The following is a 144,179-nucleotide window of genomic DNA, read 5'->3' on the forward strand; positions in this document are numbered from 1 at the left end:
AGCTGTAGGGTTAGAGGCTTTCATACATTGGCGTTTCTTGATCAGATCTTTCGTCTCCTGCGATAGCTTACTGGTTTCCTGTTTAACGGCGTTACCACCGACTTCTATTGCGCACTCCTTAATGATGCCCATAAGATTGTCGTTCATTGCTTCAACACTATGGTCCTCTTCCTGGGTTAAAGCTGAATACCTGTTCTGTAGCTTGATCCGGAATTCCTCTAGTTTCCCTCTTACCGCTAACTCATTGATTGGTTTCCTTTGTACCAGTTTCTTCCGTTCCCTCCTCAAGTCAAGGCTAATTCGAGTTCTTACCATCCTATGGTCACTGCAGCGCACCTTGCCGAGCACGTCTACATCTTGTATGATGCCAGGGTTCGCGCAGAGCATAAAGTCGATTTCATACGTTCTGCTTATACCGAAGTTCCAAGAGCGCACAAGTATACGTCATAGCCACATGAGCGACTGAAAAAAAATTAAATTATGGGGTTTTACGTGCCAGAACCAGGATCTGGTTATGAGGCACGGCGTAGTGGGGGACTCCGCAAATTTTTACCACCTGGGGTTTTGTGTAACATGCACCTAAATTTAAGTGCACGGGTGTTTTCGCACTTCGGCCCATAGAAATGCGGCCGCCGTGGCCCGGATCGGCGACTGAGGCTGTGGAGTTTTGGCTCGCTCTCCAGCATTCTAAGCATTTGCTGTTGCTTGCGTATGGTTCTTGGTTGTTTGCTTGCGGTGTGCCCAAACTCCACTTTACGCGTACCACGAAGCAACTCCTTAGGTGGTTAGCTCCAGGCACTGGTGAAACATGTCGCGTGACCTTATACTAACGGCGCGGAAAACTATTTACCATGGGAAAACTCCATGGCCATTACACGCAGAGGTATCCATCTGCAGCCCTCGGTGACGCGCGCACTGCGAGAACGTAGACCTGTTGTCTTGCACGCCGCGTCGGGGATGGTTCAGAGCGTGTATATACATGGAAGGAACATGGCAGAGAAGAAAGGAGACGCGAGAAACTCATTTGACGGTTGCACCGCGTCGAATGTGCACAATACCTCCTGGAGAAAAGGTGACCTAAGAAAGGAAATAAACGCTACTACTAGGCACGACAGCGGTTAAAGGGAAACGGGATAAACTTAAGCTTCAAGGTACCGTACGGTACGTTTCAATTGTTCCTGAAAAATAAAGATCATGCAAATATGTCAAGCGGACAACTTACGCAGGGAGTCCAAAAGCAGAGCCGCTATATTTACTAAAAAAATTAGGTTACTTGAGGCGAACGCTAACCCGATCTTCTAAAGACACAAAGTTACTAATGTATAAATCTCTAATCCGCCCTGTTCTTGATTATGCATCTATAGTTTGGAGTCCGCATAAGCAGTTAGAGATTAATGAACTAGAGGCTATACAGAAAAAAGCTGTGCGACTTATATGTCATCGTTACGATCGCAACTTATCGCCCTCTTCAGCACTTTCTTCCTTGAACCTAAACACGCTCTCTTCTCGTCGCCGTGTCGAATCATTAAAATTCTTGCATTGCATTCTCAATTCTTTAGTTAGGCTCTCAAATGATAATTACATTTACTTCGCGCCGGGATCATCAACGAGAAGACATCATGACCTAAACTTGACACCCTACTACGCACGTACTAATATGTTCAAATTCAGCTTTTCTCCCCGCTCAATCGAAGACTGGAATTCGTTACCTGGGTCCATTCGCTCATGCTGATCCCAAATTTTTGCAACCGCCATTCCAGATGCATAATCGTGCGCACCCATGCCTGGCATTTGTATAACTACTTGGGTATTTTTCTTTCATCAGTGCTCTTTTGTAAAAGTGTTCACTAGTGATTATTTGTGTATTTTCCTTTCATCAGTGTTCACTTGTGTTTACCGCTGTATACTCCAATGCATTTTCTATACCTTTTCTTAACCCACTCCTGCTAAAGCGCAAATTGCGCTGCAGTATGTATAAATAAATAAATAAAATTTAAGGCCGATCGAAGGGTCTAGGCGACATACGGAAGCGGTCACACGTCGAATCAACAGTCCTGTGCCCCCGCGGTAGCTTTGCGGCTATGTCATTGCTCGAGGTGGCGGACTTGATGCCGACCGCGGCAGCCTCATTTCGACAGGGGCGAAATAAAAAACGCTCATGCACTTAGATTTAGGGACACGTGAAGGTGGTGTCAAAATGGTGTCAAAATTAAACCGGAGTCCGCCACTACGGCATGCCTCATAATCCGATTGTAGTTTTGGCACGTACAGCCCCATAATTTAATTAAAGTTTACTACTTCTCGTACTATGCGATGTGCCATGCGAGGCAATGAGAATGCTCAACCCTCTCATAGGTTATGAAATATGGCGCACAACAATGCCTCAAGCAAACGAAACACCTCTCCCTGTGTCATCAGTGTAGTAGCAGATAAACGGCAGTGGTGCATGCAAGCTATCCTTTGAGATCAATTCAGCACTTTCGTGTTCGACTGAGCGTTGAGCAAATTAAACATTAACCGTTAACATCACTGCTAATTATCGTCAATCAAAGCACACAGCAGAGAAAGGTTTGCTTACATCGATTCCCACATTGCGTGGGATCTGCGTAAATTTTTGTTTTCTTGCCGTCTATAGGTAGTGATTCAACTATCAATAGTTTTGCATTACTTTGAACAAGACGAATACGTAAGCACGATCTGCAAAGAACAAACCTTGGTCCTGTGTAGTTCTTGTTAATGCGGTGTGCCTTTCTAAACAATGTAACAATGTCTGATAATGGCGGTGATTAAATAAAGAAGCTTTCACTAATACTAACGACATTCGTTGAAGTTGCCCTTGTAAGGCCGTACGCGGCGCTAAAAACGCGCGGTAAAAAGCGAACGCTCACGATTTCTCGTCGGTGTCATTTGCGAGGGCTGCGTTGCGATACCGCGCGCAGTCTTTGCGGGTGGCGAGGCCATTACTTTTGAGGCTGGCTGGCCAGCTGCTGCACTCGGTGCCTGCTTTTCTGCACCGCTGCCTTCATCAGGCGTCAGCTCTTCTTCGTCGTACGATTCACCTGGGAGAAGGGAAAAAAAAATCCATGTTTGCACACGGTTAAACCAAGTTTGTCGAGCGATAGCACGGTTTTGCTTGCTTTGGGAAAGGACAGAAACGCTGCTCAGCGCTGTCAGCAACTACCGCCCCTGCAATTGCACCACGAGACAACACACAGACGCTGCTCGGTACGGCAGCAGCAGCGAGCGAATTGACCTTCACGCTACGTCTCGCTTCAACGCGAACTAAGCGGCGAAAGCACAGCGCATCCGAAGCTATCAGCACTCGTGCACATTGTCCACATCGCAGATTTCTTTGAAGATGTGCACGGTGGCGTACGCTGCACCCACCGGTAGTGGCAGGCTAAGTCCCAGTTTGACCATGGCTGAGCTTGAAGGTCAGATTTACAGAACGAGGCATTTTCTGGGTTTCTACCTGGAGTGATAGACCTATCGCTCCAAAAAGGCAGTTTCGTCCGAAGGCGAAGCATTGAAAGCAATGAGAAGGTTTAGCGTCGCGCTCGAGCTCCTTGCGTGTTGTTTCAGCAATACGCGGAGGCTACGTGGAGGACGCTAGACGCGACGCAACTGCTACTGTGCAGCACAAACAGCGCCCTGGCCTCCAGGCGTCTCACAACACGGCCGCGATCTGCGGCAGCGTTAGAGAAGTCGTAACTTGGTGGTGAACGAGATGAGACTGACGGAAAGTGTGGGAATATGTCAGGGTTAAAAGTGATTAAGCGTGTAAATCTGTCTATAAGACACCCTTGCAGCCTTTCTACGTGTAAGCGTGTGGGTTATAGATCAATTTACACCCTTGTTCACTTTGAATAGTTATGTAGGGCTTCATGGCGAAAACTAATTGACGCTATGATGCGCCAACTACAAGGAAATATTTTGTAGTCAGCTGCAGAGCAACCAAATGATTGTCACAGTTCAAGGGACCCGGAACCTCTTAACTAAAAACATCGTTAAGCGATACATGTGCATTTTCCTAGAGGATCACAGTGGTGTTACTGTCTTGTGAAATTCGTGAAAGTACTTGTCTTTATCTCTCCAGCGCTGGATATATTACCAGAATGGTATTCACATTTCGCGGTTGGTGGCATGCATTACACATCGGGTTTTCTTCGGAGTAAAGTGTGTGTGCCCAATGCACCGCCATTGATGCACAGTGATCTGCTTTTCTCGTTTCCTAGAATACCAATGTGACTTTGGACCCAGCAGAAACGAATTACTTTGCTTTTAATGGTGTAAATTATCCTACGGTGCCCAATAAAAGGATACACTCTTAAAAATAAAGTTAGTGGGTATGTGGTAAATGAACGCGTTCACTTAGATTGCCATGCATTTTGCTACCGTCTTCCTACTTCAGTACTAGCCAGCGGCTAGTAAAGGTAGTAAGTGTTGCCTTTACTAGCCAGACAAGCTTTTTATCAGCTATTACTGAGGAACTTCTAAGCTGCGACTCCCTCGTCTGGCCGTGGTATATTATGCTGTGATTGGGACATTCTTATGGAAAACTTAGGCGAACTGTAGTGTTGGTCATTAGGTTGTTCTAACACTTATGTGAGACGTCTTAGCGCACATATACGCAGACAGTAGGCTTTAGAAATTTAGGTACAAAGCGTTGATTATTTATCCAAAAACATTTGTGCAACATTTGCTTCCCCAAACCAGGGCTATATATGCGCTTCAAGTTTGTCGTAGGCTACTTGTCGCGTAGCAGCTTTGTCGTTCTGTGTATGTGTTCATGGGTTTGGTTGCTTAATGTAGTTATGTGGTACATTGTTACCCGGTGTCATTTGGCTGTAATGTGCCTGGTAAGCATAGAGAATACATTGAAATTCAGTTCTGTGAGGTAGATGGCAGGGAGGGATGTAGATGGAAATGATTGTGACCAGCTTATTGAACAGCAATGTTAGGTAAGAGATTGTCTGAAAGGGCGTCCACAGTTGCAATGCTGGCAGACAACACCTTTATTCATTATTATGGCCACACTGCCCAACGAAGCGAGAACGTCGTCGCGGTCTTTCCAAAAAATGGCAGATGGTCTAAGTTTCTGTGTAGATTTTCGGTGTGTTTCCTGAACACACAGCACCTTTGGACTGAGTTTAAAAGCAGAGTTCCTTAACATAATCTAGGTTACGGAGGAGTCTCTTAAAGTTCCACTTCAATATTTGTTTGTCCATACTGCAGAAGGTGCTTGCGCTGTGTGTCTATTGTGAGAAGATATGGTAACGTACAAAGATCTCTTCGGGCCCTTTGATGCGGGGGCTCTCTCTCTTGGAGCGATAGAGAGCTTCTGCCGCTATTTAGGTGTTGACGGTGCCATTTGACTGAGAGTCACGTCCATCGCCTCTGTCGCAGCGCTGCGCAGGGGCTCTTGCGAGAGGTGCGCTTGGCGCGCAGGCCTCGTCTCCAGGGACGAGACGCTTCTGTCTTCATCGATGGCATTCGACACCACATTGAGGTCGTTGTGCTTCAGAGGTGCATACACGAAGCTATTCTTGGCTCGGATTTTCTTTCCTCTTTCGCTCATTTCCTGTCATGACCACACCATTAACCTTACGGACACAAAGCCATCGCTCGCTTTGGAGCGCTCGTGGCTCACTGTGGTGGTAGTTGTCTGTGTTATCACCCCTGGCCAAGAAGAAGTTCTCACCGTCTTATCTCTTTCGATAATCGAAGGTGATTTCGTCATTACGCCTTAAGCCCAATGCGTTTTTCGGGACACTGCCCTCGCCTCGTGCCTCGTCCGCTTTTCGCGTGGTCGTGTCCATGCAGTCTCAAACACAGCCAGCGAACACATGCTGCTGCCAATAGGTTGCACCATTGCCTGTGTTGCCGACGCTATGCCAACATCGGTCGCGGTAGTTTCTCCTGCGTCTTCCCCCGCCGCTTCCACTGTTTCAGAGTCCTCTGCCATTCTTCGCGCTACCATCAGCTAGGATATTGCTTTATGCCAATGCGACACACTTCTTGCAATACTGATGACACACAACGCCTCCTTCGATCTTCATCCACGAGCTTTTGGGCAAAGTTCTCTCGTCGCACACCGACGGACGGACTGATGCCGTGTTATTCGTCGTTGCCCCTACCGGGTTCCATCGTCCGAATAGGAGGTCATGGAGGATAATGTTACCAAGCTCGCACGCAACATCGCACGACCTTCCGTGAGTCCTTGATCTTCTCCCATTGTCCTCTTTATACAAAAGACAACTCTGTATGTTTTTGCGCAGATTATAGGCCAAAAAGAAGATCTCTCGCAAAGATAACGTTCTCGACACGTTGCAAGCCGCTGAATACTGTTCAAGCCTAGATGTCCCTTCCGGATGCTGTCATATCCCAATGCACGATGCCGAAAAAGAAAGGACTGCGTTCGCTACACCTGACGGCCTGTTCAAATTTAACGTAATGCGTTTTGGTCAAAGACGACAGTTTTCTTCCCCTTGCGTCGTACCTCCGTCGTTTCGTGCTCGATTTGGCGGCCAGCGTAACTAAATTCGTCCCTTCTTGTGAGCCCTGCCAGCACCGTAGACCTTTAGCCACCACTCGCGTGAGGGCGCTACAGCCCATTCGGTGCCCGCCTACTCCATTTGAGTTCGCCGGCATCAACTGGTCTGGTTCACTTCCAATAACACCCGCTGGCAATCGCCGCACTGTCACTGCTATCGACTATATGACACACTTCGGCGAGACTGCTTCCCTCTGATTCGGCACTGCCTCTTAAATCGCTGAGTTCTTACGTTCCAACGTTTTCCACGTCGGAGATGCTCGTGTGCTCTTGAGCGATCATGGCAAGACGTCTTTTTCACGCGTTCTCGGTTAAAGGCTCCATGCATCCAGCACCATACACAAGGCAATGTCTACCTACCACTCTCAGAACAATGGTCTGACTGAACACGTTCAGCGAACATTATCCGACATGATGTCGCTGCGATCACACTATCTGGGAAGTCCTTCCCCTTTTCCCACCTTTGCCTACAAGTCCACCGTTCAACGCCCAACTGGATACATCGTCTTTTTTTTCTCGTTCATGGGCGGAATCCCACTTTTGTGTCCGACATTACCTTCTTTTCTGTTGCCACGTTTAGCACGGCGTCCCTTCCGGAATAGGTTGTTTCGCGAGTCGAGAACTGCCGTCGAGGCGCCAGCGCCAACACGGACGCCGTACAGGCAAATAGAAAGCTTCGGTGTCACGAGAAACGACGCGTGGTTTCGTTCCGTCCAGGCGACGCAGTTCTTCTATGGACCCCCTATTCGCCGGTGTGAGAACTTTCGACATCCCTACATCGCCCCGCACACCGTCATAGCACAAACGTCTGCTTTGAGTATATATATATATATATATATATATATATATATATATTGTTACGAAGAGGTGCGAACAAATGGGTTTCCATCTGGTGTCACGAAAGCGGTCTTTTCCTTGTCGGCAGGGTCCATAGGTATTTGCCAACACTCCAATCAGAAATCAAGTGTTGAGAAGAAGCAGCGTGTAGGCAATCACTGACATCATCGATTCGCGGTAGTGGATAGATATCCTTCTTCGTCACTGCGTTTAGATGTCTGTAATCCACGCAGAATCTCCACGAGCCATCTTTTTTTTCGGACCAGGATTACTGGGGCTGCCCATGGGGCTAGACGACTCCTGAACGACACCTTTGTTCAGCTCCTTGACTTGCTCTGCAATAACTTTGCGCTCGGAGGATGACACTCGGTAGGGCTTCTGGCGGATGGGGTGTGCTGAGCCGGTATCTATTCTGTGACGAGCGCGGGACGACGGTAAATGAAGGGGTGCATCTCCATGCGTGAAGTCGAATGCAGCCTCATGTCTGGCAAGGACTTGTACCTGTGCTTGCCGTTCCGATGTACCGAGAGCCTTGGTGATAATGCCAAGCATTAGCTCTTCAGAATGGCAATCATCGCAAGGAGAGCAAGCTGTAGAGATGTCCATAGTTAGTGCCGATATTGAGCTACATGCGGCTTCATCGAAGAGAGCGGTTTTCATACCGCGAGGTACAATGTGGCAACTCCTTTCGTCATGCACAGGGCAGAGCAGGGCACAAGTATATATTTTAGCACAGTTTATGCGGAGAGGCCTAACTACAAGGTCAACACAATCAGCGTCAACAGTAGTTGCAGAAACACGAACGGGCGTCAGGCACCACGATGGCGCAGTCACTTCATCAAGAACACTGGGTGTGTCTGTGCCTCTGTCTTCGCCACGCGAGCTTTGTTGAGAATGTGCTGATATAGATAACATGTTCAATCATATTTCGCCACAACCGCAGTTCACGGAAGCGCCGCATTGTTCAAGAAAATCGATACCAAGAATAACATCGTGGGAACAACGAAAAAGAACAAGCAATTCCGACACAAGCACTTTGCCAGCCAACAAAACACTCACAGCACAAACACCAAGGAAATTAAGCCACTCGCCACCTACTCCACGAAAGGTAAGACCGTCGTTCCAAGAAAACATAACTTTGTGGCCTAGACGGTTTTTGAAAGCGAGGCTCATCACAGACACAGTCGCCCCAGTATCAACTAACGCCATGGTCGGTATTCCGTCAATCGAGACATTCACTTTGTTTTCGAGCATCACAACAGGAGGTATTTCTTGCAAAGACTGTCCAGCGACTTCACCTCCATTGGCCACGGATGCTAGTTTCCCGGCGGCGGTGAGGAAGAACGGCGCCGAGGGGACGGAGAGCGACGGGGACGGTTATTTCGTGGCTTCAAACTCCGCTAAGATGATGGCCAATCGCTGCGTCTGGTCTCCTGTGAGAAGTGGTCCATTGGGAGCAAATCGGTCGTCCGCAAGTCATACGAAGTACGGGTTGTGGGTGGCGAGAACATCGGTGGTGTCGCCTTGACGACAATACCGACCTATATGGCCTGTGGAAACGCAGTTGTAGAACACGAGAGGGTCGCGGTTCACAGCATCTTCCTCGAAACGAATGCTAGGCTGCTGCTGGCGGCGAGAAAGTTCGTAGTCATGTGGATAACGTGTCTCTGCTGCTCGCTGAAATCCGTTATATCGTTCATAAGTCACGTCGTGGTAGTAGGGTCGGTGCTGTTCTTGCCGCGACCTGACAGAAGTCACAGTGCCTCGCGGGTAAAAATGTGGCTGCTCTCGTTGTGGCCGAGCGTCATAAGTAGGGCCTCTGTCGTAGAGAAGTGGCTGCTGTCGGGGCGCGAGTTCATAATCCTCAGTGCTCCTCGCCGCAGGATAGGGGGAGAAGGATGCCACGTTTGGCTCGAAATCTGGTGGTAGGCGGAAGCTATGAGTGCCTGGATGTGTCAATTACGCGTGCAGGCTGAGCTCTTCCCGAACTATTTGTCGGATCGTTGATGCCAGATCGAGGGGCTGGTTGCTGTCCACGCTTGCAACTGTCGTCACATTGGCTAGCCTGCGAAACTTCGGCGTGATGCGCCTCGTCTTCAGTTGCTCGAAAGTGCGACAGTGCCGAATGATGTTAGCGACGGAAGCAAGATTGTCTTTTGCGATGAGCAAATTGTAAACATATTCGGCGATTCCTTTTAGGATGTGCCCCACTTTGTCTTCCTCGGACATTCCAGTGTTCACCATCCTACACAGTTTTATTACCGCCTCAATGTAGGTCGTGCAGGTTTCGCCTGGCACTTGCGCACGTTGCAGTAGCGTCTGCTCTACCCTTTTCTTTTTCGTCGTGGAGCAGCCGAATCGCTCTTTGATTTCCGAAACAAATCTTCCCCATGTTGTGAACGTTTCCTCGTGATTGTCGAGCCACAACAACGAACGCACTATCCGCCAGAAAGAACACGACGTTCGACAGCTGAGAAGCGCTGTTGCACTTGTTGGCACTCACCAGTTCATAATGGATCAGTTATTCCTCGACGTCTTCGTCCAATCTTCCGGCGAAGGGACGCGCATCTCTCAGTTGCAGAACAGAACTTGTCGGGGCAGCAGTTGGAATGGGCCGTTGTGCGTCTGCGTCGTCGGACATATTCAACTGCGGTAGATTCGGTGGGAGTCCAGCAAGGGCTGGTTTCCCAGCACCTCCACAACAACTGTTACGAAGAGTTGTGAAGAAATGGGTTTATTTACACGATATGGACGATGATCGTAGCGTGATCGTAGCACAGCGCGGCCTCTCAAACTCTTCGTTTTCTTCGTCTTCTTGTTCCCGCCTTTCGTATCCGTTACAATATATATATATATATATATATATATATATATATATATATTGTAACGGATACGAACCGTTACAAAAAAAGGCCTCCTTTTCGCTTGTTTCTCATATATATATATATATATATATATATATATATATATATATATATATATATATATATATATATATATATATATATGAGAAACAAGCGAAAAGGAGGCCTTTTTTTATTTAATCATGACAACACAAAAGGAAGCCAAGGTATGCATTGGGGAAATTCGCTGTGGTTGGAATGATTTAGCAAGGAACAGCGCAAACTAAGAGGATCACAAGTGGGGAGAACGACACAGGACAAGCGTGACCCTCTTCCGTGACCCTCTTCAAAAGCGAAATGTCCTATCTAGATATCTCTCTCTCTCTCTCTCTCTCTCTCTCTCTCTATATATATATATATATATATATATATATATATATATATATATATATATATATATGCGGCAGGTGAGTTTCCTACCTCACCCTGTCAAATTCTCTTATCGCATATTTCTGTGCGCCCGAGGCTGGCAGAATTACATGGTTCTGAACTACGTCTTTTCTCATCGCACGTCTACTTAAAGCTCCGTTGTCGTCCTCCACAATTTTTTGTAAGGTCCTAACGGCAAGGGACCAGTGCTACAGGAAGACATCTTTACGGGTGTAAATATTTTTACGGTCTACTTGAATCTTTACTGATACACTCGTCACCCGATACCACGAACCAGGCGGATGGAACCGCGGCCCAAGTTTAAACCCGAAGATTACGTAGCGTGCTGAGTACCAAAACTGACGACGTGTTTGTGTTTAATGCGCTGTACACTCTTGATTTGGTCAGTGAACAGCTCTTGTTTGTGTATGTTTTTTTCAGATTCGGGATAAACGCTTTGCGCAACCGCTTCCGAGTTAATCACGAAGAGTAAACAAAGAGGCCAGGCACCCAGTTGAGCACAAGCAACAAAGAAGGTTTCAGACGAGCCACTCAGCATGCAGTGCGAAGCTCGTGCTCTCTCACCCAAGCTGAGCACGGCGAGGACGAAGACAACGCAGCCCAGGAAGACAAAAACCGCGCAAACGACGCCGATGAAGGAAGTAAGCTCGGTTGATCGCGGCCCCCTGCGTGTTGTAAGTGTAAGTGCAGGGTGTGAAACGCCATCTTTTCGAGAGGATGTTGCTTAAAAAGTCCACGTGACCAGTACGTATCTAATAACGCCCTACAGATTATTGGGAACACGAACTTTATATGCAATCCCTTATTATTGTGTGCAATTCTTGGTACAAGGGTGTTGGACATACAATATATTTTTTTTTTCGATCGAGCACGTGCTGAGGCGAGAACTGTGAATTGGTGAAGGGTAGACTAAGCATTTATAAGGTCGTATGAAATTGAGTTGTTTGAACGCTGTAAACACAGTGCCTGTTGTATGCGCTTTCGAAGCATTTAGATCTGGACTTTGCCATAACTATAGAACCGGCGTTTATGCGATGCTCACAAACTTGGCGTGAGAAGTTAGAAGTTTGACGTTGTAGCGCATAAACAGCTAAACTTGATATCAACGCTCTTGGAGCGGTTTAAATTTAGAGGTAGTAAAAAGCTGTAGACAAGTAAACTAGCAATTAAACTTCGATTTATGTGCCCATTAGCCTCCTGCATTAAATTTCCTGTAAACAAAAGGAATTTCACTGAATGCACGAACAGTTCCCGAAAAGAAGGAAAAAAACATTCCCCGCGTATTTAATAGGAAAGTGAACCGTGCCTTGACATCGATAATGTCGCGAACGCTTCAATGCACAACAAATTTGCATTCGGTTAAAATTGGATTCAATCGTTTACGGGATTAATACACCGATCGCCTGGCAGCCTGCAGCTACTAACCAGGTAGGTAGATCTATAAAACCTGATGGCGTACTTACTCCGCTGCGCCTTCGTATGAAAGAAGAAAGTGTACGTGTAAATATTATATCATAATACTAACTATAGCGCTCATCAAAGCTGATTAAGAGGAATCGCTGAGCATGTACTTACTGTCTTCGGAGTCAGAGTGTTCTGCGAAAAAAACGAACACTATCTTCGCCACAACACTCACGTGCCATCATGCACACCGAATAACAAGTCTAGTCAATGGCGTGATTGAGCCTGGTGTTGATATCGCGCCCTAGACTCCTTATCGCAGTCATATAGCGATTAATCCAATGACACTACCAGGCAGGCTTGCGCAGAGCCATGAAGAAAAAAACAATTCAGTGGCGATATAGCGGTAAATGCGAGAGAAATGCGATAAGATTACGGCACACATCTTTGAGGTCCCGGATTCATATTTTAAAACGCGTTCACAACATTGAAAAGTGCTGTTCAGTAGCTCAAGGACTCAGGTTCTGGCTCTGCAAGGAGCGAAGTGCAACTGGGCGAACTACCGCCAGTTGCACTTCGTCCTCGAGAAGTCAGCACTTATGCCCTTGAGCTACTGAACAGCACTTTTCAATGTGGTGAACGCGGTATATATATATATATATATATATATATATATATATATATATATATATATATATATATATATATATATATATATATATATATATATATATATGTGTGTGTGTGTGTGTGTGTGTGTGTGTGAGAGACGACGAACCTTTTCGAAGACGTATTTGCTTAACGTTTTCGGCTGGTGGACCAGCGTCTGACGAAGGCTGGCCCACCAGCCAGAAACGTTAAGTAAATAGGTCTTTCGAAAGCTTCGTCGTCTCTTTCCTACATGTGTTACGGCGGGTCCTGCGTGCTGAACTTCGGAGAAATATATATATATATATATATATATATATATATACATATACACGCATTAGAAATACGTAAGTCAATGAGCCTAAAATCTTGGTGAATTGATGACGAGTCGTAAAGTGTAGGGAACTCACGGCCCCGTGATGGCACCACCTGGTCAGGGCCTGCAAAATCAAAATTAACAAAAAGTTTTTTTTTCTTTCCGCCAATATCTTCGTCGTTCACATCATGGTAGAAAGGGCAATGGTACAAAGCTCCCAAAAGACGAGGAACACGTAGGAATATTGTCATCTAGGCACAAGCAAGTGCAACACACTGTTCACACGACAACATATTTAGAGCGCACACAGTATGGTATGGTATGGTATGGTAAAACTTTAATGAAGTCCTGCAGGTCGTGAGTCTTCACGAAGCGGGCCGCTCCCACGTGGGAACCGGAAGGCCGAGCCTCTCGGCCGCATCGTGGGCCTGCTGGACAGCCCAGAGTTGGTCAGCCAGAAGAGGGCTGCGGAGAACCGCCTCCCATCTGGCCGAGTATGGGTAAATAAAATTTTTTTAGAAAAGAAAAAGCGTGGGGGGGGGGGGGGGGGGGAGAAATAGAGGGCAATGAAATCGAACGCTGCCGGATAGGGCCAAAGAAAAAGCAAATACGCAAATATGCACAGCCTGTACCATACTGACGGAATAAAACGCGTCTATTTAGGGTTACAGAATGCACGTGGGTGTAATCATCCATTTCAAATGCTGGCAACCTTGCTGAAATCAGATTTTCGTTTAGTGGTGAGAGCGCTGCGTCATCGTCCTTTCTGCACATTCGTTATAACGAATTCATTCCAACTCGCCCATCTTGCCGCAACTCTTATTATTGCGCCCCGTATGTGCATTTGCAAGACATCCGGTTCGTGAGAAATTGAGGTAATTTTGGCTCGCACAGTTAGATCATAGTTCACATCACATTTACTGACCGGATTCGTACGGGCACGACATCGCCCTCCCAATTAACTGAACGTATGGGGTGTTGTCTTCAAAGCTTTCCTGTAGATTTTGACTATGCGAGTAACTACAGCCTTGGAGCCTCTTTAACGCGACAGCGTTAAGGGTCTCGTGTCACAGAAAATCCGGCCACGCATTTCGAACCACGGATACCCAACCACATACACCCTCCATGTGGCGCAAGGAAGTTACTCAACTAATTGAATTGCTCAAGGTAAAATAAGTATAAAAATCGTGAAGTACGACTTAAACACAGCCTACAGACATGATAGCGTCCGATTGTAATTTCATCGGAACAATTATATACTGACCTCTATAGTACCCAATGCACCCACGATACCTCCATTGGAAGTAGTAATGAACAGGTTACAGAGGCTCCTTCTATAACTAGCGCTGAAGTTAGAAGGGCCTTGCAAGACATGAAAGGGGGAAAGCGGCAGGAGAAGATGGACTACCAGTCCATTTAATCAAAGATGGTAGAGACATAATGCTTGAAAAGCTGCCGGCTCTATATACGAAGTGCCGATCGACTGCAAGTGTCGCAGGGAACTGGAAGAATGCAAACATTATATACCAATCCATGAAATGGGAGGCGTTAAAGAATAGAAAAATTATAGGTCCACCAGATGCTCACAGTATTATATAAAGTATTCACCAAAATAATATCCAATAGAATAAGGGCAACACTGGACTTTAGTCAATCAATGGAACATGTTATCTTCAGGAAGGGATACTCTATAATGCATCACATCCATGTCATTAATCAGGTAATCAAGAAATCCGCAGAATACAATGAGCCTCTCTATATGGCTTTCATAGATTACGAAAAGGCGTTTCATTCAGTAGAGATACCAGTATTCATAGAGGCTTCGCGTAATCAAGGAGTACAGACCGCTTACGTAACTATCTTGGAAGATATCGATGGAGATTCCACAGCTATCTTAATTCTACACACAATAAAAGTAGAAAGATACCTATAAAGAAACGGGTCAGACAGGAAGAAAATCCTAGTGCTATTCACTGCGTACTTGGAAGAAGTATTAAAGCTATTAAACTCGGAAAGCTTAGGAGTAAGGATAGACGGCGAATATATCAGCAGCCTTCGGTTTGCCGATGATATTGTTGTATTCAGCAACACTGCAGACGATCTACAACAAATGACTGAGGACCTTAACACAGAGAGTGGAAGAGTGGAGTTGAAGATTAATATGCAGTAGACAAAGATAATGATGAATACATTGGCAAGGAAACAAGAGTTCAAAATCGCCAGTCAGCCTCTAGAGTCTGTGAAGGAGTACGTTTACCTAAGCCAACTAATCACAGGGAACCCTGATTATGACAAGGAAATTCATAGAATGATAAAAATTGGTTGGATCGTATACGGCAGGCATTGTCAGCTCCTGACTGGAAGCTTAGCATTATCATTGACAAGAAAGGCATACAATTAGTGCATTTTACCGGTGCTGACATATGGGGCAGAGACTTCAAAATTGACAAGGAAGCTTAAGACCCAGTTAAGGACCGCGCAAAGACCGATGGAATGAAGAATGCTTCGCATACCGTTAAGAGACAGAAAGAGAGCGGTTTGGATCGGAGAGCAAACGGCTATAGCCGACGTTCTAATCGACAGTAAGAGAAAAAAATGGACCTGGGTAGGTCATGTAATGCACAGGTTAGATAACCGTTCGACCATTAGGGTTACAGAATGGGTACCAAGAGAAGGGAAACGCAGTCGAGGACGGCAGGAGACAAGGTGGAGCAATGAAATTAAGAAATTCGAAGGCGCTAGTTGGAATTCTTTCGGCGCAGGACAGGGGTAATTGGAGAATGCAGGGGGATGCCTTCGTCCTCCAGTGGACATAAAATGGGATGATGATGATGATGATGATGATGATGAGCGTGCTCCAAATGTATTTTTTTTCACAGCTATCATCATTCGTCTCGAGCGCCTTTCGTGTCTAACGCTGCTATTCTGGTATCTTTAGTTGTAGAATGGCATGGGCGTGTCAGCGTAGCGTTCCGGACAAGCTGAGTATTAATTCAAGAAAGCGACTGTAGTCAAGGTAGATGACTATTAGCCTTTCGAGAAACATAAAACCAATAGGGTTTATTTTTCTTTCCGCGGCATACCAAAACTGACAGTCACTTAAGTGTCATTACGTGATTTGAAAGCGAAAGCGTTACGACTTTTCTAATTAATTGGTTACGTCTGTAATACGTTCCTTCATACATTGCCACGTATCCTTCACAACTCTACCTTAATCCACTTTGATTCACCTGCATTCATTTTACTTCACCTTAATTCACTTTTCTACACTCTAATTCTACTTAATTCGCATGAATTACCCATAATTGTTACGAATTAACGTTGTTATACTGCTTAGTGTTGTTAGTATTACTATTGACGTCATGCAAGGCGCTGATAATGTCCCTGATGAAGATGATTTTGGTACCATCGCTCGATCACGCTGGATTTTGTGCGTCGTGGGACATATAATGCTCTCGCATTAATATCAGCCTTGAAAAGTAGATTCGATGACTGCATACTTACCCCTTAGTGACATGGTGGAGTGAAGGAAATCCGGCATGAGCTTGTCCACTGGAAAACATTGAATAAAACAGTGCACAAATGGTAGTATCACTACCAGGAAACTAAAGTTAATGTTAAGTTCATTTTCCGCTTAATATGTATACGTGATGCTTGATTAATTCGCTCATACGTACAGCGTTGCCGGTATGACTGCCAGGTTGACCACTCGAACCCGGGACCACTGGTAGTCCCGGGATCGCGGACCAGGACGAATTTTTGATCAATTGCGAGGCTTTCCTTTCTAGGAACCCGTATGGGTTTCCTTTGTAGCAATTGCTACCAACGAGTGGATGTCTGCTTTGCCCCTTTATTAATGCGGAGACCTGGCTCATAATCCTACCACCGGCTGTTTAAAAAGGTACCTGTGAGCGAAGTCATCTCTGCGTCATGTGACATTTACTACCTCCACGTGGCCGCATCGCTAGCCTCATGGTACTGTGCCTGGAACTGTATCTCTCCTTATATGTCCAGAACTGTGGCGTTACTCGTGTGACTGGAACTGTGGCCTGTTCGTCATGTCATTTGTCTATTTCCTTTTTACCTTTGTGCGTGCCTGCCACTATTTGTTCCTTGCAACTGTTTGTATGTGGTGTCTTCGACTCTATTGTGCTCTCGTGAAACAACTCTGTTCTTATCAACTTGATATATGATACAGGTTCTATTTCGATTCAAGATATTAAACTTATTTTTGGATCTTGGCAGAGCAAACAGTTCTAGCGTATAATTAAGTACTTAAACATAACCCTGTCGCAGAGCCTTTCCTGGAATGCGCATGCGACTAACGTAATTTCCTCAGCGAACAAGACCCTAGGGTTGATAATACGTCACCTTCGTCATGCTCCACAGCACGTCAAACTGCTCGCGTACAAATCCTTTGTCAGACCACAACTAGAATATGCTGCCGCCACCTGAAACCCTGATCACATATGTATGATTAATGCACACGAATAATTTCAGATCCGTGCGACTAAATCAATCCATTCTTCGAATTCATATAACATCAGCATTTCACTCTTAACGGCAGAACGTAGCGTGACATCTCTAGCTTTTCGTCAACGCATCGCCACGTTTTCTAGTTACCACGAATTCTTTTACTGCTCGCGAAGCCGACTACCTTACATCACGTCATCATCTTCATGCATGTCACAGCACACTAGTCATCAGCTGCAAGTTCCTCGTCCTCGCACACGAACTGTCACATTCAAAGCCTAAATTTTTCCCACGGCTGCCTGAGACTGGAACGACCTACCCCGCAATGCTGCTAGCATCACCACGTCATTAAAATTTTCTTGAAACCGTTCAAACTTGTATTTCACCGTAACAACTGCCCTTTCTTGTGTATACATGTTAACCACCCCTTATGTAATAGACAGTACGGGGTCTTTAAGGTAAAAAATGAAATGAAATAAGTCGCTGCGTATTGATGGCCGTTGTTCCGACCATGCCTGTACATGACTGGTGCATTTGCCATGGCTTGGTAAGTCACTGTGCAATGATATAGCGGAGTGCGTCGGATAAAAAACTAAACAAACGCTTGGCTGACTCAACACAAACCAATGGTCGCGGAACGACACTATGGGACGGGACTTACGTGGAGGGGAAAGTTCGTCGTCATCTGGAACTGAATGTCACAAAACACAAACATTAACTAGAAACAGGAACATGCAGAATCCAACACGCACGGCCAAAAGGAGGAACAGACACAGTCGCCGGACTTAGAAGTCCGGTGACTGTGTCCGGCGACAGTGTGTGTGCGGCGACAGTGTGTGTGTGCCTCCTTCTGGTTCTGCGTATTGGATTTCGCTGGTTCATTTTCGGCTTAAAACACGAACCAACTAGCCCAGCAATTCATGCTTCTAAACAAACACGTTCTAGCTAAAAGAAATTAAAGAAAAAAAAGAACTCGAAATCAAAACACAACAAAGGAGACGAGCCTAGTTGTCTGTGTTCTGTAGCCTTGTTCTCGTGCTCGACTTTTGGCTGTGAACTCGGAACAAGTAACCTACAGTCCAATGTACTGACATAAACGGTACACGGTTGCTTTGTTTATTGTAGTATATATGTCGTTTCCATTTTTCTGGAAGTCTACCTTCGTGTTATCTGCTGTTTATTCCCTATTGATGAACGCATGGCCAATACGATATGCCTCCAAATCTCGAGTATTTCTCCTCGCAGAACGGCAAGAACCTGGCTTGCAGGAACCTTCAATAGCGCAGAGAGAGAACTAATTTTCTTTGGCTGGCTGCGGCATTCCGCAGCTCGCAGACGAAACCCCATTGGTGCTTCTAAGAGTGAACTTAGCGCATGACAGCTGGGTGAAAGGCATCGTGCGGGTAATGGGCAGGCAGTAGAAAATGCTTTTTTATACTTACCATATTCCTTCCAGGCTGCAAGAACAACAATATAAATTTTCGAAACATGTTTTTTCAGTCAATTGAAGAATCTATGTTCGGGTGCGTAACGGGGCCAGAAATGTAACGAGGACTTTCACTGCCCGCTTTCAAGAAGGGCGGCACCACGCAAGCCGAAAAGTATTCGAAGCTTACGCTTATGCATCGTTAAATTACCACGTAAAGAAGTGCAAGCCACTTTCTCGGGATCTGTGACAGCACGTCAGCATCTCGTGGACAGCACGAGCCAGCGAGTTCCACGAGGCGACCGCAACTACGAGTACGGCCGATCGATCCCTCATTCTATTGTCAGCGCACCGCAACGCAAGCGCAACGAAGGACCCCGATTGCAGAGCCGGTAGTAGTATGCTGGGATGCAGGCGGGCAGCAGGCACGGTAAATCCGTGTGTGTGATCGAGTCATGTGGCGCGCCGAGAGTATGGCTGCTTGCCTATACGTTCGAACCTTTGCCCGAACGTTGTTCTGAGTTGGTGTGATTTCAGAGGTTACTTTATATACACCGGGTGTTTCAGCGAACACATACCAAAAGTTTTTAAAAAGTGCCTTTGGCAGATAGCACAATTCCCGTTCATGGGCTGGTCTACTTGAAGAGGCGGACGTTACTTGCACACAAAAAACAAAAAAAAAAAAAAGGAATCGCACAATCGGCTAATGAACCACAATTCAGTAATTCTCTTTTTCTAATTACCTTGTGGCAGGTATTGTAACTTACAAATTCTAGCCGGGGAGTTCGCAAGGCGGATCCACTTGGGGCCAATTCTCGGGATGACACCAGCTTGAAGATAATGATTGCTAAACTTTGCGGATAAATGCATTGGCGTTCCAATTAGTTTTGCGCTTCAGTGCATGAAACGACGTTTTGTTAAGCAAGTAAGTGGGGACAACACTGCATTTTTTACCGCAAATTTGACGGCACATACCTCGTAGTCATCGGCACAATTCTTTTGAAGTGGATATGCCTTGCAGTCTCGTCCATTAGAATTTGTAAATTGCGACATGTGCGACAACGCAATTAGGTTAAAAAGTTAATAAGTGGATTTCTGGTAATCAGTGAATTATGCGTTTCAATTTTTTCGTGCAGGTAATGCCCGCCTCTTCGAGTAGACCAGCTCATGGACCAGAATCGTGCTACCTGCCAAAGGCAAATTAAAAAAATAAATAGGTGTTGACTGAAAGACCCTGTATATTTTTTTGTTGCGACGAAGTCTTTAGCTTGTGATGAGTAATAGTAATGAGGTGCTCATCCTACTCGACATTGTACACGTACTGAACCTGAGTAGGCGGCGAAAGTCACGTGCCCTGCCGGCGTTACCTTGACACGCTATTGTTAGCAATTCGAGGGGTGTGAAGAAACATTGCCAGGGTCAAGAGTGCAGGTTCCCTTTGAGCACAGTGAAATAGGCGTAATATATTTTTAGGTTTTGGACAATGAGAGGGAGCTGGGACGTGACACTGTGGCCAGCGGCAACAGCTGCAGCTTCGGTTCCTGCTGTGGAAGCTCACTAGCAGCATTGAGTAGGATCAAAACACAGCTCTTAGCCCTGAATCGGAGGATAGCGCTCAATTTCTTCAGCCACGCACGCCAAGCGGAAAAAGAATTTTGGTTGCAGTTAAACTCACCGTGGCTGGGCCCCGACTCTGAGCCCTTGGCCGCCCCTGCACCGGCGGAGGAGGCTCGCCGTGAAGTCGCCGATGTCGATGCTGAAGGAAAGATCAGCGCCATATTGAGTTCAGAGTTCATTTTCGCACAGTAGGTAGAGCACTCATACTACACGCTCGGTAAGGAAGACGGAATACATTATGCTTCAAAGCAGTTTGCCGAGTTCTTGTCTACCGCACATATATCGACACCGCATGTATAGACAACTCGAATTGGCGCTTATGAGCCACACAATAACTGAGCCCCGCCTGGACCATGGTCAAAAGACGATCTCTTAGTAAAAGATAAAAAACTAAAATAACCTACGGTCATCCAACAACGACCAAGGTACGGCTTCTGAGCGGCACTTACTATAGTTTAAGAAATTGATTTACTTGAAAGTGTTAATATTGTTTCTTGTTTAAGATTACCTTTTTCTTACTTGTCAGTGCCTCCTAACTGCGTTCGTTTCGACAAAGTGGTAGGGAAGAATCATGTTAATTATAAAGACAACGCATGGACAGCCTCCGTGATGAGCATAAAATATGCAGAAGCACTGCAGATATGCGTGAGCTCAAGCGCAGCAGACGGCTCATAAAAGAATTACCGGCATATCCCACGCCTTGTGGGAATTGATGGTATTATGCGAGGCAGTGTGGGGGAGAAGCCTAACAAGTTAACGAAACGACCGTGAGAGCATCAAGACCTAGGCGGCTGTTTCATGATCTACATGACGCGCATGTCATGACCTACCATTTGTGTTCGTGACACACTCTTGTCCTACTATGCCAATTTTGGTACATACCAAGTTAACGAAACGCCCATGAGAGCACCCAGACGTAGGCGGCTGATAGATAGATAGATAGATAGATAGATAGATAGATAGATAGATAGATAGATAGATAGATAGATAGATAGATAGATAGATAGATAGATAGATAGATAGATGCTGTCAATGTGGCAAATGTTCGCCAACAAATGCTTTGCATTTAATGTAGCAATTCAATGACACAATAAGCAGTCCCAGTTCTATGCAAAGCAGCAAACACTTACAGAATATTGAGCTATACAGCAAGTCTTAAATGCAGCGTTCACTACACTATCCCCGTCGTGTTCTTTTATTGCGATCGCAATTGTACGGACGCTCAAGGCGCATTCCAGCCGCCGCTATCGTACTGCCCCGCCATCTACGGCGCATGCGCAGCTCGCACAAAGATAGTGACAGGATTTTCAGAGACGCCGAGCGCGTTTGTGTAGGGCTTGTAGGGTGCGTTGGGGCCCACGCACCCCCTACAAGCACAGTAGAGTTGCTGCTGAGCTGCTGCCTGTATGCACCGGTTCGAGCGCAAGATGTCAGGGTATATAACGTTTCGCTAACCCCGACAGTTGCCCGCCAGTGTCATCTCGTGCACCATGCACCGACGACGCCTCCAACGCATCCGGCGGCGCTCCTCATTCTGCCAGCGTTCTGAGACGCCCGGTAGCCGCCGGGGTGTTGTTCCTTCTGTCCGGCAGCAGTCCCTTTGCGTGCTTCGTCACGCCGACATGCCACGCAGAACAACGCCTTCTGGGAAGTTCAAGCGCAGCGCTAAACCTCGCTATCGCTGTCAAGTGCTTCGTCCTTAAGGCGAAACTGCCAATTTCTTTTACCGCGCATAACTTCCTTTAGTTGTTTTTTTTTTCGCGCGTTTTCCTGGTGGTCGTGCGCTCTACGGCCAATGATCCACCGCCAACGCGTGATCTCGCAAGAGCTAGTTGCGAGCCGCGTTCGTCGCCGTACGCCAACTATTACGCCCGTGCTGGCACGCGCCCGTGACTTTGAGGTGTCTGAAGGCTCAGATGCTATGGGCGTCTTGCGCTGGAGTTTGAGGTATAGTAGCGGCGCCTGGTGGCGGCGCGGGAAACGACATCTGGGTCGTACCAGCTCGCCACAGCCCAGGCTGTGGCGAAGCACGTTTCTAGGCCGAGTTTTGCGTCGATTCGCGCTTTTTTCTGCCCTGTTGCGAGTGCGAAAAGGCTCGTCACTTCACACAGACAACGTCGACCACGCTGCGAGCTTGTCGCAGCCTATAGTTTAACGAAAACGGACTCTCCGTGTGCCGTGGGACGTAATCCTGGAAGCAGAAGGAATCGGCGACGCCGATCCGGAGGGACCTAGCTCAGCATCGAAAAAGCGTCACCGTCGATACTGCTGCGTTGTGGGCTGCCATGAACAAAAAGGTCTGAATCCCAACATCCGATTCTATCGTTTCCCTTCAAGGCCTCACGAAGCGGAGCGTCGGGCGCGCTGTATAACTGCGTCGCGTTGGGTAAGCGAAACTTCGCGCCATGCTGACTGCTTCACCTGTCTTGAAGCTTGCTTGATTATAGATCTGCGTTCTAAAATTCGGTCTTTTGCACCTACAGTCCCGACGGCAGACCGGCATAGCAGCAGGCATGGCTGGTGATTCACGATTCGAAACCCGGCCACAGCGACAATTAACAATTCCACCGGTGCGAAGTGGTGAAGTGCCCAGGTGTGTGCAAATGACCACAAATGGCCGGGTTGATTCGGTGACAATTCACTACCCCACTACGAGCAGCACAGGTTAGAGAGTTAAATGTGCTCATACTTGACCTCACGCCAGCATGTTGAGGCAGCGCAGCAAGATAGCATCGATTACAGCAGATCGATTTTCGAGCGTTGTCATTAAAAGCTACATCAAGAGAGCAGCGCACGAGCTCACGCTGCAGCGCGATTCGCACGTACGTGCGAGCTCATATGCATTGCATCAGTTATTACCAGTTACTAAAAGGGACAGATGGCCGCTACTACAACGCAGGCATAACTACTCGTTTAGCGGCATGCAGTCAACAAAGATTGCAGGAGACCCGCCGTTTCGCGGCATGTCGAAAGACCGCTGCCGTCGCGGCGCGTACGATCGTGCGCTCGAGCAGTTCGTACATCGCGGCATGCTGAAAGACCGCTGCCGTCGCGGCGCGTACCGTCGTGTGCTCGAGCAGTTCCGTACACATGATGTCTGCTTATCGCTGCTGTGGATTCATTTATAGCAAGCATTTCCTCGCGTTTATGCGCCTGAATCTAGCAGCGTGCAAACCTTACCTGAAGTTCCACTTCGTACGCGACTCGCTACGCTTGCGATTGACACCGCGCTAAAACTTCGCCGCTTAATTCTTGAACGGCATACACGTATTCGGCACTGCATAATTTCTTGCCTTTACGCAGCGTGCCACTCCTGAAAAAATCTTCGGCGCCCGATATTCGCTGCAGGCCGTGGTACAACACAAGCGAAAGTGGCGGGTCCATATTGTAAACGTGCTTTCCGAAGCAGACGACCGAGCTTGGTACGACCCATTTTAGGACAGAGGGCGCTTTTTAGCACCTTTTTTCACAGCGCCCCCTGGGCAATGCAAGAGCCCCATGCTGGAGCGCTTGCCAAGAACAGCCCTCTTCTTCCTATGCCCTCTCCCCCTGCTCAGCTGCGGGAGAGGAGGATGGCATTCGCCTTCGGCGCCAGCGCTCGTATCGCTGGAAAGAAGTGACGTGTCAGCTCATATCGATGGCCGCCTATACAGAAGCTACAGATCTGCTGGCTAACGGTTCTCTGTTCAACGGAATTACGCCATGAAAGAAGAAAATCTACCGAAACGTCCTCGCTTTTACAAATACGTACTCCTGCACGCGCATTGTTCCTTTAATAAAGCCAAGAACTCTGTGTGTGTCTTCGGCTTTTCGCTTACATTGACAATTTTCGGCAGTGTTCTCTGCACAATGATTTTTTTTTTTCCTGTCAGGGTTATAGTGCGCATGTCATTCCTCTTATCCCAGAAATATTTTGCCCTCAGTAAGTTCTTGTCCCGTTTATTTCTTTCTCCTGTCTGTACATTGCTTAGAACGCGTTGCTGCTGCTGTCGCTGTTTTAGATTAGAATATGGGGTTTAACGTGCCAAAACCGCGACTGAGGGACCCCGGAATGATTTCTACCAACTGCGGTTCTTTAACGTGCACCTAAACGTAAGTAAACGGGTGTTTTCTTATTTCGCCCCGATCAAAATGCGGCCGCCATGGCGGGGATTCGATTCCGCGACCTCGCACTTAGCAGCCCAACACCTTAGCCACTAAGAAACCACGGCGTGTCATGGCTGTTTTCGAACACGCACATACACACACATAGAGAGAAAAGGGCAAAACCGACGTAGACAATGTTACAAAGTCGATCACACATTCTTTTCCAGTCACAACTTCGTCCCAGAAATGTTATGATGACTGCCGTATACAGGCTTGTGAATGCCGCCATAGGCACATTGCATGAGCGGGAAAAACGCACCTTCCTCACAGCGGCAGAAAATGAGGCTTGAATGTTTTGATCGGGTGTGCTACAACCGCTTTCAGGTGTATGTTTCTTCCGGAAATTGAACTCGCCTTGGAAGATGCTTGACGCAAAAACTTGATTCGTCTGGCCAACTGCTCCGAGGTTAGCAGTGATATTTTTGTTATAGTGTGCAAAATATATATATAAAAACGTAAAGTGTCTGTGTGTATAAGGGGGATATAGTGCGAAGCAACCTCACAAAACTACCCAATATTTATCCCTCTCCGGCTTATCTACAAACAATACTCGTCATATATCTTACGTGCTATCCTTTCTATCAAGGAGCGCCGACAAGAACATTTGCTCTCGGGCATAGAGTTTCTAAATAAAAACCCTAGAGGGAAATGTGGCGCTAGTGTCTACGGGGACTCTCCTGGGCGTCGCCTCAACCTACATGGGAATGATGGGAACTGCAGGCTTCGGATTAACTTCGATCTTTAGACTAGCGGCGTTCGCTTGCAGCGCAGTAAACGAAGCTATACTCAAATATCATCGCATAAAATCTAATTTTATCTCTGCAGTATCTTATATAATGCACAACACATTACATAAGCTTTGTATGACTGAGATTGAAGCACGGTTTCCCACCACGGCACAGAAGGGTATGCATTCTTCTAGAACTATGTTGCCGATTTAGCCCGTCAATGTACTTATATATAAATACTCATCAACTATTTATGGAAATAAACTTTTTGTACTGTGAGAAAGTGTTGCGCCTTTGAGAGGAATGCCACAAGTGTCGTCTGCTACGACATCTGCTCGTTGGGAATGCGACATTTTTCTCGCTGACGACAGGCAGTTGCGAACTCTCTCGCTCTTTGGAAAGGCTGCGTCGGCTGTCACGATTGCTGAACGTCTTCAAGTCCTTTTAAGCACACCCGCTGCAGTGCTAGCTAGGACGCTTGTGGCCTCCCACGAGTATGCTTCATTATATTTTATATTGAATTAGCGCTCCTGAAGCAGCCGCCAGCAGCTGTTATGGCGTGGCTTTGCACTTGCCCATTTTGCGACAGCAGACTGCAGCCAGGAAGCAGCAACCTTTCCTACCGCAATTAAGTTTGTGTTTCGAAGTGCTAAAACACACATTTCAATGCGCACATAAACGAGCAGTGCGTAATGAGGCCCTCAATGAAATTTGATTGTCGAGCCACTGGAAGTACAACTCTCTGTGTCTTGCAACAGTAGTGCCTGCCTTTTGCTCTTCTGGAGTTTCATAAACTACGTAACGCTACAGCGCCAACCTAACACACTCAACAAACCAAGGTCAACACGGTGAAAACACGTTCTTTCAGCGTTTACGATGCCGTCGCTTTCTCGTCAGAGCTTCGATACCACACCACGATACAAAGATCGGCCCAGCCGCTGACCCAGCCGCGGATCCACCACGCTATCGTCACTTCGAGCAACAGAACAAAGGCAGATAGCTTTGTGTCGCACCGTCCCACTGCGGGTTATAGCAATGGCGCTTGAAGCGAAATCAAAACTGCCAAAAAATACCTGTAGACTAGTTCGCCAGTCAACAAAATACCAATCCGTACCCTATCCTTCCCATCATTCCCATGATGGATGAACGATCGCAGCGCCAGGTTTACCTCTAGTTACTAGTACGAAACTCTATGCTCTAGAGTAATACGCAGCACCTAGGGGACCATAATCGCGCCGATCATATTCACGATCGTGTCCCCAGTAATTTATTAGAAAACGATTTCAATCGCACAATTCCGGATGTCTAAATTCAAGCCAGTAGAAGTGGATAAACCCTGAGTGACCGAAATTCTGAGTATACGGGTCGTTAGGAAGTTCACCTAAACTACCGAAGCGCTGACTAGTACGAGCTCGCCCGTCGTCTGCTCAATTTCATACGTGCGCCCGCGTTCGTTGTCGACGCCGGAGCTAGGTGGGGGACGCTGTTAGATACGGGACCTTTTCCTGAGCCTCCTTTGAGTTCACTAGACCACATCGAATCGCGCCACAGCTAATTAAGGAGCGCAGAAGCACGTATACCACATTCCCGAGGCGCAGCACGTGCAAACAAGTTGGCGGCCCCCACCTCGTACGCCGCATCTGGAGCTATTCACAGCTTGACTCTTCCCCAAAGTGTAGCGGGAGCCTGGCACGCTTCCAGGTAACGCAGGTCCCGAAAGTGTAGCGGGAGCCTGGCACGGTTCTAGGTAACGCAGGTCCCGAAAGTGTAGCGAGAGCCTGGCACTGTTCCAGGTAACGTGGGTCCCGAAGCAAGACGGCTGTAATGCACCGTGAAGGCCTGGCAGCTATCCCCCCATCCGCCTTTGTGAGGGCATTTGCAAGCCAGCGAGGCAATACCGCAGGGAGAAGTAAGCCCTCGGACAATTGGGGCCCAAGGAGCGACCCTGTGCGCCGGGTGTGATACAATCGCACGGGCGCCTACCATTGGCCGAAAATGACGACACCTGAGCGGGCTCGCCGATTGGCCGAAAATGGCATCACCTGAGCGGGCTCGCCCATTGGCCGAACGTGACGTGACTTCGAGACACCGAAGGGCTTGACACAGACCGGGAGCAGCAAGAGAGCATTCCTTGATTCATCTCTTTCGAGCTTCTTGCCACGGGCCGCAGCGTCCGAGTTGCTGCCGGCCCGTAATTGTTAATTTCTTTGTACTCCCACTGTACATAATGTAAATAAACCTCCAGTTTTTCATCCCGCCGTTCTCCTCAACTCTTACAACGCGCACTTGCGTCTCCCGGTCGTGTTTCGGTGAGCGCACGTGCAGCCACTGCAAAAACGCGTAGCCACCAGCGCCTTTGGGTGTCTTCGAACTCTGGCCCGCATCGGAGACAGTCTGCGTAGACAGCTAAGCAGACAGCCGAAGACAGCTTCGAGGCCTAGTAATGAACGGAACACGTTTCGAGCCGTCTGGAAGAAGCTTCTGCGACTTGAAGCCACCTCGCGGCGACAAAAAAACACAGTTTAGAAAAGCACACATTCTTTCTGTATTTTAAGTATTTGCGCCTACAAACGCATGAAAAACAAGGTGTGACTTAAAATAAGGGCACGGGAAAGCATGATTACGATTATATATATATATATATATATATATATATATATATATATATATATATATATATATATATATATATATATATATATATATATCAGTCACATCATCTGAAGCCAACAAAGGCTGACGCCAAGGACAACCAGGGGAAATTACTTGTGTTCCCGGAAATGAAAGCGGCCGAAAAAACAACTTGCCGCAGGTGGGGAATGATCCCACAACCTTGTTGGCTTCTTATGATATGACTAATAAAAATCGGGCCCCTCAGTTAACCCCATTTCTTTTCGTTTATTATGTATGTGTATATGTATATATATATATCCGCGAGCTAAATAAAAATACGGCGAATGCTGGGCTCTTGATTAATTTTGACCGCCTGGATTTTTTTCAACATGCTTCGAATAGAGGGCACACCTGCACTTCGCTTCCGGTGTAGTGCGGAAGAGATCGAATGCGCGACCTCATGGTCAGCAGCGCTACGCTATAGTCATTCTGCTACCACGTCGGGTGATTATTGTTTGAGGACAAGATACGACCCGAAGTGAGTGAAACTTAGTGAGCGCAGAAGGAAATGATTTTGCCTAATATTGCTATAAACTATAGTGTGTTACGAGAAAAAAAAATGCTTTGATTATGAGTCGTGCCATATTGGAAGAATCGAGGACCATTTCTACCACTTGGTGTTCTTCAACGCGCGCACAATACTATGTACACGGGCGTTTTCGTTTTTTTTCTCTCTCTCTCTCTTGGCCCGTATCAAGATGTAGCCACCGTGGCCAGACGAAGAGGGTATATTTACTTGCACCGAAATTTTTTTCCTTCACGTTCGGAGCTGAACTGCTGGAAAGCTTAGAATCGCAAATATGTTCTTAACGGTTCCGAACAGATCGCACTTCAGATTTTTATTACTAACTTGAGTGCCTAATATAAAAAGGACACATAGTGAGGAAGTTAAACTTCACGCCCTTTTCATTCTTTTTTACAGGGGAACAAGGGGCCACAGAGCAGTTGCTGAATCCGCGTCATATACCAGCTTACATGTGCGTGCGTCCCGTCTTTTTTGTTTTGTTTAGGGAAAAACAGAGTCCAATGTCCTGCTAGTCCTTCCACCCTGGTGCCAAATGTAGTCCTGTATTCGAGGCAGATCGTTGGTGTGTCGCGAAGAATAAGTCGCTGATATTAGTAGCGATATTAGTATCCGACAAAGAAAACAGACGACGTTCCTGAGAGCGACTAAGTAATGAAATTGACTTACACATAGTGTGATGACGAAGGTTGGCGGTGGCAAGAAAACACCTGGTACTTCGAGAATCAGCCGGCGTCGCAGGGCACGCTTCTTCTTTGAAAAGGGCTCGTCGCCGCGTGCTCGAGTGCGTGCGCCCGTAGTGCCGCAATGATGATTGCGGGGAAGTTCGAAACTGTGACCCATACCCACTAATGCGGATCGGCGTATAACAACATGCGATATTTCAACAGGCATTTAAAGCTGAATACATGAAACGAAGGAGAGTGACTGAACAAACTTTATTGAAACCAGCAAGAGGTAGTGTCTGGGCATTGCCCTCCCACGTGGGTACGTCGCGGTGTTGCCTCTTCGTCACCTCGAAGGCTTGCTGGCTCGCCCAGAGTTGGTGGTCACGGTTGGAGCTACGCAGGGCAGCGTGCCATCTGGACGAGAGGGTCGTGGGGTTAGTCTCACGGTACTGTTGTGCACAGTCCCAAAGCATGTGTGGAAGTGTGTGGGTGGCTGTGTCTTGCAGATGTGGCCCATGGGATTGGGGCAAATGTCTGGGCAGATCCTGTCTGACGACAACAGACCTACCCCCAGGAGGCCTCAAGAGCTGGTGAATGAAAGCTGACGCAAGAAGAAAAAAGCATATGCAATGTGTCAGCGACTCTATGAGAAAGACCGCGCGCAGTGCATTAGAAATATCCTTGATGAAATCGGCGGATCAAACATTGAGAATCCAGCTGCTTTCCTAGAAGAATGGAAGGGTATCATGGAAGCTCCTGTTGAACGGGAGACGCTGGCAGATCCGGTGGTTCCACGCCGGGGGAGAAGGATAGATCCTTCAAGTACTTATTTTATTGTTTGTGCTTGACAGAACCTTGTTTTTCTGAAGCATGTGACATCCAAACAGCATGAGAAGCTATGAAACTAGTCAAGTAAGATTAGCATTTTCTGTTTACGTACGGCTGTTGTCTAAACATGCTGAAAAGCCCAAGAACTGCCGTGATAACATTTACTTAATATGTGCAGATTGACATCGGCGGTGGAGTGTTGGTCGAGGAGACACTCCTGGCGCAGCTCACAACGGCCTGCCATGATGGGCCCGGCAAATTTTCCAGGGCCTTGCCGCGGCATGTTTTCAATGAGGAAGAACTGATGGGCCACTCGCTCTTGGGTAGTAAGCATTCAAAGGGGCAGAAAGAGGCCCTTGGCCCCTTCAGAGTCAATGCAGTGATAGGCAAGTATCCGACATGCATTCCCATTGCATTCACTGTCTGTATGTTAAATTAGCACCATCCCATTAGCATAAAAATTTACTTTCAAGTAGCCTGTGTCTGCAACTGCATGCTACAATAACCTACCATTTGGAATGGCTGTTCATATGACCTAAAGGGGCTAAACTCTCCATACTGGGATGCTTCCAAACTTTAAAAGCTGCCTCGACTGCTAGAAATTGATTGCACTAGTCAAAATTTGCATTAGCACATTGGTAGGGCTATCCCAGTGTGATTGCAATGAAGAGTTCTTCGTGAAGCATGCTACCAATATACTGGCATGGGAGATATGCTTAAGTAGCCTGAAAGTGTTGATATATTATTGGAATTGTGGAAAAGCTATAATTGAGTGCCGTTACTGCTCAACTCGAGGGTCAGCACTGCCACCAATATTCAGCGATCAAAATGGCCCTCCCGGTTCTCTAACGCAAAACAGTGGTTTCACCTATTTCAACAGACCACATTGAATTATAGTTCCTCCTGTCTTGAAGGAGGTCCATGTGGTGGCACAGAGCAGCCTTTCAGCAGATGGAGCAAAGCAGCAATAGCGACAGTTGCCAACATCGTTGTCAACACCGCTATGTTTAGCAAACGTCTATTCATTCTAGGCACGCAAGTTATTTATTAAGATGCAATTTATCACTTTGTATTCTAAGACGTTGCAGAAACACAGATTTATGTGACCTTTTCCCACTTGTTTAAATAAATCGAAGTGCACTGAATAGGCCATTAGCAGCTGTCTAAGCTTACAGGCTATGAGATATGTTCACAGCTCCCACTCAGAAATAGTTGCAAGTGTCTCCTGCTTTCTTACTTCCTTGCTAGTTTACATGGCCATAAACCATTGCTCAAGTACTGTGGGTTTGCACTTGTTGAAAAAATGAATGGGTGACAATTTCAGGATAAAATTTTGGGGGAATATGTCCCCCGTTTAAGGGTTATATTTTTGTTATGGATTTAGGTTCTTCAGATTGACGTTTCAAGAAAAAAAAGGGGGAAAATAATTTTTTAGGTGACAAAAAGTTTCTAGTGTCATCAGTTTTACACCCTGTTTATTGTTGCATGCAGGACAAAGTAGCATAACAGTTCATTATAATGTCAGAAGAAAGAATAAACTTCTATTATAGAACCAGCACTTTATGACGGCCGCGCCTAAGCCTCCCATGAGGGGACGTCGAGGGTTTGCCTCGCCGCCGCCTCACGCGCGTGCTGGGTCGCCCAGGTTTAGTTGTCGAGGGCGGAGCTCCGCGGAGCCTCACGCAACCTCTATGAGAGGGTCGTGGTGTTAATGTGTGTGTACTTTGCTGAGCACTTCCACCGCATATGCGGAAGCGTAGCCGGGTGAGTGCCACATCACCAGCAGTTGGGGGTAGTGTAAACGTCTGCGAATATAAGGTGGAGGTGGGCGGGTGAAGGGTACGTGTTTGTTTGTAGCAGATGCAGCGTGGTAGCCTGCGCCAGGCTGAACTTGGGGTGAGGTGGGGGGAAGGTTCGGCGACTGAGGTAAAATGCCTTAACGAGATCGTTATAAGTAGTCAGATTAATCTGTCCCTGGTGTCCAAGTCATCTCCAGTGACTTCGGTGCGGTTGACAAGGCCTCGCGCAATGGAGTGGGTGACCTCGTTGATGTTGGGGAGGTGTGGGTGGACAGGGCCTGCATCTGCCGGGATCCATGTCAGGGAGACCATGTTTTCTTTAGAATGTGGTGCCTGTCAGAGGATGCGAACGGCTTGAGGAGAAATACGGCCTTTTCTGAAGTTAGTGACGGCTGAGCGAGAGTCACCCACGAGTGTGTGACAGGTGGGATCTAGAGTGGTCAGGGCGATGGCCACTTCTTCAACCGTCGGCAGTAGGGGTAGTGACGCTGGACGCGTGGTGCAGGACTGCATTGCATCTTGCGACGGGGACAAATTGTGTACCATGGGAATATTGGGCTGTATCAACAAATGTGACGCCAGGTACGTGAGCAAGGGCTTTTATGATAGCTCTGGCCTGAGCTTGGCGGCGGGCCCTGTTATATTCAGGGTGCATGTTTCTCGGTATAAGGTCTGTGCGGATCCAGCTACAGAGATGTCAGTCAGGATCGATTGTTTGGGGCCCTGTTGCTGATGGTAAGTGAAGCCAAGTGTGCATAGAATAAAGCATCCCGTTTCAGCAAGGGTGAGCCGTTCAAGCTGAGAGTGTTATTGGGTTTCAATGAGTTCAGCAAGGGTTTTGTGAACTCCCAGTTTGTTGAAGAGTTCAGTGCTGGTGTAATGCGGGATGCCAAGTGCTTGCTTGTAGACCCGTCGTATAAGGGTGTCGAGCTTGTTTAGCGCAGCCCGGTACCAGTTGAGGCACGGAGCAACGTAGGTAATCTGACATATGACAAAGAACTGCACGAGGCAGAGAAGGCCTTCGTCTGTTAGAGATACGCTTCAGTAGGCGTATGGCGTTTTGAGATTGCGCACAGATCTCGTTGAGAGCCAAGGCATTGGAGCCGTTGGTAGAGATGGTGACACCGAGGACGGATACTAGGAACGTGTGCGATAGGACTGCCGTCTTGAAGGCGTAGGGTTATGGCGTCTTAGGGTCGGTGATCAGATCGGTGTTTGGGAGGGCGTCTCCGCTGAATGGGCTTGTAGAGAAGAAGTACTGATTTAGCCGGCGAACAGCGCAGTCCGGTTCCTTGGAGATAGGCTTCAACCGTGTCAATCGCCGTTTTGAGGGCTGGCTCCACTTGATTATTGCTGCGTCGGTACGCACAGACGGTAATGTCGTCGGCGTAGATGGTGTCATTGTCGACTCGTTGTTGCTGGGCAAGGCCAATCATGACTAAGTTACAGAGCATGGGAGGGATAATTGAACCTTGCGGGATGCCTTTGCTGCCAATGGGAAGCTGGTCTGATCGTAAATCTCCGGTCGAGAGGGGGGCCGTGCGATTGCAGAGGAAGTCACGGATGTAATTGTAGGCTCGCTCTCCCAGGTGGAGGTGGGAGACCTGGCCAAGGATAGCTGCATGGGAAATGCTGTCAAAGGCCTGAGTGAGGTCGAGTCCGAGGATGGCTTTCGTGTTACGGGAATGGTCTTTAGTACTTGATGTTTGAACTGAAACATCGCGTCTTGAGTAGAAAGGTGAGGGCTAAATCCAATGATGGTGTGGGGATTGTATATAATGACATTCACAAAACATTACTAAACTAGGTATGTGTCATTCCTATGTTTTCTTAACGTGTCAATTACTACATTTTTATTTACTGATATGCAGTATCTATTTACTTTGCTCGTGTTTGACTTGAAATTAATCTATCGTGAGCACCTTTCTTGTATTTCATTATTTTCTTCATTAGCATCGTTTGTTCTGATGTCTGTCACTGCTATGTTGCCACAACGTAATAATTACTGTATCGTTGAATTACTAATAGGAGGTCCCACAGACAGATTTTGTAACTGCAGGACCTTCTGCACTAAAGATGAATGATGAAATAAAACTTCATACTTTATAAACTAGGTGGAGCAGCAATCCTCTAAAGCTAATGTGATGGCATCCGCCCTAATGCAAATAGAAAAATCAGTTTTGGAGAAAGCCAAGGGGCGAGAGCACTATAAGAATTTTTGTAGAAGTCTTCTCAGAAAGCTGCAGAATCTCTAATGTGATCCTGGGTGGCACTACGTTCTGAAAAGTCACATATTTTTTCATACATTCTGTTGCTGCCACATATGTATGGCTGTGACCACAGAATTTGTTTCCGCCACTGTACATGTACGGCAGTGACCCTCAAAGGATTAACGAAGCCAGTCCACTTGCACATTTCTCTTAGGAGGCTGATCAGTTGTTCGTATAGCTGTCAGGTTCAGCCCATGTTAGCGCAACCAGCTTGGCACAGAACTGCAGTAAATCCTCATTACAACAGAGTGATTGAGGCAGGAAATGCACTTAGTTGCAAGCGGGATGAAAATCTTGAAGGGGCAGCGCAATGTGATGAAGACAGAAGGCAGGAACACACAGGACAGCGCTGAACTCACAACTACCTTTATTCGAAGGCGTAGACAAACTTCTGTACGCAACCCATAGCCAGGTGCTCTCCCATCGGTGGCGTCAGTATCAGTGCGCAGGCTGAAGACGCACAACAATTAGTTTAAACCTGAGGCTGTTTTCTTGCAGGCTTCACCTGACGCAAGTTCCCTGGCACAAAGATGGCCTACATCAAAAACACGCTGGCCTCACTCATTGCAAGGGACTTGAAGTGTCCGGAAGAATCGAAGTCGGACGATACAAGTGTTGTCATTTTGCAGTCCCCTACAGTTTCTTTATTTTAATTTATTTCTAGTCACCCCAAGAGCACAGGTTGGGTGGCTCAAACACAAGCGTTGTGTTGTGCTAAGTAGCGTTTTAGTACATATTTATGTCAATTTTTAATACATTTCTACCAAAAATAGTGTTCCTTTACTGTATTTCTTAGGTATCTCGGGCCATTTCATGCCTAACGACCCAGTTATCCAAAACATTCATGACAGCACACCATTTCAAGTTTGTTTGATGAAACAAAAGTAGGTACAATCAGAAATATTGCGAAAAATTTGGTTTCATACATGCACCTGAAAGTGGCATCTGTGACATTGTCAGTAGTTCTGTTTAAGAAGAACGCCATATTAACGTAAGTTCGCTGTAATTGTTTATTTTACTCCCCCAGAAGATCAGTAAGAATTAAAAGGGAAAGAAAATTCTTTAAATTGAAAGTTCAACAAATGCTCTCGGGTAATGACAAAGATGTGCTCTCTTTCATGTATGCATGAAACCTGATTCTTTGCAAATTCTTTCATTCTAATTTCTTTAGTGACACTCACAGGAAAAATAAGTTTCTTAACAACTTCCAGCATGTCACTAACAGCCACGATTTTTCAGATCCAAATCTTAAGCTTTTCATGGAATGACTTGCCCAGGAACTTGTAATAATGGAAGAAAACTCAACTGGATCGTGCCACAAGCAATGTGGCACAAGAAACCGCTGTCATGCATCACCTATTGCAATTGCGAAGTTGTTTCAGAGCTAGATAATGTTTAGTAAAATTGGCACACACCATTCAATCAATAAATAAGAGCAGATTATATATCTGTCTGCTGTGGGCTCATGCAAATTGTGCCACGATTACTGTCACTGGCTACCCAATGGAGAAATCAAGCACCTTTTTAGTGGTCTCTTTTACTGTCATGCTAGTAAGTGCATTTATTTATTTATTTATTTATTTCTTATTTGAGAAATTGTCATTGCTTTAGGGCCACACAATCTTTACATTTTTCTGTATCCGATTTCGTTATTGTATCAAGCTGCAAGCAGATTGTAGATTGCAGTACTTTTCAAGAAATTTTCATCTCAAGCCACCGGTGTTTGTACATTTAGCAAATGCTTGGCTAAAATAAACACTTCATCTAGCAAAACGGGTTTTTCCACATCAATAGTGCGATGTTGATTTCGTAATAGAGCATTGACCTTGCTGTGTTAAGCCAATTCAAAAACTGGCATAACGGTTCTGCTAGCAGATCTATAATATGATTTATTACAGGCTATATAAAAGTGTTCTTTTGATCCGAGGGTGACACAGGCCTGCAATACAGAAGTGCCTGTATTAAAATTTGCACCTGTCCTCTAGTATGCAAGGACCATACTAATGTGGCAACAGTAATGGTGCGACATAACATAACTCAGCGGCATTTTAAGAAAAGTAGAGTGAAGTTTTAAACACTACTCAACAAAAATTAGCAGCATATCTCAATGGCATTTCAATATTGCCGTTCAACACATCTCCAACAGTATGATAATGGGGTTTCAATATTGCCGTTCAACATATCGACAACATGACAATGGGGTTTCAACATTGATGTTCAACATATTTCTACAATTCCGCAATGGGCTTTCAATTTTGACGCTCAACACAACTTCAATAGTGATTCAACGGGCTTTCAACTTGACATCCAACACTGTTTCAATACATTAACGACTTCTCAAATATAGGGGCTCCAATGATGTTTCTACTAAATGTCGCGGGCCAATTATCAACACCTGTCAACAATTTCTTCAATGACGTTTCAACAAAGCCTCAATGTACTTTCAAAACCTACGATTTCGATGTCACCTACAGGGCTAGAAAGAAGAATCAAGACGCCGATGTTCTATCTAGCTATGCTCGGCCTAACCATGACGACTCACCATCGCCTCTTCGTACTATCTTACATCCCTAGTCCTCTTCATCGGCTTCACCCCTCGCAATGCTCAACTGGCAAATACCCCACAGCCCATCTGTCCTTGTATCCTACCAACATGTCGACCCATACTGCCCAAGTATTTTGAACGCATGGAAGGTTCTTCTTCACCTCCGGACGCCAGACTTCGTCGACAACTTAGCCAGTTCGTAGCAATTGCTACGAACGGGTGGATGTCTGATTTTCCCTTTATTAATTAACCAATTCAAGCTGCACAGTCGGGCTTTAGATCGCTGCATTTATCACGTTGAAGGCAACAAATGGGCCACAGTCATACCACCTCCTCTGCAACGTGAGGTGCTCGTAGGCTTTCACGTATCCCATCCGAGACCACAATTGGAAGGCCGGTTATATAGGCTACCACAATATCTTCGACAGAATACGAAGTCGCTGCTCCTGGCCTGGCTTCTCTTCAGCCGTCACGAAGCACGTCGTATACTGCGTTCAATGTCAAAGTGGTAAACTACCCACAACAGCGCTTTCTGGCTCTTTGCAACCGCTTCGTTGTACCACTTCGCCTTTGGAAGTTGTTGGAATAGTCTTGTACCGCAATCTTCTCACTACCTCAAATAACAATCGTTCGATTGCGACGGCCGCTGACCATCTAACACGCTACGCGGAGACAAGCCTCTCTATAATAGAGGACTAGGGCTTAAGCCGCTGATTTGTGTCTACGCAACTTTTTTTTTTTTTTACGCCATGAAGCCATCAGCGACCACGGCTGTTTTCCTGTCTTTTTATCGCTGTCGAAGTTCTGTGTGCTTCAACCACCATTTAAAAGACGACTTACAGTTACTATCCGCAGAACAACGGCTTGACGGAGCGTTTTAATGGTACCCTCTCCGACATGATTGCAATCTACATCCGCCCCGACCACACGAGCGGGATGCAATCCTGCCGTTTGTGACATTCGCCTATAACACGGCTACACAACGTACTACCGCCCTGTCTTCGTGAGCGGCCTCGTCTAAGGCCGCTCACGAAGTTTCGTTCTTTTATGTATCGTTCCTTTCGGCTCTTGCACCCCCAGCAGATCCTTGCTCAGAAATTATTTTTACCTCGCCTCGCGGACAGCAATCACTTAACCCGCATTAAGTCTTGCTACTAGACTCAGCCTGCTGTGAGTTTTTCTCCTTGTGACGAAGTTCTTCGGACTCCTGTGCGCGTTCCCAGCTTACGCGAAAACCTGCCCACTCGATTTATTCTACCCTACGCGGTAATTGAGCGGATATGCTTTGTTAATTACCACTTCTCGCACCTTAGAACGCTGTCAGATCACCATTGCCTTGGAACAGAAATAGCCACTCGCTTAAAACCATATACTCGACGCATGCAGTAACACTCCCGGGCAACCACGTACCCGATTCCACTACGCTAGGGAACTAGTGTGAGCGCAACACATGCCTGACTTTCATCTATATTATCTCTAAATATGGTCACACATTGTTCAGCTTCTTCATCTGTATGTATCATCAGCAGCACAGCTTGATCTTCGTGGTAGCAGCACGAGCTCCGCTGAAATAATGCGGTTCCTTGTAATATACGCCCTTCCTACTAATATCGTCATCATCAGTCATCAGTTCTTTTCCTACCCGTCCCTTTCCCCCAGTTTAGAGTAGAAGACCAGAATAAGCTGTTGCTCAGGCCGACTTCTGTGCCCTTCTGTAAACAAATTTATGTCTTTCTAGGCGTGTTTGAAGGTACTGAGCGCGTTGCCTGAGGGCCAAGCATTTAATAACACCGCGATGTGTCTAACTTTGTCGACTGCTGGTTTTCTCTTAGATGGCGCGTCGCGTGCCTCGTGTCTTCCGTCGTCCTCTTTCTTCAAAGCTTGAATCACCTACTCCGCGCGCGAAATTAGTCGAGTGCAGTCACTAGCGGGTACAAGTGTTGCACGGCACTCTTGATTTTGGTATCCGCACTTATTTTCACAAGGCATGATCTTCCGTTTTCTCCTATATACAATTCTTGAGCGAGGCCCATCTTCTAGGCTATTCGGGGCTTGCAAACGTCGTGTTGGAGAACAAAGTCCCCGACTTGGATCCTCTGTGAAGGGGCCTGTTTGATGCTGCAGGAAGCTCTTATTTCGCACCGGTACCCCTTCGGCCAACATTCCCAAAACCTATGTCATTCCGCTACTTGTGTGCATCATGAAAGCCGCTGCGGTGCTTTTCGCTTAACGTTCTCAATGCACGGATTCGGGAAACACGTCAGGCGTTGAGAACCTGTATGTATTGAAACTTCTCCCTCGCTTATCCGCTATCAACACAGTCACATGTCTTTTCATTTTGTTGTGCGCTGCTCCTCCTCCTCCGGCATTTTTCTCCCTTCTACCCTTCCCTTGCAGAGCAGCATGCACGCGAATAGTGCTACGCCAGCAAACCTGACGAACTAGGCATTGGAATACCAGCGATTGCTGAGTGCCAGGTCCGAAAGTGCTGCCACCGCCGCTGGGGTCCTGGACTGAGGGCCCTGTCCACCACGGTAATTCAACACTACTCGTGCCCGGTCAAAATATGTTTCCGCTCTCTCTCGTCCTGCTTTCAAATAAAAAAAAATCTCCCTGTCAATCATAGGTATCTCAATGCCGGCAGCGAAGACCGCAACCTCAGAGAAGCTCAATCATACACCATCAACCACAGCTAATGAGCTGATTGTACTGCAAGCAGCCATCGCTTATTATTTGCAGCAACAATCTGGCGAGTGGGGAATTTCGAATGGTTCACGAATAGCTATTCAATGCTTGAGGACACCAAAAGTGCAAATCCACGTAGTAAATGAAATCAACTGCTTACACACAATGAACTTCACATTATTCTTGAAGGGGCAGCGCAATACGACGAAGACAGGAGGCAGGAACACACAGGACATTGCTGGACAACTGCAACAATATCTTGGAGCGCGTAAAAGGATTAGTTTAGGATAGACTAGAAATAAAGGAGACTCCGTGCAAAATTTCATGTTTGAAATACGAGCGGAAGTATGACGAGAAGCTCCTAAACATAGCCATATTTGTACGAAAACTGAAAAAGAAAACGCCGCCATTAGCGCTCGCCAGGAGTGACGCATGAACAAGAGCGCGCCGCTCCTCAGCATACTTTCCGAGATAAAAGGCAGCGCCTGGGGCTTCTCGCGGCGCACCGAAAACTTCGCGGGACGGCGTGCTGGGACTCACGTCATAGCGACAACCACCAGGTGGACGCGTTGTCTGCTGAAATGCTGTTTAGAGGCAGGTAACAAACGAAACTATGCAAGTAACAGGCCTGCGGCTTTGCCAAGATTGCTTTAGCGGTATGTACAACTCATTTATTACAAATTTAGCCAAAGTGAAATCTCGTTGTAGTTGGCCTTTAAGCGGCAGTTGTGCTTCAGTGGTTGCCAGCCCACTGAGGCGTAGCGGGTAATGTCAGAGCTCGCCATGTGTCATGATGTGCGCTAATTGATTGAAAACTATAATATTCCACCGAACTGGGGTACCCGCCTCTTACCCTACACGCAGGTAGGGGGGGGGGGAGGAGGACGAAGCAGTACCCGCGCGTTAAAGACGGTGCACGGCCTCAACGGCCATGATGCGGAGGCGGAAAGATTCTGCTTTCGGCTTTGTAATGATCTACAATTTCCCTGTACTTGATGATGCTATCTTTCATCCCTAGAACTGGCTGCTCTAGAGTTGCCCGGTGGTAGAGTGCTTGGACGAGCTCGTGAGCGGCTTCGTTGCCTGGGACTTCTTCATGGGCCGGAACCCAAATAAAATTTATGTCCCTCCTAAGAGGGTTTTTCAGCAGAATTTGGACGGCCTCTTCCGAGATTCTCCCTTTCTTAAAAGTTCGGATAGCTAATGACGTGTACATAGCAAGTTAGCGCACATCATATTACTCCCGCTTTTGTACCCGCACAGTAGCGCTTTGTACCCGCACAGCTCACGGCGCTGCGCGAGCTTTGTGCGCTAGGAAGACGACGGAGACGACGTGCCATCCGGCTTTGGCACGAGTGCGCAGAGAGCTGCATGAAAAACAAAAAATAAAATAGAAAATAGATATCCAATAACAGAAGTCCACGGGGGACTAGAGAGAAATAAGAAGAGGGAGGAGAACGAAAGCGACACGTAGGCAGATGCCCCCTGGTCCCGCGCTGGGGCGGTTCGGCGTTCGATCTAGCTCTGCGATTATGAAACGAGTTCCACGATTCTGGCTTCTCCTGTTTTGGGGGCTTAGGTAAAGTATCGGTTGGTATTTTCTTCGCACAGCTTGTAATTTTCCGTTACTCTCTTTCTTTATGTGTTCTTGTGTGAGCCTTGCTTCATGTCTGTATCACCACCGGACTACGCGGCTTCCCCGTGGTCAGCCTCGGTAGCTCCTCAGGAGCTGCCGCTTGAGTTTTTTCTTCGTAGTAGAGCCGGCAATGTTCCTGTGGCCATGGTGCCCGCCGACGGTGGAACGATCAATATGAAAAATCCAAAGACGATTCAGGGCGAATTGCAGAAGGCCTCGCCTCACTTTCGCCAGATCACGGAGGTCCGCGAACTCGGCAAAGGGGGTATACTATGCTGCTCACTAGACCATACCTGTGTCAAAGAACTACTCAGTTGTACCACCTTCGCTTCACATTCGGTGAGCTGTTTCGTACCGCCACATCTCGCATGCTCTAGAGGCATTGTGCGAGGGGTAGACGTCACGTTAACCACTGACGAGATTTTAGACATGTTCTAGGTGGCTGAAGTCATATCCGTTTACCGGTGTAGCCGAGTAATTGACAATAAGAAAATACCAACAGAGTCGGTTATAATTACATGTGCTGGGACGATGCGGCCAACAGAAATTAAGGTCTGTACCCTAATTTACAAGGTGGAAGCTCTGGCTCCACGCATTGTACAATGCAAAAAATATTGGCGATTTGGTCACAGCGTCAGGGGCTGCAGATCAGCACGCCGCTGCCGTACTTGTGGAGACAACCACAATTTTAGTGATTGTTCGTCAAAAGATGAGAAATGTTGTCTCTGTGGTGCTGGTCAACTACTCGAATTGCCCCGCAAGATCACAGGAAATGAAAATTACAGATGTAATTGAAAGGAGACGTTGCTCACGCCGTGATGCTGTTGTTGAGGTCCAGGGGAGACCTAAGGGATATGCAGGAGTGACAGCCGGTCAGCAAATGGTTGCAGACTCAGCGCTTTCCGATTCTATTGCGACAGCGGTCGAAAGGGCGTTGTCAAAAGCTATGGAACAATTCACATCAATCCTGTCGGATAGGCTAGCTCAATTGTGGACTTCACAAATGATTGAGCTGTTCTCTCGTTTAGCGAGTTTTAATGCTAGCTCGCAGATTCTTACACAGACCCTAACATCCAATGCTCAACAGCTAATGGATCCCTTATCAGTTATTGTAGAAGACGCAGACAATGCGAGGCCATCAACTTCAACTCATCAGACCGACAACGGATGTTTCTCTGGATCGCTGTTGGAAAACAACCAGGTTGTAGAAATGGACCTCCCGACGCTCAAACGCACAAGATCACCTAACAGAGCACAGATTCGTCGGTATCTGTGCCTCACTCAAAAAACAAAAAGTTTGACTTGGAAAGACTATCTTTCACAGATTCTAATCCTAACTCTTCCAGCTCTGTCCCTGAATCAAAACCCACAAAGTACGGTAAAGACAGTATTTCGAAGATTTTCTAAAAGACAGTATCTTAAAGCAAGCGGTCTCTAAAGTAGGCATTAATTCATCATAGGTTATTTAAAGGTATTACAGTGGAACTGCCGTTCCATTATTTCAGCAGCTACCAATTCAATATATTTTTGTTCACAACTTCCTCCCGACAATATTCTTTTGCAGCAAACTTGGCTCTCCAATGGCCAAGATTTTCATATAAAAATTATCGCTTATTTCGATTGGACCGTCCATCGAGAGGCGGAGGACTTGCTTTCTTGATAACTAAAATATGCCACAAAGTAAAAATTTCCTATCAGTATATGTCTACAGAGTGTGAGATACTAGCAATAGATGTAACTATTCTTGGTTGTTCCCCATTTTCTTTAGTTAATACATATTTTCCCACAGGCGTGCATGATACTCGTTTCCTCGATACCGTTGCCGAATCTTGTACGAAAGAAATTGTGGTAGCCGGACACTTTTATTCGCATCATGTGTCTTGGGATTTCAAAAGAGACTCATGTGGAAAGCGATTGTCGCACTGGGCAATTAGTCAAAATTTGTGTTGCTTAAACAGGAATTCAGCTACCTTTATTCAGGGTCTTTCTAAATCAGCATTGGACCTAACTATTGCCAGTTCAGGAATTTCCATAACTTTCTGGTCTAGTGTCGAGTCAGGCTCAAATAGTGACCATCTACCTATTAGGTTTGATATTGTCTGCCATGTTATTCCCCTGGAGTCTCCGACGCGGACTTTTGTCAGCTACCAGAAATTTCAGAGTGTCTTGAAAACGCTTCTCAACTCCCAGAAAACGGTACCCAATGACATCAAAGCCATGAGGCGTTGCGCTGTATTAAAAAGTTCCTTTAAAAAGTCCCAATTTATTGTTAAAGGGACACTAAAGTGAAAAATGATTTCTTCTGCATCAGTAAATAACCGTTCTACAACACCAAAAACATCACTCTTACAACGATAAGACGTTTGGTAAGCCAGAAAAAGCTCAAGAACGAAATACGGGTGGCGACGCCTACTTAGGTTCCCGCACGTGGGGGCTGTGACGTCTTGGATTTTGATGGCATCTTCTAGGGCCTACGAATTATATATAGCGGTACAGCTTGACTATATTGTGTTCTAAAGGAACCGAATATTAAACATGGCAAGTTTCGGGAACCTTTATTCAGCCAACGCGGCCCAAATGCGAAAACATACTTTGGTATCCCTGACGTCACGCTGACGTACCGGCGCTGGGGTTTCGGTGCGAAATTCAAATACTGATACTTGGACCTTCATTTTCTCATCTAATAATCAAACTATATTTTTTAAATGACTGCCTGCAGGGTTCTCAGGCAATGCTTCATTAGTCTAAACTGATTTATTGTTTCGCTTTAGTGTCCCTTTAACATAAGCAAAAGTACTACCTCTCCTTGGTGGAATTTGAATTGCACGCGGGATTATAGAAGACGAAAAGCCGCGTTGAAAAAATTACTTTACAATCAGTGTCCGAGTAACTGGAGTGATTATAAATTCGCAGCTGCTGCGTTCAAGAGAACAGTCTCGAATGCCAAATGCGAATATGTCGAAAAACATCATGACTTTTTCTCTAAGCCCAGCAACAAAAAAGCTCTATTCAAATTCCTTCGATATAGAAAATTCATACCGACACTAGCGAATACTGAACCGATAAGATAATTCTTTGACCACGCGAGATATCTGCTTCATTAGAATTCATAGGAAAGGGCTTAGCGCAACGCTTAACATCACGTTTGCCGAATGAGCCACTAAGGCCACGCATCGCCGATGACATTGTGGAAGTCGGAACTGTCTAATGTCCTTAGATCACTGCCTGCCTCAGCTCCAGGTCCTGACGGCATTTCCAATGCCATGCTAAAAATATTGTTTGAAATGTCTCCAGATGACATTCTGAACACAGTAAATTATTCTCTACAATATGCTTGGATTCCACAAGAATGGAGGAAGGACAGCCAAAATTATTCCGTTGTTTAAAAAACAAGGAGCCGGCTACAATCTTGACATTAGGCCTATCTCTCTTACGTAAAATATGGTAAAACTAATTGAAAGAGTTTTATATGATCGTATGATGGATCATATATCTCAAAATTCGTTACTGAGCCCATGTCAAATAGGTTTCTGGCCCGGTCACTCCATTTGGTGTGCGCATGTGGATTTAGAAAGCCGCAGCTAACTTGCTCAACATAGAAAAGAAGTTAGTGCTTTAGTGACTCTTGACATCGCAACAGCTTATGACAGCGTTGAGTACTCCCTACTGTTGGACAGGTTACAGTCCTACAATCTTCCGAGATATATAACGGCATGGATTTTTGAATTTCTAAGAAACAGAAAATTTCATTGTTTTTAAAAGGGCTTGTCTTGAAGAGAGTTCGATCAGACAAGAGGGGTGCCCCAGGGGGCTGTTCTGTCCCCTGTACTATTTAAGCTATAGATAAGTTCAGTAGCACTGCACCAGGATGTGAATCTGTATGTCTATGCAGATGACATTAGATTTTTCGTGACAAATTCTCTTCACCTGTCTTTGCAAACGTACCTCTGTACTCTAGAGACGTTGCTTCACAATCTGCATCTGTCACTAAACGTAAACAAAAGTGCAGTCATTGTTTTTCCGCTTTCCGGGCCGCTACAGTTATCATTAGTATATGAACAGAGAACCATTCCTCAGGTAGAGCCGCTTAAATATATGGGTATCATATATGACGGAAAAGTTAACTGGCGTTCTCCCATAGAAAATATTGGAACGAAGGGAAGACGAGTCGTAGGTTTACTACGTAGATAGAATCAGTAACCGACGTTCTGGTATGCGAAGTGACACACTAATTATGATTTATCGTATGTATGTACGACCGATTCTAGAATTTGGCTGTGTTTTTTTCTCCGGAAGTGCAACACATAAATTAAGACCCCTTGTTCTGTTAGAAAGAGAAGCTCTTCGATTATGTTTAGGTCTGCCTAAATTCATTGCTAATAACGTATTATGCCAGGAAGCGCGCCTACCTACTATTCACACGCTGTTAGGATTTGGGGCTCAATCCCATCGCTCGTGATCCGTTGTCAAGATTGGAGTCGGGCATGAATTAGAAGGTAGCTGGCCCATGCCCTCGTCCAACCTATACACGCTTAGGACGTTGATGAAGGGAAGTACTGCTTCTCATTGAGAACGAGGAATATGGGTTTATTTACAGTATTTACATGCAGTTCATCAGTCTAGCCTGAGTGCGAGAGAAAGTACGTCAGTCTAACACAACTGCCTGAGAGAGTGTCTCAGTCTAACATGACTGCTTAAGAAAGTGTATCGAGCATCCGCACAACAGCCGTTTATAAACACTCGGTCCTCCCCCGATTCCAAGGTGGCGGAAACGTTCGTCCAGTCATCGTTAACACGCCGTCTCTCCGCGAGACGGTTTACACACACACGCACACACACACACACAGGTTCACGGTCCGAAACCGACATCACACGGATTTCGTAGAACTCGGAGCGGACCCTCGCAGTGCGCCCGGGTAGCCATTGTCTTGCGTCTTGGTCGGCGCGTGGGAAGAGGCCTCCGACAACGTTTCTGCGGCAACTCCCCCACTCATAGCAGATCAGGTCCGCGTCGGTGGGTTCGGTAACAATAGTTGGCCCGCCGAACTCATTCAGTCACGATGACGATTTAGTGACGCCGTGGCTAGAGGTTTGCGGCAGCACTCTAGGAAACGTTGACGCCCGTTGTCGCGCAACTGGCTGGCAGCGCTTGCACCTCAGCTCGGCCGTTCTTAACAACGCCACGCGATTCCGCATGCTTACGGTTCAAACCTACGTAAGAACTTATAAATGTTCCCTACGACGTGGACAATATGCATTTATTAGTGAACCAAATCCATTTTTTGAGAACACATAGTTACGGTTGCATACCCCACAAGTTGTATTTGTGCAAGCTCAATTAACACCTTTAAATGTTAGCCTTAGAGAAATCCGCTTCATAGGTCTCCAGAATCGCTCAAAATTGAATTTGCAGACATTTTTCCTAAGAATGCAAAATTTCTGCCCACAACATACTTGAATGACCCTTTACAAGAATATTTGGCCCGTTTCAAAATTAACATAACAGCGACTGATGCTTCGTGTGGAAAGAAGACAGGCGGGGGTATCTACTCACCATCCCTCGATTGGTCTTTTTCACTTCGCCTACCAGATTACACATCAGTTTTTCATGCCGAACTTCTGGCAATAGTTCTTGCCTTGAGGAAATTACCCCTTCATACTACAATAGTTATCGTCACAGATTCTCTATCTGTATGCAGCGCACTTATTGCGTCTACAAAGTCGACAACATTGAACACGTTTTATTCATTAGCTCCGCCTCACTTAAGTTTAGTTCATATGGTATGGGTACGAGGCCACCGAGACATTCATATTAATGAAACCGCCGATTCCTTGGCACGAGCTTCTTTAACAGAACCTGTGCTATCTGTGCTGCCGGCAACGGCGCACATCTCTGCAGCCAGATATAGACAATTTTCCTTGAGCGAAGAGGAAAAAGCCCTGTCATTAGCAAAATGTACAGATTTTTTGCACCTAAATTATTCTTCGAACCGAAAATGGTGTCCTAACCGGAACTTCGAAGTTTCATTGGCTAGGCTGCGTTGCCGTATTCCAACACTTAATTTTCACTTGCGCAGGTGTGGTCTGGCGGTATCCCCTCTATGCTACCTCTGCAATGAACCGGAATCTATAGATCATTTTTTATTATCCTGTCGGCGGTTTTCTGCTCATCGAAAACTATGTCTAGAAATCGCACTTCAAAATTAAGAATTGCCTTTAAACAGCACTGTTATTCTCTGCCTTGGTGCAACAGTATTGGGATACAGCCACAGGAACGTTTGCCTAGCCATTCATAATTTTCTGTGGCACAAAAAGAATGCCTTGTTAATAGTTCTTAGTTTCCAGAATTGATTTACTTCTACTTCAGTTTAGAAAATTCAAAAAGTAAAAGCACGAATGCAGAGTTTAAATCTAACTATATTATTGTTCAAAAATGTACCTTACTCAAGTTTAAGTTTTTTTTATTCTCCTTCTTTGTTTAGTACTCCTATCAACGCAAGGCTTACTATAGTATTGATGACTACTTTTACTTATGTATTCACAGTTTATTTTTCGTCTTGGATTGTACATTTATTTTACTTTTTTGTGTTAGTTATTTATTAACCACTTTCTTTTATTTATTCAATCATATTACCACCCGATTCGTGGCCTATCTCCCATAGTGGGGTTTGTGCCATTGATTGAGGCTTCATCATCATCATCATCAGATGAGATACGGCAGAAGATGGTCTGGGGTGCGAAGGTGTACGCTCGTGGGGCCAGAATGACCCCAGCGTACAAGGCCTTCAGCCAGCCGCATGGAAGCTTCGCCGACGGCCTGGATTCTACCGGGCAGGACATAAGCAGGGACCGAAAGGCTGCTGGGGTGCGGAGGTGCGGCCTTGACGGGCTCCTGGACCCGGGCTCGTAGAGGCCTCCACCCAGACGCGTTTTGTTTTCCTGACGCCCTGTGACGTCTCTACCGGTGTTGCGCAGATGGGGCGGCGTTCCGACGGCTGCACGGCTCGGCCATTCTCGAGCGTCTGCGAGCGTCACTGTGCTGCCTACGCCGTCCGGACTTCTAACCATGATAAAGAAACAACCGGTGAACATTTTCTTTGCACAGTTGTGATGAGATGAACTCGGACTCTTCAGATAACGCTGTACATTTTCCAGGGCTACGTTAAGCCACAAGTTTATGTATTGAACTTCTGCGATGTCTTGCATACCCTCTCGTTGCACTTCCATGTAATGATTCCCTTCTTGGCAATATGTTGGGATATTGTAGACTGACCGCCATAACGCTGTTTGCCACTTGTTTGATTTATGCTGTATAAAGTATGTTTTTTGTGTGCCGCCTTAAGTTGCAGCTGGCTTTGTTCATTTCTGGAATGGAGGCAACACCACGGCTTGTTAATTAATACTCGAACCAATTCGTTACACCATGTCGCCGGAACTTTACACAGTGACTCAGTCAACCTGCCTTTATACAATTTTCAAGAAGTTACGCAATGGTGCTTGCATTAGCCGCTGCGTGGAGTTCGCAGCCTAGTCAGCGGTGTGATGCAGTGCGGAAATACGGGTCACATAATCGTTCAACTTTCATATTCCGCGTGCCCTTGGTTGACGTGATTGAATGTGCCACATAATCGTGTCGACTCGAAGTATAACATTCATATGCAACATGCGCTAGTAGGCGCGATCGAATGTGTGTCTTCATCGGAGTCGCCTGTCTGTGGTTTACACCATACACTACTACCTTAAAATTAATTTGTCCAGCATGCTACTGTGTCCCGCCTGCGGTGCTAACGAAGACTCAGACATCTGGTATTTGTAGACGCTTTGCTACATCGGCGGCTGTCTTCAGGAGCGCATTAAGCATGCAACACGACAGGCGACTTCAGCTGCGAGACGTTCTTGCACTGCGAGAATGCCCTGTAATCTGAGCTGTGCCCCACCAAAGCGTTTATATCCTCACTGAGGGATGCACGTCTCAATGACACTTAATAAATATCTTAGCTGTTACAGCACTTTGCTCGAGTTACGTGTTGTGTAAGCTTTGTTTTGCATCTATATGACTCTCTTTCTTCCCTCACTATCTCAGCTGGAGTAGCGCGCCAAGCCTGTCACTGGACTAACATCTCCAGATGTGATCCAACTTTCATATCTAACAGGCTTGGACCCTACGCTATAGCAAGTCAACAATCGCTTTGCCAAGGGACGGCCAAGCTGCCTAGCGGAACTTCATGAGCTACTGCGACCATATTTTAACAAAAGACGCGGACTCACTGTCAGTCATGATTCGGTGTGGTGGGGTCATCGTATTTGCCCTCTCCTCAACTGCGCTACCGGACACCTGACGCTTGCATCACACATCTGAAAAAGCAGCCAGGCTTGTCGAACAATAGACGTTCGATTGTGACTACGTAACCATGCGTGTATGTCGCGCTGTAACAATTACCTCTCAAAGAGCAATACTTTCAGCTAGTTTTATACCGCATGTACTTATATGCTACGAGTGCGACACCTGAGGGGATAACTTGAGCAGCACCTGTATATTATCGCCGCATTAACGCGCGACCAGCGGTAGGGCTTGGAGTTATCCAGTCTGCAGTGCGACAAGTGCATCATGGTTTTCCCCCATATGAAATCACTAAGGCGGCGTTTTACCTTAATAAAGGGTCTGTACATGCTGATGCAAGACAGAAGCGACCAGAAATCGTTGGAACGGGCCGTCGCCCTGCAGTGGAAATAAATGAGGCTTCTGAAGATGATGACGTGTGTAGCATAGTATAACCACTTATAATTGCAAACAATGCGTGTGTCTATCGAGCCGTGTAGATCGAGAATTTGCCCATATGTGGGCCGATCCCGAAGATAGTCCAATACTGGGCCGACCCGCGGCGGAGGTGAAGCAGGCTTTAAGCACTCCGCCAACAAGGAAAAATAAGCTTAATATCTTAGGTCAAAATACAACCCGTATCACGCATTAAGCCGATAACAGATACTACCTGTCGACCAGCGTTTTCGCCATGTCTACGTTCGCACCGCCCTCTCTTTGTCGGCGTTCCAAGCCCTTGCATATCTCCTTTCCTTCCGCTCTCCCGTGGTGGCGGTGCCGTAAGCGTGCTGCCCACCAGGACCGCGAGGTGGAAAGAAATATGAACCCTCTCTGTGGTCCCGATCCCACAAACTTGAAACTCTTCACCGAAGCAACAACCAGCTTTCAGAGGGAGTTTGTGGGGAACCAATTTTGTGTGGTGTGTGGCGCTTGTGATTATGCAGTGACCTCAGAACCGTTACTGCACTGCGGGACGTCGACCAACGCACGATCCCCTTGGCTACGGTGAAGTAGTGTGCGCCCTCGGAGGGCGGAAACGTGCGTGTCTCTTCAACGTGGCGGGATTCGTGAGTAAAATGTGTCTTGTCGAATTTTGCAACAACGCATGCGTATGTATAAAACCCCGGTGCTTCATTACCTTCTGAGGCGCAACATCGCGGAGGCGCCTCGCCTTCCATGTATGTGCATACGGCATTTGACGCATGACAATGGAGTGTCCGCCATTAAGGGGCCCACGTACACGGCTTCGCTGGTCATCCACCTCCACAGAGTGGAATGGCACAAAATTTTTTTCAGAGGTTTTTCTGATTCTTTTTTTTTATTCCAGTTCAGCGATAACATGAATAGTTGTGAATTGGCCATCTCTTCTTCCTCGCCTCCTATTAGGGATTCAGGTTGGTGGCTCCTGGACAAAGCTCGTTCCGCTATTGTAACTTCTGCTTTTCGCACAAACGTATGGTCACGAAAGATGAAATGGGTCTTCTTTCGTTGTTCCCCGAGCTCGCTCTCCTCTTGGGTTTTTGCATAGCACCATGATATTTGAGACAACGTGATGTCTTTCAAATGCCAAGCCGTATCAAAGTGACGTTAAGCTGAAATCAAAAGAAGAAAACGTTTTGACCTGACGCGTTTGCCTCGAAACAATGAAGTCAACACGTGCAGCCGTACACAGCCGAAAACATTTTCCCATGACGTCAAAGAAATTACGTACTGGAAAACAGTCGTGGAATAAAACTCGATGCGCCTAAGCGTAGATCACACATGCAGTAATGACGCGTTTAGCGGCTAAAATGTTTCTAAGCGCTCGCGCAGTTTCGCCGTCAAAGTTCATGAAGACCGCTAACCGGGAAAGTGAGATGGGGAAACAATTTAAAGCCTGAATTGATGTGCTAACGTGGAATGTATAATTTATGGCCTCGCCGCCACTTCCGCCAGAAAGGGCATCTTAAGTTTTGTTATCGTTAGTCTCGTTTTTCAGTGGATAATGAAATATGCCACGTGGGTGCATGCAGGCATAGACCTGCCATCTTCGGAGACGGCTTCATGCAGCTTTATCTGGCTTGAAAATTGAAGGTGCAAATTATGCTTTCAGTACATCCGCTGCTTAGCAGATATCGAAATTGTGAGCCGAGCTGGTAATGTAACAACGTCTGCGCCGACCCAGCTGTGCAAAAGCAAGTTAGCCGTAATAGGTAAAATTGCAATTCTTTCACACAATTACGCGCCAGGAACCTCTTTCAACTTAAAAATTATGGCACTTCTTATAGTTTTTTTTTTTTTTTTTGCTTTCGCCAGTCTAATCAAGTGATTTTCTAGGTTAGTTGTGCTCTCTTTTTCGGAGAGAATTCAAATAATCCAGACGACTAATCACAATTACATTTAACGACAATTACGATTATACAGGTCACTAGCAGAATTTTACGGATAAAGTTTGGACGAAAACGGCCGTTGAACAGGAAGGCTATTCCAGCGAGGCTACACTACCCAGTGCTTGAGGGCACTTATTGAATCTTGGCAATACCATGAGGCACAGTGCTCTGTGCGCGCTCCGTTGAAAAGTGCACCCTGGCGCTGAAAGCATTGAAACGCTAATTCAAAATGCCGATTTCTTTGTGCGTACACCCATATTCGCCGTGGCCTGTCTAAAATCTGAAATACTTGTAGAATGAAATGCCACTGATCGAGAAGCGCGCGCACTATGAACGATAAGGAGAGTTCTTTAAGCATTAAGCGATCATTTAAGCATTGTTTATTGGAACTATAAAGATAGCTATTTCGCATGTAGTACATGACCGGGGTAGTTGGAGAAGTATGGGAGAGGCCTTTGCCCTGCAGTGGGCGTAATCAGGCTGATGATGATGATGATGATGATGATGATGATTTCGCATGTTTGACAGAAACACAAATCATGATTTTCACTTATTAAGTGTATATTTATAATATTGGTTCAGGTGACATGCGTGAGCCAGTGTTGTTTTCACGGCCTCTCTAAATATATTTGATTTCTGTGTAATTCCGTCTTGTCGTTGTAATTTTATGCCTGCTTTGCATTGTACCCCCTACTAGCCTTGTGACTATGGGTCCAGGCACTTGTTTTCATTTTGCGTGCATAGAAACGTATAATTTATGAAACGAAAAGAGAAGAAATGAACGCGACATATGAAGCACCTTCATTTCTGTTTCGTCCCTGTCTGTTTTCTCGTTGTTGACGGGTCACTATGCTATGTAACCAACCTGCTTAAACTGGTATAGCTGTTAGTCTTTACTCGTTGTAATAAGATATTACTCTTGTTATTTGATTTGAAAACAGATATACACATGGCCAATAAGATACAAAAACACTGCAAATAACGTATGCGCACTGCGAATTAAGTGATTGTGTCATATATGTATAACAGAACACGTGGGTTCTCCTCGGCTACCGGCATTACATCTAGTTCGCTGTCGAATGATGATGATGATGTGTGGTGTTTTGTGGCGCAAGGGCCAGGTTTGGCCAAAGAGCGCCATGACAAGTGGTAGTGTTAACGTTGTATTATGGAAGATGTGACTTGGCTGTAAAGTGGCCTAAAAATAGTCGCTGTGAAGTGCGTAAAATATACGTGCTATAAAATTATGGCGATGTCTAATGATGAATACAATGAACATTAAAATCCATCGTAGAAGAATGATGCATTGTTTAAAATATGCGAGATGTTAAATTGTTAACAGCACTACTGGCTCGCCAGAGCCCTTGAACCACAAGGGCCTAGAGGCATGTGCTATTCAGAGTAATTATCACAGCTGCATCCTCTGAAGAGAGGAAGCGCTACGAACGTGTGGGGCTAATAACATGCAATACAACATCTTTCAAAAAACCTGGGACGGCGTCGGCGTCAAAGAGTGGTTCTGGGCCAAGTAACATAACAGGATGAAGGGGGATGTGTTGCCGGAATGCTAAGAGAAAATGTTTCCTTCTTTCAGATTCGGCTTCCCGACACTCCAGTAGGACATGGAGGACGGTCAGCCTCTCCCCGCATCTACCACAGGTTGGAGGCTCGTTTCCCGTGAGTAAAAAGTTGTGTGCCAAAAGTGTGACCTATTCTTAGACGGCAGAATAGGACGTCTGTCCCGCGGGATTTTGTTACAGGAGGCCAGAAACCTAATTGTGGCTTTATTACATGCAGTTTATTATTTATTTCTTCGTCCCACATGCGTTGCCAGTGGTTTCGTAGTTTCCTTCTTAAGAAAGGCTTCAGGTCTGTGACAGGGACCGAAGCAGTAGGATTAACTGCAATCAATGAAATTGATGTGGCCATCTGGCCGGCTAGAACGTTTCCCTCGATGCCCCTATGTCCAGGCACCCAGCATATGATCACATGTTGGTTAGATATATATGCTTTGCACAGTGCGGAGTAGAGTTCATTAAATACTGGATTTTTGTGATTACAGAAAGACATCAAGGCCTTCACAACACTGAGGGAGTCCGTACATATAATTGATTTCTGGAGTTGTGATTTATTTATATGCTTTACGGCCGACAGCAGTGCGTAGGCCTCAGCCGTAAAGATGCTAGTTTCCGGATACAGTACGTCGGATTCCCAGAAGGATGGACCGACGGCTGCATAGGACACCCCGTCGTGTGACTTTGATGCGTCTGTGTAGAACTCCGTGCAGGAGTACTTGTGCTGGAGTTCCCGGAAATGCATCTGGATTTCAATCTCTGGAGCATGCTTTGTGACTTCCACGAAAGATATATCGCATTGTATGAGCTGCCACTCCCAAGGAGGTAGCAGCTTGGCTAGATGCATTAGGCGAAGCTCGAGGAGTGGAACGTGCATTTCTTCCCTAAGCTCCCTCACACGCAGCGAGAAAGGCTGTCTTACGGAGGGACGATTGCGAAAGAGTGTAGCATATGTCATGTCATTAATGGTATTAAAACAGGGATGTTGAGGATTTGAGTGGACTTTCAGAAAATATGTTTGGCTGATGTATGTTCTCTGGATATGAAGTGACCACTCATTCGATTCTGCATATAAACTTTGTATGGGACTCGTTCTGAAAGCACCAGTGGCCAGCCGGATTCCTAGATGGTGGACTGGGTCCAGCATCTTTAGCGCACTCGGGCAGGCAGAGTTATATACTACAGCAACATAATCTAATCGAGACCGAATTAGGCTCTTGTATAGGTTCATTAAACACTTCCTGTCACTACCCCATGTAGTCTGGGATAGAAGTTTCATTAAGTTCATTGTTTTTAGACATTTTCCTTTCAGATATTTATTGTGTGGAATGAAAGTGAGCCTGTAGTCAAGTATGATACCTAGGAATTTGTGCTCTTTGCTGATACGTATTCGTTGTCCACACAGTTCTAAGGAAGGATCCGGAACCAGGCCTCTCTTTCTTGTAAAAAGAACACAACAGCTTTTGTTAGGGTTGATCTTAAATCCATTCTTGTCTGCCCACATTGAGACTTTGTTCAGGCCATGCTGTACCTGTCTCTCGCACACTGCGAGGTTACAGGATTTGAAAGCTATTTCAATGTCGTCCACGTAGACAGAATAAAAGATTGCCGGTGGTAATGAAGCGCGAAGCGTGTTCTACTTCACGATGAAGAGTGTGCAGCTGAGCACGCCTCCTTGGGGTACACCCGTTTCTTGCGTAAAAGGACGCGAAAGTACATTACCGACTTTTACCCGGAATGTACGACTGGACAAATAGCTTTCTATGAGGTTTAGCATATTACCATGGATGCCCATTTCTGACAAGTCTCTTAAGATTCCGTAACGCCACGTCGTATCATACGCCTTCTCCATATCTAGGAATATGGATAACAAAAACTCTACACGTACAAGATGGTCAGTTGTGGAGCGCCCTTCTCGAAAGCCGCACTGATAAGGATCAAGCATTTTGCTTTGTTCAAGGAAATGAATGAGTCGCCGATTTATCATTTTTTCAAACACCTTACAAATGCAACTTGTGAGGGCTATCGGACGGTAACTTGCCACTGAGGAATTGTCTTTGCCTTGTTTCAAAACAGGGACCACAATGGCTTCCTTCCACGCGTTTGGAAGGTACCCTGCATTCCAGATGGTGTTGAAAAGTGTGAGTAGTGTAACTTGCGTATCATTGTGTAAGTTCTTGAGCATTTCATGCATGACTCTATCAGATCCTGGTGCGGAGCTCTTGTATGCGCTCAGGGCAGCTCTCAATTCGGCAATACTAAATGGACGGTTGTAAGGCTCATTCTCTCGACATTTTCTTGTTAATGGCTTACGTTCTTCTATTTGCTTATATTTCAGGAAGGATTGCGAATAATGATTTGAACTTGATACGCTCTCAAAGTGCTCCCCAAGTGAGTCTGCCTGATCTTGCAGTGTATCGCCCTGTGTATTTACCAGAGGAAGTGAATATGTTTGTCGCCCTATAATTCTATTTACCTTGTTCCATACTTTGGCCTCATCTGTATAAGAGTTTATACTCGATAAAAACTTCTCCCAACTTTCTCTTCTAGCCTGTCGGCGGGTTCTCCTGCCTTGGAACTTTACTTTCTTAAAGTTGACAAGATTTTCTGCAGTGGGCGAAGCGCGTAGCAACCCCCACGCTTTGTTCTGATTCCTACGTGCGATTCTGCATTCATCGTTCCACCACGGGACATGCCGTTTGCATGCCGAGCCACTTACTTCACGTATGCATTTACATGCGGCATCTATTATGAAGGCTGTGAAGTACTCCACAGCAGCGTCGATTTCTAAGGAAGACATGTCATCCCATGATATACTAGTTAAGTTTCGGAATTCCTCCCAGTCTGCTGTGTCAATCTTCCACCTAGAAGCCTGTGGTGGATATTCATTTTCTTTAAGTGTTCTTAATAGTATGGGGAAGTGGTCGCTTCCGTAGAAATTATTCGTAACTTCCCATTCGAGTTCGGGCAGTATAGGCGGGGAAACTATGCTCAGATCTATTGAAGAAAAGGTTCTGTTTGCAAGAGAGTAATATGTAGGTTCTTTCTTATTGAGAAGGCACGCTCCAGAAGAAAAAAGGAACTGTTCAACAAGACGACCTCGCGCGTCTGTACGAGAGTCGCCCCACAGGGAGCTGTGCGCATTGAAATCGCCAAGAACAACATAAGGTCCTGGCAGTTCGTCTATAAATGACTGAAATTCATGTTTGTTTAATTTGTAGTGTGGGGGTACGTAAAGCGAGCAAATGGTGACGAGTTTATTAAGGAGAACAGCTCGAACCGCCACTGCCTCAAGGGCCGTTCGTAGCTGTAAACGTTGACAGGCTACGCTTTTTTGAATTATAATTGCAACACCGCCCGATGATGCGACAGCATCATCGCGATCTTTCTGAAAAGTAACATATTGTCGAAGAAAGTTTGTGTATTTTGATTTTAAGTGTGTTTCCTGTAAACACAGCACTTTTGGATTGTGTGTATGGATGAGTTCTTGCACATCATCAAGATTCCTAAGAAGACCTCTGACATTCCATTGAATGATTTGTGTATCCATATTTAAAGAAATATAGGTGCTGTGTTTACGGAAACAGAAGGGATGCATTACATTACAGAGCCCTTTCGAGGCCCTGTAATAGGTGTTTTGTTCTTTCTGAAGCGTTCGAGCGATTCTCGACGCACCTTAGGCGTTTGGTGCGCCTTGGGGACAGGTGTGGTGTCCATTGCCTCCTGTGAGACGCCGGACAAGCGCTCTTTCGAGCCAGAGGTTTTCCGAGAGAGTCCAGCCCCGGAAGGCAAGACCCCTGCGCCCACCAGCCCGGAGGTCGATGGGGCTCCCTGAGGGATTTGGCTGCGCTGGCCGTTGCCAGCGCTGGGAGGGGTCTCGGAGGTTGGGGCAGCTTCGGCTGCGCCCACCTTCGGGGTCGATGGCCCCGTCTGCTGTGTTGACGGAGCAGCGCTAGCTGCAACCGCCGCGGGGGCAGATGGCGTAACTGCCGACTCACTGCCTGTGGGTCGGACAGCCGCCGGAGGCCGTTGTGACGCTGCCCCCTTACGCGCCACTTCGGCAAAGCTGCTCTTAGGCAGGTATGACACCCGCCTACATGCCTCTTTGAAAGATATGTTTTCTTTGACTTTGATTGTCACAATCTCCTTTTCTCTTTTCCAGGACGGGCATGAGCGCGAATATGCTGGATGCTCGCCATCACAGTTGACACAATGTGGAGTTTTCTGGCATGTTTCGGAGGAATGTTCATTGTCACTGCACTTGGCACATGTCAGCCGGCCTCGACAGTTCTGTGAACTGTGGCCGAACCTTTGGCACTTAAAGCATCTCAGAGGATTGGGAACGTATGGCCTAACACGCAGTTTGATATAACCGGCCTCGATGGACTCGGGGAGGACACTTGCACCGAAAGTGAGTATCAGGTGTTTCGTATTGATCTCTTTACCGTCTCGCCTGATCTTAATTCGCTTAACATTTATGACATTCCGTTCATTGAAGCCCTCCAAGAATTCAGCTTCAGTGAGCTCTAGCATGTCATCGTCCGAGACAACGCCGCGGGTGGTGTTCATGGTTCGGTGCGGAGTAACTGTTATTTGGGTCTCCCCAAATGAGACAAGTTTCGGCAGTTTCTCGTACTGCATCTTATCGTGGAGCTCCAAGAGAAGATCACCACTTGTCATTCTCGACGCCTTATATCCTGTTCCAAAAACTTCAGTCAAAGACTTCGAAACAAGGAACGGTGAAATGTACGCACTAGTTTGTCTGGGTTTTCTGAGTGGATCACACGATATCTAGGAAAGTTCTGGACTTGTCGTCCGAAAAACTGAAAGAGATCTTCGGTGCACCCTCGTTTGTGAGGGCGATCAGGGAGTTTAGGAAAAGCGTTTTCCATGAGTACAGTAGGGTTTTCGGCCGCGATGCCGACCACCCACCATGGAGCCCAACAGGGGGACGTGACAGGAGTTCCTGCTAGAGAAACCCTGCCAACGCCAGCCGTACATCGCTGCTATAACCAAATACAGCATAACGAAGGCTGGCTAGCTACACAAGGTTAACCCTTGCCGCCGGGAGACTAGGAAGTTAGCAGAAGTGAAGAGAGAGAAGACAGGAAAGATGACAAAGTCGAGAGAGAAAGACGAAGATTGGAGAGGAGGACAGGAAAAGGCGACTGCCGATTTCCCCCGGGTGGGTCAGTCCGGGGGTGCCGTCTATGTGAAGCCGAGGCCGAAGAGGTGTGTTGCCTCCGCCGGGGGGCCTTAAAGGTCCAAACACCCAGCATCGGCTCAACCCCCAGAATCCCCCTTTCCCCAGACACGGCTAAGCCGCGCACGGCTACACGCGGGAGGGTCCAACCCTCGTGTGCTCGGGTACGTGGTGTCGCAACACACCAAACGCCTGCTTACGCAGACGCCCCTGCGGGGGTTCGCTGTCGAAAGCGAACAGTCTCTTACTTTGCTCTTTTATGACACTTAGTGGTAGCCCAAATCGCGTCGCACGCATACTCTCGGCTTGTGCCAGTCAACGCAAAATATTTCGTGCGATCTCAGAGGGAAGGATACATAACGATGGCCTAAAAGTTAGCCAAGACTCCGCTTGCGTTGGGACCCTGCATTCGTCAATAGAGGAGAGCAAGGAATATGGGGTTTTACGTGCCAAAACCATTTTCTGATTATGAGGCACGCCGTAGTGGAGGACTCCGGAAATTTTGACCACCTGGGGTTCTTTAACGTGTACCTAAATCTAAGTACACGGGTGTTTTCGCATTTCGCCCCCATCGAAATGCGGCCGTCGTGGCCGGGATTCGATCCCGCGACCTCGTGCTCAGCAGCCCAACACCATAGCCACTGAGCAACCACGGCGGGTAGAGTCCATTCAAGTGCACATCGAAAATTGCACGGCAAATCAGCCTGAGCAGAATAGCAAGGTGACGCTTCGAGTCACAAAGTGGGCTGAATGACCGCAAGTGAAAAGAAATGCCTTCGTGTTTACTGTAATTCATCAATCGACAGTTTTCGCTTTGCGTGACATCGGATGGTGCTACAATGAATAAATAGGCAGTGGCGCAAACCAGAACACGCAAGAAAATCTTAAGTTTGTAGGGAAGTGCTAGCGAGAATTCAATAGATGTTGAAAAATACAGTGGATACGTAGATCCTCATTCCGACAATGAAGTCATTTCCGCATACTTACGAATACAAAAAGGCGGTTTGCTCCTGGTCGTGATGTACTGAATTCCACGGCCCTTGGCAGTGATGCTGTCGTACCCCATGGCTCCTCGGTTAGCGACGTCGTTTTGCTGCAGCGAACGCGAGTTGAAGCGAAGCCCTCTTATGCTTCGACCGCTTTTGTCGCTGACGGGACGTGACACGAAGATGCAGTGGTGGTTGGTCATGGACTCAATCATGAGAGCATACGCTCTTCTGTGACTGCAACCTGGATAAGCACAGCGAAGAGAGGCGACCTAAAGCAACTCGACGGAAGCAGTTTGGTGTCACGCGTATTTGTCGCCTACTTGGAAAAGATACGTAAGGCTGCTAAACGCTAGAGCTAAAGCAAGAAATCGTTTTCGCGGGGGCAATTCCAGATGATCGTAATCAGTTTATGCTCCTTATTTGCGGCTTTGCACTCGGTAAGGTTTTAGAAGCTGTTGTCACGAAAGAAATCCTTATGAGCACCAATTTCGCATTACTGGATCGCAATCGACAGGTATGGAGGTTTGCTGGTAGTTGGTGTCAATGGCCACGTTGTGGCGATAATATCGGACAACAACGTCACTAACGCCATGTTTGACGCACCACGTTGGCAAGCGTCGCGATTACCGGTCATATGTGGTACTTCCATCAAAAACGCCACTTGGTCAGCATTGTGCCTTTCCAAGATAGCTCTAATATTATTGGCCATTGAAAATTAACCGTCGGGAGAATCTGGAATAAAAAAGCTGCAAGGTACGGACAAAGTGCAAATAGATTCTCAGCCTTAAATAATAGCAAATGTCACACAGAGTATATGTATTTAGCAATGCGTACGTCATACGCGTGAAACTTATGAGAAGCGATGTAAGACATAAGAGACTCAAACCTTCGATTACCGTTCATTTCCTGAGTTGTACATCTATATAATATAAAGCCCCTGCGCGGAGACCAATTTATGCAATCGAAGTTTATTTAGTGTAATAACTGTTTGCCAGCTAAAAATGTGTGATACTACGGGCAACCTTATCGGTGCTTTAGGACACATGGCTGGCTTCACAACAGGTGTCTTTGTGAGGAATTTATGTAGTAAGTATAGCTGTCATTCACCGACATATTAACGAAGTCGATTAAGTTGTAGCGACACAAGTTTTCGTAGTATTCGCCAGCGTAGTCCATTGACCATGGCGTTGCGCTACTGAGCTCAAGGCCGCAGGTTCGATCCCCGCCGTGGCGGCCGCATTTCCACGGAAGCGAAATTCGCGAACGTTCGTGTACCTAAACTTAGGTGCACGTCAAACAATTGGTTAAGGAAGCACACGACGGCGCGCCTCATAATCAGATCGTGGTTTTGGCACGTAAGACCCCTGAAATCATTTTCTTTAACTGCGAAGCATTCTTTTAGTACCTCGGGCGCTTTGAGTGTGTCTATTTATCTAGGTTCCTACGCCGGCAGCTGGCGGTGTTTGCCAACTTGAGCGGCTAGGTATACATAAGCTTCATGTTCCCGTTGCCGGCGTGGTCCCGGCATCGTCGGCATTCGAGCTCCATCATCCAACTCTCGCCTCTGATTCTCGCGTGCGCCGAGCCAGCTGACCCGCGCAAGATCCGGGCACGTCGACTGCGGGACATCGGGTGGCGGTTTCCTCCATACGAACAGCAATTCAAAAGCAAGTTTCCCACCCCGTGCACGCGAACCGGCTCATGACGCTCACAAAGAAGCTCTTGGAAGACCGCAGCTTCCTCGAGAAATGCGTCAACTCGGACCCAGAGTTCCTAAGAGGTATACTTGAGCAGCTTGAGGATAGCGTATACTACAGGGGTACTACTTGACAGATAGGAAGGGGACCGTGTTCTGGGTCATCGAGCAGATAGGTAAGACCACGTTCTTTCTGACCCTCTCAGCATGACCGACCTCCAATGAGCGGCTGCTCGAAGTCAGCAGGACAAAGAGCCGGTGACGCCGCGCCGCCGCAGGGTCGATACTATAGCCGGCTACCTCCAAATGTTTCGCATAACTTCGATTCCCTCGGTAAGTGCGGATCCGCATAATCTTTGGTGTTGAAATTGTCCCTGTGAGCACAGAAGCTCGCAAATAAAACTGCGCACGATGAATCGGCCCCAGACGAAACATTATTGCGAAACAGTGGGCACGGGAACATTGCAAGAAGCATGGCTCCTGATTTCCGCTTTGCTCCGATGCAGGCTACGCTGAAGCTCTTCTTCACCTGGCTGATACCGGACTCGCCATCTCCCTCATGCCCATCAGCTCAGATGGTACCACCGCCACTGCCTGACTATGGCCCCTTCAACAAATCTTTCATCCCCGCGCACCCGATGGAATCGCTCACCTTCGGCCGTTCAAGCCCATAGACAACTGCATCATCGCCCACAAGGAATTTAAGCTGTGGCCACTCAGTGGGACTCAGTGGGCACGCGAACATTGCAAGAAGCATGGCTCCTGATCTCCGCTTTACTCCGATGCAGGTGTGTACGTTTTCCTTGTACGCTAAAAAGAGCGATGACATCTGCTTGTTGCTGTTCCCGTGCCCAGGGGTGCTGTGTGAAACTGTGTATGATTGCTTTTCTGTGGCTTTACTACTAGTGTGGCTTTACTACTACATAGAAACAAACCCCGGCCCCACCACTCGATCCGAATCCCTATCAGAAATTAAATCGCTCCCTGAAGACCCTGCAGAACAGATGACCGTAATTTTTCAACTGCTCAAAGATGTTCACTCTCGCTCATTAGAAAGTTAGAAGGCACAACATCAGCTGACCGCAGATATTAAATCCATTAAGGCTGGGCAGAAAAGCATCGAAACAAAAATAACTAACGTTCAGAAGCGTTTGGATGAACTAGAAGACAAAGGGAAAGTTCTTGACACCTTCAGCCATGAGTTTGCAGGCATGCAAGACTCTATTGAAAGCTTAACTTCACAAAATAACCTTTTACAAGAGCGCCTAGATGATATGGGGGACAGGTCACGCCGCGATTATTTGATTTTTCATGGACTGACCGATTAATCTGAAACTTGGCAACAAACTTAAAGCACACTGACCAATGCACCAACGAAGGTTCTCGACTCACTACCAAACGACCCATTTCAGCGTGTTCATCGTTTAGGGAAACCCATCATTGCCAAGTTTACTAACTACAAATAAGAGTTGATTTAATCACATCGGAATGATTTCAAGGAACACAAAATTTCAGTAAGCGAAGATTTTTCACCCGCCATTCGAATTGCGAGACGGAAACTTTCCGAATTTGGAATCGGTCATCTGGGATCACCCAAATTTCGCCTTCGCTACAATAAGCTACACATACATACGCGGCAAATGCTTCATGTACAATCCATCTAACGACACAATCGATGAAATTGAGCAGCTATCCGAACACGCGCCCCAAGGATCGGACGCTTCGTCACATGGGGCGTCCTAGGGGCGCGAGAGGGGCAGTGGTCATTCATCACCACCTGATGTTATGATTCTGTATACTAACATCAGAAGTATCTCGAATAAGAAAACTGCTCTTTCATCGGCAATCGACCCGTGTTCTGCGGATATCATCGCCCTTACTGAAACTTGGCTATCATCTCAAATTCACGATAACGAACTCTTTCACAGCGCACACCGCTTCGCAGTATATCGCAATGACCGAACTAATCTGCGGGGAGGCGGCGTACTCCTTGCTATTTCGAAAGACATACCATCATCCTGCATCTACACTAATAGCGTCTTGGAAACTGTCTGGCCATCAGTTACTCTTGACCATCAGAAAATAATATTCGGCGTATGCTATCGTCCTCGTTCTTCTCTACGCTCGTTTATTGACGACCTTCATGACGAACTTAACATATTACACACCAGATTTACATCGGCTTCCTTGTTTTTACTAGGTGATTTTCACTTTCCGAATATTTCTTGGGTTACCCAGCCTCCCACCCTATCTCAATTTTCATCCGATGCGAGAGATTTTCTTGATTTATGCTCTCTTTTTTCACTTACCCAATTAGTCACTAACGCTACCAGAATCTCTGTCAATACAGCCAACACATTTGATCCTAACCAATCGAGCCAACTTTTTGCTTCAGCCATCACCTATTTACCTAAAATAAGTGATCACTCTTTACTCATTTTCAACATTAACACTGCCTGTCCTAAACCTGTAAGAAAGAAAAAGACCATACTAGATTATATTACAGCAGCCGTCGATGCCATTAACAATGAATTATCAGGTTTTACTCAAAACTTCTTCAGAAACTTTGACGAATGCTCTGTGCAAACTAACTGGGATATGTTCACGGCCAAAGTTCACGAACGAACTCAAAAATATGTTCCAAGACGCACAATCACTTCTAATCATCAAGCCCCATGGTATACCGCCCATATAAGACGCCTATCTAACAGAAGAAAGCGCCGATATCGTACAGCCAGGCTATCACAATGTAACGCACACTGGGACGCATACAAGGTTGCCGCTGATGCGTATATAACTGCGCTTAAACAAGCAAATGATAACTTCCTTTCTAACACTTTACCATCGATGCTATCTAGCAACGTTAAAAAATTTTGGCGCGTCATCAACCCGCATACCGAAGAATCTATTAACTTGACTGACGCGTCAGGTGATCCTATTCCGGCTCATTTATGCGCATCAGAACTTAACGAAACCTTTGTTCTGAACTTCTCGCGCACATCAAACACCAAACATCCCGTTCCACTCCGGTATAATTTCCCAACTATGCCTCAAATTTTCATCGATTCATCTGGCGTTGCTAAACTTATTGATGCCCTAAAATTTCATTCATCGCCCGGTTTTGACTGCATTCCTGCTAAATTAAAAAGATACAATTGTCTACAGTTCCTTAATACTAACAAAGATATTTCAGCAGACTCTCAATAGTTCCATTCTGCCAACACTATGGAAAGTCGAGAAGGTGGTTTCATTATTCAAATCAGGAAATAGAACATCCCCTATAAATTATCACCCCATCTCGCTCACTAGTACTTGTTGCAAACTATTAGAACATATCATCTTCACTAACCTTGTGAACTTTCTCGAGTCTAATTCATTTTTTACACCCGCACAGCATGGCTTTTGTAGGTCATTTTCTTGCGAAACACAACTTGCCAGCTTCCCTCTCAAACTTCACCATATTTTAGGTCACGCATCAGAAGCTGACTGCATTTTCCTACATTACTCGAAAGCATTCGACAAGGTATGTCACCGCTTATTATTTTTAAAGGTAACCCAACTGAATGTCGACTACAATGTTCTGAAATGGATTGAATACTTTCTTCTTAACCGATCGCAATTCGCTTACCCTAATAATTTTAACTCACTTTCAGCGAAGTTTACTAGGGCGTGCCACAAGGGTCAGTGCTTGGACCCCTTTTATTTCTTATTTACATCAATGATCTCCCTTCCATTGTGTCATCTAACATTCTTTTGTTTGCTGACGGCTGTTATTTTCCGCGAAATAAAATCCCCCGACGATGCATCCTTCAGCGTGACCTCTGTAACATTTCTCTTTGGAGTAATGAATCGCTTATGAAACTTAATATTAATAAGTGCACAATCATGCGAATATCAAGAAGTGCCAACTCTCCGCCTGTGTACTACCTAAATAACGTTGCGTTAGAAGTGGTTACTTCATATAAATACCTGGGTGTTCATATTTCTGCTGACCTTAACTGGACGCGCCAATTGAGCACATTACTAACGAAGCTAACCGCATGTTGGGCTACGTGCGCCGTAACTATTCCAAAACTCCATCTTCTTTGAAATTGCATTATAAAACACTAATCCGATCTAATCTGGAATATGCCGCCGCGATATGGGATCCGCATCATGAATAATTGATAACTTTACTTGAGCTGGTTCAAAATAACGCTCGCTCGTTTTAGCCTGTCCAACTTTAACCGTACTGCAAGTGTAACAAGCATGAAAGCTAATCTTTCTTTCCCTCTTTTAGCATCCCTCCGGCAGACAATTCGTTTGAGCCTTTTTCATAAACTATTCCATCACTACATGCTACGCGATTCCCTCATTTCGTCCCCCTTATACGTGTCAAACCGCATTGGTCATCGTCACAATGTTGGCATTGAAACATGTAACACTAGAACTGCATTTCAGTCTTTCTTGCCTCGTACATCACGTGAATGGAACCGCCTTCCCGCAGATATCGTCCACATAATTGATAACCAGCATTTTCGTCCTGGACTAGCTAACATTGTATAACAGGAGGATGATAATACTTGTTCTGTATTATGCATTGTACCTATGTATTTTTGTTTTGTGACCACTCCCCCCGCTAATGCCTTTGGCCCTGAGGGTTCAATAAATGAAAAATGAAATTATTTCAATGCGCACACATTCACGCCCCTAACACTGTTGCAAAAGCTGACGATTCGGAAAGTACTGCGCTCACAGTACCACCTAAGTCTAATGATGACAACCAAAACCTGGCCACTCCCAGATATCGACGACGATGAGGTTACGCCGGAAGGCTACATGACGCATTGTAAAGACTGATAAGCAACAGCAACTACCCGACCCAAAGAAATCATTACAAGTTCGATCTTTAGCCGATATATATAGCGTCGAGTCCGTTATCGTCCAAAGTTGTGCCGATGATAAAAGTTTATGGCTGCAGGGTTTTACGCACCCCGAAATGCAGACGATGCAGTTTGTGAAAATGTTATTGAATAAATTTCACTGCGTTAACAGCAGTCTTTCATGCAATATAATACTGAGCGGAGATTGGAATGTTCCTTCAGTTAACGGTGAAAATTTGTTTCCTTAGCCAACATCTACTACGGCCGAAACTGTGGTTTACATTCTAAACAACATGCCCAATCACGTTTCCGAAGGACAGGCATTTGACGAAATACCTCACCATAAATTTAGTCATTTGAACACCTACACAGAGCGACTAGACTTACCAAAGTGCGCAGCGTTTGTCTTTTTCTCGACCTGACTGTGTCTAAACATCAAACACATTAAACACGTTTTCCTGAATTTTCCTTGCTTTCCGAAGCAGATGCTTGTACTACAGATTCAAAGGTGAACCATCTGTCTGGTTGCGAATAATTGTGATAAAATTTGTGGTATTATTTGAAGAACGTTGTACTACGGTGCACCCGCCGTGGTTCCTTATAGTTATGGCGTTGTGCTGCTAAGCACGAGGCACGAGATCGGGTGATCAAATCTCGGCCGCAGCGGCCGCATTTCGATGGGGGTGAAATGAAAAAAAAGCGCCCGTGTACCGTGCGCTGGGTACGTGAAAGAAAAGCGGGTGGTCAAAATAAATTTTGAGTCCACGAATATACGGCGTGCCTTATAATCAGATCGTGACTCTAGACGTAAGTGCACCGCGTTTTAATCTATATTTTTTTTACTACAGTGCATTCATCAAATTTTGGCAACAAACTTATTGGGAAGTAGGTGCCCATGGGCGAATTGTACGCCCGGGACGAAAGACAAATCAATTTAGGAAGAAAAAAATGGACTCGCCATCCCGACTTTGCGAAAGTGGATGGCCAACGAAACTTTTAGAAAACCACTCAAATGCCGTCAGTGGGGATACAAAATGTTTATTGTTTTGCCTACTGTTATCACGACAGCGGTCTTGCAATGAATTGAGTTGCTAGGCAGGTCTGCCTTTTATACGTGAAGTTTCGTGACGTCACTCACTGATTCGTAAGCTGCTGTTGCCCATTTCCCACAGGAGCAGCTTATGCAACCGTACTCTTCACCGGGAAACATACGCGGGGGGAAGGAACGTGCCTCACATTGTTCACAGGCGCCTTATCGTCCATCCTGACGCTTGTTTCGAGCTTTTATTTATTGAAATGAATACTGAGCTGTGTGTTGTACACCTCATTCCAAAGGACACGTGCACATTCTTTCCTTCTTTTTTTTGTTTTTTGTTTTTTTGCTGACGGACACGAAAAATACCGACCAACTAGAGGCTAACAGCTTCGCTGTAAAGCTAGCAACGACTAGCATGCGTGAGCTTTCCACTCCTCGAAGTCAACCTAAACAGGAGATCAAGAGAAGTGCAAAAGAATGATACAATAAAGTCACAACGAACAACTTCCCTCTTTCGCCCACGGCAATGTTCTGGCAACGTTTCACTCGTAAACGGAAACTTTTGAGCAATATTTCTACAGGCAGCAATATCGTATGTGAGAAATCCATCATCGCGAACTCGTTCAACGAATTGTTTTGCTCTGCGTTCACTGATGATGACCGTGATTTGCCACATTTCAATGTTTTCGTTGCAGAACCTCATCATTGTTGAAGTCAAGGTATCCTAGGAAGGCATCTTTTTTCATAATCTACACTCAAGGAAAGAAATTAAATTCTGCGCTTTCACGTTTACATCGTTTCTTGCGTTCCTTTACATGAAGTGCGTTGATCGCCACACGCCTTTTTGTTTTTCCACGGTATTACCCACTGCTGCTTATGGCGCCATACTCGTGCTGGCAGTACATGCGGATTAAACGAACGAACGAACAAACAAAGAAACAAACAAACAAACAAATAAATAAGGAAGGTTCTCTCAAAGTGGTTATATGGTAGTGCCGCATCATTTGTTCCAGTTCAACCTTGCCTGCTGGCTGGCCGCTTTCATTTAGGCTTCCTGATCATACCAATACCTACGGCGCCGTTTCTGGTGCTTCATTTCGCGCTTGGAAAATTCAATTCACCAATTTGCATAGTTCTCAATGTAACAAATTATTTTTCCCTCACAGTTGGCTTTACATGCGAATGCTTCCTATCATTCACGTTTTCTTTAGGACAGCGAGCTACGAAGGCAGCTGCTAGACAGAGAATTCTGAATAAACCAAACTTATGCACGTACAGCTCCTACTCAACATTGCTCAATTGCTTTATGGAGGCCGCGTAGTTATGTGAATATTCGACATCACGATCACCTGTTAATAGCTAAATGCCGCCTTCATGGGCACTCTCAAAAGAGTACGCTGTGATTTCTATAATAAGCTGCCTTCATGAGAGATGCTTACACTAAAGCTTGAATTAACAAGTTAGAAGGGATCCAAGGCAATGTCAGTCGTTTTGTAAATGATTCCTTTTGTCGTCACATTAGTGTTAACGCCCGAAAAGAAGTTTATCTTGGGATCCATGAGAAATTCGTCGCCACTTTTTCAGGATTTCCTTTCTGACCCAGTTAGCCAATGACAACCTCCACATCGATCGCCAGAAGTAGTTGAAACCTCCCACATATTATTCCTGCAGAAGCCCTCATAGCAAGGAAGTCAGAGAAATGAAGTGCCCCACTACAGTGTTCCAGTCATTTCTTCCACAGAGTAGGTGAGTGGACCAACTTATCTCACACTGTTGTTACCAAGTCCAGTGAGTCGTTTACCGCCTTGCTCAAGCAACATTTGGATGAAACGCACTCATGATGTAGAAGTGTTGACCTACGCCCATACATCACTTGCGCATTTGTACTTTGAGAAGTGTCGCGTGGCTCTTTTACTGCGATGGCAATTATACGGACATTCCGGGCGCGTTCCTGCCGTCGGCGTTGCCGTGATGTTTCGTATAAAGTACAAATGCGATAACACCGTCCACGCGCACCCTACGCTGTATGCACGAGTGATAGAGTGCGAGGGGAGCCGACGATCGCGGTACAATCTCGCTCGCACGAAAGACAGGAAGCACGCCGTATTCCGTCACGCGCGAGGCACCCAACATTCCTAGGCGTTGGGGAGAGAGGAAGAAGTGGGATGAAGTTCAACTCCGACTCCAACTGCGTATGTGGCGGCTGCGCGCGGTTGCGCGGCCGTATCTTGAGAGCGAACTGCATTGGGGGCAGTGTCTACGTGCGTCTACAACTCGTAGCTTTGTCCGCGCTGTGTGTTCTCAGCATTCAGTTTGCGTTGAAGCAATAGACAGCACGAAGGTCGCTTCGCTCGCTGCTGCTGCCGCGCTTGCTAACGCCAGCGTTTCGACAGCGGGTGTCCGCGGTCATCGATTGTGATATGTTCGTGTTTACTGCGCGTGATGCTTGTTAATTAGTCAGCAAGCGAACCGTTACAAGTTTATACGACCAATAAAAGTGCTATCCTTACTACGTTTGGCTATCTGCTAATTTGCTATCGCAATCGATGCTTCCCCTTTCTGGGAAAACTGCGACTTTTTGACACTGATATTCATTTTTTGTTGTTTTTATAGATTTCATTGTATTTTTCTTGTTTATCGTGTGATCCACCCTGACTACAGTACTGCCCTCTGGGCGTATGTAGTGATTTTAATAAATAAATAAATAAATATGATAGCTGCTGGTTCTCAACTCGAAGATGCCTGTGCAAGTTTAAGCCGAACTTTTCGCCGTAATATGCTAAAGGGCTATGCCAATTGCAGGCTTGCTTGCCTGAGCAGCGATTCTTTGGGACTGACCATGCATTCATGAATTCATCATCATCATCATCATCAACCTGGTTACACTCGCTACAGGGCAAAGGCCTCTCCCATACTTCTCCAACTACCTCGGTCATGTACTAATTCTGGCCATGTTCTCCCTGCAAACTTCTTAATCTCATCCACCCACCTAACTTTCTGCCGCCCCTTGCTACGGTTTCCTTCCCTTGGAATCCAGTCCGTTACCCTTAATGACCATCGGTTACCTTCCATCCTCATTACATGTCCTGCCCATACCCATTTCTTTTTCTTGATTTCAACTAAGATGTCATTAACTCGCGTTTGTTCCGTCACCCAATCTGCTCGTTTCTTATCCCTTAACGTTACACCTATCATTCTTCTTTCCTTAGCTCGTTGCGTCGTCCTCAATTTAAGTAGAACCCTTTTCGTAAGCTTCCAGGTTTCTGCCCCGTACGTGAGTACTGGTAAGACACAGCTGTTATACATTTTTTTCTTGAGGGATAATGGCAGCCTGCTGTTCATGATCTGAGAATGCCTGCCGAAGGCACCCCAGCCCATTCTTATTCTTCCGATCATTTCAGTCTAATGATCCGGATCCGCAGTGACTACCTGTCCTAAGTAGATGTATTCTCTTACCACTTCCAGTGGCTCGCTACCTATCGTAAACGACTGTTCTCTTCCGAGACGGTTAAACATTACTTTAGTTTTCTGCAGAATTATTTTTAGACCAACGCTTCTGCTTTGCCTCTCCAGGTCAGTGAGCATGCATTGCAATTGGTCCCCTGAGTTACTAAGCAAGGCAATATCATCAGCGAATCGCAAGTTACTAAGGTATTCTCCATTAACTCTTATCCCCAATTCCTCCCAATCCAGGTCTCTGAATACCTCCTTTAAACACGCTGTGAATAGCATTGGATAGATCGTATCGCCCTGCCTGACGCCCTTCTTTATTGGGATTTTGTTGCTTTCTTTATGGAGGACTACAGTGGCTGTGGAGCCGCTATAGATATATTTCAGTATTTTTACATACGGCTCGTCTACACCCTGATTCCGTAATGCCTCCATGACTGCTGAGGTTTGGACAGAATCAAACGCTTTCTCGTAATCAATGAAAGCTATATATAAAGGTTGGTTATATTCCGCACATTTCTCTATCACCTGATTGATTGTGTGAATATGGTCTATTGTTGAGTAGCCTTTACGGAATCCTGCCTGGTGCTTTGGTTGACCGAAGTCTAAGGTGTTCCGGATTCTATTTGCAATTACCTCAGTAAATACTTTGTAGGCAACGGACAGTAAGCTGATCGGTCTCTAATTTTTCTAGTCTTTGGCATCCCCTTTCTTATGGATTACGATTATGTTAGCCTTCTTTCAACATTCCGGTACGCTCGAAGCTGAATGAATTAGGGACATTTATTGCTCACCCAGCCGATAGCATCCGGGCTGTAGCGATCCCCCGTTCGGGAAGAAGTCCACGTCACCCACCGATGCAGCAAGACCGAATTTCAACTTGTCTAAGAGGCCCATATTCGTGTGGATGACATCCACAAATTCGGCGTCACCCCTGGACACCGATACGTTAGTGCCTTCGAAGAGAGGACCAGCCGGATCGAGCGCTGGGCCAGAGGAAAGAAGTGGTTACAACCAGGTTTGTATATTGTAGTATACGATAAATAATTAGAAGTCTCTAGTGCACGGGATCCTGTAGACTTGGTAGGATCTTGGATAAGGTAAAAAAAAATAGGGTAGGATAAACTTTGAGTGAAATTTCATTCTTATGAAGGAGCAGTACAGCTAGCATTTACGAATGAGACTCCGGAACAGTATCTGTCTGCATTCTTGAGGGTGTTGTTTTTCTAGGACACTCACTCTACCCTGTGCCCTCCGATCACATAACAAATGGCTGACAGAATCAATCACTGAAACAAACAGTAAAATAAATCAGACCCAACACTTAGTGACTCAAGGTGCAGATATGGATGTCATTACCAATCTTTGCGCGTAAAAAGGGGAGCTGATTAGCACGGACAGCAAACATGTTCGGAGGTAGCGAATTTCAACGGTCGGTGGCGTAAAGTTATCGCAACATGAGCACTTTGCGGGTTCAGGCACATGTGTCCCACCCGTAATGCGTCCGATCCTCTTGCCCGTGTGCATCAGGAAGTGCCTGCCGCAGAAACCGGCCACGTGAGCGCCCAGGCTAAAGCCTATAATGTGGACACTGCCGGGAACCAGGCTGGCGTCACCCCGCATCAGCTGCTGCAGCACCACCGAGAGCTCAGCGCCCACTGCAGGCGTGTTGGCAGCGGCAACTGAGTACACGGGTGCGGCGGCGCCTCGGCGCCAGTCCACCACTAGAACGTTGGCGTCGATCTGCGCAGGAGTGCGTAAGATTACCGAGTGGACTCGGCGTTTGTACACTGCTCTTACAGGTACTGAAAAAAAAAAGAAGTCTCCACAGTCGCCACCTACGTTTCACTGGTGAACAAAACACTTTTGGCAACAACAATTATACGTGAAAACAAAGGGTGGGAAAAACGTGAATTACACAAGTTAAGAAAGAAAAACTAATAAATACTTGTCGAAATTTGCAACCGTAGGCGAGGTGACCGTGAAAGCTACGCATTTTGATAGAATTCAATGTATGGTTGGCAAATTATCTCCAAGCAAATAAGCGGAATTTTATCAACTTTATATCATTGTGGGGTTCATTAAACTCACAATAATGCTGTTACCTTGCCCACAGTAGGCAAAGTGACAGCAACGCCGTAACCATGCTAAGACGAATTCTGCTCTTTGTGTAGTTTTTCATCGTGTTCCTTACTACTGGGGGCCCCTCTCCGGCGCTCCAGGATGCGTCGTTGATGCCGGAGCAACGGTTTCAAGATTCGTCTTGTCTGTGCCTGGTCTGCCCTATCTTCTTTACTGAAGATAGCCTTGGCCCGACCGCCGCCGATTTCAAGTTCTCTTCGCTCCACTACGTAATCACGGACTTTCCAACCCTGTTCGTATCCAACACTGTGACGTCAGTGCCTGCGACTACAGGAGCAGTACCGCTGACCGCTTTCTTCAGTGGGCAAGGTGATAGGTTGATTGATGAATGTGGCGTTTTGTGGCGCAAGGGCCAGATAGGTTGATTGATTTGATTGATTGATGTGTGATCTTTAATGGCGCAAGGGCCAAAGAGCGCCATGACATTTATTTATTTGTAAAATACTTTACAAGTCCCCTACACTGGCATTGCGTAAGGGGGGCAGAGAATGAAGTAAGCACATACAGTCTCGTAACAATATGAATGTACATATGGTAATAAATAGTCTTTCCTTTCTGTAAGAAACTATCAAATGAGTTGCAAATGGTAGTTGTAGTGCGGCTGTAAACAGGCCTAAAAACAGGGCACTATGAAATGCATAATATATGTAAGAATCAAGCTAATGTCAACGACTCATTATGTGAGCTATGAGCATAACGAATTGGCTATGAGGAAGTGATATAATAAAGTGCAAATAAGCACTACTGCATGCGCAGGACTCTTGAAGGTAAGGGTTGAGCCAGGTGCCGTAACAATTTGTCACTGCGGCTACAGCCTCCAAGGCGAGACTGTGCTACACATGACCTGACGAAATTATTTCTGATATGTTAACTTCACCTAAAAAACGATAAACTGTGTTCAGGTTTAAAAGAGGTTCATTACTAAGAAAGAATGCTGGATGGGATGGAATACGGTGAAGATACGCAGAATTAAAGTACTTTTTTCTGTGCAGTATCTATTGCCCTGCGTTGGAAGAGGACATGGAGAAGTGTCACTGTCACTGTGACTACACCTTCGGCATGACGGAGGATCACTTCCAGTCAGCAGGCAAGAGTGGGTGCCGAAGGTATGACCTATTCTTAATGGACAGAGGAGCACTGCCTTGTATCGCGCTGTTTTCTCCAATATCCAGTAGCCTAATTTAGGTTTGATCAGGCGTAATTTATTCGATTCCTGAGTATCCCACTGTTTCTGCAAGTGCTTCTTCAAATGATGCCATAAGTATAGTTTACAGTCTGTGGTTGTAATGGGTGTGTTTATATCGGCCTCGCTAAAATCCACTGAGGTAGAGTTCTTGCCCGCGGCTTCATTGCCTTTTATGCGACTGTGGCCAGACACCCAAGAAAGGATGATGGCTCTTTTGTCCATACGAGCACAGCATAGCAATGCATATAGTTCGTTAAATAGTGTTTTTATGTTTTCGTAGACTCAGTAGGGCTCGGACAACACTCAACGAGTCAGTGAATGCAATTGAAATTCGTTTGTTTTATGTGTTTACCCGCAGAAGGGATCGCATATCCTTCAACCGTAAAAATACTTGTATATGGATTCAATGCACCGGATATTAAAAACGATGGTCCTAAAGCTACGTAAGCAACACCAGCAGGAGACTTCGAAGCGTCTGTATCAAATTCAGCACAGGAATACTTATCCTAAAGTTCAAGAAAATGTGAACATATATGTGCTTCAGGTGCTCGTTTTCATATTTTGACGAAAGAGACGTCACACTGGATGGTCTGCCACTGCCAACGCGGTTGAAGGCTTGTAGGAGCTTTTAGGAGATCTTTTAGAAGGGGGACGCCTGTTTCTTCTAACAGAGTTCCCAGTCGTAGCGACGGAGGAGGCCTGATCGCTGGGCCGTGACGGAACAGCGTGGCCGCGGACAAGTCGTAAACAAGTGAATGGCATGGATGATATACAGCTGATTTTACCTTCAAGGCATAGGAAAAGCCTAAATATGTCCTTTGCAGATGAAAAGACAATTCCTCGGATTCAACGTGCAGGCTTTCTACAAGACTAGTCCTTAAGGCGCCTGTAGCAAGACGGATACCCACGTGGTGGATAGGATCTAACATTTTCAATGCACTAGGCATAGCTGAATTATAGACTATGGCTCCGTAGTCAAAGCATGATCGTATTAGACTTTTATACAAGCTCATTAGGCATCTCGTGTGGTTTTCTCAGGAGATACGTGACATGAGCTTCAACAGGTTCGTAGTCTTGAGGCACTTGGCTTTAAAATATTTCAGATGGGATATAAATCTCAGCTTACTGTCTAAGACAATACCTAAGCATTTATCTTCGGAGCTAACAGATAGTCGTTCTCCATGAAGGCCTATAGCGGGGTCTGGTAGTACACATCTCTTGTTGGGGAAGAGGACGCACGTACTTTTTGGGTGGTTTAGTTTGAAACGGTTCTCGTCCGCCCACTTAGACAGCCTATTTAAACCAAGCTGGACTTGTCGTCCCCAGGTACTTAGATAACATGATTAGCAACCCAATCAGATCTCATATACAGAGTAAAACATTGTACGTGGTACGACAGTTCGCAGCAAGTTCATTTTAACCATAAATTAGGTACAGCTCAGCACACCACCTTGTCGTACACCAGCCCCTTGCGTAAAAGGACGAGACAGAACGTTACCGACTCTAATACGGAACGTGCGATAGGAGAGGTAGCTCTCAATCACATTCACTAAGCTGCCTCGGACTTCCATTTCAGACTGCTCACGAAGGATTCGAATGCGCCAAGTTGTGTCGTACGCTTTCTCCATATCTAAATATACTGACAAGAAATGCTGTGCGCAAACGCGTCACGGATATTTGTCTCGATGCAGACAAGGTGATCTATTGTGGATCTACCTTCCCTGAAACCCCACTGTAACGGATCGAGTATTTTGTTGCTTGCAAGAAAAATGGATGAAACGCCGGTTAATCATTTTTCTCAAAGAGTTTGCATAGACAAGTTGTGAGAGCTATAGGCCTATACCTACTGCGTGAGGAAAGGTCCTTGTCCTCTTTTAGAATAGGAATTACAATTGCTTCTTTTCAGATGGACGGAATGTAACCAGCAGAGAAAATGGAGTTAAATAGTAACAGTAGTGTTCTGTGGGTTTCAGGGTGTTAGTATTGAATCATTTCATACAGCGTTCTGTCACTTCCTGCGGTAGACTTGTTGCAACAATTCATTGAAGCCTGAAACTCCGCCATGCTAAATGGACAATTGTATATTTCACTGGCTGTGCCCTTCCGACCCAGAGTTTGTCACTCCGCTTGTCGCTGGTATCTTGGAAATGTATTTGTGTAATGGGATGTACTGGAAATGTGCTCGAAATGTGCTCCTAGACAATCATCCTGGTCCTCAAGAGTGTCTGCTTGTGTGCTTACTAATGGTAGAGGATGAGATTCACGGCCTTTTTTGTTTACCATGGTCCAGGCTTTGCTTTCGTCTGTATAAGAATTAATACCGGAGTATTATTGCCAACTTTCCCATTTGGCACGGCGGCGCGCTCTTCTACCTTCCGATTTTATTTTCTTGAAGATGATAAGTTTTTCTGTAGTCGGAGAGTTACGAAGGTGATTCCATGCCTCATTTGCTTTTTCCTTGCCTGTCGGCAATCGTGATTCCACCATGGAACGCTTCGTTTCCATGAATGGCCATTTGTTTTAGAGATGCATTCTTCTGCTGCGCCGATAAGAAAGGCTGGAAAATACTGTACTGCGCCATCTATACTAATATAATTGACAAAATCTTGCGTTAAATAAGTTGATTCATGAAACGGCTTCCAATCAGCCGTTCCTAGTTTCTATCGAGGCATATGTGGCGAAAGGTCATGTTGCTCTACTAGATTAAGCAATACAGGAAAATGGTCACTCCCTAGAGGATTTTGATTACCTGCCGTTTCAAGTCAGGAATTAATGAAGCGGAGCCAATAGCAAGATCAACAGATGTGCACGAATTATGCGTGAAGTTTCTTTATGTGGGTTCTTTCTTATTAAAAAGGCATGCACCAGAGAAAGGAAATTTTCGATGAGTCGCCCTCCAGTGTAGCATCGGGCGTCTCCCCAGAGACTGTTGTGGGCATTGAAATCACCTACGATCTGTAGGATTCAGGAAGCTGATCCACTAGGCAATAGAAACGTTTTTTTAAAATTTTTTCAGCTGTTGATTAGTTGGCAAGTACAACGAGCAGATTGTAACTATCTTGTTAAACAATATTGCTTGCGCGGCGACTGCCTCAATATGCGACCTAAGTTCAAATAAGCGACATGCTACACTCTTATCAACTACGATGGCTACACCACCGGACGAAGCATTAGCATGGTCACGATCTTTCGTAAAATATAGTGTATTGTCGGAGAAAGTTTATATCTGCAGGCTTCAGGTGAGTCTCTTGAACACACAGTAACTTTGGATTGTAGCCAAAGAGGAGTTCTCTGATATCGTAAAGGTTATGGAGAAGTCCTCTAACGTTTCCCTGTATTATTTGCGTTTCCTTTATAGGACAAGTATTGATGCCGTGCTTTGAAGAAACAAAATTTAGGCCACTGGGCCTTTTCCAGGCACCATGACGCGAAGTTTGTCTTTTCTGGAGCGGTCGACAGAATCGTGCCGCTCCTCAGGCGCTGGATACGCCGTCACTATCGGCGCAACTTCCATCGCTTCTTGCGAAGCGCTGGACATGCGCTCTTGCGACCACCGTGTTTGATGAGAGGGCTTCGTCTTAATGGACGATACCCTTGAGGCCACCGGCCCGGAGGTCGATGGCCCCTTCTTCTGGGACGGCATGGCAGCGCTGGCTGCAGCCGCCAATGGGACAGATGTCGTCACTGCCGGCTCACTGTGTGTGGGCCGGATAGGCGCCGGGGGCCGTTGTGGCAGAGTTAAGGCCGTCCAAAGCAAATCCATTACATTTATCTACCATTGTTATGAACACCAGTTCTCACCGTCGTCAGCCATGTCCTCACTTAATCTAACATCTCTCGCCGAATAACGATAGGCTAATTCTTTAAAATTTTTTTAGGGCATTATTCATTCGTCCTGTCACCTCTCCCGCAAATGAATGTATCACCTTTGCTAAATTATCTTCCAATAGGAGACATCAGGCGCTTAAGGTTACACCCTTTTATGCTCGCACTAATACTTTCAAATATATATTTTTCCCTCAAACAATAGAAGCTTGGAATTCACTTATCACGTACCAACCGTTCTATACCATTAAACGAATTCTAGTCTATGCTTCCTCAACATTGCGCTTAACTTTTCTTGCTATATTTTTTTTGCTTGCTGATTTTTTGCATTCGATTGTATTATCCCCTCTTGCTATAGCGCCACCAGGGGCTGCAGTATCTGAAAATAAATAATAAATTATTCATTAATTAAACGAAACTGATTTCCTTTTTGGACATTTCCGAATTTCATAATGCATGCAACCTTAAAATACAGTAGCAGTCCAATGGAAATAATAATAATATCGGTGGAGCTACAGTGGTCACTTTTTGGTCCCACCACGGTAGTTCAATGGCTGCGTTTTTTTTTGGTAAGCTCTAAGGTTTCATTTGTTGTCCAGCTGTTATTTTCCAATGAGGAAGGGATGTAAGAACTATCGTGAATAGAGAATTAGGTGAACTTTATGAGCCTCAAGTGATTAAGGTTACCCTGAAGTGCACGGCTATGAAAATTATGATAGCTTCTTGATTGTGTTAGGACGTCAAACAATATGACTCAATCAGCGTTACTCAATCAGACTCTGAACTGTATGTTACGTTTGGAATTTTCGCTATATGTATCTTACCAGAAAACCGAGTAGTAAAAGGTGTCATGTCGCTGAACATGGGAGAAGAATCCTCGCCTAGTATTCTTGCTGTTTGCAGTATGCTAAATTTATATTCAGTTGTTCAAAAAAAAAAGAGAGACGGGGGGCGGGCGTGAGTCTGGAGGTGAGGAGGTGGCACCGGATTTCATTTGCCAGAATAACGCCGAAGGCTGACAAATACCTGCAACAAACTACGCTTAAGCATATATTGTCGATCCGGCGGGCGGAGTCTTCTAAAAAAACAGGAAATAGGAAGACATATAAGGCTATGGACACTTGTGATCGTTAAGAATTAATCAAGATTCCCAATCCTGACTTGGACCGCAAATGTTCAGCGCTGATGGTTACATCTTTGCCACTATTATGGTAACTTATATTCTTGCAATGCTTTCCTAATCGCAAGAATGTAAACATCACGCAGCGCTCAACTTTTGCGGATTTACATCCGGTGGGGACAGAGTCAGTCATTTCGCAGCCCGAATAATATTGATTTATTTGTTCATGCTGCGTTTACTAATTCTGATTTTAGTATTTTGGTTATTCTCCTCATTAGTTTATCATTATTGTCTTTTATTTATTTGGTTAGTTTATATTTTTCGGCCACAAGTGTATTCGTAGTTTACTGCTTTATTTGCCGTTTGCGTAGTTTATCCCTAACCGTACACATTATAATCACCTTACTCGCTTTCTCACTCACATTTTAAACTTAATTTCCAGCCCTGTAACTTAACGTGAGCTTATCACTCAGGCACCTAACGTACCACTTTAAGCAGAACTCTCGTCATGCGCTTGACCCAGGAGGCGGCTGCGCTCTCGGAGAAGCCGTGGACGATGACGACTAGTGGCCGATGCCCGACTTTCAGACAGCCGTCGAGGCTCTGTGCTGAGTAATTGGCCGCCTTGATGACGGTCCGTCGACGCAAGTCCGGTGCGCAGTACAGCGAGAACCGAGCGCCAATACTCTGCGGCCGCTGGGGGAAGCCGGACGGAAGCCTCATCCTGTCCCGCAGCTTGAAGCAGCCGAGGACACGGTAGCAGAGCCCACGCGAGCCGAGACGCCGCTTAAGGAGTCTGGCCTGAAAAAAAAAAACGCGACCAGCGCATAGATTCAAATGAAAATATTTTGGAAAATTTCGCACGTGACCTCACTCGCGGTTCCTTTACGTAACGATCACTGGACACTGACTTCACCGAGGCTTCACCAAATCAAGAATACCGGCGCGATATTCGTGGCAAAGGGGGAAAAACACAACGAAAGCGTGAGACGCCAAGGTTTTGCGCCAGAATGGCCAGGACGTGTGCATCAGCGTACGGATACCATGCGCCATCAAATAAGGCAAGTTTTGCGTTTTTACTTTAGAATTATAGCATTAATGAATTAAGCTGCCGTTTGTTATCTCTGCGCGCGTTTGCATTTGAGGCGCTTCACTATCGCGTATGTAGACCGTAGCAGCTATCAGCACAAAGAGATGTTGTGAAAAGTTTTTCCGAATGGATGATCGTCCATTGATACAATCAGAACGCAATTTTGCGCATGCCTATATAATCTTGTATTAGTCCTTTCTTCTTTTCTTTTGAGGCTATTTCCACTGAATTACTTGGTGAAGGTATAGTGACGAAATGAAGAGTTTGACGGAAACCCGTATGGTCGGGAGGAGACATCGTAAGTAGTTGAAAGTTGGACGCTAAACATGAAAATTGTAAACAAAAAGACGTTTCGTGTGGACGAGGCTCCTTTTCGGCAGCCGAACCATATGTTTATTTCTAATTTTTATGGTCGGTGTCCAACTTCGAACTACTTACAATTTAAAGCGATGTGTTTTTATTCTATTCTGTCTAGAAGGCTGCTACATTTTATTTTAAGTACAGAGACCATACGTAATTGCAATGCATACCTTAGGTGATAGCTGATTGCATCGGTACTTTCTTTTTCTTTGTCACATCGTTTCTTGCTCCTGTTTTTCAGTGCTTTAACATTTTGCAGTTCCTATTGCATAGTCGGCCTCGCGGAGACCAGCTTTCGCAGAATTTTATCATAGCAAGTAAATCCACAGCCACTAGGCAAGTGCTAAATGACAAAGTGATACCTTATCTGCGTGATTTCCTCGCAGAACATCTGCACTCGTGCGTTACCTTCTCGATGAGTTGCGACTTGAATCCCTCGTAGAACCACTGTATGGGAGCAAACAGCTTGGTACGAAAACGCCCTTCTTTCTCGTGATGGAGATCGTGCTTCGACGCCTGTCAAGGTGGGAAGAGATTTGAGTCAGCTTTCGTCATTTTCGCCTTTCTTCTTGGCGATGCAAGAAAGCGCATCTCGCTAAATTACACAACATTTTTTCAACTTTTGCAACTGTCAGCACGTCACATGTTGGCTGTCACGTTTAAGCAAGCACGGCTGAAAACTTGTTGGGCGCTCTATTTAGCGGATGTAAGGAATGCCCGTTTTGAGAGGTTGAGAGCGGAGAGTCGACTGGCTTTATTCAAAAGTAAAAGCAGGTTTGCCGAGTGTCTGTGGTGGCGCCCCAGTCGGGCAGCCACCTCGATTCTCAGAAAGAACAGGGGGAATAAGCCCCACAGCAAGGCAAAGCAAGGTGAACGAGGATTTCCGCGAAGCGGGGACAACGTAGTGACGTACACCGGCTACAAACTAAACATCTCGCAGCGATTAATACTCCAGAAGCGCCGTCGCTTATTTTTGCCTCGTACCTCAAGCGCTACACATATGGAATCTTTTGTGCACACCTCTGCCACCGTACTCTTCGTCGACTAGACAGGCTGCGAAGCAGCTAAGTCATGAACCATAGGTGAAAATAACAACGTGATGTACTCAGGCCTACGTTGTTTACTCTAAAGCTTGTTAGTCTCCTTGATCACCTTCAAGGCACACTTGAACTACAAATGCAGACGGATGGTATCTGCGTGTAGGCGTCCGGCGTAACAGGCCTGCAGACGTGGGCAAGGCTCCAGAAAGCTGCAGCTCATGCGACAAGCCGTGTCCGCAGTCAATGCCTCGAGGTATCATCTGAGAAATGTGCAGTTGTGGTGTTTACGCGTAAGCCCATGACATATGACAGCATATCAACTAATGGTCAAATTATACGGCATGCCAGGACAAAATTTTAGATCTCATTATTGATCGAGACAGCTCGTGAATCCTTCATGCGTCGTACATTAAAAAGCGGTTGATAAGCGTACCTGTCGTCTTATCTAGTTTTTCAGTAATGAAGTTGGGAACACCTGTGAGCATTATGCTCTACCCATATAGGGTAGAGCATAATGTACTTGACTTACTGTGATACAGCTTGCTCGCCCAGAGCGATGCAAGCAAAACGAGCCTTCGTATGGTTCATGTCACTCAGGCTTTTCGCATGTGCCCAGGCCTTTCTCGAATTGCACGAACGACGAGAACTATCATGATCGTTCTAGATTGCCTCATCACTATGCATATTACAGCTTAATCGCTCAGGGCATAGATATGACATCTTCCCTGGTCGTGTCGTCACCACTGGACTTTTCGACCTACTAAGAGACCAACCATTTAGCTCGTTCCACAAAACGGTATCAGGTCAACGTGAGTCACTACCAATTGGCTTCAATACTACACCGAAAGATTCAACTCATCCTTCGTGTGTCATTCAACCCCAAGTCCACCTGACTATACCCGGTGTCCTGAAGTGGACGTGCCATTGCCACCTTTCTAGGAGCTCACCATGCTCTTCCTATATAAAAGAAAGCGATTTCCCGCATGTACGCCGACGGCTGGGTCCTGCCGATGAGCACTATCGCAGCTGTTTCGCCACAACGACGGCCAGCATCGCCAACTTTAAAATATCTTACGGCACAACGTTGACAGCTGCAGAAGTTGCCGCCCTCCTTCTCGCACTGTGCTTCCTTGATGGTGAACAAGCTGCGAATCGGATCGGATTGAATCGTGGTCCTCATGAACTATTGCTTTTCATATTGGAGGAGCGATACACCACACAGTTGACAACAGAGACCACGACGTTGTTCAGTGGTTACCAAGCCAACATGCTAATATCTGTAAAGAACGTGCCGATGAAGCGGCACGATTATCTTACAGAGTAAGTCATGAATGAATGTCTGTGGTTTAGTGGCGCAAGGGCCAGATATGGCCAAAGAGCGCCAAGACAGTGTTAGTGATTTCGTGGTGTTATGATGGGTTCTGTGACGAAGATGTGACTTGGCTGTAAAGTGGCCTAAAATAGTCGCTGTAAGGTGCGTAAAATCTACGTGCTATAAAATTATGGCAATGACTAATGACGAATACTATGAACATTAAAATCCATCATAGAGGAATGATGCAAAATATAAAATATATAAGATGGTAAAATTACTTGGAGCACGGCTGCCTCGCCAGAGCCCTTGAAACACAATGGCCTAGAGGCATGTGCTATATACCAAAGAGCTATCACAGCGGCATCCTCTGAAGAGAGGACCCGCTACGAACATGTGGGGCTAAAAACATGCAGGACAACATCTTTCAGGAAACCTAGGACTGCGTTTGTGTCAAATAAAGGTTCTGGGCCGAGTCTGCAAAGGACACCCCGTCGTGTGACTTCGATGCGTCTGTGTAGAACTCCGTGCAGGAGTACTTGTGCTGGAGTTCCCGGAAATACATTTGGATTTCAATCTCTGCAGCGTGTTTTGTAACTTGCATGAAAGATATATCGCATTGTATCAGCTGCCACTCCCAAGGAGGTAGCAGCTTGGCTGGATGCATTAAGCGAATTTCGAGGAGTGGAACATGCATTTCATGACTAAGCTCCCTCACACGTAGCGAGAAAGGCTGTCTTAAGGAGGGACGATTATGAAAGAGTGTAGCATATGTCATATCGTTAATGGTATTAAAACACGGATGTTGAGGATTAGAGTGGACTTTCAGAAAATATGTTTGGCTGATGTATCTTCTCTGCAGATTAAGTGACCACTCATTTGATTCTGCATATAAACTTTCAATGGGACTTGTTCTGAAAGCTCCAGCGGCCAGTCGGATTCCTAGATGGTGGACCGGATCTAGCATCTTTAGCGCACTCGGGGCTGCAGAATGATAGATCACGGCACCGTAGTCCAACCGTGATCGAATGAGGCTCTTGTAAAGATTCATTAAACATTTCCTGTCGCTGCCCCATGTTGTGTGGGATAACACTTTAAGTAAGTTCATTGTTTTTAAGCATTTGACCTCGAGGTTCTTTATCTATGGAATAAAAGTTCATTTAGAATCAAGTATGATGCCTAAGAACTTGTGTTCTTTGTTCATAGGAATTCGCTTACCATACATTTCGATACTGGGTTCTGCAATGAGCCCTCTCTTTCTTGTGAAAAGCACACAAGAACTTTTGTTGGGGTTAACTTTAAATCCGTTTTCTTCTGCCCATTTGGACACTTTGTTCAAGCCCTGTTGTACTTGCCTCTCACATACTGTAAGGTCGCAGGATTTGAAACCTATCTGTATGTCGTCTACGTAAACAGAATAAAAAATGGCTGGCGGTAACGAAGCACGAAGGGTGTTCATTTTCACGATGAAGACCGTGCAGCTGAGTACACCTCCTTGAGGTACACCAGTTTCCTGTATAAAAGGTCGCGACAATACATTGCCGACTTTCACGCGAAATGTACGGTTGGACAAATAGCTTTCTATTAGGACGAGCATATTGCCACGAATGCCAATTCCTGACAAGTCTCTCAAGATTCCATAGCGCAACGTAGTGTCGTACGCCTTCTCCATATCGAGGAATACTGATAGGAAATATTGTTTATGTAGAAAGGCGTCGCGAATGTTTCCCTCAATGCGCGCAAGGTGATCGGTTGTGGACCGCCCTTCTCTGAAGCCACACTGGAAGGGATCGAGCATATTGTTGAGTTCAAGGAAATGTACAAGTCTGCGGTTAGCCATTTTTTCAAAAAGCTTACAAAGACAATTTGTAAGAGCTATTGGTCTTTACCCTACTTAAGAACAGGGACCACAATCGCTTCTTTCCATGTGGATGGGAGGTATCCCGCAGCCCAAATAGTGTTGAAAAGTGTGAGAAGTGTAAGTTGTGAGTCAGTATGTAAGTTTCTGATCATGGCATACATGACTCGGTAATGTCCCGGTGCATTGCTTTTGCATGTGTTCAATGCAGCTCTCAAGTCGGCAATACTGAAAGGCTGGTTATACGGTTCATTCTGTTTGGATTTTCGTAAGATTGGCTTACGTTCTTCTATTTCTTTAAGTTTCAAAAAGGATTGGAAATAGCTGATTGAGCTCGACACGTGCTCAAAGTGCTCCCCAAGTGAGTCTGCCTGAGCTTGCAGGGTATCGCCTTCTGTGTTTACCAAAGGGAGTGAATATGTTTGCCGCCCTCTTATTCTATTAACCCTGTTCCAGACTTTGGCCTCATCTTTATACGAGTTGATACCTTATAAAAAGTTCTGCCAACTCTCTCTTCTGGCCTGTCGGCGGGTTCGCCTGCTTTGGGATTTTGCTTTTTTAAAATTGATAAGATTCTCCGCAGCGGGGGAGGCGCGTAGCAACCCCCACGCTTTGTTTTGTTTCTTACGAGCGATCCTACAATCGCCGTTCCACCACGGAACACTCCGTTTGCATGCCAAGCCATTTACTTGTGATATACATTTAGTTGCGGCATCTATTATGAAGGCTGTAAAATATTCCACAGCAGCATCAATTCCTAACGAGGACATGTCATGCCATGAAATACTACTGAGAGTTCGGAATTTCTCCCAGTCAGCTGTATCTATCTTCCACTTAGGAGCTTGTGGTGTATATTCGTTCTTTTTAGGTGTTCGTAGCAGTATGGGGAAGTGGTCGCTTCCGTAGGGATTGTTTGTAACTTCCTATTCGAGTTCAGGCAGTAGTGACGGGGAGACTAGGCTGAGATCTATTGAAAAAAAGGTTTTGTTGGCAAGACAGTAATATGTGGGTTCTTTCTTATTCAGAATGCACGCACCTGAAGAGAAAATGAATTGTTCAACAAGTCGTCCTCGCGCATCTATACGAGGGTCGCCGCACAGGTAATTGTGTGCATTGAAATCGCCAAGAACAATATAAGGTTCTGGCCATTCATCTATGAAGGACTGATTGATGTATGGGGTTTTTTGGCGCAAGGGCCAGATATGACCAAAGAGCGCCATACACATTGTGATGGGTTTTCCATGGATTGTTCGTGAAGTGATGATGATGATGATGTATGGGGTTTTAAGGCGCAAGGGCCAGGAATGGCCAAAGAGCGCCATGTCTGTGGTAATGGGTGTGCAGTGTAACTATGATTACTATGAAATTGGTGTGACGTGGCTGTAAAGGGGCCTTAAAATATACGCTCTACATTGCGTAAAATCTGTGTAATAAAATTATGGCGATGACATATGACCTGTACTATGAGCATTTCGATGCATTTAAAAAGAATGATACAATAGGTAAAATATATCAGATTAAAATAAATGCTAGAGCACTACTGCCTCCTTAGAGCCCTTGAAACACAAGGGTCTGGAGGCATGTGCTATACCGTACAACTATCCCAGCGGCATCCTCTAAAGAGAGGAAGCGCTAGGAATGCATGGGGCTAATAACATGTAGGACCACATCTCTCAGAAAACCTAGGACTGTGTCTGTGTTAAAAAGCGGTTCTGGGCCGAGGAACATTACTGGATGGAGAGGGATGTGCTGTCTGTAAGCTAAGGAAAAATGTTTCGTTCTTTCAAATTCGGCTTCGCGACACTCCAGAAGGACGTGGAGCACGGTCAGCCTCTCCCCGCATCTACCACAGGTTGGAGGCTCACTTCCGGTTAGTAGAAAATTATGGGTGCCAAACGTGTGTCCTATTCTGAGCCGACAGAATAGGACATCTGTTCGGCGCGATTTTGTAGTAGAGGGCCAGAATCCTAACTGTGGTTTTATCAGGTGGAGCTTATTATTCGTTTCCGCGTCCCACATGCGTTGCCAGTGGTCCCGCAATCTCCTTCGCAAGAAAGGCCTCAGATCTGTGACAGGCACCGCAGCGGTAGGGTTAACAGTTTGCGATGCGATTGACGTGGCCATCTCGTCCGCCAGAACATTACCCTCAATGCTCCTGTGGCCAGGCACCCAGCATATAATGATACGCTGGTTAGATATGTACGCTTTACACAAGACGGTGTAGAGTTCACTAAGTACAGGAATTTTGTGTGTATAGACTGACATCAAGGCCTTCACGACGCTTAGGGAGTCTGTATAGATCGCTGCTTTTGAAAGTTTTGATCTTCTTATATGTTTCACGGCAGAGAGTAATGCGTAGGCCTCGGCCGTAAAAATGCTTGTTTCGGGATGCAGTACGTCGGATTGCGAGAAGGATGGGCCGACTGCTGCATAGGATACCCCGGCATTTGACTTCGAAGCGTCTGTGTAGAAATCTGCACAGGAGTGCTTGTGCTGTAGTTCTAGGAAATGCATTCTGATTTCAGCCTCAGGAGCGTGCTTTGTGACTTTTATAAAGGATATGTCACATTGTATCACCTGCCACTCCCAGGGAGGTAAGAGCTTGATTGTGTGCATTAGGCGATGCTCGAGGAGTGGGACATGCATTTCATTGCTAAGCTCCTTCACACGCAGCGAAAAAGGCTGTCTTATGGAGGGACGGTTGCTGAAAAGTGTAGCGCACGTCATATCGGTAACGGTATCAAAACATGCATGTTCAGGATTAGAGCGTACTTTAAGGAAATATGTAAAGCTATTGTATGATCTCTGTAGGTGGAGAGACCATTCATTCGATTCGGCATATAAGCTTTCAATTGGGCTTGTTCTGAAAGCGCCCGTGGCTAAACGGATGCCTAGATGGTGAACCGGGTCTAGCATCTTTAGCGCGCTTGGGGCGGCAGAGTTATATACCACGGCACCATAATCTAATCGTGACCGGATGAGGCTCTTATACAGATTCATTAGGCACTTCCTGTCACTACCCCACGTAGTCTGGGATAGAAGTTTCATCAGGTTCATTGTTTTCAGACACTTTTCTTTGAGTTGTTTAATGTGTGGGACGAAAGTGAGTCTATTGTCGAGTATAATACCTAGAAATTTGTGCTCTTTGTTTACAGGAATCTGTTGTCCACACATTTGTAAGCAAGGATCCGGAACTAGGCCTCTCTTCCTTGTAAACAGCACACAAGAACTTTTTTGAGGATTGATTTTAAAACCATTTTTCTCTGCCCACCCTGACACCTTGTTCAAGCCATGCTGTACCTGTCTCTCGCATACTGCGAGGTTACAGGATTTGAAGCCTATTTGAATGTCGTCCACATAGACGGAATACAAGATGGCTGGTGGTAAGGACGCACGAAGCGTTGTCATTTTAACAAGAAAAAGTGTGCAACTGAGCACGCCTCCCTGGGGTACACCAGTTTCTTGTGTAAAAGGACGTGACAGCACATTGCCTACTTTCACCCGGAAGGTACGACTGGACAAGTAGCTTTTTATTACGTTTAGCATATTACCATGAATGCCCATTTCTGACAAATCTTTCACGATTCCGTAGCGCCAGGTCGTATCGTACGCCTTCTCCATATCGAGGAATATCGATACGAAGAACTGTTTGTGTACAAGCGCGTCACGAATATGTCCTTCAATACGTACAAGATGGTCGGTTGTGCAGCACCCTTCTCGGAAGCCACACTGAAAGGGATCAAGCATTTTGTTTTGTTCAAGAAAATGGATGAGTCGCCGATTTATCATTTTTTCAAATACCTTACACATGCAGCTTGTGAGGGCTATCGGGCGGTAACTTGCCACTGAAGAAGGGTCTTTCCCTTCTTTCAAAACAGGGACCACAATGGCTTCTTTCCATGCCGTTGGAAGGTACCCTGCGTCCCAGAGAGTGTTGAAAAGTGTAAGTAGTGTTACTTGCGTGTCATTGTGTAAGTTTTTGAGCATTTCATACATGATTCTATCGGATCCCGGTGCAGAGCTCTTGCATGCGCTCAAGGCAGCTTTCAACTCAGCAGCACTAAAAGGGCAATTGTATGGTTCATTCTGTCGGCATTTATTGACGAGTGGCCTGCATTCTTCTATTTGTTTATATTTTAGGAAGGATTGCGAATAATGTTTTGAGCTTGATACACTCTCAAAGTGCTCCCCAAGTGAGTCGGCCTGATCTTTCAGTGTACCGCCCTGTGTATTTACTAGAGGGAGTGAATAAGTTTGTCGTCCGTTTATCCGGTTAACCCTGTTCCAAACTTTCCCCTCCTCAGTATAAGAGTTGATAGCCGATAAAAACTTCTGCCAGCTCTCTCTTCTGGCCTGTCGGCGCGTTCTCCTTCCTTCGGATTTTGCTTTCTTAAAGTTAATAAGATTCTCCGCAGTGGGAGAGGTGCGTAGCAACCCCCACGCTTTGTTTTGTTTCTTACGGGCGGTCCTACACTCGTCGTTCCACCACGGGACGCGCCGTTTGCATGCGAAACCACTTACTTCAGATATGCATTTAGACGCGGCATCTATAATGAAGGCTGTAAAATACTGAACGGCAGCATCAATTTCTAAAGAGGACATGTCATCCCATGAGATCCTGGTGAGAGTTCGGAATTTCTCCCAGTCGGCTGTATCGATTTTCCACCTGGGAGCCTGTGGTAGACATTCGTGTTCCTTTATATGTTCTTAGTAGTATAGGGAAGTGGTCGCTTCCGTAAGGATTGTCGTTTACTTCCCATTCAAGTTCAGACAGTAGTGACGGGGAGACTAGGCTAAGATCTATTGAAGAAAATGTTTTGTTTGCGAGAGAATAGTATGTCGCTTCCTTCTTATTCAGAAGACAAGCACCAGAAGAGAAAAGGAACTGTTCAACGAGACGACCTCGCGCGTCTGTACGAGAGTCGCCCCACAGGCAGCTGTGCGCATTGAAATCGCCAAGAACAACATAAGGTTCTGGCAATTCGTCTATAAATGACTGAAATTCATGTTTGTTTAATTTGTAGTGTGGGGGTACGTAAAGCGAGCAAATGGTGACGAGTTTATTAAGGAAAACAGCTCGAACCGCCACTGCCTCAAGGGCCGTTCGTAGCTGTAAACGTTGGCACGCTACGCTTTTTTGAATTATAATTGCGACACCGCCCGATGATGCGACAGCATCATCGCGATCTTTCCGAAAAGTAACATATTGTCGAAGAAAGTTTGTGTATTTTGATTTTAAGTGTGTTTCCTGTAAACACAGCACTTTTGGATTATGTTTGTGGATGAGTTCTTGCAAATCATCAAGGTTTGTAAGGAGACCTCTAATGTTCCATTGAATGATTTGTGTATCCATATTTAAAATAAATTGGTGCTGTGTTTACGGAAACGGACGGGATGCCTTAGATTACAGAACCCTTTCGAGGCCCTGTAATAGGGGTTTTGTTCTTTCTGGAGCGTTCGAGGGAGCCTCGCCGCTCCTTAGGCGCTTGGTGCGCCTTGAGGATGGGTGTAGTGTCCATTGCCTCTTGTGAGGCGCCGGACACGTGCTCTTGCGAGCGGGAAGATTTCAGAGGGAGTCCCGCCTTGGAGGGCAAGACCCCTGCGCCCACCAGCCCGGAGGTCGATGGGGCTCCCAGAGGGATTTGGCTACGCCGGCCGTTGCCAGCGCAGGAAGGAACCTCGGAAGTTGAGGCAGCCTCGGCTGCGCCCTCCTTCGGGGTCGATGGTTCCTTCTCCTCGGTTGACGGAGCAGCGCTAGCTGCAACCGTCGCGGGGGCAGATTGCGTGACTGCCGACTCACTGCTTGTGGGTCGGACAGCCGCCGGAGGCCGTTGTGACGCTGCCCCCTGACGCGCCACTTCGGCAAAGCTTTTCTTTGGCAGGTATGCAACCCGCCTGCGTGCCTCCTTAAATGAGATATTTTCTTTCACTTTGATCGTTACGATTTCTTTTTCTTTCTTCCAGGATGGGCACGACCGCGAGTACGCGGCGTGCTCCCCATCACAGTTTACACAGTGGAGAGTGTTTGCACAAGCTTCAGTGGCGTGTTCAAGGGCACTGCATTTGGCGCATGTTTGGCGGCCTCGGCAGCTCTGCGAGCTGTGGCCAAAACGCTGGCATTTGAAGCATCTTAGGGGATTTGGCACATATGGCCTGACACGGAGCTTGATGTACCCGGCCTCTACAGACTCGGGCAGAATACTTGAACCGAATGTGAGTATCAGGTGCTTTGTTTGAATTTCTTTTCCATCCCTTCTTATCTTAATTCTTCTGACATTGACAACGTTCTGCTCACTGAAGCCCTCCAAGAGTTCAGCCTCTGTCAGCTGGAGCAAATCGTCATCAGACACAACGCCGCGGGTGGTGTTCAGAGTGCGGTGAGGAGTTACTGTCAATGGAACATCCCCAAATGACAATAGACTGGGCAACTTATCGTATTGTTTCTGATCATGCAGTTCTAACAGGAGATCACCACTTGCCAGCCTTGATACCTTGTAGCCTGGACCAAGGACATCTGTTAAGGACTTGGAAACTAGAAAAGGGGAGATATTTCGCACTTGTTTATCGGATTTTTCAGAGTGGATGACATGGTACCGTGGGAAGTTCGGTCTTTGACGACCAAAGAACTGGAATACATCTTCGGTGCGCCCTCTTTTGTGAGGGCGATCAGGAATTGGAGGAAAGGAACTTGCCATAGAAAAATGTAGTTTTCGGCAATAACGCCAGCCACCCACCATGGAGCCCTACGAGGGGACGCTACAGGGACTGTATGAACAGGTCCTGTAAACGCCAGCTGTACGTCATCACTATAACCAAATATGAGATAACCTAGGTTGGTTATTCACACAAGGTTAACCCTTGCTGCCTGGAAAAATTGGAAGTGAGCGGAAGCTAGGAGAAGACAGGAAAGATGGAAAGTGAGGGAAAGACGAAGGTTGGAGGGAGAGCGAGAGAAAGGAAAAGGCAACTACCGATTTCCCCCGGGTGGGTCAGTCCGGGGGTGCCGTCTACGTGAAGCAGAGGCCAAAGAGGTGTGTTGCCTCCGCCGGGGGGCCTTAACGGTCCGAACACCCGGCATCGGCTCAACCCCCAGGATCCCCCTTTCCCCGGACACGGCTAAGCCGCGCACGGCTACGCGCGGGAGGGTCCAACCCTCGAGTGCTCGGGTACGTGGTGTCGCAACGCACCAAACGCCTGCTTGCGCAGACGCCCCTGCGGGGTTCGTGAAGTGAAGAAATGTACTTCGAATGGTGGATGTGGCATGGCTGTAAATAGGCCTAAAATCAGTCGCTCTGGATTGCGCAAAATAAATAAGTGTTAAAACAATGACGATGACCAGAGATGTGAACTATGGAACTGTCATGTTACACGCGGATGATGAAACAAAACATGTAGTGAACGCAGCACTGATGTCTCACCAGGGCCCTTGAACGCAAGGGCTTGGAGACACGTGCTATGCTAATGTAACAAACGCAGCAGGAGCCTCTGCTAAGAGGCCGTACTACGTAACACTTGGTCTGATAATGTGCAATGTTTGAATGTCATTTAAATAATTTAAAACTGATGTGGTGTTGAATAACGGGTTCGAGCCGAGAAACTGTGCAGGATGTAATGGGATATGGTGTTGATACGCCAAGGGAAAGTGCTTTTTTCTCTCACATTCTGTTTCCCTACATTCCACGAGGACGTGGATGACCGTTAGTCTCTTACCACATCTACCACATGTAGGAGGTTCCTCACCAGTCAGCAAGAAGTTGTGTGTACTGTATGTGTGCCCTATTCTTAGTCGACAGAACGCGACATCAGTCTCTCGTAATTTTGCTATATATGGGGCGGTGCCTAAATGTGGCCTGATTAAATGAAGTTTATTCGAGGTTTGCGAGTCCCACAAGTGTTGCCAATAATCTCTTAATTTTTTGCGAATAAAAGGTCTTAAGTCTATGGCGGGGACACCTATTGAACAGTTAAAACCTTTTCTTGCTGTGGATGTGGCGATTTCGTCAGCGAGCACATTACCCTCAATACCTCTGTGCCCTGGCACCCAGCATATAATGAGACGTTGATTACACCCATAGACAGCACACAAGAGCGTATAAAGGTCATTAATTACAGGGTTCTTGTGCTTTTTAAGCGATACTAACGCCTTAACAACGCTCAGAGAGTCGGTATATATAATTGACTTTCCTAGTTTTAGTTGTTTTATGTGTTTTACAGCTGATAATAATGCATAGGCCTCCGCCGTAAAGGTACTTGTCTGCGCATGCAAGATGCCAGAGTCGGAGAAGGACGGACCAACTGCTGCATAAGAGACGCCGGCTTGTGACTTAGATGCATCGCTGTAATACTCCGGGCAGCAATACTTCGACCGAAGTTCACGGAAGTGCATTCGAATGTGCATCTCAGAAGCATGCTTACTGACTTCAATAAACGACATGTCACATTCCGGGAGCTGCCACTGCCACGGCGGTGACAGCTTCGCTGAATGCATTAGATGGTGTTCTACAAGTGGGACAGACATTTCTTCACTAAGATTCCTTATACGGAGCGAGAAGGGCTGCCTGACTGTACGCCGATTATTAAAAAGTGTGGCACAGGAAACATCATTTACAATTGTGTAACAAGGGTGTTCAGGATTCGAGTTTACTTTGAGAAAATATGTAAAGCTGGAATATGACCTCTGTAGACGAAGTGACCACTCGTTTGATTCTACATAGAGACTTTCTACAGGGCTTGTCCTGAAAGCACCGGTCGCTAGGCGGATACCTAGGTGGTGCACAGGGTCTAGGATTTTTAGGGCGCTCGGTGTTGCAGAATGATAGATTATAGCACCACAGTCACGACGAGAACGCACAAGGCTCCTGTACAAGTTTAGGAGACATTTTCGATCACTTCCCCAGGTTGTGCGAGACAGAATTTTTAAAATATTCATCGTTTTCAAACATCTTGCCTTCAAATATTTGAGATGGGGGATAAAAGTAAGCTTGGAATCTAGAATTACTCCCAGGAATTTGTGTTCAGTGCTAACAGATAGTTGCTCTTGATTGATGGTGAGTTTTGGCACTAGTGTTATGCCTCTTCTGCTTGAAAAGAGTATACACGTACTTTTGCGGCAATTTATTTTAAAGCCATTTGCATCCGCCCATTTAGATAATTTGTTTAATGTGAGCTGTATCTGTCGCTCGCAGATCGCAATGTTACATGATTTAAAACCTATCTGTATGTCATCGACATATACAGAATAAAACATTGTGCGTGGTATGACTGTATACAGGGAGTTCATCTTTACAATAAACAGTGTGCAACTAAGCACACCCCCTTGCGGCACCCCAGTCTCCTGAGTGAATGTTCTAGATAAAGCGTTGCCCACTCTCACACGAAACGTGCGGTTGGATAAGTAGCTTTTGACTGTGTTTAACATATTTCCTCGGACCCCCATCGCGGAAAGATCTCGCAATATACCGAAGCGCCATGTCGTATCGTATGCTTTCTCTAAGTCTAAGAATACCGAGAGTAAGAACTGCTTATGTATAAACGCATCTCTGATGTTCGCCTCGATGCGGACGAGGTGGTCTGTTGTCGATCTACCTTCTCGGAACCCACACTGGAAGGGGTCTAGTGTCTTGTTATTTTCTAGGAAAGAGATTAAGCGCCGATTAATCATTTTTTCATACAGCTTGCACAGACAGCTTGTTAGCGCTATTGGCCTGTAGCTGCTGGCTAAGGACGGGTCTTTGCCTTGTTTAAGGATCGGGATGACTATGGCTTCTTTCCATGAGGACGGAATACACCCAGCCGCCCACATGGCATTGAAAAGAGATAGGAGTGTTTTCAGTGCTTCTGGGTGGAGGTATTTAATCATTTCATACATAATGCGGTCGCCACCTGGCGCCGAGTTTTTGCAACAAGCGAGAGACGCCTTTAGTTCCGCTAAGTTAAATGGACGATTGTAAGCTTCATTCGAGGAGTCTTTGTGATTAAGAGGCTGTCTCTCTGCACATTCTTTTAACCTCAGGAAAGATTCTGTGTAGTGCGATGCACTTGAAACATATTCAAAGTGTTCACCTAGACAATCCGCCTGAGCCTCCAGGCTATCACCGTGGGTGCTAACCAAGGGTAGAGGATGCGCCTGCCGGCCTATTAATTTCTTCACTCTTGTCCAGACTTTCGCCTCGTCCGTGTAGGAATTTATGCCAGAGATGTATTTCTCCCAGCTCTCCCTTTTAGCACGTCGACGTGTTCTTCTACCCTGCGCCTTTATTTGTTTAAAATTAATCAAGTTTTCGGCGGTTGGAAAGTCGCGAAGTCGTCCCCAAGCTTTGTTCTGGTTTTTCCGTGCTTTTTTACATTCTTCGTTCCACCATGGGATACGACGCTTATTCTACATTCCATTAGTTTCGCGAATGCATTTTCTCGCAGCCTCAATTATAAGGCATGTGATATACACCACAGCATCGTCTATATTGAAAGAATCGATTTCATCCCGGATTGTATATGTTAGTTCGCGGAAAGGTTCCCAGTTAGCCGACTCGATCTTCCACCGGGGAGCATGTGGCAAGGATTCATCTTGTTTGGTCAAGTTTAATATAACTGGAAAGTGGTCGCTTCCAAAGGGGTTCTTCAAAACGGACCACTCAAGGTACGGCATTAGTGTACTCGACACTATGCTTAAATCTATCGAGGAGTATGTATTATGTGCCACACTGTGGTACGTCGGCTCCTTTTTATTAAGTATACATGCTCCTGAGGAAAAAACAAAGTTTTCAATTAGACGACCTCTCGCATCGCAACGAGAGTCTCCCCACAAGCTGTTGTGTGCGTTTAAATCTCCGACAACTATGTACGGCTCGGGAAGTTCATCTATGTAGTTTTGAAATTCGCTTTTATTAAGTTGATAATTTGGAGGAATGTATACGGAGCTGATAGTGACCAGCTTATCAAACAACACCCCTCGGATAGCAACTGCCTCTAGGGGCGTACGAAGTTCTACTTCCCGGCAAGCAACACCTCTGTCTACAATGATTGCAACACCGCCGGATGAGACGAGGGTGTCATCGCGGTCTTTACGAAATATAGCATATTGTCGAAGGAAATTTGTTTGCGTATGTTTGAGGTGTGTTTCCTGAACACACAGCACTTTTGGAGTATACTTGTATAGGAGTTCTTTGATATCATCAAGATTGTGCAGCAGACCTCTGACATTCCAGTGTATTATTTGCGTATCCATATTGAATGTGGTTTATGTGCTGTGTGTTTAAGAAAGACGAGTTACCTCACGGAGCCCTTTGAGGGCGCCAAGATACGGTGCTTTTCTTTTTGGGAGCTATTGCGAGAATCTCGCCGCTCCTTAGGCGCTGGCGGCGCCGTCTGGCTGGTTGTGTCCATCACCTCGGAAGAGGTGCTGGACAGGCGCTCTTGCGAGCGCTGCGTTCGAGAAGAAGGCCTCGTCCCTGTAGGCGAGACCTTTGAGGCCACCTGCTCGAAGGTAGATGGACCCTTCTGCTGGGTTGGCGTAGCAGCGCTAGCTGCAGCCGCCGGGGGGGGGGGGGGGGCGGGAGGCGTCACTGCCGACTCACTGGGTGTGGGTCGGACAGTCGCCGGAGGCCGTTGTGGCGCTGCCCCCTGACGCGCCACATCGGCAAAGCTGCTCTTGGGCAGGTAGGAAACCCGCCTGCGCGCTTCTTTAAATGAAATATTCTCTTTAACTTTTATCGTCACGATTTCTTTTTCTTTTTTCCATGACGGGCACGAGCGTGAGTATGCGGCGTGCTCGCCATCATAGTTGACACAGCGTAGAGCGCTTTCGCAATTTTCAGAAGTATGGTCTCCGCCACTACATTTAGCACATGTCTGCCGGCCTCGGCAGTTCTGGGAACTGTGTCCGAAACGCTGGCATTTAAAGCATCGAAGAGGATTTGGGACATACGGTCTGACACGTAGCTTTACATAGCCTGCCTCGATTGTCTCGGGCAGGATGCTTGAGCCAAAAGTGAGTATAATATGCTTTGTCTTGATTTCCTTACCGTCACGCCTTAGCATAATTCGCTTGACATTGATAACATTCTGTTCGGTCCAGCCTTCCATCAATTCGGCTTCTGTCAGCTCCATTAGATCATCATCAGAGACAACACCACGGCTCGTATTCATAGTTCGGTGCGGGGATATAGTGACTGGAATTTCTCCAAATTTAACTAGATTAGGAAGGCTTTCATGTTGCTTCGCATCGCGGAGTTCCAGAAGGAGATCTCCACTAGCCATCTTTGATGCCTTGTAACCTGCACCAAGTGCTTCGGTAAGACATTTTGACACAAGAAAAAGTGAAATCATTCTCATCGTCTTTTCAGGTTTGTCTGAATGGATGACGTGGAATCGGGGAAAGCTTTGTAGTCTGTTGCCAAAAAACTTAAAGACATCTTCGGTGCGCCCTCGTTTCTGAGGGCGATCAGGAAGTTTAGGGAAAGGAGTTTCCATGAGAATATACAAAAATTCGGCAACAGCGCCGACCACCCACCACGGAGCCCAACGAGGGGACGCGGCAGAGCTTGCATGCAAGTCTGCACGACGCCAGTCGTACGCCGCCACTATAACCAAATATGGTGTACCCAAGGTTGGATAGCCACACAGGGTTAACCCTTGCCGCCAAGAAGAAGGAAGTAAATAGAAAAGAGAAGAAGACAGGAAAGGTGGAATGTAAGGGAAATACGAAGGTTGTGGGAAGAGAGAAACAGGAAAAGGCGACTGCCGACTTCCTCCAGGCGGGTCAGTCTGGAGGTGCCGTCTATGTGAAGCCGAGGCCGAAGAGGTGTGTTGCCTCCGCCGGGGGGCCTTAAAGGTCCAAACACCCAGCATCGGCTCAACCCCCAGGATCCCCTTTTCCCCAGACACGGCTAAGCCGCGCACGGCTACACGCGGGAGGGTCCAACCCTCGTGTGCTCGGGTCCGTGGTGTCGCAACACACCAAACGCCTGCTGACGCAGACGCCCCTGCGGGGCATCTATGAAGGACTGAAATTCATGTTTAGTTAAATTGTAATGTGGGGGTATATAAAGCGAGCAAATGGTGATACGTTTGTTTAGCAGAATAACTCGCACCGCCACTGCTTCAAGGGGCGTTCGTAGCCCCTCGTTCGTAGCTGTAAGAGTTGACAGGCTATACTTTTATGAGTGACAATCGCAACACCACCCGATGATGCGACGGCATCATCGTGATCTTTGCGAAACGTAACATACGTTCGGAGAAAGTTTGTGTGTTTGGATTTTAAGTGTGTTTCCTGTAAACACAGCACTTTTGGATTATGCTTGTGGATGAGTTCTTGCAAATCATCAAGGTTTCTAAGGGGATCTCTGATGTACCATTGGATGATTTGTGTATCCATATTTAAAGTAAATTGGTGCTGTGGTTACGGAAACGAAAGGGATGCCTTAGATTACAGAGCCCTTTCGAGGCCCTGTAATAGGGGTTTTGCTCTTTCTGAAGCGTTCGAGCGAGTGTCGACGCTCCTTAGGCGTTTGGTGCGCCTTGAGGACAGGTGTAGTGTCCATTGCCTCGTGTGAGACGCCGGAGAAGCGCTCTTGCGAGCGAGAGGTTTTCCGAGAGAGTCCTGCCCCGGAAGGCAAGACCCCTGCGCCCACCAGCCCGGAGGTCGATGGGGCTCCCTGAGAGATTTGGCTGCGCTGGCCGTTGCCAGCGCTGGAAGGGGCCTCGGAGGTTGGGGCAGCCTCGGCTGCGCCCACCTTCGGGGTCGATGGCCCCGTCTGCTGGGTTGGTGGAGCAGCGCTAGCTGCAACCGCCGCGGGGGCAGATGGCGTAGCTGCCGACTCACTGCTTGTGGGTCGGACAGCCGCCGGAGGCCGTTGTGACGCTGCCCCCTGACGCACCACATCGGCAAAGGCTTTCTTGGGCAGGTACGATATCCGCCTACGTGCCTCCTTGAAACTTATATTTTCCTTTACCTTAACTGTTACAATTTCCTTTTCCTTTTTCCAGGATGGGCACGACCGCGAGTACGCGGCGTGCTCCTCATCACAGTTTACACAGTGGAGAGCATTCTCACAAGCTTCAGATGTGTGTTCGTGGGCACTACATTTAGCACAAGTTTGGCGGCTGTGGCCAAAGCGCTGGCATTTGAAACAACGGAGTGGGTTGGGCACGTACAGCCTAACACGGAGCTTGATGTACTCGGCCTCGATTGACTCGGGCAAGATACTTGATCCAAAAGTAATTATTAGGTGCTTCGTCTGAATCTCTTTACCATCCCGCCTCATCTTAATTCTTCTGACATTGATCACATTTTGTTCGCTAAAGCCCTCCAGGAGTTCCGCTTCAGTCAGCTCAAGCAAATCATCATCTGACACAACACCACGGGTGGTGTTCATTGTACGGTGCGGGGTTACTGTTATGGGGGTCTCCCCAAATGACAGTAGTTGCGGTAGTTCCTCATATTGTTTTACATCGCGGAGCATCAAGAGGAGGTCGCCGCTTGCCATCGTCGACACCTTGTAACCTGGACCAAAAACATCAGTCAGGGACTTTGAAACAAGGAATGGTGAAATGTTTCGCACTGCTTTGTTTGGCTTTTCAGAATGAATAACGTGGAAGCGGGGAAATTTCTGGGTTTGGCGTCCAAAAAACTTGAAGACATCTTCGGTGCGCCCTCGTTTCTGAGGGCGATCACTAAGGGAGGGGAAAGAAGTTTCCATGAATATGTATACATTCGGCAACAGCGCCGACCGCCCACCACGGAGCCCGAGGGGACGCTGCAGAGCTTGCATACAAGTCTGCACGACCCCAGTCGTACGCCGTCACTATAACCGAATATGGTGTACCCAAGGTTGGATAGCCACACAGGGTTAACCCTTGCCGCCAAGAAGAAGGAAGTAAATAGAAGAGAGAAGGAGACAGGAAAGGTGGAAAGTAAGGGAAAGACGAAGGTTGTAGGAAGAGAGAGACAGGAAAAGGCGACTGCCGATTTCCTCCAGGTGGGTCAGTCTGGAGGTGCCGTCTATGTGAAGCCGAGGCCGAAGAGGTGTGTTGTCTCCGCCGGGGGGCCTTAAAGGTCCAAACACCCAGCATCGGCTCAACCCCCAGGATCCCCTTTTCCCCAGACAGGGCTAAGCCGAGCAAGGCTACACGCGGGAGGGTCCAACCCTCGTGTGCTCGGGTACGTGGTGTCGCCACACACCAAACGCCTGCTGACACAGACGCCCCTGCGGGGAGAGTAAGTCAGTATTTATCAATCCCGCTTTCAAAGACGGATGCTAAAGCTTTGCATATTTTGCTTTGCTTTGCAACTGTAGAAATGCCCGACAAAATTTCCTGTACCCTTACTTAAGCCTTTGGGTACCATCACGACTGCGCCAAAGTGATGTCGCCCGTTTACAGAGGCAATTCTTGGGTGTGGCGTCCACCAATGCATGCGGCAGCCGCATATAAATGGCCGACACCACGGCCTGTGACCACTGCGGTGAAAAGGAAACCATCAGTCATATTCTATGCTAGTGTCCGTAGTATTGAGCTCAGAGGATTCTGTCCGCAGCATTCTGGACGACGGTAAGTGCCGACCACTTACCGTTGTGCTCAATAAGTCTGACGAACTAGCTATTTCAGAAGACATAACCCTCCTACATGAAAGTGAGTCAATATCTTATCAGAAAAAATGTCAAAGAACTGTGCTTCTCGCGATCTGGACGCCTATTATAGTTACTGATTTATTTTTCTCCTTTTCTACTCTTATACCTTCTTCGTAACCCTTTTTCGCCGACTCACGTGCAGAGTATCAAACTGGAGACTGGGGTCTGGTTAACCTCCTTGCCTTTCCCCTCTCTGTTTCTGGCTGTCTCTCTAATTTAAGTAACGTTCGTCTGTCAGACTGTCTTTGCAACAAATTAATTTAAAACAAGGTCGGGCTTTCGATAGAGCGAGTGCACGTAAAGTGCGCAATATCGTTCCCGCTGTTTTTAAAACGCAGCATAAATAATAGAAAACAGAGAAGTAATATGCGTAAAATCCCTTCTGCCACGCCTTCACTTCTGTCCAAATTGTGTTAATTATTATTTTCTCGAGAACTGTTTATCTGCTGAGAGATCTTGATATTGCCGCCAGCATTACGAGAAGAAAAAAACGGCCGTGGCTTAGCTTGGTTAAGCCTGGTGATTGCGAAGCAATAGTGTGTAGCCGAGCTGCATACTGGGCACGCCGCTTAGTAAGTCGTTCTTCTCGTTCTTCTTCCGTCTCCGTAGCTCGCTGATGCTTCCTCTTTCCATTCTGCCGAGCTGCCTTGTTCGAGAGTTAGGCCGCCTTCAAGAGTGGAACGCGATAGCGTTATCGCACCCCGTTCGCACCGCCTACTCAAACGCGCTACGACAGCCAAACGTCGCGATCGGCAAAGATAGCCGGGCCCCGACGCGCCATGAAGGCGGACGCGATCATGGGGCGAGTGGTGCGCCACGTGTCGGGGCAGCTCCGTACATTGCGAGGAGGATGTCTTCTGTGTTTGCCCCAAGATGGCTCTGCGTGTGCGCAGAGCGCACAAGAAATGTAATGGAAATGATGTGTGGTGTTTTGTGGCGCAAGGGCCAGGTTTGGCCAAAGAGCGCCATGACAAGTGGTAGTGTTAACGATGTATTATGGAAGATGTGACTTGGCTGTAAAGTGGCCTAAAAATAGTCGCTGTAAAGTGCGTAAAATATACGTGCAATAAAATTATGGCGATGTCTAATGATGAATACAATGAACATTAAAATCCATCGAAGAATGATGCATTGTTTAAAATATGCGAGATGTTAAATTGTTAACAGCACTACTGCCTCGCCAGAGCCCTTGAACCACAAGGGCCTAGAGGCATGTGCTATTCAGAGTAATTATCACAGCGGCATCCTCTGAAGAGAGGAAGCGCTACGAACGTGTGGGGCTAATGACATGCAATACAACATCTTTCAAAAAACCTAAGACGGCGTCGGTGTCAAAGAGTGGTTCTGGGCCAAGTAACATAACAGGATGAAGGGGGATGTGTTGCCGGAATGCTAAGAGAAAATGTTTCCTTCTTTCAGATTCGGCTTCCCGACACTCCAGTAGGACATGGAGGACGGTCAGCCTCTCCCCGCATCTACCACAGGTTGGAGGCTCGTTTCCCGTGAGTAAAAAGTTATGTGTGCCAAAAGTGTGTCCTATTCTTAGACGGCAGAATAGGACATCTGTCCTGCGGGATTTTGTTACAGGAGGCCAGAAACCTAATTGTGGCTTTATTACATGCAGTTTATTATTTATTTCTTCGTCCCACATACGTTGCAAGTGGTTTCGTAGTTTCCTTCTTAGGAAAGGCTTCAGGTCTGTGACAGGGACCGAAGCAGCAGGATTAACTGCATGCAATGAAATTGATGTGGCCATCTGATCGGCTAGAACGTTTCCCTCGATGCCCCTATGTCCAGGCACCCAGCATATGATCACATGTTAGTTAGATATATATGCTTTGCACAGTGCGGAGTAGAGTTCATTAAATACTGGATTTTTATGATTACAGAAAGACATCAAGGCCTTCACAACACTGAGGGAGTCCGTATATATAATTGATTTCTGGAGTTGTGATTTATTTATATGCTTTACGGCCGACAGCAGTGCGTAGGCCTCAGCCGTAAAGATACTAGTTTCCGGATGCAGTGCGTCGGATTTCCAGAAGGATGGACCGACGGCTGCATAGGACCCCCCATCGTGTGACTTTGATGCGTCTGTGTAGAACTCCGTGCAGGAGTATTTGTGCTGGAGTTCCCGGAAATGCATCTGGATTTCAATCTCTGGAGCATGCTTTGTGACTTCCACGAAAGATATATCGCATTGTATGAGCTGCCACTCCCAAGGAGGTAGCAGCTTGGCTGGATGCATTAGGCGACGCTCGAGGAGTGGAACGTGCATTTCTTCACTAAGCTCCCTCACACGCAGCGAGAAAGGCTGTCTTACGGAGGGACGATTGCGAAAGAGTGTAGCATATGTCATGTCATTAATGGTATTAAAACAGGGATGTTGAGGATTTTAGTGGACTTTCAGAAAATATGTTTGGCTGATGTATGTTCTCTGGATATGAAGTGACCACTCATTCGATTCTGCATATAAACTTTGTATGGGACTCGTTCTGAAAGCACCAGTGGCCAGCCGGATTCCTAGATGGTGGACAGGCTCCAGCATCTTTAGCGCGCTCGGGGAGGCAGAGTTATATACTACAGCACCATAATCTAATCGAGACCGAATTAGGCTCTTGTATAGGTTCATTAAACACTTCCTGTCACTACCCCATGTAGTCTGGGATAGAAGTTTCATTAAGTTCATTGTTTTTAGACATTTTTCTTTCAGATATTTAATGTGTGGAATGAAAGTGAGTCTGTAGTCAAGTATGATACCTAGGAATTTGTGCTCTTTGCTGATAGGTATTCGTTGTCCACACAGTTCTAAGGAAGGATCAGGAATAGGCCTCTCTTTCTTGTAAAAAGAACACAAGAGCTTTTGTTAGGGTTGATCTTAAATCCATTCTTGTCTGCCCACATTGAGACTTTGTTCAGGCCATGCTGTACCTGTCTCTCGCACACTGCGAGGTTACAGGATTTGAAAGCTATTTGAATGTCGTCCACGTAGACAGAATAAAAGATTGCCGGTGGTAATGAAGCGCGAAGCGTGTTCATCTTCACGATGAAGAGTGTGCAGCTGAGCACGCCTCCTTGGGGTACACCCGTTTCTTGCGTAAAAGGACGCGAAAGTACATTACCGACTTTTACCCGGAATGTACGACTTTCTATGTAGCTTTCTATAAGGTTTAGCATATAACCATGGATGCCCATTTCTGACAAGTCTCTTAAGATTCCGTGACGCCACGTCGTATCATACGCCTGCTCCATATCAAGGAATATGGATAACAAAAACTGTTTGTGTACAAATGCGTCCCGAATATTTGCTTCTACACGTACAAGATGGTCAGTTGTGGAGCGCCCTTCTCGGAAGCCGCACTGATAAGGATCAAGCATTTTGCTCTGTTCAAGGAAATGAATGAGTCGCCGATTTATCATTTTTTCAAACACCTTACAAATGCAACTTGTGAGGGCTATCGGACGGTAACTTGCCACTGAGGAAGGGTCTTTGCCTTGTTTCAAAACAGGGACCACAATGGCTTCCTTCCACGCGGTTGGAAGGTACCCTGCATTCCAGATGGTGTTGAAAAGTGTGAGTAGTGTAACTTGCGTATCATTGTGTAAGTATTTGAGCATTTCATACATGACTCTATCAGATCCTGGTGCGGAGCTCTTGCATGCGCTCAGGGCAGCTCTCAATTCCGCAATACTAAATGGACGGTTGTAAGGCTCATTCTCTCGACATTTTCTTGTTAATGGCTTACGTTCTTCTATTTGCTTATATTTCAGGAAGGATTGCGAATAATGATTTGAACTTGATACGCTCTCAAAGTGCTCCCCAAGTGAGTCTGCCTGATCTTGCAGTGTATCGCCCTGTGTATTTACCAGAGGAAGTGAATATGTTTGTCGCCCTATAATTCTATTTACCTTGTTCCATACTTTGGCCTCATCTGTATAAGAGTTTATACTCGATAAAAACTTCTCCCAACTTTCTCTTCTAACCTGTCGGCGGGTTCTCCTGCCTCGGGACTTTACTTTCTTAAAGTTGACAAGATTTTCTGCAGTGGGCGAAGCGCGTAGCAACCCCCACGCTTTGTTCTGATTCCTACGTGCGATTCTGCATTCATCGTTCCACCACGGGACATGCCGTTTGCATGCCGAGCCACCCACTTCACGTATGCATTTACATGCGGCATCTATTATGAAGGCTGTGAAGTACTCCACAGCAGCGTCGATTTCTAAAGAAGACATGTCATCCCATGATATACTAGTTAAGTTTCGGAATTCCTCCCAGTCTGCTGTGTCAATCTTCCACCTAGAAGTCTGTGGTGGATATTCATTTTCTTTAAGTGTTCTTAATAGTATGGGGAAGTGGTCGCTTCCGTAGGGATTATTCGTAACTTCCCATTCGAGTTCGGGCAGTATAGACGGGGAAACTATGCTCAGATCTATTGAAGAAAAGGTTCTGTTTGCAAGAGAGTAATATGTAGGTTCTTTCTTATTGAGAAGGCACGCTCCAGAAGAAGAAAGGAACTGTTCAACAAGACGACCTCGCGCGTCTGTACGAGAGTCGCCCTACAGGGAGCTGTGCGCATTGAAATCGCCAAGAACAACATAAGGTTCTGGCAGTTCGTCTATAAATGACTGAAATTCATGTTTGTTTAACTTGTAGTGTGGGGATACGTAAAGCGAGCAAATGGTGACGAGTTTATTAAGGAGAACAGCTCGAACCGCCACGGCCTCAAGGGCCGTTCGTAGCTGTAAACGTTGACAGGCTACGCTTTTTTGAATTATAATTGCAACACCGCCCGATCATGCGACAGCATCATCGCGATCTTTCCGAAAAGTAACATATTGTCTAAGAAAGTTTGTGTATTTTGATTTTAAGTGTGTTTCCTGTAAACACAGCACTTCTGGATTGTGTGCATGGATGAGTTCTTGCACATCATCAAGATTCCTAAGAAGACCTCTGACATTCCATTGAATGATTTGTGTATCCATATTTCAAGAAATATAGGTGCTGTGTTTACGGAAACGGAAGGGATGCCTTACATTACAGAGTCCTTTCGAGGCCCTGTAATAGGTGTTTTGTTCTTTCTGAAGCGTTCGAGCGATTCTCGACGCTCCTTAGGCGTTTGGTGCGCCTTGGGGACAGGTGTGGTGTCCATTGCCTCCTGTGAGACGCCGGACAAGCGCTCTTGCGAGCGAGAGGTTTTCCTAGAGAGTCCTGCCCCGGAAGGCAAGACCCCTGCGCCCACCAGCCCGGAGGTCGATGGGGCTCCCTGAGGGATTTGGCTGCGCTGGCCGTTGCCAGCGCTGGAAGGGGCCTCGGAGGTTGGGGCAGCCTCGGCTGCGCCCACCTTCGGGGTCGATGGCCCCGTCTGCTGGGTTGGCGGAGCAGCGCTAGCTGCAACCGCCGCGGGGGCAGATGGCGTAGCTGCCGACTCACTGCCTGTGGGTCGGACAGTTGCTGGAGGCCGTTGTGACGCTGCCCCCTTACGCGCCACTTCGGCAAAGCTGCTCTTAGGCAGGTGTGACACCCGCCTACGTGCCTCTTTGAAAGATCTGTTTTCTTTGACTTTGATTGTCACAATCTCCTTTTCTCTTTTCCAGGACGGGCATGAGCGCGAATATGCGGGATGCTCGCCATCACAGTTGACACAATGTGGAGTTTTCTGGCATGTTTCGGAAGAATGTTCATTGTCACTGCACTTGGCACATGTCAGCCGGCCTCGACAGTTCTGTGAACTGTGGCCGAACCTTTGGCACTTAAAGCACCTAAGAGGATTGGGCACGTATGGCCTAACACGTAGTTTGATATAGCCGGCCTCGATGGACTCGGGGAGGACACTTGAACCGAAAGTGAGTATCAGGTGTTTCGTATTGATCTCTTTACCGTCTCGCCTGATCTTAATTCGCTTAACATTTATGACATTCTGTTCACTGAAGCCCTCCAAGAGTTCAGCTTCAGTGAGCTCTAGCATGTCATCGTCCGAGACAACGCCACGGGTGGTGTTCATGGTTCGGTGCGGAGTAACTGTTATTTGGGCCTCCCCAAATGAGACAAGTTTCGGCAGTTTCTCGTACTGCTTCTTATCGTGGAGCTCCAAGAGAAGATCACTACTTGTCATTCTCGACGCCTTATGTCCTGTTCCAAAAACTTCAGTTAATGACTTCGAAACAAGGAACGGTGAAATGTTTAACGCTTACCTTATTTAAACGCTTGCCTTATTCAAGAAATGATGCCCTTTTTGTTAGCTTGGTGAAACTTCCGGCAATAAAGAAAAAAAAAGAACTCGTGGCTGAGTGGTAGCGTCTCCGTTTCACACTGCGGAGACACTGGTTCGATCCCCACCCCAGCCCAGCTTAAAAGATGTTTTTTATTTATGAAATGACGTTATTTATGTGACGTCACTCTAGGTCACGTGGTGTGACGTCACGCAGCTAGGTCACGCTAAAGGTCAATGGTGCCTACCACCGCCTCGCCACGGAACGGGCTGAAGTGCGACCTAAAGTAGTATTGCTTCGCAATAAAAGACGACCGACATATCCCAACTGCGTAGCCGCCACACCACGAGCGTCAAGCAAAGCGCCGCAAGGCAACGCTCGGCCGGTGCTGACAGGCCGGCGGCTCGTTCGCGAGAATCGGACGATTGGCACGCGACAGGAGGCGACTAAGAGGAGAACGACGTTCGAAGCAGCGAAGCTCGAGGGACGTTTTGTTGTTGCTGTTGAGTATTCAGTCGGGTTTTGTTGACGGGCACAGGTTCGCCCAGAATAAATTAGTTTTCCTAGAAACGGCTGTTGTAACTGTTGGTTACATATCTGGTGGAGGTGCGGGGTATGATTCCAAGCCCCACACAGGCCAGGGAAGGTAGCCCGGATCCCCGAAGTTTGGATCCAACGGAATTAACGCCTGTCCACCAACGCACGAGCCGCCGCATAAGAGGTGAGGCCCCCGAGTTTGGTCCTCTCGCCGATTCACCAAGAGCAGCGGCGGCAGTCAGTCTAAGTACCAGTGCGATGGCTACCCAAGTAATCCCTCCTCACGTCGTCGTTGACTCACCTCGGACGCCAGAATCCTTTCCCGGAGACACATTCGAGGATGCCGAGGACTGGCTGGAAAACTTCGAGCGTGTCGCCAGGTGTAACGGTTGGGACGAGACACGGTATGTGTACTTCGCGCTGTGTACTGTATGAAGCCCACGGTATGTGTACTTCGCGCTGGAGGAATCTGCACGCACGTGGTTTCAAAACCACGAAGCGTCGTTATCATCGTGGAACGACTTCCGACGAGAGCTGTTAGCTACGTACCCGAGCACAGACCGCAGAGAGAGGGCAGAGGCCGCTCTTCAGGCGAGGAACCAGCGGAACAACGAAAGTGTCACCATGTACATTGAAGACATGACCCACCTCTTCCGCCAAGCCGACCCGACCCAAACATGGCTGAGGACAAGAAATTGCGGCACCTAATGCGCGGTGTGAAAAAGGAACTCTTTGCCGGCCTGGTTCGTAATCCGCCCCGCACTGTAGCCGAATTTCCATCAGAGGCGACGACGATGGAGAAGACGCTGCAGCAGCGTGCGAGGCAGCACAACAGAGATGTATGCGTCGCATCATTTGACGTTGGGTCAGGAGCCCTCCCCAACAACATGGACATCCTACGCGAAATGGTGAGGTCCGTCGTCAGGGAAGAGCAGCAGAAACTGCAGCTGGCCCAAAGCCATCCTACGGTGTCCTCACTTGCTGATGTCATACGCGAAAAAGTCTGGCAAATAATTTGTGAGCCTGAGCCTCAGGTACGGCCCCACGCACAGCCAGAGCGTCAGCCGCGGATACCGTACGCCCAAGCTTTACGTCAGGACCTAGGACGCGCCGACTTTGGACGAACGGCCACAATACCCCAGGTACTTCCTCGCAATGTGCAGCCCATGCGAGAAGACAGCCCACGTAAAAGCGATGTATGGTGCACAGCAGACCGGCGTCCCCTCTGCTACCACTATGGAGAGGCTGGTCACCTATACCGGGAATGCCAGTATCGCCGAGTAGGACTGCGTGGCTTCTCTGTGAATGCGCCTTGCCCTCGAAACGGTGAGCGCCCTTATGAGATTGAGGCATTTTTATCTACGCGCCGAACTGTTCGGAACCCCCAGCAACACGAACCTCGATCAGCAGCGCCTATGCGTTATAGGTCGCCCAGTCCTCGTCCCGCTTCCATTTCACCGAGGCGTCGCTCCCAAAGTCCGCGAAGGGAAAACTAGAGCCAGCGACCTGTGGAGGCAAGGCCGCTGACACTTGGAACACCGAAGGCCCTCCATCGCCAATCCGACAAGACGACGGCAGTGACGAAACGACGGACAAGTGCAGTGATGACGGACGCCGTTACTTCTGAGTTGCGCGTCATATCGACGACTTCGAAGTGACTGCGTTGATAGACACTGGTGCAGACTATTCAGTTATTAGCCGTGTACTCGCCTGAAAATTGAAAAAGGTTTTGACCCATTGGACCGGAGATTCCAATACGTAAAGCGGGGGGACACTTAGTCGACCCCGTAGGAATGTGCACAGCAAGAATCAGAATTAGAGGCTTTACATACGTCAGCAGCTTTATTGTTCTCCCTGAGTGTTCCCGTGATCTGATACTGGGCATGGACTTTTTGCGAACGAATGGCGCAATTCTCGACTTGCAAGAATCACGCGTGTTGTTTTCCACAGAAAATGCTGTTACCATTTCTGATACAGAACAGCCACATATTTCCTCTCTCCGTATTGTGGATGAAGACGTTACGGTGCCGGCACGGTGCAGTATGACTGTCATTGTAAGGAGCGACGTATTTCGTGACTATGAGGGACTTGCAGACGGAAATATCGGGCTGCTACTGGAAAAAGCAAATATGCGTGGCAAGAGGCCTAGTTTACCTGCGCAACGGATATGCGGACGTCTTTTTGACTAACCTTGGCAATGAGGCACAACAAGTGGCGAAGGGAACAGCCATAGCGTCTCTTCATGACTATGCACAATTTGCGGATGTGTCAACCCTCGATGCAGCATCACCAGCTTCTGCCACCTTAGTGTCCTTACGTCTATCGACATTGACCGAGAGCTGTCATCACTGCAAAGAGAGGAGATTGTGAACTTGGTCACAGAGTTTGCAGAACGCTTTTCGACTTCATCGAAAGTCCGTCGTACTCCCGTCGCAAAACACCGCATTGTGGTCGAAGAAGCTGCAAGACCAATTCGCCAACACCCGTACCGAGTAGCTCCAAAGGAAAGAGAAGCGATAAGAAGTCATGTACAGGAAATGCTCAAGGACGATGTAATACAGCCATCCAATAGTCCGTGGGCATCTCCAGTAGTCCTAGTCAAAAAGAAGGATAACACCCTACGATTTTGTGTTGACTACAGGAAACTCAACCTCGTCACGAAGCGGGACGTTTATCCACTCCCCGCATCGACGACACCTTGGAAAAACTACGCAATGCTTACTTCTTCTCTTCTCTGGATCTCAAAAGCGGATACTGGCAGATAGAAGTGGACGGGCGAGATCGCGAAAAAACGGCATTTGTGACACCGGATGGTTTATACGAGTTTAAGGTGCTTCCATTTGGTCTGTGTTCGGCGCCAGCCACATTCCAGCGGATGATGGACACTGTTCTCTCCAGACTGAAATGGCAGTCGTGCCTCGTCTACCTTGATGATGTGGTGGTCTTCTCCACTACATTAGAGCAGCACGTGCAGCGACTGAGAGCAGTTCTGGATGCTATTCGCACGGCGGGATTGACCATAAAACCTGGAAAATGCCACTTCGGCTTTCGCGAGCTCCGCTTTCTCGGACACATTGTCAGTGCTGAAGGCGTCCGCCCCGATCCTGAGAAGATCACTGCAGTAGAAATGTTTTCGAAGCCAAGAGAGAAAAAAAGCTATTAGACGTTTCCTGGGACTGTGTGCCTCCTACAGGCGTTTCGTAGAAAATTTTTCTAAAATTGCCGAACCACTCACGCGACTGACAAAAGAAGATGTCCCTTTTGTGTGGGAGAAAAAACAAGAAGACGCCTTCTCTGAACTACGACGGCGTTTGCAGAGTCCTCCTATACTTGCCCATTTTGATGAAAATGCCGAAACGGACATCCACACCGACGCGAGTAACGATGGTCTCGGTGCCATACTTATTCAGTGGCAGAATGGCGAAGAAAAAGTCATTGCGTACGCAAGCCGTACCTTATCGAAAGCCGAGACAAATTACTCGGATACAGAAAAGGAATGCCTGGCGGTTATATGGGTCATCAGTAAGTTCCGGCCATACTTATATGGCAGACCGTTTCGAGCCATCAGCGACCATCACTCATTGTGTTGGGTGGCGAACCTCAAGGACCCTTCTGGAAGACTCGCTAGATGGAGTTTGCGTCTACAGGAGCATGACATCACGGTCATTTACAAGTTCGGTCTCAAGCACAATGATGCTGATTGCTTATCACGCGCACCAATCGAGGCTACGTCACCTGAATTCGAGCAAGATTTCCCATTTCTTGGGGCTGTGAATACGACGGAAATGGCTCATCATCAGCGTACTGATCCGGAATCACTCCTGCTCATCGAGTACCTGGAGGGTCGACAAGTGAAAGTGCCTCGAGTTTTCGTTCGCGGATTGCGTTCGTATGTCCTCCGGAACAACGTCCTCTACAAACGAAACTTCGAGCACAGTGGTGAGACGTTTCTACTTCTCGTACCATCATCGCTGCGAGCTGAGATCTTAGAAGCTTGCCATGATGACCCTGCAGCTGGCCACTTAGGCGTTAGTAGGACTCTGGCGAGAATCCGCCAGAAATATTACTGGCCGAAGTTTATGAATTCAGTGCAGCACTATGTCAAATAGTGCCGAGATTGTCAAAGACGAAAAACACCGCCATTCAAACCAGCAGGTTTTCTGCAACCGATACAGCCACCAACAGCGCCATTTGAACAAATAGGAGTGGATTTACTTGGACCATTTGCCGTTTCAACCTCAGGAAAGCGGTGGATTGTGGTAGCAACCGCTTATCTGACCCGGTATGCTGAGATCTCTTCTCTTACAAAAGGAACCGCCATTGAAGTGGCTCAGTTTGTCGTCACACACATAGTATTACGACGTGGCGCACCTAATGTACTCATAACAGACAAAGGAACAGCTTTTGTGGCCCGTTTGATGCAGTCTGTTATGAAACTAACCCATACTGCTCATAGAAAAAACCACAGCGTACCATCCACAAACAAACGGCCTGACTGAACGGCTCAATAGAACGCTCGCTGACATGATCTCAATGTACGCAGACGTCGAGCATCGTACATGGGACAGTATTCTACCATATGCCACCTTTGCGTATAAAATTGCAGTACAAGAAACGACACATTTCACGCCATCTGAACTTGTTTACGGTCGGACAGTAACAACAACACTAGACGCGATGTTATCTGTAGACAACAGCACCGAAGACGACCCTGACGTTACTGAGTACATAGAGAGGGCAGAAGAAGCACGGCAGTTCGCAAGGCACCGTATCATACAAGAGCAATACGTCGACGCAAACAGGTACAACCTAGGGCGAAGAGAGGTACAGTACAACCCCGGAGACAAAGTTTGGGTATGGACGCCTATACGTACGCCCGGTCTTTCGGATAAGTTACTGTGCCGTTACTTTGGCCCCTACAAAGTACTTCGCCGGTTAAGTCGCTTAAATTACGAGGTAACTCCTGAAGGCCAAGTCCTGCTCCACACGATGCAGGACTCGCCCAGAGGTCGTACACGTAGTACGAATGAAGCCATACTATGAAAGGCATTGATTAACAGAAGTTGCACATACGATCAAGCCTAGCACCGGCCATCCTCTGACCACTGTCCTTTTAAACCAGTTGGCCCCTCTAGGCCTTTCCTACGCATCGGGACGATGCTTCTTCGGAGGGGGCGAATGCCGCCAGCATTGCGAGAAGAAGAAGACGACCGACATATCCCAACTGCGTAGCCGCCACACCGCGAGCGTCAAGCAAAGCGCCGCCAGGCAACGCTCGGCCAGTGCTGACAGGCCGGTGGCTCGTGCGCGAGAATCGGACGATTGGCACGCGACAGGAGGCGACAAAGAGGAGAAGAACGTTCGAAGGAGCGAAGCTCGAGGGACGTTTTGTTGTTGCTGTTGAGTATTCTGTCGGGTTTTGTTGACGGGCACAGGTTCGCCCAGAATAAATTAGTTTTCCTAGAAACGGCTGTTGTAACTGTTGGTTACAATATTTTGTCGACGACTATAATCGTGAATTTCACTCCTCCGACTTCATTCGTATAAAACATACGTTTTCACTCCAGTACGGGTATTCACGCCACACTGCTTCATAGCAAATAGCACGAGTAAAGCTTGATAGCCGTGGGCCTTACATGTTGTCGATACGTTTAGTAGTAGTTGGGGATTTTCTGGTGCAGTGGCACCTTAAGCCATAATGAGCCAAACTCATGCTATAGCTGTTACATGTTAGTTCATAAAAATACGCAATGGTAAGGTTCGATAGGGGCCCAAACCGTTCACGTGTGAAAAAAGTGTTTTCTTATATTCAGGGTCTTCCACACGAAAAACCAGAGACCCGACGGCTGATTTTTATGGGCATGTGCCATGCAGGTGCCCGGGCAGCTAAAGTTTACATCACACCGAAGTTATACGTATGGAGATGATGCTGTGGCTCTCACTAATGCTAGAAATCTTCAATTTTTTCGTACACGGATGTTTAACTTGACCTTAGGACATCGATCTTTCTCAGATATTCTAAGATGTTTTCGAGTGAAACTAAAGGGCCATCACAAATGCTGTCGATACAACCTCAACAACATCAAACGTTGATAAAAGCACAGGACATAGAAAATCAAATGAGACCATTCTACTCACTTGCAGTGCCTTAACAGTCGTCTTGGCGAGGCTGCGATCATTTGCTAATATTTCCTGTGTGTCACCGCCCGTGCCGAGCTGATCGCTGCCATGTAATGAACCTCCGCAGAGACTCGGTCGCAGAGACACTAAGGGCGGAGGAAACGAGAAATTCCTGCACGTCTTGAGGAAGTACTTGCCTTTCCGATAATCAAATATCTGGGCTAAAAAATTTAGGCGAGCCTGGGCTTTTCGGCCACTGCGCGCGTGCAACTGGGCATGCGACACTAGGAAAAGTTTGCTTCAGCTGCGAGGTTTTTCTTTCGGGGAACCCGTATGGTTTTCCTTTGAAGCAATTGCTACGATTGGGCGGATGTCTCATTTCCCCTTTATTAAATACTGCCCTCCACTTTGCGGGTTTCTGCAGAACTAATACGTCAAACACTTTCCTTTGCTTGGAGTTATCGATAAATTCAACTTCGCCCTGCCATCTGCTAGCCGTCTGGTTGGCACAGATGGCAGAGCGGCTGCCCCGGAAAGGCGCTGGTCTCGAGTTCGAGTCCCGGACCGGGACGAATTTTTCTTTAACTGCGAGGCTTTTCTTTCCAGGAACCCGTATGGGTTTCCTTTGTAGCAATTGCTACGATTGGGTGGATGTCTAATTTACCCTTTATTATAGGTATGTGAGTGAACACTCTTGACCAAAGCTCCAGAATGGGTATGTTCCACTCAGTAGATGCCCGTATAGACAAGCAGAATACGATACACGAAGTGAATTCGGCAATAGACAACGGACAACGTGAGCTACATAGAAGTGAAAAAGTTAGCATGTAAAGCAGCCGAGTGTGGAGAAAGAAGTGAAATGAGCGGAACAGGACTACGGCGAGCATAGAGTAAGGAGCGTTGAGCGGCACAGAAGCGAAGGAGATGTCGGTAACGGAAAAATGATGCTGATGTGTATGTTTTAATGGAGCAAGGGCCAGGTCAGGTCAAAGAGTGCAGGCAGCTGACAGCGAGGCCAGAATGTAGCAAGAGCGACGAAGGGTACGTGCAGGTGTATCGTTACTCTATAGTGGCCTAAATGCATTCGCTGTAATGTGCGTAAAATTTCCATATACAATAAAACTAACCGCGAAAGCGTAACCAGGTCCACAATGAAAAAAGTATTCTCTGAAAGGGTGATGGAGCAAGACATGTCGGTGACAGGAACACTAATGCTTAACCACGGCCTTTGAAAGAAAAGCTCGGCAGGCACGTGTTCTGCAAACATGCTCTAGCAGTAGCATCAGCCTCCCTCCAGAGGCTGCTGCTACTGCGAATTTAGGGTGCTGTTAACTTCCAATGTACCGATATCTTGAAGACATTTTATAACTAAATTGTGGGCAAAAAATGCTTCTATATACAGATGCTTCTAGATATATTCGAACCAACTGTATAATGAGTAATGTGTTGGTTGCACGTGTCATCCTATACTGACTAAAAAGCTTCTAAGTGTGTGCGTTAGAATCAATACTAGCACTATAACGTACCGCTTTCTTTCCTAGTACATTTTTTGTTATTGTAGGAGTGTGTATGGTGTTTCCCCGGACAAACAAAAAAATAGTTCAGGTCTCATAAAAGCAGTTAGCTATAGATAAATTCTTTTACTGATGCAGCAAGATAGGAGCAACAATTTGCTATCACGTCAACACATTTACATAAACAAAAACATGAAGCGGACATTTCCAGCTCCTGTTCGGTTTAAACAGCGGTCCAAGTGTTTTTACCTATCTGTAATTTATATACCTGAATTATAGAACTTCATGACAGTTTCCCATGAGAAAGAACCTGCAGCACAAGCTATGTCTAAAAAACTTGTATGCGAAAAGGTTGTTGGGCTCGATGCAGTGAGTTTCCCTATTGTATTATGAGTAACTGGGATAAGGTACTGATTTCTGCTGCCTTAAAAGCAGGCTACGACCACACATATCTTTCGGTTGGTCAGTAATAGTTGCTTGATTAACACAGAGAAACAAGGATGTTGCCGTGATGCCTCCTCGAAGAACCACTGTGACTTCAGCTTAACATCTCGAAGCGTGTTTTGCAGTTGCTACACAGTAGTGTCATTCTGCATGTTCGTATCAGCGGCTACGGTGGCCTCGAAAAGTTAGCTTAGTGATTTCCGGTGAGAATGGTTTTGTCAAGCGGCATGCTACCTTTATTCCAAATATGCGCACGGCCATTCGAAAATTCCCGGCTAAACTGATCCTGTAGGAAGCCGCTTCTCGCCTTCTTTTCAAAGAAATGCCCAACTATTGTCACATATCTAATGAGAAGTAAAAATTGTCGAGTCGGCGGCTTCAAAGAATTCTTTAAAGGATGAACAGTGTTCTTGTCCTTCTTATCCTTCCTAAGCCTTCCGAGTTTATCGAAAGTTCCCGACATTTGCGGCGCATTCCTGGAATTTCCTCCTTATTCTTCTCATAACAAATATGAGTGGCGACATGCATCAAATGCGACGCCACCTGTTAAGCAAGGAAACACGTCGTTTAAAGTTTTTTTTCATTACAATTATTTTTTTCATATTAGTATGTGGCAGCTCAGCCTTCCACGGTGCTGAAGTTTTATTTTTCAAGCTGCATAATGCACATTAATCGCACAATATTAGTCGATAATGTCAGGCTATATTGAATATCAGCATGCATGCCGCACAAGTGTCTTCCGAAGCTCTCTCAGTACACTTTCTTTTAGAAACAGTAATGTAGGCCTCAAAAACGTCGAAGATATGGTTATATTTTTCCTAGTATGTGCGTACGTATACAGGAGCCACCGTTACGCGGAGCAGTAGTTTTTGTGAACACTGCTTTGCTTTTCATTGGACCTCACGAGGAAGAATGGAGGAATACATACGTGCCAAAACTGCTACCAGTATTATGAAGCCTTCCAGGTAAGCGCTCATAACAAGCCTTCGATATATATATGCCTCGAACTTACGCTCCTGCAAACACGAGAATGAATTCGCTATAGAAAAATATCCCGTGAATGTCGACGAGCAGCCATGAATTGTTATTGCGATTGCGCGGCGAAAGTCTGGCAGTATAAGCCGCTGCAAGCAGTTCGGCCACGAACAGGACTAATTGTCGCAAACAGCGAAATCAGCACAAAAATGAAAATGACTAACAATAAAAAGACGGTAAGTATCAAAAATTAGGGCCCAGTCCACTCTGAGAAAGTAGAATGCCAGCGAAGCTGTCATTCTGCCCCCAATTTAGCCCCCAATCCATGGTGTGAACGTGGTTGGGCAGCAATTCCAAAGGAGTGCACGAAACAAAACACGTTTATAATTTACGACTGAGCACACTTCTTAGTTAATTAGCTTAATGAAACTTAAAGAAAAGGACTAGAGTTTCATCCTAGCAGACAAACATGGAGCCCATGTATTGACAGCAGGCGGGAATTCCAGAACTTTTACAACTTCACTGGTAACTGCGTGTTTATGAAGAGTAAATGAAAGTCGGCGTAACGACAGAGTCGTCTTAGCGGCCAATTGTCATATAATTTTCTGGGATTGTTTTGATGAAAGAAGAGCTACGAAAGGTACGCGCACACATTTTCGTATCACGTCTGTTATTAGCATTTCTATGCCTACCCAACGATAATCTTGTCCGTTACGTAAGAGAATCAATGGCATGGCTCCATATGCAAGCAAAAAAATTATTATAGAGTCAACTGATTTTGAATATGGTGCCTATTCATAGCTAATCTACTGAATATGCATATCCAAGTGATGAAACATATACGCTTTTGCACACAATGAAGCAATTTTGCATTTAATTCGGGGGCAGAATTTCTGCACACGTAGATTTCCTGACGGACACGAAAGACCTACGGAACCCTAGCCACAAAGAGCTTCGCCGTAAAACTGTGCTGCAGCTGTCATGCATAAATAGAGACTCGTCGTTCACACCCAGAATTATTGCGAGCGAAGCTATCTGCATAGATAACGTCTTGACAGAGGTCCAAGCTATGTGAGCTACGCGAGGATGGTTGCAAATATAGGTGGCGCTGTATCATGCCAAACATTATTCGCAAGACTTATACTGACATTACCGCACCGAAAATCACCACAACAAAGAGGATAGTGGTGTAGCGTCAATTTCAGGGTAACTTTCGACTTCCGCACAACGTACAGATCTTCCCATCTTGTCTACTGCGATCTACAAGAACTTTTCCCATATTTTTTATCACAGAAAGAATAAAAAAGTACGCATAAGTCGTTTTGCCACATTGATTTTGCTTACTCGAGAACTGCCGAGGTCTCCACACTTACCTGTTTGAAGATAGTAGCCACTCAGTCCAGTCGCAGTGTCCAAAGCTATCTAGGATGCGGGATCACAAGAAAGGTCTCCCGACCAATGTTTCCGGTCATAGCGGCAGCCAGGAAGAACGGAAACTGTTATACAGTTTAGCGCGACGCGCAGAAAGCACTATGGGAAGGAGATGCTCCCAAGCGAGGAGAGAGTTGTTGATTAGTGAACATGTCGTGCAGCTTGAACGCCTGTGATAATAAAAGTTCGTGACAGCTTAGCTAGGCGCGTGGAAAACAGGTTGGGACAAAGGCGTGTTGCCGGGGAGAACCAGCTACGCGGTAGCGACGCAGATGTCGCATGCCGATGATCGTAAAATATTTTGACGAATGCACGCGACAGCTGCCGCTGCTCGAACGGCGTCTCAATGGAGCCAACTCGTCGGGCCGCGCCAGCGTCGAGAACGCCTTCAGCAACCTCGCGAAGTGCGGGCGGTGATTTGCACTGAAGTTATGAATCGTTAGCGAAGTCTTAATAGGGTTAATTATTATTGCATGTCACGCCTCTCTCTCTCTCTCTCTCTCCTGCGTCTGCGCTCAGACAAGCACGAATAGAAGCAGGCGGCTTTGACGATGGGGGAGCGGGCTAGGTAATGCTGAATACATATTTGCCTTGTGCATACATCATTTAATACATTTAATAATTCAGTGTATTTGGGATCTTGTCACGTGACGCCAGCAACCCGCCGTGGTTGCTCAGTGGCTATGGTGTTAGGCTGCTGAGCACGAGGTCGCGGGATCGAATCCCGGCCACGGCGGCCGCATTTTGATGGGGGCGAAATGCGAAAACACCCGTGTACTTAGATTTAGGTGCACGTTAAAGAACCCCAGGTGGTCGAAATTTCCGGAGTCCCCCCACTACGGCGTGCCTCATAATCAGAAATTGGTTTTGGCACATAAAACCCCATAATTTTTGTTTGACGCCAGCAGCACAAACAGAAATCTGCCGAAGCGCCGCTCGACGGAAGTACTTCAGAACGATTAGGCTGAGCGACGGACGGCGTGAGGCAAGTGGACGCGCGCGAGCGCTTACTTCAAAAATGCCTTTATTCGAGATGCAAACATAATGATGCGCATTCATATGGCTCTCATGTTGAAACAGAGGCGCCATTGGCGCTCTCTGTCACGTCGAAAAAAAAAAAAAGATTGTTCTGTTTTTGACAGTGCTATCTTTGCAGCACCCAAGAAGCCATTGAAAGTATCGAAATTATTTTCTGGACATGTCTGTCAGTGCTGAAACGCATAAGCCTGAATCGCCCGTCACAGTCAGTTTCCGTAATCCGTACGTGGTAGCGATCGATGATAATGTTTCTGCAAATTGATCTGAAAATGGTTCTGGTGAAAACTCTGAAAGATGCGTTACATATTGTGAATCGTCTTGGTCATAAAAGAATCTACGCTTTCTAATAGACAATACATGTATTATTTATTCCTTACCACAAGATGCGTTATTGCAGTGAATTAGCGGCTGAATTCAACACCTTGGTTGAAGAAATTTTAAAGATGAGGCACCAGTGTTGTCAACGAAGTTTTAGAGCTTTTGTATTTTTAATGCGTAAGCATTATATGGCATGTGCCATAGCAAAATCTGTCCGCTCCGCGACGTCTTATGTCTGCAAAATCAATGCAAAATTGGTCATGTTAACACATGTAATCGTTATAACAGTGTGATATAACAGTAGATGAATGGTAGCGCCATGAAAAAATAAAAATAAAACACTTGTGACGTAGGCGTGTCAAAGTCGTAATAAAAAAATAATGAAGTTAACACATCTAATCGTCATAAGAATAGTACATGTTTGGTATCGCTAGAAAAGAAAGAATTGTTACGTCGCCGTTGCCGCGTCAGTGTCGTAACAAAAAAATAAAAATAAAGAAAATAGCATGTGTAATCGTTATAATAGTGTAATAGTAGATGATTGGTTGCATTCGGTAGACATACATAAGCTAGCTAAATAAGTGAGAAAAAGCGAGAAGGCAGTCGTGCCAAGGAATGCTTACCCATTAGTGGACAGCTCTCTGAATTTCTGCAGCATTACTTTTCTTAAATCGAATGATCAACCACGCTATGCAACGACCTGCAGGAGAGGACCTAATGAGATTTCAAAGGGAAATACGAAATCAAACGGGCCACAATTCAGTAATTTCTTGCTTAGTCATTCGGCCTCCATTCTGAAGGTTTCAGGATGCACCGTGAACGGTACACAGTTTTACCTAAACCGATTGACCGAAGACTGCTTTCCGAGGAAACCTTTAGTATTGCGCAACTGCTCAAACCTGGTTGACATTGGTTTTGCCTGATTGATTATACCAGTAATGATATGCTTGTCTCAAAGATTAAGCCAGGCATGTGTAAGTACATGCCAAAATAAGGCGAAAGCGCGAATGGCTCATTAGATCAGTTATGGTTCGTTAGATCACATCATCCTACTTGGATAACTGTGGCTATTCTAGGCGTAATACATGCAGTGAGCTTGAAGCCCTTTGCACGATCGTTGCTTTTATTAGACCAAGATCGGCCCGTATTGTGTGGCGAGCCTGGATAACCTTGTAGTGATCGCATGACTACGAGCGCGCATCGTTTTCTTTTTTTTTTTTTTCTCAAGTGTCTGCCTTATGAACTTTCGATGGTAGGTTACTTGCTTACCATGGTTGTTACGGGCAACGGAGAATCGGGGCTCGATTCCGGAGAGGGAGCCTGAGAAACGGCTACCACATCGAAGTAAGCCAGCAGGCGCGCAGATTATCCACTCCCGGTACGGGGAGGTAGTGACGAAAAATAACAACACGGGAGGACTTGAGGGCCCGTAATTGAAATGATTGCTAGGGCAGGAGAGAAACAGGGTTGGAGACAAACACCCCGTTCCAAGCGTCGAGAGAGAGAGAGAAACTTTATTGCAACTGTAAAGATTTGAAGGAGGGGTGGTCGGAGCCTCTCAGTCCAGGGCCCCACTGGCCTCTGCCGCCTGCCTGACCTGGCTAATTAAGGACTTTTGTCCTGCCAGGTCGGAGCGGGCGAGCTGTGCCTCCCACTGCTCCATTGTCCTACTGGTATTTGGCCTATGAGGGTGCTTAGTGCACTCCCAGGTTATGTGTATTAGGGTAGGTATGCCACCGCACCAAGGACAGTTGGCCCTATAACGAGTGGGATACATGGCGTTTAGCAATTTTAAATGGGGGAACACCCCGGTCTGTATTTTACGCCAATCGGCGGCCTCTTCCCCGTTAAGTTGTGGGTTGGGCGGCGGGTATTTTCCGCGGACTCCAGGCTGATGAGCAAGGATGTCTTTGGCATTTGAATTGGTGGAATTTTGTGAGGGATAGTGCGGGTGGTTGGGGTTAGAAGAGGACGCCGTCGCTCGGTTAGTGAACCCTCGAGCTAACGCGTTAGCCTTTCCGTTCCCCTGTACCCCCGCGTGGCCCGGGCACCAGAGTAGGCGATGATGGTGGTTGAAGGATTTGGGAATTATCGCGAGGCTAGCCGCAGTCACGTGCCCCTGGAGAAACATCCTGCTAGTAACAGCGCAAAATGTAGACAAGGGACGAGACAAGAAGACACCACAAGCGCTGACTTTCAACAACGTTTATTCCAAAAGAAACACGGCTTCTTATAAACATTGCCCTCACGTGTCGCAGTCACGTGATCGCACATCATGTGAAACAAGCACTTTTTTTCTTTTATACACTCAAGATAGCGGTTGCACGTGCAAAAGCTCAAGTTCTTTTTTTGTCAGAAACAAGGACGGCGTGCTAACGCATTGGTCACGAAGTCTGGTAATCTCGGCCGCCTCAATTATCTCCCGGACCAGCTGGTCATTGTGTTTCTTCAGCACTTTACAGCGTCTAAATTCTGCGGCGCAATCTTTTGAGGGGCAATCCCTGATATGTATGCCTAGATTCCTGTTAGCCTGCTCGACGCTAAGTTTGTGTTCCTTCAGTCTCTCATTTGTGCATCTAGAAGTTTGCCCTACATACCTTTTTCCACATTTCAGAGGTATTGAATACACAACGGCTTCCGTGCACTCCACAAAACGATTCTGGTGATTAGTCGTGCACCCTTCCTGGTTTGTCGGCTCTTCAGCATTCTTCGGCAGAGGCTTTTTAGTTTTTTCGGGGCAGTAAGCACTACATTAACACCAGCTTTGCGCCCAATCTTTTTCAGGCGGTGAGATACGTTGCGCACGTATGGCAGGGCCACGGTCCGTCGTTTTTCTTTGGGCTTCTCGCTACCTGGCTCGCCATGGGCACGCTTGAGTTTTAGGTTCTTGCTCATTTTTTCCGCAACGGACACAAGAAGGTGCGACGGGTAACCAGCCCTAGTAAGCCGGTCAACCTGCCGACGAAAACTTTGTTCCATTGCGTGGATGCACGATTTTTTGAGCGCATTTGTTAGACAAAGGTTTGCAATTGCTCTCTTCACTAGTTTTGAATGCGCCGATTCGAATGGCAGTGGCGCCTTGTCGCCTCTGGGTTCATAGGCCCAGCAGACCTTCCCTTTGGAGAGCTCGAGTCGGAGATCAAGGAATCTCAAAGACCCTTGCGTGGGGACCTCGTGGGTAACAGCAAGCGGCTGAAGCGCATGACTAAAGCATGTTAGTGCCTCCGAAACTGCGTCATCTGAATTCGTGCCAGAGCCATCACATAGAACCAAGTAATCGTCAACATACCGAAAGACTCCCCGGACGTTTGTTCTGGTTAGAGCGTTCTGAAGTAATCTATCTTTCTGGGCAAGAAACAAATCGCTAAGTACTGGCGCAATACATGACCCTATACAGACGCCGCGTTTCTGGAGGTTCATAGCTTCTCAAACTCAAACTCGACCGCCTTGTGCGTAGCATCGAAACTAGCAAAAAATCATCCCTTGACATGTTTTTCACTGTAAAAACGCATAAACCTGAGTGGCCCCTGCGGGTTATAGTATCTGAGAAGAGCACTTGGCAGAAAACGATTGCCCTGTTTTTGCAAGGAAAACTAAAGCTACTAACTGTTGACGATCCTTTCCAGGTGAAATCCTCAGACGCTGTAATAAGGTTTTTAAAAGACAATTCTAGCACTGACTTTAACATCTACAGAGCATGCTGCAAAGATTAATATTATTCGATCCCCCAACATGAAATTTTGGAGTGCGTGGAAGAATGTATAATTGCACACGGTGCTGTCGCTTTTCAGAACGCCTCCGGGGTTTCAACTGGTGGGTTCCTGGAACTCCTTTCTGTATATTTGAAATCCACTTATGTTACGTGGGAAGGGAATGTGTACCTCCAGAAACGCGGCGTCTGTATAGGGTCATGTATTGCGCCAGTACTTAGCGATTTGTTTCTTGCCCAGAAAGATAGATTACTTCAGAACGCTCTAACCAGAACAAACGTCCGGGGAGTCTTTCGGTATGTTGACGATTACTTGGTTCTATGTGATGGCTCTGGCACGAATTCAGATGACGCAGTTTCGGAGGCACTAACATGCTTTAGTCATGCGCTTCAGCCGCTTGCTGTTACCCACGAGGTCCCCACGCAAGGGTCTTTGAGATTCCTTGATCTCCGACTCGAGCTCTCCAAAGGGAAGGTCTGCTGGGCCTATGAACCCAGAGGCGACAAGGCGCCACTGCCATTCGAATCAGCGCATTCAAAACTAGTGAAGAGAGCAATTGCAAACCTTTGTCTAACAAATGCGCTCAAAAAATCGTGCATCCACGCAATGGAACAAAGTTTTCGTCGGCAGGTTGACCGGCTTACTAGGGCTGGTTACCCGTCGCACCTTCTTGTGTCCGTTGCGTAAAAAATGAGCAAGAACCTAAAACTCAAGCGTGCCCATGGCGAGCCAGGTAGCGAGAAGCCCAAAGAAAAACGACGGACCGTGGCCCTGCCATACGTGCGCAACGTATCTCACCGCCTGAAAAAGATTGGGCGCAAAGCTGGTGTTAATGTAGTGCTTACTGCCCCGAAAAAACTAAAAAGCCTCTGCCGACGCGTCAATGCTGAAGAGCCGACAAACCAGGAAGGGTGCACGACTAATCACCAGAATCGTTTTGTGGAGTGCACGGAAGCCGTTGTGTATTCAATACCTCTGAAATGTGGAAAAAGGTATGTAGGGCAAACTTCTAGATGCACAAATGAGAGACTGAAGGAACACAAACTTAGCGTCGAGCAGGCTAACAGGAATCTAGGCATACATATCAGGGATTGCCCCTCAAAAGATTGCGCCGCAGAATTTAGACGCTGTAAAGTGCTGAAGAAACACAATGACCAGCTGGTCCGGGAGATAATTGAGGCGGCCGAGATTACCAGACTTCGTGACCAATGCGTTAGCACGCCGTCCTTGTTTCTGACAAAAAAAGAACTTGAGCTTTTGCACGTGCAACCGCTATCTTGAGTGTATAAAAGAAAAAAAGTGCTTGTTTCACATGATGTGCGATCACGTGACTGCGACACGTGAGGGCAATGTTTATAAGAAGCCGTGTTTCTTTTGGAATAAACGTTGTTGAAAGTCAGCGCTTGTGGTGTCTTCTTGTCTCGTCACTTGTCTACATTTTGCGCTGTTACTAGCAGGATGAAAAACCAACAAGCCCAAGCTGCTATTCTGGAGAAACATGCGACATGTCTCCTGGGAGTCCGTGACCACGACCGAGTCCCTTTGCGAACGCTCCGCGTGAGCGAGTGCGATCGCCACTGCTAATATTTTAGCCGAGGTGGGGGATCCCGCCATGGCCGACGCGGTAATTTGCTGTTGGCTGATAGTGTTCACGACTGCCAGGGCGTACCTCCTTTGGTAGCGCTGCCCGATCGCCTCTGCATACAGAGCTGCGTCCGTGTAGTACGTGTTGTACCTATGGTTATTAGAGTAGGCTGATTGAATGTGTTGTGCGTGTGCTTTGTGCCTTTCTTTGTTGTACTCGGGATGCATAATCTTTGGAATTGTGGCTACTGTAGTTTTGGATCTCATCGAAAGAGGGAGAGGCACGGCCTGCTCTGTGAGATAAATGGGGTATGCTGGGATATTCAGTCTAGCCAATATTGCCCTACCAGTTTTTGTGAAGCTGAGGCGCTCCCTCTGTCGCATCAGGGTGGCTTGCCTCAGTTCGTCGAAAGTATTGTGCACTCCCAAAGCTAACATGCGCTCCGTTGAAGTACATTTAAGCAGGCCCAGAGCAGCTTTGAAAGCGGTTCGGATTATTGTGTTAGCCTGCTTTTCCTCCTCCCTGTTCAGGATTTGGTAAGGTAAGCCATACGTTATTCGACTGACCACTAAGGCCTGTACGAGCCTTAGGGTATCGTCTTCTCGCATTCCCGCTTTTCGATACGTCACGCGACGTATCATGAATGAATATGGGGTTTTACGTGCCAAAACCACTTTCTGATTATGAGGCACGCCGTAGTGGGGGACTCCGGAAATTTCGACCACCCGGGGTTCTTTAACGTGCACCTAAATCTAAGCACACGGGTGTTTTCGCATTTCGCCCCCATCGAAATGCGGCCGCCGTGGCCGGGATTCGATCCCGCGACCTCGACGACGTATCATTTGGGCTATGTTGTTGGCTGTGGATTTGAGGGTCTTGAGTGTCTGTACTGCTCTCCCGTCGCTCTGAAGCCACAAACCCAGGACTCGCATCGTGGGTACCTCTCGGACTGATTGGCCCTCAACCACGATGTTAATGGATCCTCTGGATTTGTAGCCTTTCGAGTGTATCCGGATAACCTCAGATTTTTCGGGTGCGCACTTCAGGCCACTCCATCTAGAAAACTTCTCCACCGCTAATACTGCGCTTTGGAGCGTATATTCCTTATCCCCTAGTGAACCTCTGCTCGTCCACAGGGTGATGTCGTTCGCGTAGAGCGTGTAACCTAGGTCGGGTATCCGATCCAGATCGCGCGCGAGGCGACACATCGCCATGTTGAAGAGAAGAGGAGATAATATAGCTCCTTGAGGTGTTCCTTTGTCAGGCATTTTAAGTAAATCCGAAGTTATTTGGCCTATACTGATGCTCGCCTCGCGGTTGGAAAGAAACGCTCTTAAGTAATTGTATGTGCGCTCACCACAACCCGCGAGTTCGAGTTCCTCCAATATTGCGGCGTGAGAGACGTTGTCGAAGGCTCCTTTCAGGTCTAGTGCTAGGACTAGTCTCTCGTCGCCGTACGGTATATTAGTTAGAATTTCGTCTCTAAGTAGGAGGAACGCGTCCTGGCAAGATAAACCCGTGCGAAATCCTATCATGGAGTCCGGGAACCAGCTCCGCTCTTCCAGGTATCGCTGCAATCTGCTATGGATAACCCTTTCATAGAGCTTACCTAGGCAGGACGTGAGCGACACTGGCCACACTACGGCCAGTGTCCAAGCGTCGAAGTTCCACAATGACCGAGCACCAGGCCGCGAGCGCGCTGGCACCCATTTTACCGCTATGTACCCGGCGGCAGCACTTGCTTCCCACAGCCGCGGCGGAAGCTCTTTAACAGCGTCGTCTGTGGCTGGACAACCAGGAGCCCAGAGAACTAGTAAATCTCTATTGGGCCCCCTTTTCGAGATGTGTGTTCGGATGCGCACTCGGGACGCCGGAGTGGTGAAAATAGAAGACACTTGAAAGCGAAAAAATTATAGTCTTTCTTTTTGCACGGGAAACATAAAAGAATGCGTTTTTTAAGAAAGGAAGGGCGTGGAATAAAGTTTTGATAAATACAGTAACTATGCTTTTATTCGTACGACTTGTTTCTGCCCTTACTAAGCTAAGGGGGAGGGAGGGGGGTTGACGGACGCCGAGCTGACCTCATCTAGCATCTGCTTTCGTTGCGGAAAAACCTGCCGAAAATCCCCCGGATCACGGCAAGTTTACTCTGCAGCCTACGGTTGTACGCAGATTTACGTTGTAGGTGACATCGATCTCTTTCTATGGCGCCCAGAACTGACGTAGCACCAGCGTGGGCGGCGGCAGTATACATCTAGCGTAGGTTGGCTTAACGTCGGAAGCATAGAAGAAAACGGCTTTCGGAGAATGTCTGGACTTGAGAAGCATCACTCTGACGAGTTCTCGTCTACTCTCGGTATTCCTGACATGTGCGAGTAGTGGCGTACGGCTTAAGAGACTAGTAATAGTAGTTACAAACGATGGAGTACATCAAGTGAGGGGACATACAAATAAAAACCCCGTGCTTTTAAAAAAGTTTGCTCGTTGGTTCCACAGTTACTGATGACCCGGACTACGAACGCGTCCTTGCAACCTCTGCAGCCCGTCAGGTACTTTCTACGGGTGTTATAGGAGCTACAGCTACCATTAAGCTACCACAGCTATGGCTGGCCGATTCCACGTTATGGGTCATACAAGCTCAGAACAAGTTCCGCAGTCTGCGTGTCAGGTCGGAGTGTCCCAAATACGAACTGCTACTTGAAGCTTTGCCGCTACAGGCCATAGCCGAGATACGCGATATCCTCGTCCAGCCATATCAGGAAACAGTATATACGAAAATCAAAGAGGCTCTTCGCCGTCTAGTCCTGCCTGTGCATAAGTGTACTCCCCAGCTCTTGTGCAACGAAGACCTCGGTCACCGTCGTCCAACTTAGTTCCTACGTTACCTGCATCATCTCATTATTGACCAACTAGACTCCTTGGACATGATGACAAATGACAAAGCTGGCTTGGCATTGGTGGATGGCCATGTTTGTAAAAATCTTTTTGTTTCTGTTGTTACTCTCCCCCCCCCCCCCCCCCCCCCCCCCGAGTATCTTCCAGTAGTTATTCCATTGAGAAGGGAATGAAACGATAGTTGCAAGTAGCGCTCTGTCGTGTGTGTTTCTCTTCTGTGTGTGTCGCCCAAATGTTGCGCAATCAAGCCTCTAATGCCTTCTGTGTCAATTCTGAAGGATCCTGGGCCCACATTATTTATCATATCACAGTTTGCTTGATGTGCTTAACTGCAGAGAGTATCGCGTATGCTTCCGCCGTAAAAAAACGGGTATGTGGATTGAATGCACCGGATATTGAAAACTATGGTCCTAAAGCTGCGTAAGCAACACCGGCAGGAGGCTTCGAAACATATGTATCAAATTTAGCACAGGAATGCTTATCCTCAAGTTGAAGGAAATGTGAATGTATGTGTGGTTCAGGCGCTAGTTTTGATATTTCTTAGAAACGTCACACTGGATAGTCTGCCACTGCCATTGAGGCGGAAACCGACTAGGAGCCATTGGACATTCTGTAGAAGAGCGACGTGTGTTTCTTCTGACAGTGCTTCCAACCGGAGGGACGGAGGAGGCCTAGTTAGTTGCTAAGCTGTTACAGTTTTGTCCGTGACCAAGCCCTGGATAAATAGCGAGTCATTGAATGACACAGATTATCTACGTCTGATTTCATCTTCAAAGCGCAGAAGATTAAATATGTCCTTTGGCAGTGTACAGACCATTCGTTACATTCGATGTACAGGGGCGCTATAACGTAAAACTATTCCAAACTTTTCTTTTCCAATTCTGCAATCAGCCCTTCGCGATTGGTCAAAAACTTTTTTGAACCACCCTCATTTCACCTGTGCGTCACGCGACGTCACGAAAACCGCGATAGCTCCCCATCTGATATAACGTGTACACACGCATTATTCATGATTTGACCGAGCAAAAGAAAAATAGTTATTTCTGATTCGACGCCTCTTCGACATTAGCCCTTGGCTATTGGTCAAAAGTTTTCGGGCTGCGCCCACTTCACCTGCATCTCATGCGGCGTCATAAAACCGCAAAAACTCACCACGTCAAAGTGACGTGCACGCGATAAAGATGCATTATTATGCCGAAGAAAACAGAATTTTCTTCTGAATAGCCGCAGGCTGCCCCGTTCCGAAAGGAATAAAAGATGGCTGTAGCCGATACCTCAGACGTCGGCTACTCGCAACTGCCGGAGAGCATGGGTTTATTTGCGTGTAATGAAACTTTTTGCGTGGCCGTGTAACATTTTTGAGCACTTTCGTCACGTTTACGACCTCGTTCTGCCAACTCTTATTTGCTGAGGATCCGTTTTAGCGTTATTGTTAAGCTTCCGTTGCATGCCGCCGCGATTGTCGACTAGCCACGGCAAGCTAAGTAAGGGAAAGCGGACCAATGGCTGACGCCTGCACCACCCTCTTCATCCGATTATCGATTTTCCGTGCAGTGGCTCGGCCCTATCGAATCCCTCTCCACTTGAGCGTGCTCTTCGCCTATTGTGAGCCAATTAGATAAGACAAGCCGCTCAGTGCAGGCAATGTTATTCGTTTTTCAACCAAATAAAAGTGACCTCCTATGAACGAGGAAAGCATTTGATTGGTCTGTTCAGACAACCCTGCGGGTGACCTACCGATGCTAGCGTCGGCGGTTACGCAAATTTGACATCAGGAGATTGGAATAAAAACATATTGGAATAGTTTTACGTTATAGGGCCCCAGGCTTTGTACAGCACCTTTCCTCAAGGCGCCTGTAGCAAGGCAGATACTAAAGTGGTGAATACAATCTAACATATTCAAAGCAATGGGTGTAGCACAATTATAGATTATGGCTCCGTAGTATATGCGTCATCGTATTAGACTTTTGAAAAACCTCTTGAGGCAGCTCCTGTTGCCTCCCAGGATGCGCGTGACAAGAGCTTGAGTAGATCCATAGTCTTGAGGCACTTCGTTTTAAGATACTTCAGATGGAAGCTAAATGCAAGTTTCATGACTGAGATAGTACCTAAGAACTTATGTTCGGAGTTCACAGGTCGTCGTTCTCCATGAAGGTATATAACGGGAACTGGCAGTACACCTCTCTTGTTGGACGACGGATAGGATAGATAGCATAAATACGACTTTATTAAAAGAATAATCCCTAATGGCCGGGGCCCCTAGTACAGGGCTCCGCTGGCTCTACCGGTCGTCTCAGCTCTCTGGATCAGATTGAGCTGGTCGTCTATGGCGGTGCTGGACAGCAGTGCCTCCCATTGCTGCCTCGTGCTGTTCCTGTCGTGGTGTTCTCTGTTGTGTAGCGTGCACTCCAACGTATTCTGGTGCAGGCTTGGTGCGGCTGCACACCACGGGCGCACGTACTTCTTTGGGGGTTTAGTTTGAAACCGTTCTTGTCTGCCCACTTGGACAACTTAATTCAGACAAGCTGTACTTGTCACTCGCAGATGCGAAGATTATATGATTTGTAACTGATCTGGCTGTTATTCACATATACAGAGTAAGAGATTGTTGATCTTGTGGCAGCTTGGAGCGAGTTCGCTTCGACGATGAATTCAGGTGTACCACCTTATGGTACACCTGAATCACATTCATTAAGGTGTATCGGACTCCAAGACAGATCACAGAGGATTCCAAAGCGCCAAGTTGTGTTGTATGCCTTCTCCCTGTCTAAAAATACTGTCAAGAAAATGTGTGCACAAACGCAGCATGGATATCTGTTGTGAAGCGACCTTCCCTGAAACCACACTGTAAGGTATCAAGTATTTTGTTACTTTAAAGAAAAATGGATGAGGTTCCGGTATATCGTTTTCAGATAGTTTGCATAGACAGCTTGTCATGGCTATAGGAATTACGATTGCTTCTCTCCAGGCGGACGGAATGTAGCCGGCAAACAACATGCAGCTAAAGATTGACAGTAGTGTTGTGTGGGTTTCAGGGTCTAAGTGTTGGATCATTTCATATAGTATTCTGTCACTTCCTGGAGCGGACTTGTGACAACAATTAAGCCAAGCCTAAAATTTCGCCATGCTAAATGCACAATAGCATGCTTCATTGGCTTTGCAGTTCCGACCTAGAGGCTGTGACTATGCTTGCCGCTGGTATCTTATAAATGTATCTGGGCAATTGTATGACGTGGAAATGTGTCTGTTTCGCGCAATGTACTGGAAATGTGCTATAAATTTGCTCGTAGACAATCATCCAGTTCCTCAAGAGTGTTTCCTTGTGTGCTTACTAATATAGGATAAGTTTCACGGCCTTTCATTTTGTTTACATTGTTCCAGGATTTTTTTTTTCGTCTGTATAAGAAATAATCCCGGAAATTTGTTTTTGCCAGCTTTCCCTTTTGGCACGGGGGCGCGTTCCTTTACCTTCCGACTTTGTTTTCTTGAAGCTGATAAGGCTTTCTGTATTCAAAGGGTCACGGAGGTAATTCCAAGCCCTATTTTTCTGTCGCGCTTTCCTACATTCACGTTCCACAAGGGAACACGTCGTCTAGAAGGCGATTCACTTGTTTGCGGGATACATACCAACGGTGCACCGACAATAATGCTGTTAAATATGCCACTGCATCGTCAATACTAAGTAATCCCTGTACAAACATGTCAGCTCTCTGTATCGCTGCGATTCCATTGACTCGACTTTCCACTGGGGTACACATGTGGAGAGCATTCGTCCCGTTTTGTAAATTTTAAGACAACCGGAAAATGCTCATTCCCGTCTAGATTCTTAACCACTTTCCATTCCAAGTACGGCACGACTGTACTCGATACACTGCCTAAATATACGAATGAAAATGTTTTGTTTGCGACGCTGTGGAAAGTTGGTTCTTTCTTATTTAGCAAACATGTACCTGTAAAGAACTTTTTTATCAGGCCCACATCAGCATCACATCGAGAGTCGCCCCACAAGGTATTATGTGTATTTAGGGGTGCGATTCTTGTACGCGTTCCAAAATAGAACGGAGGCGGTCCGTTCTGTACCTCACGAAATAGGCGGTCCGCAATGTTCGCGAGAACGAGAGGAAGCAAACAGCCAATGAGCGAAGTGGAGTCCTGCGTCACGCTTTTGTCGTCTGCTTGGGGACCGTATATTATATCGAGAAGCGGTTCCAACATCTTGAGAAATATTTTACTATTTTGACTGAGTAGCAAAATGTGTTGGTGTTGCTTTTCAAAGATTCAATTTGGAATTCGGAACGACTGAAACAATACATTGCGGTTAATGTTTTCAAATGGCGCTAGGTGGTGTCGCAGTTTTGCGAAACGTTTAGTGATGGCCCTAGCCACCACCCCGTTCCAAGCACACGGCGCGGTTGGTTCAGTCGAGCACTTGCCTGCGGGAACCCATGGCGCAAAACGTGACAGCACCCGTTAAGGGACCGCGTGTGACGAAGGGACAGAGGGAGACGTTGGTCGCCTTCATGGAGCAGCATCCCCAGCTGGCATTAAGATTCAGCAAGCTGGTGCCGCGCTTCACTGTTGGCGACCGCCGACGGCTGTGGCAGCAGCTGGCCGACACACTGAACAGGGAAGGCCCTGTCGCGAAAAGGACAGAGCAATGGCAGGAGTGGTGGAGGGAGCAAGTTTACGAGGCCCGCCGCGACGCTGCCGCAATCGCCCAAGAGCAAAGGTGAGGGACCGTCGAATGGTCTGGGTGATTTGTCCTTCGACACTGACGTGTATCTTCAGAAGCACAGGAGGGGGGCGGCTACCCGGTTTCCATGGCCGAGTCTTCCAAGTGACCGGGACGGTCCATTTCTACGGCATCACCGACCTCCCCTACCAAGAGGTAAGCACACTGCCACCCTAATATCATTGCTTCCTGAACGGTGCCGGCTTAGAGTTTGCCATTATCTGTAAGTGGTACCTTTAGCGGAACGCGACACTGTTGGTGAACAGGAAAATAGCGTAGGAGAGAATGGAAAAGCAGGTAGATTAATCAACTAGAATCTCAGTTGGCTGCGCTTTCGAGAAAAGGTGGATTAAGTGATCATCACAGAATTAAAATGCCTTCAGGGAAGTGCACGAGGATGGTAATACATGGGATCATGAAGCATTCAATAATTGCAGAATATTTGCGCACATGTGTAGTAGGAAAACTTGTAACATCGGCATTGTAACGAATAGCAACGTAGTGAAGGGACACACTTATGGCACTTCTCAGCAGGTTGACGTCCGCACTGCGGCGATGGAAGTGGTCACTGTGGAAGGAACAGACGAGGAGCCTGCGGGCGTGCAGAGCACAGCGACACGTAAGCATCAGAGGAATGAGTGTTTTAATTATCGCCAAATGTGTGTGCAGTTCGTAAACCTTTAATGTGTTTACTCTACAGCGGCAGAGGATCCACCGCGCGGTGCGTCACCTACAGAAAGGGTGGACGCTGCACCTTGTAAGTCATTGATCCTAAAGCTGTTAAAGAAAATGAGCTCTCGTATTTTATTGAAGTAGCCCAGTAAGCCATAATATGGTCATAGCCACTTTTATTCGTACCATAAGATGCAGTGCAACTGTAGAAAATGCTGCATGCTTTCAGTGTTGCAGCGCCCTGTTCGGCCACCACGTCGACAGTGACCGCGACGGGTGGATACCTTAACAACGACGTCGTCGCAGTGCGCCCGCAGCGTGGAACAGGGCGACGAGATGCTGCAGGTTGGTAGGTCCTTTGGTGTAATTTTACATGAAGGACATAAATATTCTTTATGCTCTGTTATCACAAGTAAATCATGAATCTGAAAAACAAATCAGATTGGGATGTAAACAAGAAATATGCGTTGTATTGAGGGCTCGGTATCGTGTCTTGCCAACGATCAGCCGCCGGGCAAAAGCTTGGTTAGCACTGAAAAGGGCTGTTTGGTGGTGAGAGATGCATTTGAGTAGATGAGGGAAGAGTAGTTCCAGCAGGTCTTTGTACAAACGAAGAGGGCCTAGCTTTTACACGACGCTTCACACTGCCAAAGGATGCCATCAGGCCAGTGGCTCTTCAACAGAGAGGGAATCGTTGTGCACGTTGCAATTCTTGAGAAGAGCAGCTTCCAGCCGTGAGCTGGTTGCGAGTAATCAGCAACTCATGCGAACAGTTCCACCATGATTATTCATTCCAGGTGCTGCGTAGAATCGAAGCGACCACCACCCGCCTCGCTGTCGCGGCAGAGCGGACGGCAGCAGCTCAGGAGGGGATCTTGGAGCAGGTGCGCGCCATAGCGCAAGACATCGCTGCGCACCTGCAACAAGAAATTAATTTATCGTTTTCAATATCATTTTATTCATTTGTTTCATGACTTCCGTTTGTTATATGCATTTATTGTTTGAGTTTTAGCGTTTAAGCTTCCTTTATGAGTAATACAAGAGGATTTTTTGGTTGGTAGGTGTAATGCGTGCACCCATATTTGTTCTGTAGTATTTGCCTCTTTCTATTTATGCTTATCCAGCTGCAATGTGAGCGTGCTTTCTTTATTTACACATTTGGAAGGCGCTAATCATTCATACTGGAATCATTACAAGTAGTTGTCGATTTCTGTGTATGGGTTTTGTACTGTGATATTTTTGTAACTGACTACACTCAATATGAAGCATCACCGCATAGTGTTTGCACTGTGATATTTTCATTTCGGCACAGTGAGGCTAAGGTGCAACAACTACAATGTGCTCTTTTTTTTCAGAGCACCAAACTAGTCACTCTTAAAGTTGCATACTTTCACAAATGAAAATGACCATCATCATTGCACCACGCCAGTGATTGGTTTCCTCTAGTCTTCGTTCCAATTGAGTCATTGCAAGAATAAGTTTCACGTGTGACACGTTCTGGGTGCTGTGAACTTGTACAGTCAATTATTCATGTTGTATGTAACATGTTTCATCACAGCTGGCAAGTGCACTCACCTTTTTACAATTGTAAAAGGTGAGTGACGGGATTATGCGCGAAATGTACAAATACTACTCTCCATTATCTTACGTTCAACGTCTCTACGCGAAGAAGTGGTTTCCCTCCCAAGCTCCTCGGTGTGGGTTGACCGGACGTATCCTGACAAGGCCATCTACAAGGTCGCCGTAGAGGATGAGGTTGCTTGTTTGGTGGAGGGTATAAGAAAGACAGCGAGCCGCCACATGTACTCACATCTTCTCTGCCTTTGCGTGCAGATGCATGCACGCTGAACATTTTTGTAATTTACTTCCAGCACACCGCTTTACCCGTAACGATGTATTAAACTTGTGTTATTTGTTTTTACATCACCTCATCTTCCCTGCCGAACCCTCTCCGATACAAGATCTAGTTCGAGCTCCAAGCAGAGGCTGTTGAGCACCATGCGAGTGTTAATGAGTTGGCAATGTAATGGTAAATTACGAGAGGTAGATATGATGTGGCTGTAAAAGGGCCTTAAAAGAGTCGCTCTAAAGTGCGTAAAATGTATGTGTAATAATATTATGGCAATGACTAATGATGTATGCTATGAAGTCGAAAGATGTATTCTAAAAGGACAATACATATGTCGTAATGTATGCGCCGCGAGGTGCCGCTAGAAAATTGCAGCGGCCATCCAAGCTTTGCAAAGAACGAAGAAGGCAACGGGTGCACGAGCACGGCGGAACGAGGCGTGATCTCGCAGTGTTCGAACCAGTCGGACAGTAGTTCCGAGCTACTGGGGTGAACGAGGCGAGAGTTCCTGCCAGGCGAGACGTCCATGGCAAGGTGCGGAGGATCGAAGAGCCGAGCGTGGACGAGGACGTCCGAGGAACCAGGGTTCCTGCTGCCAGTGCTCGAGACCCTGGCTAATGCGAGGGCCGCCGGTCCCCGAGTTGCCGCACCTGAGCTGAGCCGAGCAGCGTTCCAGTCTGGCAGAGATGCTGCTGTGCTAGACGCGGTTACATTGAACTAGAAGCAATTCTAGTATTCTAGTACACTGTAACGCGGTCCTCACGTGCGACCGCCACACGTGGATAGCGAGCGGCGTCCGATCTGGACACCGAGGCCGCGCGGAACAAGGCGTCCCCCAGCTGCTGCCCATACGGCTCCTGAGCGTGTCGTGGGCGCAGCGAGCTCGACCACGGACGAACCCACAGTGCTGTGACGGCTGAACCGTGAGCCTTGCAACACGGGACTGTTTCGGTCCGTTGATTCCTGTGTGTGTGTGGACACACTGATTGCCGTTACGTAGGTTAACAACTCTCTGTATTTATATATCTTAAAGGTTGCTTTGATTTTTATAAATGCACCTAACTGACTCTTTCTTCCGCATCAATGCGCACTAGCAAAAGTGTCGAATAGTCCTAAACACTGCAATTTCTGGCGTCCGCGACAGTCTAAGCTCTAATTCCATCCTTAAGAGCCGCACTTCGCTTGTGTGCAGTGGTCGGAAATAAACTGGGAGAAATTTATTCCAATAGGCAAGGAGCTTGTCTTGTCAGGCTAATAACTAAGATATTGTATTGATGAGCAGCACAACAGAGAGCGCGATGAACGAGCTGAGGACAGGGAAGCAGCGCCAGTGGCCCATGAACAGGAGGTCGCTCGACTGACGGCGCAACGAACTCTGCTGCAGGCTAGATGCCGTCTTGCAGAGCACGCGTACGGGACGGTAGAAACCGGCAGAGAACGGGGGCGAAAACAGCAGTGAAGCATTTAGAAGTCCCCACAAGCTTATTCCTCCCTACAACGAGGGCCGCGACGAAGTCGACCCGTACATAAGCGCTTCGAGCGGGTAGCCACCAGCCAATGATGGCCAAGCGACAGGGGGGCGCCATCAGTAAGCTTGTGTTTGTCAGGCGAAACCTTGAGCCTGGTCGAACGCATGCCTGCGGAGGATGCCACAGACTATCAAAAGCTGAAGCAAACTTTATTGCAAAGGTTCCGGTATACGGAAGAAGGATACCGTCAAAAGTTTCGCGAAAATAAGCCTGGCAATTCCGAGACAGGGCGGCAGTTTGCTGGTAGACTGCTTGGCAGCATTGGCAGCAGATGGCAAAACCAGAGCAAACATATGACGCATTAAGAGAGAAGATTGTTTCGGAACAGTTTTTGCTACGTGGCGATGAGAGGCTCGCTATCTTCCTGAAAGAACGAGGATGCCGTGACCTCGACAAACTAGCCGAAGCGGCTGACCATCATTTGGGGGCGCAAGGCCTGACAAACATCGCCAGAGGAAAAGAAGAGACAGGGATTAGTAAACCAGCCCTGCAAAGTAAGAATTGCGAAACAGAGGCCAGGAAAAGAAAGGTTAGGTGCTTTCTATGTGGCAAGCAAGGACACCGTGCTCAGATTGTTAGACGCGGTCAAAAGGACCGAAATCCGCGTCTTGCTGGAAATGCAGGAAACATGGGCATAAGGATGACGAGTGCCCAAACGTAAAGAGCAACAACAAGAAGGCATCAAGTGCCCTTGCTGGCTGCGACAGGATGCCTGCCACCCGGAATGAAGAAAGTGCGGGGCTCCTGCCACAAAATCCGAAGAAAAAACAACGCCACCTGTAAGAACAGTTGGAGAAGACGTCTCTTGGCCTACGGACGCAAGAGATGCCGACGGTAACCGGGTATCTCGATGGACATCCTGTGACGGTGCTGAGAGATTCCGGATGCAAGACTGTGGTCGTCAGACATTCGCTGGTGCCAGAAAATAATTTCACCGGTATTATGCGTACCGTTTACCTTCTGGACGGTTCATTTAAGCAGCTTCCAGAGGAAAAGGTTTACGTAGACTCCCCTTGCTTCCGAGGAACGACACTGGCACCTTACATGTTGTTCTTGGGGACATTGACGGGGTGCTCTACCCTATTGGTTTCAACACGTCACATGACCCGTCTGATGTGTCTAAACTGCACAATGAGTCGACATCAGCAGAGGAGACTGCTCGACACCAAAGCGTGTCCCAAGATAGAGCTACCTTGAGTGCAGCGTCAACAAGGGAAACAGAACCAAGGAAACGAAGCTACCTGTTTCTGCATGGAACGCATTACATGTGGATCCACAAGTTCTAGAAGAGTTGCAGCGAGCAGACCATACCTTGGAGGGTTGTTTTTCGTTGATTGGAAAGGCAATGACGAAGCGATCAGCAAAAGTAGAATATGTTTTTATCAAGGCGATACTTTAGCGACACTACAATCGCTAACGAGGAAAGAAGTCAACCAACTGGTTGTTCCCCAAAGCCTCCGCCAGTTCGTCCTTAAGATTGCGCACGAAGGAATTTTGGCAGGCCACCAAGGTATTAAACGCACCACTGATAGGCCACTAGAAGAATTCTGTTGGCCAGGTGTGCAGGTTGAGGTGACACGATTTGTGCGCTCTTGTGACATCTGTCAGCGCACTGTTCCGAAACACCTTGTCGGACGTGTCCACTTAGGCAACATGCCGATGATTCACAGGCCGTTCCAACGTGCGGCGATTGCTATAATCGGGCCACTGTCACCGACATCGGCAAAAAGAAACCGCTACATCCTAACAATGGTGGATTGCGCAGCACGCTATCCTGACGTCGCCGCATTACCAAGCATTGGAACGGAGAGGATGGCAGAAGCGTTGGTGGAAATATTCTCGCGTGTGGGAATACCACGGGAAATGGTGAGTGACCGAGGCCGATCCTTCAAGTTTAATGCAAGAACTGCAAGAACTAAGCAGGCTACTGTACTTCCGACATTTGCCAACAACCCCATGCCACCCTATGGCAAATGGCCTTGTTGAGCGTTTTAATGACACGTTAAAGCAAATGATACGGCGCATGTACCAGGAAAGTCCAAAGAATTGGGACAGATACATGGCGCCATATTATTTGCTTATAGAGGTGTCTCAGTCTAGACTCGGCTTTTCTCGTTTCGACCTACTACTGTATGGTCGGTACATTAGAGGACCAATGGCCATACTAAAGAAATTGTGGACACGAGTAACTCTTGATAAAGAAACAAAGACCACATATGGTTATGTTATGGTGCTTAGCGAAAGTTTACAGGAAACGTGCAGAATTGCTCACGAGGATCTACAGGAAGCCAAGCTGACACAAAAGAAACATTACGATCGCAAAGCGAAGCCACGTGAGCTCTGCGTCGGAGACAAGGTGTTACTATTACCTTGCGATAACAACAAACTAATCATAACCTGAAAAGGCCCATTCACTGTATTGTAGAAACGTAGTCAAATCGACGATGTTGTTGATCTGGACACCCACGCCAGTCTGTTCCACACCAACCTCCTGAAAAAGTATGAGAGACCACTTTCGACGGAGACCACGGGGCACGTGGCTGTCACGTTGCAGACGGAACTGGAAGAGGACCCGGAATTAGCGTTCCTCTCACTTCACCAGCGCGAGACCTACTATGACGTCAAAGTAGCTGACACCTTGGAAATTAACTAGAAGGCGCGGGTCAAACAAATCCGGTCGCCTACGCAAGCAGAAAGCTCCTTCTGCGGGAGACACGCTACTCTGCCGTGAAGTAACAGGGCCTTGCTCTCGGGTGGGCTGTTCAGAAATTTCACGTCTATCTCTTCAGCAAACAGTTTGTACTGCAGAGCGACCACCAACCGCTCCCCTACACTAATTCGGCCAAGCACATGAACACCTGGATACTACGCTGGAGTCTGATACTAATGGAGTACGACTTTACGGTGGAATATGGGTCATTCCACGCCAACTGTCCCAACCTTGCCGCTCGACCATCAGCGATTTCCCTGAAGAACATTGAGGACTATCTATTTAAAGCAAGAAGTGTTTTAGTAAAACATTTTTCGAAAAAAAAATTATGCAGCACCGCTAGGAAGATCTGAAGTTTTAGGAAGCTTGAAAGTATGAGTCGTAAAACGCATTGTCAAAAAATTTTCTCTACGTAAATTAGGTGAGCACACGATTTTCCCTTGAGAATGAACATAGGCTTTTCACTTAAAAAAGGTTTTATCGATCATTACGTTTCCGTGAGTTTTTTATACGGCACTAATTATGCAAAATTTATGCTTAATCTCTGATCTTCGAAGGAACATCATAGCGTTGCGATGACTTCCGTTTAATAGCACCTATACAATTGCTAATTCTTTGAAGCGGTCTATGTCGAGCGTCGAGGTTTCATTTTTTTAGCATTCGCGTAATTACTTTGTGAAACCAGCCTATAAAATCCGGAATGGCCTAATGTCCAAAAGCGACGAGACACTGAATACGTACTTTCAATCGATTGCTTGTTTTTGTTTTTATGAGCCCACTAATGACATCTTAAATAAATGAAAGCATCATGTTAATGGAGTGACATAAAATGAAGTCATTAAACAGAAATTAGTGAATTATGTTGCCTAATGATCACATAGTAACTACGACTGGCATAGCAGTCGACCAATGACAAAAAACTAGAAGCCTGAAAACATATATTCAAAAGTTAATTTTCAAATAATCATGTTTTCTTTTAGGGACCAGGTTTATTGACATCTCCGTCTAAATTTTCTGCACTGTGGCCACTATGACATTTATTGTATGGTTTATTGTTTTCAGGAAGTACTGTATTCACACGCGCCTATTTTGTTACGAAAACAGATCGAACTTTTGTTTCATTCTGTACACTAGTGTATAGACATAATTACCTGTAATTGCGCATGTAATTACTCATGTAGCCATTTGTGATTAGTTCATATTACGAGAATGGGTGCAGTGCACGAACAGAAAAGGCACAGCAGAAGGAGTACACTACACACATTTGCATACCGTCTTTGCGCATGGCCCACCTCTTAGTATGAACGAATGCACAGGTAGCCCAATTATATGTATTGCTGGACTATGTAATTAGCAGCATCACCATAATAGTGTCCTCGATATCGCTTAAACTGCTCTCTCGAGTGGCGACTACCGAATGCCTGCCAATGAAGACGTACTCTTGTCTGAAAGTACTTTTCTGAACCCAGGTGCTAAATATTATTATAGCATTCAATGTATATATAAATTACATGAACTGAGTAGATATATCGAACTTGTATCCGTAGCAGAGGGACGCAGCCCAGTGTCCATGGCATTGCCCAGTTGAGCACAATCGAGATCTTGGGTTCGACGCCCTGCTGTAGAGGCCGCATTTTAATGACGGCAATATGCAAGAACACTCGTGCAGTTGGTAAAAATTATTCAGTACTACGCCTATCGCACGCCCCACAATGAAGTCGTCGTTCCTGCATGTAGCCATGTATTTTAGCAACGTTTTCAGCAGAATGAGCAAATATGACTCGTTAGGTCCTGTCACAAGACTTCGCGTGCTACTGAAATCGAAGGCGATTATTATACCTTTGTCTCGTACTCGCTGAATAATAAGAGTGAGTAGATCAATATATCAAAATTATACAAGTCACTGTTTCTTTTCACAGGTGTTTCGCTTCCACCGTGCTTCCTCGGACCTAATGGATGCCACAATATAACTCAGACTAAGCAGAAGTACTTACTCAATATTGAGGACCTCACCGAGCCTCAACGCCGCTTACCCTCTCTTCGAGCAAAGCAGAAGCAATGCATCGACGCAGTGTGTGGCCATCATTTCATGTACATGAAGAAGTACACGTCGCTTATAGCATCAAAATGGCGCTCAAGTCCATTTCTGTGGCATACAATGAATTTTCGGGGGACTTCAGTGATCACAACGTCTCTTGTGAACATGCAACCGCCCTTGGGATTAATTCCAGGAGAGAAGCTCTGTCAGCGCTGTCCCCGTCGTTGTTACCGCTCAAGACCGAGAAAAACCCCACATGAACAATCGCTGGGGTTTGATATGCACGTTCAAGATGGGGCAGCGGAGTCTCCAGCGGATGACCTACCGGCGACACTTCCAGATGCCGTCAACGAGGCTCTCGTAGCCGTAGGTACTTATGTCTGTACAGAATTTTATGTACAGAACAAAGCAAAAAAGCTGCATATGAATTTGAAGGAAACAAGCCTGAGCGAGACATCCACAGCAGTGAAGGATACGGAACAAGACATTCTTGTCGATGACTACGTGTCAGTAATGAATGAACTAAAGAAATTCATGCAAGATGGCCCTCGCCAAAATAAAATCCAGATTCTAACATTGGCTCCGCAATCCTGGTCGCGGAATAAAATTATGAGTTCTTTGGCGCGTCTGAGCGACAGGTACGTGAGACATTGAATCTCAAGTCCAATTCCGGAGTCCTGAGCGAGCCGCCACCGAAGAAAGGTCGGCCTCTAAGCAAAGAAGTCACGTGTTCGATTCAACAATTTTGTGAGGATCACTGTCTCCCACTGCCTTCCGGGGAAAAAAGACGTGTTGCGTGGTCGTGAAAAGCGTTTGCTATGAACGAGTTTAAAAGAAATCTTCAAGAATTGGAAAGAAACTTCAACACTGACATGCGGTTTTTCTACGTATGCCAGCCTTCGACCCGCACATTGCGTGTTAGCAGGAGGATGTGGCACACACACCGTATGCGCCTGTATGCAGCACCAAAATTTTAAGCTTATGCCCCACGCTTCTGGATTGAGAGAGACCAGGGAGGAGCTACGGAGAACAACAGTTTACCAACTGGACAGTGAGCCGTGCATGGTCCACGACTGCAGCAGTTGTCCAGAAACAAAGCACGTCCAAACTCTGCTCAGGAACAGGTTGAATCTTGACCCCAAAGAGAACGAAAGCATAGTCGTTAAGCAGTGGGTGAGCAGCACGCGGTGCAGTCTCGAGTCACTTCTGCTTTCACTTGATGGGTTGTTTGAAAGGTTCTTGGAGACGCTGACGAAACTCAAAAGTCACCATTTTGTTAAGAAGCAACAAGCACACTATTTCAGACAATTGAAAGCAAATCTAACGAACAATGAAGGAGTTGTGTTAATGTATTTTGCCAAAAATTATCATATTGTAGTACAGGATGCGCTACAGCAGTTTCACTGGGTCAACATGCAGGCATTGTTGCATCCAGTAGTTATTTATTATCGAGCCACGGAAGGCACTAGTGATCCAGTTTCTATCACGTCCTTTGTTGTGATTTCTGACAGTCTCGATCACGACACCACTGCTGTCTTTGCGTTCCAAGAAGCACTACAAAAAAAGTCAGACAAGATTTTCTAGCAATCACACACATTCACTATTTTTCTGATGGTGCTGCTTCTCAATACAGAAAGAGAAAGAACTTTATCAATCTTTGCCACTACAAAACAGCTTTTGAAATTTCAGCCGAGTGGAACTTTTTCGCAACGTCACATGGAAAGAGTGCTTGTGACACCGCAGGAGGAACAGTGAAGCGTTTAGGAGCGAAAGCAAGCCTACAAAGACCGTATGAAGATCATATCTTGACAACGCACCAGCTCTTCACGTGGACACAAAATAATATTCTCGGCATGAGGGCAATACCAAAAAAACTCTATCGATACAACAAAGCTGCTCCTCGCCGAAAAGTACAACCATGCGATTTCCATCAAGAATACTCGCAAGTACCACCACTACAAGCCCACCTCAAAGGATGCTCTTCAAGTTGGTCTGACTTCATGCTCAAAACTGAAGGAAGTCATTGTCTCCAGGCAAAATCCAACTGCTTGAATTGGTCGTCGTCCACACACGATGGTTTCAGCGTGTTTGCAAAAGGAGCAGTTAGCCATGAACAAAAGCAGTGCACAATCGCCCGAGTACATTGTCGCATTATTGCTCTCAATGCGCTGCACACCGCAGGCCACTTCACTGTTTTTTTTTTCTGTGCTCTCTTTTCCATATGAGAGAAGTTGTCCACCCTGGGAGGCGCATTTGTTATTGCAAGGCCTCGGATGCCATGTATAAAAGAAACAAAACAGCAGTGGCCCTGGCGTCACGTTTTTGAAGCCGGAAGTGCAGCCATGTTGGTGTGCTATCTTCCTGTGCGCCTCCAATCGGCGGTTCTCCAGCTCACCGGAGCAGATGGGCGCGAAGTTTGAACTTGCATAGTTATGAAGCGTCGGAAGTGTGTGCTGCCGACGCGCGTCAAAACACAGCCTACGGAACTTTTGTAGCAGTTTTAGTGAAGGAGACGCGCTCCTTTTTGTTCCGTGGCACGTTGAAGAAGACGACGAAGACCAGCGCCGTGATTGCTTGCGTGTATATGTTGCTGGCTGACACTCGCCCTCACAGACCCAAACACAACTTTCAAGCTTACACACCACACTCCAAAGTCAGCTTTTTTCGCGAACAAAATGTGCTGCGAAAACGACACCGGCAGATATATCTTATCTCACCTTTCAGAGACCGAGAGCAGCAGCGAAACCAGTGCACCTTTGCGAAAAACAGCACGTGACTTCCGCCGCACTTTCTCCAATACGTTCGTGCTGGTCGGGGCCTCTCCTGGGTTTCCTTCCTCCATGTTGGGTGCAATAAACGTGTGCGAAATCAATGGCATGCGCTTTTTATTCCTGCGTTCCGACGCATGCAAGAATTAGTGCGACCACTCTAAACACACATATATAAAAAGACCATTAAGCACAACGACTAAGAAAAGTATCTGATGCCCTTCTTATTCTATAACGCAAACGTGGCACAGTCAAAACTGTAAACCTCTAGGCGGATCTATATAGCGTATATAGTCTGACTTCTCTGGCAGATATCACCAATAGAAGTTCTGATGTCTTGCTAGAGCCACTACAGAAATACATTGTAGCTGTAGGTACCGGAAATATTTGCGCTTCAAATCTCCCTCCTTTTATTTAAAGCAATTATTGGGGCCTGTTAATGCCTAAGAGACGCCATTATTACCTTATTCTGAACATTTCTGCAAGAAGACCACCAGGAGAAGCGCAAGCATTTAAACATACTAGGTTTTGTGTGAAAAAGTGCAATACATATCAGGATCACACCTAGGCGTTTTAGGATTATAGCCGCAACCGTTTTACAGTCGATAGCTCGAACGAGCCTTCCCATTTTTTGCTTCAGTTATCGCTGACTGGATGTTAAATCCTGCGCTTCACAAAGGTCAGCGGACTGCCTTATTCAGTCTTAATACAACATTTAACAACAAGAAAGACAAAGAGGGCGAACAAGTAAACGTATTTATTTCTTTCCATCGTTTCTTTAAATGCAGTAATTTGAACTTACGCATGCCAAAACATTTAATGACGAATCGACATCACTCCTCTAACATCATTGCCAACATGGTCGCGAAAACACGATTGTGTTGGCTGATATTTGCTACATATTTGCCGCAATAAAGCAACAGATTCTTTTCTTATTCACAAAGTTCTCGCCCATTTCTATAACTTATTGTACGTAACTGA

At 46.6% G+C, this 144,179-nt stretch overlaps 1 protein-coding gene and 1 non-coding gene across 5 annotated transcripts; both read right to left on the minus strand.

The window, feature by feature from the left end:
• Window positions 1-49,899: 49,899 nt before the first annotated feature.
• LOC126538892 (U2 spliceosomal RNA) lies at window positions 49,900-50,082 on the minus strand. The gene has a single exon (XR_011889990.1). It is a non-coding gene; the product is annotated as a U2 spliceosomal RNA (small nuclear RNA).
• A 324-nt stretch (window positions 50,083-50,406) lies between these two features.
• LOC126538882 (pancreatic lipase-related protein 2-like) lies at window positions 50,407-115,961 on the minus strand. Of its 4 annotated transcripts, XM_072284016.1 has the most exons (8): window positions 115,877-115,961; window positions 113,009-113,136; window positions 80,696-80,803; window positions 79,324-79,638; window positions 72,058-72,307; window positions 71,359-71,550; window positions 59,519-59,761; window positions 50,407-50,977 (listed from the first exon to the last, which is right to left on the minus strand). In XM_072284016.1, exons 1-8 carry the CDS (start codon window positions 115,923-115,925, stop codon window positions 50,973-50,975), a joined length of 1,290 nt encoding a protein of 429 aa, XP_072140117.1. In that variant the 5' UTR covers window positions 115,926-115,961; the 3' UTR covers window positions 50,407-50,972. The 4 variants fall into 4 exon arrangements, with proteins under 4 accessions (XP_072140117.1, XP_072140118.1, XP_072140119.1 ...); XM_072284017.1 differs by lacking the exon at window positions 80,696-80,803; XM_072284018.1 differs by lacking the exon at window positions 71,359-71,550.
• Between the last annotated feature and the right edge of the window lie 28,218 nt (window positions 115,962-144,179).

This window comes from Dermacentor andersoni, chromosome 8, assembly GCF_023375885.2.
Source record: "Dermacentor andersoni chromosome 8, qqDerAnde1_hic_scaffold, whole genome shotgun sequence".
NCBI classification, from domain to species: Eukaryota; Metazoa; Arthropoda; class Arachnida; order Ixodida; family Ixodidae; genus Dermacentor; species Dermacentor andersoni.

Coding starts and splice junctions, on each gene's coding strand:
- LOC126538882 (XM_072284016.1), bottom strand. CDS start 115,925: ATGAGCGCTTACCTGGAAGGCTTCATAATACTGGTAGCAGTTTTGGCA. Junction 79,639..80,695: donor AGTCGCAACTCATCGAGAAG/GTAACGCACGAG, acceptor TTTTTTTTTCAG/GCCAGACTCCTTAAGCGGCG. Junction 72,308..79,323: donor CGAGAGTTCTGCTTAAAGTG/GTACGTTAGGTG, acceptor ACTCCTGCGCAG/ATCGACGCCAACGTTCTAGT.